At 39.9% G+C, this 121,896-nt stretch overlaps 2 protein-coding genes across 4 annotated transcripts; both read left to right on the top strand.

Annotated features, from left to right (window-relative positions):
- The first annotated feature begins 537 nt into the window (after positions 1-537).
- Positions 538-81,499, top strand: slc4a11 (solute carrier family 4 member 11). 3 transcript variants are annotated; one of them, XM_015343860.2, is made up of 20 exons: positions 538-707; positions 47,380-47,430; positions 49,555-49,677; positions 54,604-54,647; positions 55,464-55,692; positions 62,166-62,247; positions 63,644-63,767; positions 64,614-64,820; positions 66,581-66,665; positions 67,935-68,060; positions 69,027-69,140; positions 70,070-70,202; positions 71,469-71,542; positions 73,035-73,239; positions 73,465-73,571; positions 74,060-74,225; positions 75,862-76,035; positions 76,200-76,395; positions 76,774-76,943; positions 77,597-77,980. In XM_015343860.2, the coding sequence occupies exons 1-20, from the start codon at positions 647-649 to the stop codon at positions 77,637-77,639; spliced, it is 2,514 nt and encodes an 837-aa protein (XP_015199346.2). In that variant the 5' UTR covers positions 538-646; the 3' UTR covers positions 77,640-77,980. The 3 variants fall into 3 exon arrangements, with proteins under 3 accessions (XP_015199346.2, XP_015199344.1, XP_015199345.1); XM_015343858.2 differs by lacking the exon at positions 77,597-77,980 and adding an exon at positions 77,987-81,499 and having other exon boundaries at positions 539-707; XM_015343859.2 differs by lacking the exons at positions 538-707; positions 77,597-77,980 and adding exons at positions 31,732-31,864; positions 77,987-81,499.
- Positions 81,500-89,199: 7,700 nt separating this feature from the next.
- LOC102697609 (5-hydroxytryptamine receptor 7c) lies at positions 89,200-117,347 on the top strand. The gene is made up of 3 exons (XM_069187146.1): positions 89,200-90,102; positions 90,640-91,719; positions 113,945-117,347. Exons 2-3 carry the CDS (start codon positions 91,196-91,198, stop codon positions 114,723-114,725), a joined length of 1,305 nt encoding a protein of 434 aa, XP_069043247.1. The 5' UTR covers positions 89,200-90,102; positions 90,640-91,195; the 3' UTR covers positions 114,726-117,347.
- The last annotated feature ends 4,549 nt before the right edge of the window (positions 117,348-121,896 follow it).

Genomic DNA, 121,896 nt, shown 5'->3' with positions numbered 1-121,896 from the left:
ATCTTTGTCAGGGCCCTTAAGGATTTTGGATATTTGTATAAGGTACCCATGAAATATTCTCTGTTCGAGACTAAAAAGATTCAGTTCTCTTGGAATTTTCAGTACCTACCTCCTCTCTTTTTTAATTGTTTTCTTCTTTTAGGGAGACTGTGGTTTAAAGCATACCCTTCAGAATTTCACCAAATAACATAGGTGAACAATGTGCAGCAGGATGCTTAACAGGCAATAACCATTTACATAAAACGCCATTGGAACTTTTTCTTCTGTTGATAATGGTCAAATTGCAATTCCAGGCAAATTGTTTTAATTTGTCCTCATACTGTACTTGTTTCTGGTCGTATTTGTCGCATTCACTTAGCTCCATCTCTTCTAACGCATATAAGGCTCGTTCAGGTCCCACGGCGCACGTGTGTTGCCGGCCAGGCGGGTCCAGTCCCGGTTGCGGTCACTCGGAACCGGCGGGAAGGGGCCAGGCCCCGCTGTGATTGGCCGGGGGGAAGGTGCCGTTGTCTCAAAAGGTACCAGGTGGCCGCCTTCGCTGTCAGCAGCACCTGTGGGACTTGCTCCGTTCAGCCGTGTCTGGAGCTGCGAACCAGGTTCCCACCACCTGCACTTCACCGCAGAAGGTCCACTTCTGACATCCGACATGAAGACGGAAAAGGAGGCCGGTGACATGACCGGGGTGACAGTGAACCGCTTTGCAGAAGGTACTGTAGCTTCAAAAAATAATCTCCTCAAAACATTTTAATGGCTTTTAGGCAGATTTTTAAAACTAAAATCTACCTTTAGTGGCACATTCCTATTTGAAACTATTCCGGCGACAAATACTAGCTTGTAAGTAGTTTAGCAATGTAAAAATATTTTTTTCAGGAGGTAAATATAAAAAAAAGTAAATTCTTAGACAAAAAGCTTTTTACAGATCGTTGGGTAATATTGCTGTACCATATTCACTGTATTAAGTAAACGTCCTTCTATTAACATTTAGTATTTTCTGTAATTTAATTTTTCCTAAAATGTGAAACAAGCTTAATGCTGCTGATACTTACAATGTACCTGTACGTTGTTGTACAGCCATTTCTCCAAAACTGCGAAGTGTTTTGTTTGTTGCACAAAGCAAATTATGTGCTGTACTAAACGTCCTGTGTTATTGTTTTCTATTTCTAATCTCAATTGGCGTCATAATTTCAGTCTTCTAGCCGCGACCCCGGTTTCTAGTTACTAGCCCCCCGAAGCCATGAACCCCTCCACCCCGCGACCCAGCCGCGCGCTTCGGTCTGCGCGCGCGGTAAAACCCACGGCTGCCGCGCGGTGGACCCCACTCTCCAGATGAAAGCTGCTGCTGTATCTCCTGTTGCCGTACAGTGAGACTAAAGCATACAAGCATGGTTAGCAGACATGCAGCATGTGTGTAAAATCTGACTACTGTCAGAAGATATTCTTAATGTACTTTAAAACACTACAACATTACAATATCCACCCTTTTTCCTCTGTACTTTGAAAAGGCCTAGAACTTTAACTTCAGCTCCATGCAAACCCCAACTCTAAAGAAGAAATGCAAAGTTTAGGCTGTTGAGACTTCAAGTCTCAAGGAAATTAAACTTGTTTCTTCTTTCTACTTTTTGTTGTGGAATTAACCTTTACTTGTTTCACGAACAGACTCCACACAAGCTGATATCAACAAATTGTGATAGTTTTACATTATTTTTCTGACTTTCGGGTTTCCTGATATTACCACTGGCTTTCCTGTCTTTTGATTGCACTTTGCCAAGGTTTTTCTCAGTTTGTTCCATGCATCCCCATTCTTTCCAATGATTCAGTTGTGCTTTAATCAAGAGGCTTCAGGGAAAGTCGAATATTTTCAACCTGGGCTGAGAGAGCCAAGTGGTACTAAGACAATCCAAAAAATGAAATCAAAACAGCGTGGTCAAAAAAGGCAGGAGCGAAGATAAGGAATCAGGAGATCAGTCAATAAAGGGTTGAAACATACACAAGAGAATACTGTCACGCCCTCTGCAGCCAGAGGGCGCTCCTTCTCTGTCCTGTCCCTAGTTTCCGTTCTGCTGTCCTTCCTGTCCCTCTCTTCCTTGGGCTATATATTTCCGGGTCTTGCACTCTGTCCTCGCTCAGCATTGATGTTCGGATGTCCTGAGACCCGCCTAGCACCAGGGCGCCCCACGTCCGCTCCCTGAGGGCATAGGTTTCTATACGGCATTCCTGATCTCTTTGCACTATGAGCCCGGGCCTTTTCCCCGTCTCGCCGCTATGCATATGTGTCTTTTTCGGCTCTCCTGCTCCCCACGGTTAGTCCCTTTGGACGTCCGCGACAAATACTACAGGAGGCTTCTCAATAGTGAGCACGGGTTGGTGCGTGAGGGAACTTTAAATACTGAAGGGAAAGGGACGTGGTTGGATAATTGGTCCGGGAGTGAGAATTTGTGGAATTGGTGCACGTGGGAATGTGATGGGTTCAATTAGGAATGAGATCGTGAAACAGTGGGTTTGGCAATGTAACGGTGTTTGCGAGGGAGAGCGTGGGGAGTGACAAGAAGTCTGGGTGTGAGATCCAAAGCACAGAAACTCGAGCTGTGTGAACTCACTGCCTCCTCACTCTCCCTGAGCAGTATCCTCCATGGTCCTCTTTCACAATGCACAAATACGTGAAGGAGTAGATGGAGTATTTGATAGCATAAAGGGCAGTCTCCCTGTTTCAGCTTCTCTTTATAAGCAAGAGATTTCATGCAAAATCAGGGTTCAGACTTGTGGTCCAGTCTCACCAAGTCACGCTTTTGAACAATGAGTGTTTCATTGTAAAAGGGGACTGTCAGATGTATCCTGATAAAGACAGAAAAGGGTTTTGCTATGGAGACCAAGTACAAAGACATACATGCAAAGCTGGAAAAACCTCTTTGATGCAGTCTTCCCCTCAGTATATTGTCTGGAGAGTGATTCCAAAGTGATAGTGCAAACACTTGATAGCAGTTCTAGCACTGAGACAGACAGGACTGGAGTAGCTTATTACTTATAAAAAGGTAAGTTACAAGGGGTGGCCACAGGGCAACCATTCATAGCTGGCCATGTCTTTAGTTACACATTCTTATTAATTATGATACTTTCCCTATGAAAATTCACTTTGGCAAAGTAAACTGCATGGATAAATCTCAAAGGCAAAGGATTATTGTAACAGTACTAGTTAGTGTGGATTATTCTTGGGAACAATCCATGGTTTGGGCAGGTCTTCTTAGAGGGAAGTTGTTCTTTATGTATAAACTTGCCTTTCTGCTGCAAGATGCTTTGTGAGCATAGATAGCCCTTTATGAATGAATTGCTGTTACAATATACAGCCTATAACATAGGATTGTCCTGGTGTGAGCTCCTCTGTACGAACACTCAAAAGACAAAATAAAAAGTAGCTAAAAGAAATGAGCAAGGGGACCAAGAGCACATAAACCAACAACTGAGTGATCTCTCACTGTCCAGGCTTTATTTACGGGCTCTTGGCACCCACTGCACTGTCCAGGCTCCCTTCTGCGGTGCTGGTTGCTGCACCTGCGGAGCAAATAAATATGTACAGTAGGGTTTTGGTGCAGGCACTCTCAAGGAGAAGTTTAAACTTCCTACGGCTCATTTAGTGCTATTGATTCAGTCCCTGTAGAAGCTTGAGCTTCTGCAGTGACACTTGAAGCTGGAGAGAGAAATGACCCGCAGGAGCTCTCCAGCGCTACAGGCTAATGGCTGTTCATGAGTCTTTTTGGGATCTAAACTGAAAAAGAGAAGAAAACAAACCCCTTTCCAAAAATAAAATCAATTGGTATTGTTATCATGGAAATTCATCATTACTATTGTACCCACAGGTACTTGTTCTACTCAGACATCACAGTTAATTTCCTGTAAAATAAGAACTTCAGAAAAGCTCATTTTTTAAGTTCTTTTAGTCTGATTCTTTGAAAAATATTGCTCCGGAAATTTGTTGATCTATCTTTATCTCATGGCTGTGGTTATTTATGCTGCTTCTTTGGAAGCTGTGCCCCCAGAGTGTGGTGTCTGTCCCCAGTGGTTGGACTCTTCAGTGGTCTGTGCCAGAAGTCATTCACAACCTTCTTGCTAGTCCTTGTCTCCAGTCTGTTCAGAGTAGCCTTTGTGTCCAACTTGGGCTCCTTCTCCCTGGGCTGTTGCTTGCGGAGCTCTGATTGGCCGGGTCTCTCCTGCTCCTGCGTGTGCTTTTATCAGCCTCCTGCTCTGTCTCACTGCTTTGCTGTCGGGATGAACAGCTGCCACAGGTGGGCTCATTTCTTTGGTGAGTTGTGGCCTCATGGTCCCATTTCTGATATTTAAACCTCATTCTATGGAAAATAAATCTTTTCTCAGGTATGTGGTAAAAATCATAAGACAATAGGAAATCTCCACCTTCATTGTTTTGTTGTGTTTGTAAACCTGTTCTGATAGAGAAACAATAACAATCTAAAGGAATGGGTTCTGACCCAGGTTACCTTGTAGAAACTAGATCATGAAACTAAATGTTTTTTTTAAGATTTTCTCATTTTGGGAGTCTTTTGAGATGGGTTTATTTATATTCTGTTTTTTTTTGTGGACATTGTGTACAGGAGAAATAGAGAGCTTTTTCTAGTCTGGGATCCAGCGATCCAGCATTGCTTTATGAATTAATCAAGTTTTTAATTTCTGTAAATCTTGAGTGGATACTGAGATTTTGAATATGCTTGACCATTATCAATAATGGGTTTAGACGCTATCTGTAGCCAAATGGAGTTTTAAAATGTGAACCACAGTTAACAAATCATTGTATAGTGCTTTTTGTTGAACATTGTCATCACTTACATTTTGTGAAGCTGTTTTCAGGACAGTAGTGGCTTAACATTTCTAATGGTATCGCTGAAGGCAGACTTCTAAATTGGTTTTATATAGCAGATTTTATTCAAATGAAGTGTAGATGTACCTTACAGACATAAACTGCTTTGATATTCAATGATAATTAGCCAGTTGCCTGTGACTCATGTTTGCAGAGTATAAAATGGCCTTGTCAATATTTATTAATTCAACAATAAAAATTCACTACTCAGATTATCCATCACTAATAAAGCACAGTAGGAACCAAAGTGTGACTCCATTTGTGAGATATATAAACTGTCATTATACCTGGAGCTTCGTTCTCTGCTGATGTCCCAGTTTTGAGCTCTTTCAGAGCACTGCCATGAAGAGAACAGTATTTTCGCTAGACTACTCTAAAAAATTGACTACTGTAGAAATTGTTTATGGAAATGCATCATTTTGCTAGTATCTTTAATGCAAAACATATAGTACACCACAAATTAATGTTGCCTTGGCATTCTGCAGTAATCACAACTGGAATCTCATTATGTGATGATTTGGGTGTTTTGTTTGAATATATACACTATATATTAATTAGGAACAAGTAATAGGTTTATTCAATGCTGAAAAGAGAAGAAGGAAAACCCAGCATTTTGGCTGTTCTTACACTTCTTTGGGTGTAAGAAAGATAGGGCAGTCAGCAAAGATTATATAGCCTGGGAAAACAACAGCCAGGATAAAGGAGGAGGCGGGAGCATGGGAGAGGCAGAGTGGCCAATCATGTGGTGCGAGGTCGAGAGAGTTGAGGAGAGGGGTGAAATGAAACCTACAAATGGATAGAGAGAATTAGAAGAAAACAAGTCTGTCGTTGAGAGAAGGAGGAAGGTGTGAACCAAGTTTCAGGATAATTTTAGTTCCTGATGTCTTTCTGCTATAGAAGTTAAGAAACCCTACTTTGAGAATGCAGATGGAGAGATCAGTATGATCTTCACCGTTAGAGGTGAAATAAGAAACTACTGTATGGGCTTGGAGAAATCTTTCATCTCCACTGCTCTAACATGTTCTTTGAAGTCTCCTTCCTGTTTTCCCAATATAGACGGCTGGGCATTTACTGCAAGAGATACAGTAAATAAGGTTGCTGGAGGTACAAGATGTCATCTGAGTGATCCGGAATTGTCACGAGGGGCCTTGAATGCATGTGGTGTTACATATGTACTTGCAGGTGATGCAGCGAGTTCTGTTGCAGGGGAAAGTGCCTGGTGTGGATGGTTGCTGAGGGTGGTCAAGGGAGCTGTGAACAAGATGGTTATGCCGATTAGGTGGTCGGTGATATGATATGATATATGAAGTGATGAGGTGGTCAGGAAAGAGGGCCCCAATGGAGGGATCATCCTGTAGGATAGGAAAGTTGTCATTAACAGTCCTGGGGATAGTGTGTTAGGGTGGTAGGGAAGCACCAAATGAAAGTGGTTGTTAGGCCAGGATTTCCTGATCGAGCTGATAGTCCGGGGGCTGTTTTTGGCTCAGGTGAGGGCCCTGTCAATAACACAGGTGGGGTATCCTCTGTTGATGCGGGAAAAAAAGTGCATTTTGAGTTCTTGGTTCTGGATATTGATGTCATCACTACAGTTGTCGTAGCCAAAGGAACTGTGAAAAAGGGAGAGAGTTTAGTGTGTTTGGGGTGAAATGAGCTGTACAGAAGATAGCTGTGTGAATATGAGGGTTTGTAATAGACCGAAGTAGAGAGTCGGGGATGGTTCATGAATAGGTTTATGTCTAGAAACATAAGAGTGGTGGAAGACATGTTAACTGTTTATTTGAGGGATGGGTGGAAGTTGGTGAAGTGATGCAGAAAGTGCTTTAGCTGGTCATTAGAGCATGTGGCAGCACCGACAGTCATCATTGTATCCCTTGTGGAGGTCTGGGGCAAAGCCAGTGTAAGAAGCGAAGAAGCGTTCTTCTACCCAGCCAACAAAAATATTGCTGTAGCTGGGTCCCATTTTAGTGCCCATGGCGACCCCACTAACTTTCTGGTAAAAAAGGTTATTAAAAGAGAATGCATTAAGTGTGAGTACCAAATCTGCAAGGCGTACCAAGGTGTGGGTGGGTGGATCAAGCACAGTGCATTTGTCCAGCGTGTGTTTGAGGGCTGTAAGGCCATCATTGTGGGGAATGATGGTGTAGAGAGATTCTCCTTGATAATAAATGTAAATTAAATTATAAATTTTAAATTTTTAATTATATAAATTAGTGATGCATCCAGCATTTTCATGTGGTCACGATAGAGCTTGGACATGTAAATGTTGATCTGACCTACTTATAACCGATTAATCTAATTTACTATATGTTTAGTCTGACAACTTTTATTTTAAAGTAATTTATAGTATACCTCGATGGAAAGTAATAATCCTATATGATTGTTTTCAGTGAAAAGTCAGCACAGGTGTGAACTATTGAGTCTACAGTCACTGAGCAATGAGTCAGCTTTCCAATTAACCTCTGACCCCAGGGCTAGTTAAAGAAGGTCCTGTCGGCCCATTTACAGTACTTCTGACTACAGTGGGCAAAAGAACTGATAGAAATCAGCTGGAAACACATGTCCTTGTCCACCAGATGAACGCTTATAGTCTGTGCTTTTTCATCTCTGAAAAGTTTTGCTCAGTATTTTGTTATTTTAAAGCTTTTTGAGCAGGGCAGCCCTGTGTGATTTGACCACTTAACATATCAAAGAAAACATCATAAAAAATCTGGCGGCCTGATACAAGTATTCATAAGCTTCAAAGGCACTGACAAAATAAATCGGTATATTTTTTCAGAATGAGCAGTATATAAACAGAGAAACACAAAGCAGAAGACCTACAGTAAGTGGAAACTGTGTTCAACTGCACTTAAATCTTAGAACAGAAGGTATGTCTTGTGGGTTGTGGAAGCACAGAACAAGCTGCCCAGTCATGTTGTTGAATTAGATACCCTGGTTTCCTGTTATAGATGACTGGAGGAGATCCTTGAAATAGTTAACTACTAGCTACCAAGCAAATTAGATGGGCTAGATGCCCTCCTGTTCCATATGCTAAAGTCCTGTTCCTTTCTTATGTTCTTATCTGTTTAGAGTGATGTTTACTTTCCTCATAAGGGTACATGTCTTGACCTTTGCAGGTTATACATGTTATTTTCTGTTTATGCCTCCTTGGCAGCTCACCCTCTACAGCAAGGGAGGAAAGGCTAATATGTTCACACTGGTATGGTACACATTCCTTTGGTTTCATTATGGAGAAACCAGGTTCAATTATTTAGAAGTCTAAATATTTCTTCAACCCATCTGTGTAAAATGCAAACTGCATTTGAATTGCTTATTAAGGGTTATCCCAGTGCCTGGTGTGTACAAATGCCAATATCTTAAAATAAACAGGCAGTAAAAGTCCACCTGGTGTGTCCAGAAATGTTGAGCAGGGTCTGCTGTTGCTGTGATTTCTCAACTGAGAGTGAAGTACTGTAGGTGTGGATATTAAGAAAAATAAACTTTTTGTCCATGTTATAGTTTGATTTGCCATGATGGGACACTAAAGCATGCAGATTTTGTCAGTGATGGGACTGTGTTTTTAGAACAATTAAATTAAATGAAAATTACTTTGTGAAGGATGAAATTCATGTTCTACCAGTTTGAGGTTTTTTCATCAGTTAGAATAAAAATAACTTTAAAGTCCACAAATCCAATAAAGTTCTACATTCCTAATGTACCTATGATTTTGTTGTACGCTTACAGTATTAAACAGTAAAGCTAAATAAACAGAAGAAGCCATCTTGAATGTGGAGGTGCGCTGTCATATCCTGTAATAAAAATTCAAGGTTGCAAATGCTGTTGTATCCTGGTTACAGTAGGATGGGTTATGCCATCAGTATTCTTCAATACATGAGAAACAAAACCAGTAATCTCACTGCTGTAACCTGAATGTATCTTTGTTTTCTTCTAAAGATGCACCACTGTAAATAACCTGTGATTCCAATACTAATAACTAAGAACTCTGCTGCAGAAATAAACTGCATCTAAAGTAAGTACAGTCAGGATCTTAAACCAGTATGTTTTTCGACTTAATTTAATTTGTAATATCAGCCGAGACTGTGGGTTTTCCAACCCTGGTGGGCATAAAACCACTCACAGTGGTTGCAGTTTATTATTTTGTTACCTAATAGGCTACAGTATGTATAAGAGAAATATATACAGTATGCACAAATTGTTCTATTTTATTTTAATGATAGACTGTAGCCCAGGTTAAAAACATCTGCTCATGTGTGACCTTGTTGCTGTGGAAGAATATAAGAGATTTGGTGGAGAGATGGCTCTGTGGCTAAGGATCTGCGCCTGTGGGGGAAGGTTGTTGGTTCAAATCCTGAAGGTGGCAGAGGAATCCTATTCCGTTGGGACCTTAACCCCAGTTGCTCCAGGGGTGCTGTATAATGGCTAACCCTGTGCTCTGACCCCAAGCTTCACTCCCTGTCTGTGTGTCCCATGAAGAGCAAGCTGGGGTATGTGAAAATACACATTCCTAATGCAAGAAATTGTACAGTATATGGCTAATAAAGTGATCTGATCTTATTTCAAGGTGACAATTGTTTGTGTGCTTGCTGTGGTGTCTCGATGCTTTTCTTGAGGAATCCACAGAGTCACTGCATGAGGAACCTTATAGTGTCTGTTTAAGGGTCCTTAACGAGAGAACACAAGTGAAACCTATTTGCATGTGCAATTAAAACTGAGAACATGAGGTCCTATTTCTCACAAAGGGTTATGGGAGTATGAAACAAATTACTCAGCCATGTAGTTGGCTTCATTAAAAAAAAGCCTAATTAGTATAGCTCTTGGTCCCACTGTAACCATATTGAATATACTGTAAGGGAGTTTCTATCCTGCAATTGAATGACTATAGTCTTTAAACAGGCGCTGTCCTTCAGATGAGATTCAAAACCGAGGTCCTGACTCTCTGTGGTCATTAAAAAATCCCAGGGCATTTCTTGAAAAGAGTAGGGGTGTAACCCAGGTGTCCTGGCCAAATTTCCCATTGGTTCCTACCAATCATGGCCTCCTAATAATCCCCATCTATGAATTGGCTTCATTACACTGCTCTCCTCCCCACTGATAGGTGATGTGTGGTGAGCGTTCTGGCGCACTATGGCTGCCATCACATCATCCACGTGGGGCTGCACAGTGGTGGTGGTGGAGGGGATCCCCATTACCTGTAAAGCGCTTTGAGTGGAGTGTCCAGAAAAGCGCTATATAAGTGTACGTTGTTGTTGTTGTTGTTATTATTATTAAAGACTTCTTATCCTGAACAATTCATGAACATCTTTCCTGAACAGTTTGCACAGCGAGATGGCACTGGCTGCTCTTCAGAGATTATATTTCACTTACTACAGATGTTTTTGGGTGTAAAATTTGCTCTGTCTCTGTGGTGCTTGCATGTTCTCCCCACTTTTACATTTTAAATTTTCTTTGTGTGCCTTTTCAGCTTAATTAGGCAAAAGAGTTACTTAATTTGAAAAGTCTTAAATATCTTTCATATCACGTCTAAGATAATACTTTAGGAAGAGATAACAATTGTAATCTTGACATGACCCAACCACACCCCTGTCTTTAAAAATGGTAAAATTCTCTATAAAGGAGAGAGGGATGGACCTGAAACTCAAGAGCCATCTCCTATAAGCCTGATCTTGTTGGAAATCAGATGCTACGCCAGTCTGGAGCTGGTCAGTACTGGGATGGCAGACATCTAGAGAAATCCAGGTTGGTGCTGTAATTGGCTCTCTTCCCACTTGAGCAGAATGTCCAGACCAATGTGTCAATATGATGCGTGGAGACACTATGCTGTAGGTTGTACTGTTCATTGGATGAGCTGCTATACCAATGTCTTGATTACATGATCGTTAAAGATACCCTGGCAGTGTTCATATGAGTAAGGCTGTTGACTTATACAAATAGTGCAGCTCATGTGGTCACAGAGGTTAACATAAAACAAGTGCAAACAGCAACTAGATAAAATGCATTAAACAAACAATGACAAATTATGCCTTTTAAAGTATAATAAAAACATGGAACTTAGGTCTTCAGAAAATTTAACAATTTCCTTCTAGTAATTCTGATTTCAGAAGTTGTACACATGTGGGAGGACACTTAGATGCCAATCAACCTGGACAGAATGTCTGGACTCTGAGCCCGAACCTCACCTGGTGGTCTCGTGATGCAGGACAGAAGCACAGCTTTGAGGTCACCTGTGATTCCATGCTGTTCAGTCCAGCTGTTCCCATGGTGATTTTGACTGATCTTTCAATTGCTTCACTCAATTCCTAAGTAAACTGGTTTACAGTCATTTTAACTATTCAATCATATTTAGATATGAATCATGGGGATTTCATGTTTACTGTTAAACCCAAACTTAACTCAGATCTACACATTTTAGCATATAATAACACATTTGATTAAATTGACAGTTTTATTAATTGAGAACTTAGCCCCAGAATAAACCAGTAGGCACCTGGTGGTACAGGAACCAGGGTTAACTAGCCTTCAAGGATCCGAAATGCTGAAGTTCAGCACTAGAGGCCAGTGTTGCCACTCCAACCTGACTGTTAAATAACATGGGTGTTGCTGTTTGTTCAGGGTAACACTGAAGAATATACTGTATGTACAGTTAGATGAGAAACTAAACATTTGCTTAGTCAAAATGTTTAGTTTTCAGACTAAAGAACAGTTTTTCAGATAGCATGTTGATTCAAAGATACAATAAACTAAAATTAATTTAATCATTCTCTCAATCTGCACAAGATGTAGAGGCAGCAGGAATATCTACACCTTACACAACAGACTGGCTGTTTGATTTTTTGTGTTGCTCTGCCTAGGTACTGTAGTGAAAAAGGCCCGATCACATTTATTCATTTTCATGTTTCTTGTAAATCAATGGATAATGGCAAGTAGTCCCTTTATCTCTGAGACTGTGAATGATGGTGATTGTTTGGTAAATGCTTTGAGCCCTAGAGAGAGTTCAGACAGTTGTGATCTGAGTAAAGTTCTCCCTGAGGGAAGTGTGTGGAGAAAACAGATGTCTGCTGAAGTGATGAGGGCTGTCGGGAGAAGAAGAAAGATGAGGTTTAAAATGATCCTCTCTGCTGTGTGTGGTTTGCAGCTGGAGATGTTTGCTGGCACTGTAGGTTGTACTTAGGTCTTGTCCTCCTTGACTCCCCTGTAGCTTGTAGCACTGATTTTACACACAAGTACATTTTATCTGTAGTGTCTGACTTTAGCACCTGAAACACTGTTATTGAATGAACATGTGAAATTGACCAGTTTAGGGATGCACAGCTCCAGTCCTCCAGGGTATCATAGATTTTTAAGCTGCTCATTATGATTTTCCTGATTAGCCTTAGTATCATCTTAATTGGGCCAGTTTAAATTTTGTTCAGAATGGTTAGCTGTGTGTATTTTATTAAAGACCTATAATGCCATTGGCCTTTGGTCTTCAGGCCCAGCACTGTGCATGATTGCTGAGGCTGTGTCCCATAGTGGTATCGCCATTAACTCTACTTGAAACCAGTGGCTTCCTTGTGATCTTGTTTTTCTGTCCACGAGTGTGCTGGTGAAAGAGCAGCGATGTGCCGGAGGGACTATGTCCCAGCCAGATACACCCTGGAGATAAATCCCAGTGCAGCGCTCTGTTCTGCCCACGTGGGAGACTGAGCTGAGCTCTTCCCCATCCTCTGAAGCCTCGTTCTCTTCAAGTCCAACTCAAGCAGATTTTTAACTCATTTTTGATCTTGTGTACAATTCACACCTTTTCCATCTACCATCACAGCCCACCTTGAAATTCCAAACTGCATTAAAGAGAAAAAAAACATTTTATCCTCTTTTATTCACTTTTCCATACTCATGCTTGCCTCTCCTGAGGTTTAAACCTTTAACATCAAACAGGTGGCTGTAGAGGAGAATCTGCTCATGAGTAAAAGACTTTGGGGAAATTGTTAATGTGATTGACTACTGTCAGATTGCATGTTCACAGAGAATTGTTTTCATGTCTTTTGGTGAAAATGAAAAGAATAATTAATAATTACTTATATAGCGCTTTTCTGGACACTCCACTCAGTGCGCGTTACAGGTAATGGGGATCCCCTCCACCACTACCAGTGTGCAGCCCCACCTGGGTGATGTGGGGAAAAAAAAGAAAAGAAAAGAAAAAACACAGCAGCGTTGATTCACAAAACAATACAAAAGACAACCAAAGATTGATATGAAATTACCAAAAAACAGTCTAATTGCTTAGAATCTGCTATTTTAAAGTGCTTATAGTCTTTCGTCTGCCTTTGTGTATAGATAGATAATACTTTATTAATAGGTATTTCCCTGGAGTAATGACAGGAGTGCAGTGGGCAGTCAAGCACCAGAAAGGGTGTGACTGCTTCCTAATGCTCCTCTGTGATAACTCTATAATTTTGAACATGTACATTCAGTACCCACAAACACTCTTGTAATAAAAATTGCTTCAGTATTCCATCTTCTTTATTATAAAAACATTCCCCTGCTACCGTGCCATCAGCGTAGCATGAGTTAGGAAATCCAGATACACTTTCAATCACAGCTGCATTACTGCATTCTTTCATATGCAGTATGTAAAAGGTACCAGGCGAAATGAAACATTTCGGGGTGGGGTGGTGGAGAGATGGTTAAAATCTATGCCTGTGGCTGGAAGGTTGCCAGTTTGTATCCTGCAGCTGGCAGAGGAATCCTACTCTGTTGGACCCCTGAGCAAGGCCCTTCACCCCAACTGCTCCAGGGGTGCTGTATAAATAGCTGACCCTGTGCTCTGACCCCAAGCTTCTCTCCCTGTCTGTTTGTCTCATACCAATTGTGACCCCCTATCCTCCTTATACTACTGTTTATGAGAGTCCCTTGGGACCAGGAACCATTCTTGTTCTTCTTTCAAATCTTTCTAAGGTTGGAATATCCTTTCTGTGCTCTATTCCTTCTAACTTTTCTTATGACCTTACATTAAACACTTAAGCCTGGGTGTTCCTGGACTTAAGACTTCGCTGTTTCAGGAATTAATTCATTTTGAGGCTTTAACATTGATTTTGAAGTATAACCATTCTTCTCCTTTGGACTCTATCCATCTGTTGCCAGTTTACAACTCAAATTCCACCTCATACTTCCATGGTCTGTTTTTTCTAAAATTGTAAACCCTAATGCTCAACTGTTTTTTAAATGTAGAATCTTTTCCAGGTTTACTTACAATACTCACACTTAAATTCATACTGGCAATAACCAATAAGATCGTTAAAAGCTGGAAGAATAAAACAAGCACCAATATAAAACAATACAGAATAGTGAAGAGACAGTGTGGACATCAAGCCTGGTGACAATCTCTCCACTGCTTTGGTGAACAGGAGCAGAAGGAAAGCTGTCCTGCAGTCTCAGGGCCGAGGGCACACTTGGGTACAGGCTGGACAGATGAGTCTCTCGGGTGAGGAGACGCTACACAGATTACAAATGTAACAACAGGTTAACAGTGTTTGAGCAAATTGGGCAGATTGAGTGAGTTATTGGAAACGTGAGGTGCATTATAATGGCAGCATAGAATTTGCTCCATAAGGTAGTGGCAAGTGGAACACGGCTCCCTTCCTTGCTGGTTGTTTTCAAATTGGCCCTGATGTCAAGGCTTATTTAGAGCACACTGTCTCCTCTACATCCAAATATTTATCCGCGATGTGCTGAAAGGGCTGGAATTTGGGATGTTTTTTTCTCTCGTATGAGACTCCTGCGTTCTCGGCAGGGTGGGTGGAGGCAGACCCTTCTGGTGCCCGCGCAGGGACAAGGTTACCTCTGCCGGACAATGGGAGGTCAAGGGTCACGCCTCACTCCCTCGCAGTAAACAATAAGACCCTGACAATGCATTGTCCGTCCCGGCACCGTTTCCTCCTGCATCCTCCCTGTGTTAACCCCTTCACTGCAGCTCCCTGCCAGAGCCCACAATGAATTAAAGAAGGCACGCGTCGGCTCATGCGGTACTAAAACTCCCAAGATTCATGTGGGAAAAATTAATATGGGGATAAATTGGTGCTGGTACTGTTAGCATGTAGGGATTGCTTACAAAATGTCTGGATATTTAACAATGATAAATGGGTGATCTTTATAATAAATAATTAAATTAAGCCCTCTCTGCAATATAAAATCAAAATAGGCAATTTAGCAGATTTTCATTGAAGATTTCTTGAGGAAATGCCATTTTTGTCCACAGAAATCAGGAAAGCAACAAAGTATCAGCACATTTTTAGAAATCACCAAATTATTTTCTCATCCTAAAGATAGCACATCCAGACCCATATTGGGATACAGGTTTGGAAATTCTGGTCTAAACAGAAGCGTCACCTACTGGTCCACCAACAGAAGCATTGTGGTTTTCCTTGGAGGTTTCCCATCCCAGTACTGCCCAGGCCTAGCCTTGCTTTCCCCTTGGGATCAGCCAGGGTGGGAGCTGTCTTTAACAATTTAGCTGATGTCTTAACTGAAAGCAGTTTTCAGAGTCCAGTGGCCAGATTTTTGCGTCAGGGTCACTCACTGCATTTGCTGAAATTCTGAAGGATGAAATATGTGGTGAGATGATGGCAGAGCTGGAATTTGAACCAGGAACCTCCTGTTAAGTATTCCATCATTCTCTGCTACCAGATCCCCTAGTCCTTCCTTCAAAGCTAGACTAATAATCCCCTGTTGTCTGTGTTTTTAATTCTGCATTTCATCTTGAAGAATCCCAGAGCACTTCACGTATAGGAGGGGATGTGCTTTACCTTAATCCTCTCACACACAAACCCTTTATAACCCTGAGAGACAGGGACTGGAGGACTGTCTCCTTATCCCCTCAGTCCCATGATCACTTTTAATAGAAGTTTTCTTGCCTAGGAACAAATCTTAATTCGCATCCTGATTCAAACCCTACATGTTAAATAAACATTTTTGTTTTACTTGAGAAGGTTATATACTGAGGTTGTAAATAGTGTAATTAACACAGGTCTCCTTGTTGGCATTATTCTTGACTCTTACAGTATTGCTTTTTTAATGACAAAGGCAATATATTGTATAATTATAGGATAGCATGTTGCTACAGTGGTTTGCATTGCTGCCTAGCAGCGCCAGGGCCTGGTTTGAATTCCAGACTATCTGCATGGAGTTTGTATGTTCTCCCCGCATTCACGTGTGTTTCCTCTGTGTGCTCTGGTTTCCTCCCATAGACAGGCCCAAGTATGAGTGAGCATGTGCTGTATACAGTATGTCTGTGTTTGTGTCTGTCTGCCCTGTTATGGACTGGCGTCTTGCCCAGAGTGTACCCTGCTTTGCGCCTGTTACTTGTTAGGGTAGGAGCTGTCTTCCCCATGGCCTTGGAATAACATTGATAGATGGATAGTTTTTCACAGTCACTGCCAGTCTATAGATTTTATCCAGGAACTGAAAGGAGGTGAAATTTGAGGAACAAATAAAGGTTAATTTCAGGCTGAGAAATAGAAATAAGGAACAATCTTACAGCAGTTGAGCCTTCTTTAAATGTATGAATTTATGCTGTAGTGTGAAAAATAGGATAACTGGAGCAAACTGTCTAATTTTAGATTTTTTTTTTAAATAGAGGACTTTAAGGTGAATTGAAAGTCCATTTGGTGCCCTGTTTCATTTCTCAATCACAGACTAGACAGACATTATAGTTTGTTTGTTTTGAATGCTGTGTTGTGTCCTGGAATTTCACTGTTCTCTGTATTTGTAATGCAAATACCACAGCAGCTGCAGAAACTCAGTCTTAGTTTTATTATGACTGGGATTTCTCTTCTTGCTTGTTTCTGACTGAGTTCTGCACACTAGGGCACATTTTTTAAAATCTACTAATGTACTGTTTGGAGCTGTTGCCAGTAATTTGCTACTCCCTTTCTGAAAATTTTATGATAAAAATAAAGTAAAACTGCGGTTAAAAAAAATGTTGCCTGCTGTTCCTGCTCTGTGGTGGAAGGAGTTCTGAACAGCCACAGAGAGCAGCCCCTGAGGGTCCTGCGCTTGTTCCAGACCCGGGCACACATCTTTGATTAACATGGCTGGTTTGGCTGCTGTCTCACTTCCCTCGGTGGTGTATGTGTGCACTCAAGGTGTTGTTAATTAAGAGTAGTACTTATCCATACAAGAAAAGCAGGGCTGTGGCTAGAGCTCAGCTGGCCCCAGGCTCTGCAATGCCTGGTATGGACGAATGTACTCCTCTTGGCACTCACAGGATGAGCAGCAGATCGATCAGTGCTCCTGCATTAAAAGACCATTCATGTGCATGTTTGTTTCACTGATGACAGCTTTGTTCTGCATGTACTGCTTAGATAACGTCTTGTTTCACTTTCACAGCTGTCTGGATATTTGGGGGGCATTTAGTTTGGCACCATTTTACAGATAAATGGTGAAATGTTTCAGAACTGAAAAAAGAAACTGTGGGTGGTGTGGACTTTATTATAGAGGAATTGAAATAATGCACAATACAAGTGAAGCCCAAATCTGAAAGAATCTGCACAAACACAATGCTAAGGCATGCTGATGTCTTAATTCTAATGTCACATTCATTCATGTGATCAGCTATCATTAGAGCACCAAACACCTAATCCTAATGAATCAACATACAGGTAGTCTTTATGTCTTTACCTGTAGCTTTCACAGCACATCATTTCCAAGCACTATGCTAAAGTATAGAAGACATTCTGTGAGAAAAGTCCTTAACCATCATTGGAGGGTAAATAATACCAAAAGATAATAAGAAATGTAACCAATGAGAGGAGACCACTCAGCCAAACTAGCCTGTCAGGTCAATAGTAGATCTAGTACATCCAGGTTGATGTTCCACAGTCCCACAGCCCTTTGAATAAAGAGGTGCTTCTCATTCTCCATTGTAATTTTCCCTGTTAATGACTAAAAAGGTTCAGTTCCTTTAGCGCCTCAGTGTAGGATGTACTGTAGGAATTTCATGGAAGCCCAGGAAAGCTTGTGGTCTTATATTGATGCTCTAGAATCTTTTTTTGTGGAGATGAAAATTGTGCAAAGTATTCTAAATAAAGACTTACTTATGTATTGAACAGTTTTAGCATAGCGTTGCTTGGTTTAACTTAAGTAACTATACAGTCTGCAAAGGAACAAGTAAAGGTTTACTTCATGCTGAAAAGAGAAGTAAAGAAACACTAGTAGTTCAGGTGGGTAGCTGCGTCGGCATGTGTAGGCTGCAAAGGAACAAGTAATAGGTTTAGTCCATGCTGAAAAAAAGAAGAAAGAAAACACAACTTTTGGCAGTGGAGCCTTCTGTGTAGAGAAACAATGTATGTACAATTGACCATACATTTATAATTTATAAGGCCTGTTGTTAAACAACATCTTTGTGGCTTTTTTATTTAACTCTTCTCTGAAACCTGTCCTGAGCCATTTGATCCAGTGGTATGTTCTCCATGTGAGTGAAGTGTTAGTCATCTTATTTTTCGCAAACAAGACCCTTGTGATCAGTGACAATGTACAGCAAATAAAAGATTGCTTATAGCTCTGTCAAACCTTGGCCACAGGCCTTTGATTAAGACCATGTTAGTGCATTTTTATAATTTAATTTCATGGATAATGCCATTGAGAAATTGTTTCCATGTTTCCTGTGCACTAGTTCCATGTGATCCTGCTCTTGTATGATTCTTCCATGACGTGTCAGTGGCTGCTGACTTGTGCCAGTTTTAGACCAATGTTATACAGCCTCTGTGAGCAGCTATGCTTTCATACAACCTATAGGAAACAAGATGGACTCGGTCTGTCTGTCTTTGGTTTCAAATGGCATATTAAGCAGGCAGATCAGTGATGTTCACTTTTTCTTTGGACAGTACTTCAGTAAGTGCGTTAGAACTGGAAAAACTACTCTTGTTGTACAGTTACAATGGCATTTCTTCATTTTGCAGCGTAAAGATTCTGTCTTGGTGCTACAGTTTGTTGTAGTGCAGAGATGAATCCTAAACACAGTAGTGTGCCTTGGTCGAGTCCTTACACCTGGAGCCCTACAGCAAGTTACTGCTATTGTATTGTCTTCTGTTCTTAATGTATGATAAATCCTGATTACGATGTCAGAATTATTCTGAAAGAGACCTTTCATGGCAATTCTGGTATTACTTTTATTTAATTCGAGAGCCAGGGGAGTATTGCCAGAATAGCTGGTTATGGATAACGAAATGTAAAATGTAAATTATTGAGCTGTTATGGAATTGTTACACATGAAAAATTAAGAAAAATGAAGGTTTGTTTAAATGTTTTGTTGTTATACTTCTGTTTACATTAATAATGTTTTGTTTTTGTTATTTTTGATAATTTATACTGAGTAGAAAGGGCCTCATTCATTACATATTGGTGGATCTGCATTTTAATTGTAATCTCTCAGCTCATATACAATTAAAATTTGAAATTACATATTGTAAACTGTACAGATTAGGTGACAACATTGCCAGTTGAAAAGTAGAATTGACTTCTCAGGAGTTGCACTGATTGATAGAGCAATCAGTGTTTCCTGATGCTTAAAGAATCACTGCATGTTTTATAAATACATTTTGGAGAGGTGCAGGAAAATCTACCCCCAGCAGACTTTCCAGAACCTCTGCAGTGGATGGTGAAGGATTACTGTTGGTCCCTCTTCAATGGTATATATTTATGTGTTGTGAACACATTACAAACTCATCTCTGGTAATACTGTGCAAATTTTGTGGATTTAAAGTATTAAAATAAAAAATGGAAAAGCAAAATATGAAATTGTGGAAGATGGATAATAAAATGTTTGAAATTATAACATAATAATTTAAGTGGCATTCAGTGGTAGGGAGATTCCAAACGTGGTGATGCTCAAATGTCGGAACACAGCTCATAGTCAGCATGTCAGCTTAAACTAGTGTGTTAGAATGACTCATTATTGTGTCTTGTGGACCCTGCTGGTGGGGTTCCCTTTTAGGTCTCCCCAAGAGCTTGTATTACAGGCCTGTACCACCACGTCTGTCATCGCTACATTTGCTGTGAGACTGGGCTGTGTGGACCCTTGTGATCTGTCAGTCCTGTACTAGTCCAAGTTTGATCTGGGTTTCATTAAAAGGTGATGTTTGAGTCAATGAAAAGGGGGAACTTATGTAAGGCTGAGACTGTGCTTTAACATTGGCTGACAGGCATACGTTCTCTGTGGTAAAAGGTTTATGATCTGGAAGAGATGATTAGCAAAAGAAAAAGACAGAGTTATTTGCAGTTAATAATAAATAATTTCTCCTTACCTGCACTAGACAAAAGAGAAGCTCGTGTTTGAGCAGGAGTTTGCAAGGTTGGTGAAAGCAGGGTGAGCCTATGTTCTGAGTGCTGCCCATAAAAAAAACATTAGTTACCAAGAACCAAAACTATTTGAGAGCTGTTATCAACAAGCCTTGGGCACCCTTTCTGGGAATCATTGTGCAGAGATATTCACCCCTGCTTTGAGGGTTAAGTGCCTCTTATGGCTGTATTTAATGTTGAAAATGCCAGTAAAGTTGGATGCCTGGCGCTGGCGCTGTACTCATGGTGAATTCTGAATTGTGAAGCGGAGGGTGGCAGAATCATTCTTTGTTTAGCCTGAGGAGAACTCTCTTATCTTTTGACTTCAGTTAATTGGAATTAGTATTAATTTTTCCATTGGGTAAAACAGATCTAGTGTATTCCACCGTAAAGGCTGCCTTCTGTTTAGCTTACATGACAGATTAAGTTTGCTATAAATATATTATCTGTTTTCTCAGTAGTTTTCTTGTATTACAAATTAGTCTTTTTGCATACCCCAACTTGCTCTACATGAGACACACAGACAGGTAGTGAAGCTTGGGGTCAGAGCGCAGGGTCAGGGCCATTTATATGGCACCCCTGGAGCAGCTGGGGTTAAGGGCCTTGCTCAGGGGCCCAACGGCCGCAGTATTTGAACTGGCAACCTTCCAGCCACAGGCGCAGATCCTTAGATCTTTAGAGAGACTCAAAAGTAATAAAGTACTTGAAATGAAATGATTGTGCAGTTTCGTATAAATAGCTAATAAATTCTACAAGAACATTTTACAAAAAGAAAAGGCTTGATCCACTCCAGCAATTATTCAACTGAAGTATCTATGAACTTTTTCTGTGAATGTATTTTAACAGTTGTGTTTGAATTGTCCTTAAAATATTTCTTTATATAATTGTATACCCTGTAAATATGTTTCTGTATCCTCAAGGAGATAACAATGAATGTAATCCTTAGTAATAATGAAAGCCTTAAATATATTCTACTGTCAACTCACATTAGAAGACCATACACTTTTTTTAAATGTTAGAAATCTGAACCATATGTTGCACAAATATTAGCAAAAAATACTTTCTGCTCAACATAATGTCACCTTTATCATTGAACAATTCTAGGATTAAATAATCTCAATTTAATCTATGTTTGAGCTCTAATGTAAGAGACTCCCATGTGAGTAGAAATAAAGATGGTAATCAGCCAGCAGCCATATCACCCAGCAGGGGGTGCTCGCTCTGCGGTCTATGTGGGTCCTAATGCCCCAGTATAGTGATGGGGACACTATACTGTAAATGGGTGCCGTCCTTTGGATGAGACGTAAAACAGAGGTCCTGACTCTCGGTGGTCATTAAAAATCCCATGGTGTTTCTTGAAAGAAAGTAGCCCCAGTTCCCATTCCCAGTAGCCAATTTCCCATTGCCACTTACCAATCATGGCCTCCTAATAATCCCTATCTATGAATTGGCTTCATTACTCTGCTCTCCTCCCTACTAATAGCTGATGTGTGGTGAGCGTTCTGGTGTACTATGGCTGCTGTTGCATCATTGAGATGGATGCTGCAGACTTGTGGTGATGAAAGGGATCCCCAATAACTGTAAAGCGCTTTGAGTGGAGTGTCCAGAAAACTGCTATATATGTGCAAGCAATTATTATTATAAATGATGAAGAATGAAAATACTCAGCCATTTAGTGACATGAAAACATGTAACTGGTGCTCAGTGGCCTAATTGTCAGTTTTCAGCTTTCTCTTAAAAAATATATGCTGTAATATGTACAGCACTTTGCAAAAAATACCAGGAGATTCTTGTCACAACACCTGTTCTCTAACAGCTCAGGGGGACGGCTGGTGTTTCTCAAGTACTTTTTGACAATTGTTCCACAATTTGAACAGTGGGACCTTTAGGGAGTCCAGATTGGACAAAGCACAGAGTTTAATTTATCCAGTTAAAAAAACAGAATTGAGATTTGTGACTTGAGTATTCTCAGGCATTGGGTATTCACGCTGAAGGTTTTGTAGTCAATTTACTTTTTGATATGACAGTTCATGCTTATGAATTTACTTACCCATCATTCATGCAATGCCTTTCCACATGTTTTCATTCTTATCTGTGGTTTTACCATGATGTCACTGTTGGAAGCTACACTTCACATTGTATAGGTGTGTGTATGGGTGAATGGCAGAACTGGGGCTGTAGTGTTGAGAATTATTATTGAAAAAAGTCTTTAAAAAGACTTATAATAATCTTTCTGTTGTCTTGAATGGCCAATTACTCTGGCACAGCCTACTGTAGCTTAGATCAAGACATCTTCTGATTGTCAGACTGTACATAAACAATTCTGTCCCAAGACTTGTTCTGCAACAAGAGAAATCTTTTAATTGTAATTTTGCCTGATCAACAAAATGAATTCTTTTGGACTTTTCACCCCACTTTTTTCAGCCTGGATGAGTCAGACGTTTTGCACAAATTGTTATAAAGCCAAGAAAGATGGTAGAGTAAAAATCTCCCTTCTTTCCTGATGCTGACAGTACAAATCCTCCCAGCAGAAAAAGATTTTACCTTTTCATAACCCCCATTCGTAACAATATTGTATACTTTTATTCTATGTGCATACAGTATATTGCTGTATATTTTGTCCAGTTGATTCCACATTCTTAGTGTTGTTGTAAATTCAAACCATCTATATTATTCTGTCATCATATAACTACAGGTTCTTACAGTTTCACTGTTTTATGTTTTTTAATCTGTTAAATTCAACCAACATAGAGTAATTGTGAATTCAACTGTACAGAAATATTATGTTTAAGTTTATACCCTGCAGAGGTTGTTGTTATTTTTTCACTTCAGAAATTCAGTGAAACATGCAATTTGACCCGGGGTGCCCAAACCTTTGCATACAACTGTATATAGACTTTAGGAACAAAATCACTTACAGAGCTTCAAACACAGCACTGCAGTTGGTCAGTCTTAAGACGTTGCTCTTTTCTCCAGGTTCCGTAATATTAATCCCTTTCCTTACACATCTTGCATTGTTTGCAGGCTTCTCTGAACTTTAAAGTGGCTGTTTTAACACAAAATAAATTATAATTTGCCAAACTACCATGACAAATTGTTGGACAGACTATTGCAGCTTCTTTGTGATTTCCCCAAGGACTCCTCAGAGCAGTGCAGCCTCAACCACATTTCATCTATTTCACTTGTGTGTGTGCAGAGGTACTGTATCAGCTCCTGTGGCAAAGTGGAGACAGTACAGACAGTGCTTGGCAAATAAAGACAGGAGTGATGGCTGTCTATAATTTGAAATAATTGCCTTTATAATTAAGCTTTGTCAAATGAGTTGAGTGATAAGAGAGTCTCTAGTCCAGTATGTGCATACAGTATGATACGGTGGTCTAAAGCAAATAAAGAAAGACATGTAATTTGCTAATGTATGTGAAAAAATGTGGAATGGTGAGATGCCAACAGCTGAGAGTTTTGGTGGATTTATCTAAACACCATGATGAAGAACAAGGAAACAGCAGTTTACAGGCCTGTGGATTTTCCTTTTGACCTTAAATGCTTTGTATCTTAAATTTCCAAAACACATTTCTGAGATGATAATATAATCTGGTACAGTTTGGAGTGCAAGTCATCTGATGGTGGTTTTACTGTTTTACTGGCCCTACTGTCCTTCTGACAGTATTTCTGTTTAAATGGCAGGGATCTTCTGTCCTAAAGCTCAGTGCAGCCAACATTGAATGTGTCCTGAAAAAACAAGGTAAACTGGGATGTATTAATGCTATAGGCTTCCTCCAACATTGTTGTGAGACTTTTGTCTGTAAGGCCCAACTGTAGGAGTATCTATCCATTAACCAGTGGTCATAATCCAGTGTTATAGACAACAGAAGCAGTTTGAATATTGCAGCCTTTGTCACAGCCCTGTAATGACCTGCTTATCTGCTACAATTCTGCTGGAACTCTATATAGAAATCGTGGAGCACATTCATTAGGCACACATTATCTGTTACAGGTTACTGGAGGAAAACATTACTTTTTTAAAAAAAATCACAATTTGGGAGTCAGAAAGTTATTGGTTACAGTGACCGATGCGGTATCTGTACACATAATTTAGAGTGTACTATAATACCACTGAAAAGCATTTTCTCCCAGCACCTAAATCTAGCACCCCTACTTGAATTATTTCGGCAGACAATATTGCTAAATTCATTAAAAGGAACCAAATTTATATAAGGTTCTCCTTTTTTGCAGAGTGAAAGATCTGCCTTGCCTCCTTGTTTTGACACCTTTGTTTTGAAGTCACTACTTGTTTTTTCCTGTATCTCGCTGTCTGCTCAAAAAGACGTCTGCTGACACAATCTAATGTATTTTAACGTTCTCCTTGCAGATTGTATTTTGGCACCATAATAACACAATTAAGTACAACTTGAGGTGGAAAGACTCACACAGTCCTTGAGAACATGGCCTTCTCACTCTCTAGTTTTCCACAGTCATAAACCATTTGCAAGTAATTTCCTTTTCCCTGCTTCACTTTGGCTTGATAAAGTCCAGCATATTTTTGTAATGATGATGAGCTTCTCTCATTCTATGGCCCATCCATGCTTGTTTCTTTCTGTCTTCATTCAAACCCTGAGCAGCAGTTAAAATTTGGATCGAGAACTTCAGTATGAGTAGAGCAGAGGAATTTATTGCCATATGTACATTGTAATTCTTATTATATTTGTTCTTCTTTTTATATTACATTCTTATACTGTATGTACTTATATTTTGAATGAACAGATTTCCTTTGACAACATTTGGTGCCTTTGACACCAGCAGAGATATCACTCTGCGACTCACAGCTGGCAGCCCACTGAAGTCCAGCAGGTGTGAGTCTGACCAGTATCTGGGTGGGAGACCTCCTGGGAAGCTAAGGTTGCTGCTGGAAGAGGTGTTAGTGGGGCCAGCAGGAGGTGTTCACCCTGTGGTCTATGTGGGTCCTAATGCCCCAGTATAGTGACAGGGACACTATACTGTCAAAAGTGCCATCATTTGGATGAGACGTAAAACTGAAGTCCTGTCTCTCTGTGGTCATTAAAAATCCCAGGGTGTCCTGGCTAAATTTCCCATTGATCCTTACCAATCATGGCCTCCTAATAATCCCCATCTATGAATTGGCTTCATTACTCTGCTCTCCTCCCCACTGATAGCTGATGTGTGGTGAGCGTTCTGGCGCACTATGGCTGCCATCACATCATCCAGGTGGGGTTGCACACTGGTGGTGGTGGAGGGGTGTCCCCATGTAAAGCGCTTTGAGTTTAGTGTCCAGAAAAGCAATATCTATATAAGTGTAAGCAATTGTAATAAGTGTAAGCAATTAACATTTGAAAGAATGTTTATGCAGATTCCAAAATCCAAAATCATGGATTCCAAAATCATGGAGTGATTCACTTAAATTTCATTGCAGAGCATGCTTGATTGACTTTGCCTTTGATTTTGTATGAAGCTAGATTCTAGTCCCTTGTTTGCGCTGTCCAAGAGGCATTGTGGGCACCTGTTCACACATTTTGGAAACTGTATCTACCTTTCTAAACAAGGATATTTACTTGATGTTCCCTAACTCGTAAAATTTCCAACATAGAGTTTGGTCTAAACCTAGCTTTCTTCAAGTTATAGAAAGAGGACAGACCACCTGTCTTGTTGGACCCTTATTTACTGATTAAAAGTGTGTGTGACATTTTTACACAGCTAGGTGACAGAATGTAACCACATCTACTGTATAAACTGCTCTCAGACGTGCTTGTGTCTAAGAGCAGGAGAAGCTATGCTGGTATTTCTTTCTCTATTCTCTGAGGGACTTTGTGAAATAAACCTTCAGAACTGCTCTGTGACTTCTTGCATCCCCTACTGTACAGTACATACAGTACTCTTGCTAAATGCGAACTCTGATTGTGGACTCGTGTGGCATCAGAAAAGATGTTAAAAGGCATCTAAAAAGGTGCTGTGTTGACACTCCCTCCCCGGGCCTTCCTGGGCTCTGTCCTGTCTTGACAATCTCTGGATCTCCGTCACTCGGGTCCAGTGCGCCAGGAGGGAGGTGGAAGTGGAGTCTGGGAGTTGGACCCTTATTGCTCAGGGCATAGAGTGGTAGGAGTGTAGATCAGGGAACTGAGGCGTGTTGTTGAGTGATTCTGATTGTACTGAGCCTCTTTTAGTGCTGTCTCACTCTTGATTAGGTGTCCTTTCGGTGGAAATGTGAAGGGGGTGGGGATGATGTTTTGTTCTTATTTTGTTCTGTATTTAAAAATAAAGAACTACTAAAAACTAATTCACAAAAGGAAGTTGGATTACTTTGAAGAAACAGATGAGTATTCCTATGGTTACACTAATCTTTCCTTATCAGGCAGCAACTTGTAAAATACAAATATAATCAAATTTTAAACAAATCGTCTGTTATATCAGCCTAACTTTACTGAGATTATGTCAAGCCCTGTATTGAAAACAGATGTTAAAATGTTTGGTTCATTTCGTCACGCTGCATTTCATGCTTTAAAATCCTGGTTTGTATGTATTTGAAATAATGGATTTATTTTTCTTTGGAATAAGGCTTTATTCTGACTGACAGGAGGAATAAAGGAAGTCTGACTGGCTGTAGCAATAAACATGTAGAGGAAATACACCTGAGGGAGGTCAGGATTTGAATCTCGGCAGAAATATTTTTCTCTCGATGTGTCCATGGTTGGCAATGGGATTATTACTCAAACTGCAGTATCACAACATCCTCTATCCCAAGGGACTGATGTTTTAATTTGATGAAAATTAGCATTATAAAGTACACAAGTACACAACATTTGGGCTTTGTTTATCTCATTGCTAAAAAAGGAAATTGGGAAACAAGGGAAAAACTAGTCTGTGAGTTAAAGCCAAAGCAAGCTCTTTTCACCATGTTTCTGCAGAACCTGTGTGCCATGCAGGGAGACGCCCTAGAGAACAAGTTGGTATCCTCACTGCCTGTGTTTTTGTAAGTCTGTTCCTATTTACAGAGGAGCAGCCTTTCTGTTTTAATTAGCCAAGGGGCCAGGCCAGATGGCAGCCTCTTGAGCATTCAGGAACTGTTTATGTTGACAGCATTTAAGAACTGCATTTTCTCAAGATCTGTATTCTGTTTATTCACATGTTTATTTTCTGTTTAAAATAATTCAGACAATCAAAGCATTAGTACCACCAAACCTATGTTGGACCCCCAGAGAAGGTGCTCTATGGTATTTAATTAGTATTGTAATTGTATTATTATATTATATAATATGCACTTGTATAGTGCTTTTCTGGACACTCCAGCACTTTACAGGTAATGGGGACTCCCCTCCACCACCACCAATAATGACCACAGAGAGTCAGAACTTTGGTTTTACATCTCATTAAAAGGAGGGCACCTTTTTAACAGTCTAGTGTCCCCGTCACTCTACTGGGGTATTGGAACCCACACGGACCGTAGGGTGAGTTCCCCCTAATGGCCCCACTAACACCTCCTCTTCCAGGAGCAACAATGAAACCACCTACAGGAGCGAGGTAGCAGAGCTGGTGGAGTGGTGCCACAACAACAACCTCACACTTAACATCAGCAAAACAAAAGAGATTATAGTGGACTTGAGGAGGCACAGAGGACATCAAACCCATCATTCACGGGGCTCCAGTCGAAACTGTCAGCACCTTCAGGTTCCTCTGCCTCCAGATCTGAGAGGTTGAGCTGGTTAGAGACCACTGCTGCCATCCTCGCTAAAGACCACCAGGGCCTTCACTTCCTGTGACAGTTAAGGAAGTGGGGGATGAGCAAGACAACACTCACCAATTTTTACCGTAATACCACTGAGAGTGAAGACAGAAAAGCCAGGGTTGTGAGGTCTGCGCAGAACATCACTAGGACCAAGCTACCCTCCATCGACCAGATATATCTCAACCGCTGCCACAACCAGGCTCGAGCTATACTTCAGGACCCAATTCACTCTGGCCACAATCTGTTTTCACCCCTGGGTTCTGGCAGGAGGTATCGCGGTATCGGAACACTGACCGATAGATTCAAAAACAGTTTCTTCCCCCACTCAGTCCGCATCATAAAAGGCTCAAATTAGCACCTGCACATGTTGGCACCTGCACTTTAAGGTATTGCACTGTTTGCACACATCCTGTTGGCTGTATTTTAACATCTATTATCTATTGTCCATGTCTGTTTGTCTTTTCTTGCCTATTTGCTTTTCTTTGTTACTGGGTAAAGCTGAATGTGTAAGCATGTACTTGTTGTATATGGCAAATAAAGAAATCCTGAATCTTATATATCTTCTACTTCTCACAGCACGTCTGTTGCCTTTAATGTAAAAACACACTCTCTGTACTGCAGAGTTTTTGACTAGACAGTTCATTCTGCAGGAGAAGCGCACGATGTGCTGAGGATGATCACCACACCTGGTAGACCTGACAGAGATAATACATTTTACCAGTGGGAAAAAAATTGTTTACTTTCAGCGATGTTCCTGGGTAAATTGTAAAGAACATAAGAAAGTAGAAAAAGTAATCAATGAGCGAAGGACATCTGGCCCATTTAATTTGTGCATAATTGATCCCAGGATCTCATTCAGGCATTTTTTTAAATAAACCTGGGTATTGGTTTCAACAACATGGCTTGGTAACTTGTTCCACACTCCCACAACTCTTTGGGTAAAGGAGTGCCTCATGTTCTCAATTTTAAATGCACTTGTGTTTTACGGTTCTTTCTAATCCTTACTGAGAAAGAGCTACTGCATGTTGTGTATGTGCAGTAGAGGCAGTTGTATTACCGTAGTAGCTATATATAGCGATAGCAATGGTATTAGTACCAACAGTAGTAGTTATAGTGCTTTTCTCATTTCTTTATTTTGTCCAGTTGCTCAAGGCTGTGGTGGAGGGAGAGAACGTCCTGTACGGATCAGCAAGATAGTGGAGCCGTAAGCACAACCCAAGCATCTGGGTGGCATGTTTCCTGCGATCTTCTCCCTGTATTCCTCGTTCGCACGCACTCTGTCCTGCTGTGCAGACCAAGTGACGAAGCAAAGAGAGAATCATACTGTTTGGGCTTTTGTTTGAGGGTCTTGTTTAGCTGATAATGCATCTTCCCTGAAATGTTTTATGCTCATTCCATAGTTAACAGCTTGCATTATATTAATCACAGAGTGTGAAAATAACGTATGCAGTGTTCCCTACGTACTGTATAGGGATACACCAACAACACTTATGTTAAGCCATCACTTTGGCATCTTACATTCAGTCACATTAAGCACTTTCTTCCACTTTCAAGGCTATGAAAAATACTTGCTTTGTATCCATAATGATAGTTTAAATCAAAGTTCTTTGGAGCTGCACTACCTGGACAGAGGGCTGCTTTGGGCCACAGGGCTGTTGAGCCCCTCCGATGTGTGCTCTGTACAGTTGGGGCAGGGGCTGGACATTCCTTAGGGAGCACAGAGCAGGAAACCAGCACTCCCTCAAAACCTGGATGGTCCAAGTGTGTTGGAAAAGATGCATTGTGGCCTGGAAGCCATAGCGTTACCAATTATAACCGTAAAATCTTCTGTGAGGAGCTGAGCGAGTCCTGGGCTTTTCTAACGTTCCTGATTGGATTCTGATTAACCCTCCAGCACCTTTACTGCTTGATATGTGATAAGTCCTTATTTCAGTCCCCATCATTCCTGCCACAGCCCTTCGGAACTGCAGCACGGCTCCATGACTGTCCCCCAGTCTTCGTCATGGCACAGTTGTGTTCTACCCCCGAGGAGTGCTTAATTAGAGCACAGTCACCAGCCCATTTAAAACAAAAGATCCTTTTATTTTCTTAGTCAAGTTAGGAATCTAAAGACATATTTATAGATTTCCAGACATCTCTTGATAACATCCTTCAGATAAAGTTGATTCTCAAAATTAAAAGCTATAGGAATCCGAGTGAATGTACAGTAGTACATGGACTGAGAACTGGTAAACACAGAGAAAACAGGGCATGATCTTAAGGGACACAACATATAACTATGCAGTGGTGTAAAGTAGGGACTTGTTGCTCTTCCTGTTCTATATCGATTATTTTAATTCTGATCAGACAAACAGAGGCAATGGAAATGTGGAGTAAGTACAAACATGATAATCAATTTTTAACGTTAAGTGCAAAGTGCTCCAGATTGGTAGAAGGGACATCACCGTACACATCACATGGAAGATTCAGAGCTGCAGGACAGTACACAGGACAGGGATCTGGCTGTTCATGAAGATTCTCCTATGTTCTCATCAAGACTGGGGAAGCAATAGAAAAACAATGCTTTGGTGTACAGTAAAAAGTGTGGAACGTAAATCCAGGGAAATTGTGCATAAGCTGTATAATGCACTATTAAAATCTCATGTAGAATAGTGTGTTTAGATTTGGTCATCAAAGGACAATAAAAGATGGTATAGGCTAAGAAAGAGTTTAAAGAAGAGCAACAAGGGTAATTTGTGATTGCAAGTCTTTTCTTAGTTTGTCTAGATTTACTGACAGCTTACTGTCAAGACCTTAGTTTACTTTACTTCCTTTACTGTCCCAGATGGAAAATCTGCTTTGCAGACTGGTAAAAGACTACACCATACATAATACATTTAACACACAAATCCATTAACAAAAATAAAAAACATACATGCGAAGAAGCAGTTTGGTTGTCAGTTAGTGAAATAAATGCATACAGTACGATACCTGATGAAAATAACATATAGAACTATCGGTACTTGTCCAAACTGAGCAGGCTAATAGCTGTGGGATTGAAACCCAGGAGACTTATTCACAATCAAAGGTGAAACAAAGACTGGGGATACAATTGGAATTCATTTCAGACTGAGAAACACTTTGCACAAACCCAAAGAGTGCTGGATGTCTGGGGTTTCCAAATGTGCTTGAGACCCAAACTAAGGATGGTCTGACTGGCATCTGTGACCCTTCTTAAATTCTTCAGCTAAATGACAAACTCTGTCATTTTAGCCAAACTGTGCCTGGCAAATACACTTGCATAAAAGTGCCAGCATGCAAAGTTCCAGTGACTCTTTTCTGTATACTCATAAAGCCATTCTTCTCAATTCCTCTCAAATACTTATGTATTTTTCCACAGGGATTTGTGAATGTTTCTTCTTTTTCTTTTTTTGTGAAATTCATTTGATTACTTTTTATGCAAATTGAACTTGGTGCGGAGTCTATAACTCATTTACCAATGTAACGATCCCCTGAATTTATAAAATTAACTGATTTATTTTATAAGACAAACGCAACGGAAAAGATTTTAAAGAAATATGAGTATTGAAAGAACGAGAGCAGGGATGACCAGTAAGAGCAAGGAAAATCCCTTAAGAGTTAAAATAGAGAAGTATGATGAGTCCCAGCAATAACCAAATAATCGTTACTTTAAAAATGTGACAAACCACAGCCATAAGCCTGCAGGGATACGCCTAGCTTGCCAATATAGACCTTGGGTGCAGTAGAACAGGCACTAGGACCCAGACACATGCTGCCCTTCTCACATCTTCATAGGCTGACTCATTGCAAAGTGGCTCAGTTAGTGGTACAGAGAGACCGAATGAAGAAGTAGTGGTGTCCTTAGCAGAGTAAGAAGATGATGATGGGGTGACTGGGAATCTCAAACACCTGAACCATGGAATCCAAGAAAGCTCTTCATTTCGTGCCTCCTGGTAAGTCTATTGTAGACACTGTAGTTACAGAGCGAGAGATACTATGTTTCCCCCTTTTGAAACCTGAGATACTGTGTGAAATGTGCAAGCTCTGACTTAAGTCTTCTGAGCAGAAAGGGAGGAAATGGAACAGATGTACTGTTTTTCTGAGTAAACAAGGTTCAGTTTTGGTTGCTGGCTTTAACTCTGCAGAGATGTTCTTTAGCTGGCTGAACCAGAAAAGCACGTTCTTTTAGTGAGGAGCATGCCTGCTGGAGCCTTTAGTCCATGTGCTGGTGTACGCTGTTCTGTAACGTGCAGAGTTTGACAGTACAGCCTTGTTGAATGTTTACATCATGGATTTATGTGTGATACAGTTAGAAGGACATGCATAGGACCCAGCTGCACAAGTGGATATTTTTGGATTTTGCAAGTAAAAACTGTCCTTCAGGTTTCTAGTTTATGTACCATACAATCTTTTAACCAATTTGTCTTTTCTTATTAAACCTTTAAAACTTATTTTCTTTTAATGTGTTGATTTATTTGATTATTTTATGTATTATTGTACAGTGCCTTGGTGCAAAGAGTGAAATGGCACTTTAGATTTAATATTTGATTGATTCATTGATTAATTGAAGGGGTAATGCTACATTCTTCTCGCTTCCTCACAAAAAGGCACACATTCTGCCCTAGAGCAGGCTACAGGTTTTAGTTTCTATTTGAAAACAGTTTAACATGAATTCTGAAGAATTTGTGCTGATAAAATGTTAGTGAATCTTTGCTTTACTATCTTACCAAGTTACTGAAGTTGTCATTACTTGTGAAAATTTCTGATTGATTCACTAGTACTGTATCACTCTACTGTCAGATATATCCTTGGAAGTAGTTGTATCCAGCTGCAGAAATATTTTCTTTCAACATCAACAATTTCAATGCCTAGCAATTTACTTTAATGTCATGATGAAAGCAGCATGTTTTGATTTACAGCACATGTTCCAAGCCTTTCTTTAAGTGTAATTTATCTACAGAAATATGAGACCCTCAAGTAGGTGATTGTGCATATCACTTGCTCGCGGTCAGTTCCACAGTAATGCAGAGTAATCGTTTCTGAACCCAGAACATGATCCTACAGCTTCTCTTCTGTCTTCTGGACTTTGAGACATCTCTCCTTCCTGTCTGTTCATGGCACTGTTCTCCCTCTTCCTCTCTTGCAGTATGTCTGTAGAACTGGCTTTGAAATAGGAAATTAGATTAAGTTTTTTTTGCTTTGTAAAAGCAGGAGTTCACCCTTACCAAACAGTGGCAGAGAGAGGATCTGTGTACATCATGTGATTGTACTACTTCCTTCTTGGGGCCAAAGGACACCCTGTAGTTATTTAAAAGGACTATGTTTATCAAAGGTGAGAAACAGGCATTCACTAGTAGCAGAAAAAAGCCTCAGCAGGCAAAAATAAATATAACCCTGCTGATGTGTGCAACTGTGTTTGTATATAATTTTATTTACGTATGTTTTGAATTATGGTCAAGTCGTGACTGATCAACAGTAAAACTTCTTTCCCTTGCATTGAACTGTTAACACAGGGGAACTGCAATGTGATTCAGCTCATCAAGGACTTGGGAGAGGTGAATGTTTTCTTGAATAAGAATACTGTACTTTGGAAACCTTTTCGATGTCAAATTTCCTTTCTTCCCTTTTCCAACCGCTTTATCTAACACAGAGTCACGGGGCAGCTGGGGCCTAGCCTGGCAAGCTATGGGCACAAGACAGGATACACCCTGGATGGGATGCCAGACCATCGTAGGGCACACACAGACTTGCACACGCTCACACTGGTTCCAATTTTTCCAAAAGCCAATTAACCTTCCAGTATGTCTTTGGACTGTGGGAGCACCCCGTGAAAACATACTTGAACATGTGGGAACATACTGTACAAAGTTTCTGCAATGCAGCAATGCTCACCACTGCACCACCGTGCAACCCAAGTCAAATGTTCCCAAGGGAAATTCTTCCTCCCTGTGCTGTTTAGCTTATCTGTGGTTGGTCACAAAATCATCACCTTAGTCAGTGAGTTGAGATATTGTCTCTCATTGGTCTGAGTGGACTGTTTGTGTGACCAAAGCCTAAAACTTTTTACACTAATGAACAAGTTTTTTTTCCAAGATTATTGACACTTGTGTATTACAGCTATCAGGCCTTTTATCAGTGAATTTGCTTTGACTAATCTTGCTCAGGCATTAGATATGATGATTACCTATCAAGATATTCTTTTGTACACAATATGCTTTTTTAACTCGAATATTGTCCCATCGGTTTCTGTTTTCTAACAAACAGAAAATATTTTGATTGATCAATGTCCTGATTGGAAGAGCATATTGAGTTCTCCTTTCGATTTCTCCCTGCAAATTCTGCACTTGAGCCATAAGAACATTCTCCACTAAATTGTCCATTGTTACTGTCTGGTTGGCAGTAGCCGAGTGTTCTAAGGATTTTACTAGACCCTTTCTCATAGGCTTCCATAGAGTGAGCTTTAACCATGTGATATGGGAGTAGGTTCCACACTACCACAGTCCGCTCAGTGTAAAGAATTGCCTCCTGTTGGTTACGTGAAAATAAATATCATACTTCCTTATAATTATATCTTACTTTCACATCTTAAGACAGTGTTTGGAGTATCTGACAACACTTTTAAGTGGCTCAAGTCTTACCTTACCGATTGCCATTACTTTGTCTCTCGACTGTTTCAATTCAGATATTGGACTTGTTAAGTCTAGTGTTCCTCAGGGCTCGATACTGAGCTTCGTACTGTTCAGCTATTAAGATCACATGGCCTGAATTATAATTTCTGTGGTAATGATACTCCAATTTACATCCACACTAATCCTGAAACTGAGGTGGTTGTCTCTGCACTCTTTAATTGCATCTCTGACATAAATAACATGGAAGACTGAAATTTACCTTAATTTAAAAGACATGCTTCTTGGCATGCCCTGTCAACTACGTAAAGCCAATACAATAACCCTATTTGTGGATGGTACTGATCTTCCATTTCAAACTAAATTGAAGAACTTGGGGGGCAATATTTGATCCAGGCTTTACATTTCACCCACATGTGCAACATATTATAAAAACATCATTCTTCCACCTCAGAAATATCTCCAGATGTTGTCCTATGTTGCTGAAAAGCTGGACAACACTTTTGTTTTCTTTCAAATTCATTACTTTAGTGCCCTACTTGCTGTGATATCTAAATCCACATTGAATCAGCTACAATATGTCCAGAATTCATCAGCCAGAATCTTGACTATATCTAGTGCAATTACTCCTATCCTGGAATCCTTGCACTGGCTTCCTATCAGGTTTCGTGTCAACTTCAAAATCCTCATGCTCAACTATAAGGCTCTGCATGGTTTGGCACCTCAGTACCTGTCTGATCCACTATCATCCTACTCCCCACCTTGCAACCATCATTCATCTGACTCAGGTCTCTTGCTTGTCTCCCTTGATATCCTATGGATGACAGAGCACTTGGGTGCTGCACCCTAAAGCTCTGGAATTCTATCCCTCAACATATCAGAGTCACCTTTTCTGAGCTCTTTCAAATCTAGACTTAAATACTTTATAAAAGCGCTTCTGTGTCTGCCTCTTTGCTTTCCTACTGTATTTAAAACCCTAATTTTAATTCTGCTCTCATTGTACATTTTTCTTTTTTTCTGTAAAGTGCTTAGTGAAGCCACTTTTAAAGGCACTATATAAAGTTTATTATTATAAATAATTGCAAACCCTAAATTGTAAGGATATTGCCAAGAACCCCAGTGGTTGGTGTAATAAAAGGCACTTGGGTTTTTTGTTCTCTGGCACAGATCTGATGAAAAAAGTAAAAAGTCAGGCACAATGGATTAAACAATTATTTATTAATAATGACACAATAATTTACGCAATAAACAACACACAACATAACCGTACAACATACAAGTTACATGATTTACAAATTTACAAACAAAGCCTATGTCCTGACCAACCTGGAAATCCCAGAATGCTACCAAGTATTCCAATCCTGTATAACACCTACATAGGCCAAGTGAGGAGATAAAGCTGTCTCCTAAACTAAACAGAATATGACCCATAGTTACACCCCTATCTAAAGTCGGGTTGCTACAAAGTGAATGGAAACCTACTGTATCTCCCTATTCTACAAAATGCATCCACTAACCAGATGAGTCAATTTTTAATCTAGGTATTCTCTGCACAGGTAATTGGAGTTTCCTAAAAACAACAGAAATGGCCAGGTCACTTAACAAGATTCAAATACTGATCTCCACTCTGGTCTTCTCTTGCCCCTTGCCTTCAGTCTTTCCTTTTCCCTTCTCTCCCCTCTCTCTGTCTACGTGCTTTTTTATGCTGTGCTCCTGGACTGCTGAGAACCCTAAATGTTAACATCAGCGGGGTCTTAATAATTGTCTTATTGTCTCTAGATGTCTATGAGACTTGAATAGTCACTTCCAATAACCATAACAGTATTAAGCTCCAAATACACTCCAATTAATTTAGATCTGGTGAATTTCCAGCCTTATATCCATATCCTGTAACTAGGAATGTCCTGTGGAATAATGGATAAGACAAATGCAGAAGGACAGCGAGTGTTTTCAGGTTGTAGTGCAGAGATCCTGCACTTTTGGATGCAAGACGTACTGTACTGATATAGTATGTATCGACATATAGTATGTGGTTTCTTGAAACATCGTGGCTATCCTCCCAGCTTTGATGCCAGATCTTCTAAGAGAGGACTTAACATTGGAGACTCATCTGTGTGAACTAATATCTGTGAAGGTTTCACAGTGCTACAATGCAAGTTGGCACAGTATTCTTTCCTCCCAAACAACAAATAGCAATTTAGTTAATGCAATTCTCATGCAGACAAATGCTAATGAAAAACAGAACAGAATGGATTGCGGAATCCTCCTGGGGATTGGATGAGCAGAATGTCACAGATGCCTGGGAAGATGTGGGCTTCCTGGTGTGGCACAGCCTGTGTGGAGTGTGCTGATCTGGGCTGGAGAGCAATTCAAAATATTGCCCAGGTGCCAGTGCTCTCACCTTCACTCAGACTTTTTTTTTCTTTCTTAACAAGATTCCCCACCAGCTCCTGTACAGTGGAGCAGAAGTAAACCCTGAACCCTCCCCTCTGTCTGGCTTCCTTATCTTGGCATCTCTATGCCTTAGGGTATCTGACCCATTTTTAACTTGATGTTTTAATTATATCCACAACTTGAAACATCCAATCATGGTTTCATGACTTCTATATTCACCATCACACTGTACAATATTGGTGCTGCAGCATTTCTTTCTCATGGGTTTTTCGTAGTTTTGTTTCTTTATTAGTTTCAAATTTACAGTCAATCATTGATTGACGTTTCTGAGGTGAAGAGCCTTAAGACTTTTTTCATTCTGTTTGTGACATTTATAATTGTGAGATTAATTGAAGTGCTAAAAACGAAGAGCAGTTTTTATCCTTTTGCAACTGCTAAGATATAATTCTGCTAGAAAAATGGAATTATACTTTTCATAAACTTGGAAAATGAGTTGATTGTGGTTTTGTGTTGGCGTGATAGGAATCAGGTATATAAAGAAGCAGTAACATTAGGAGAACTACAGTACTATCATTGTCAAATACTGTAAGTGTAGTTCAATAGCTGCTACTCTTCAAATGTATTTTGTTGGAGATGAAAGGTACAAGTATATCAGGGATAGCGAGTAGATGTATAGAAGGAGCCCCACAATGAACTCTGCAATCAATCTATGAATCAGGAATGTCTCTCTCCTCCGCTGATGAAGAGTAAAAAAAAGTTGTGTAATGCTTTCTGGGTTTTTCAGATACTTTGTCAGGGCCCCCACGAGGGTCAGATTGTTTCAAGATGTTCAAGGACATCGGCATTAGCCGATGAATTCCAAGCTTCGATCCAGGACTGCTTTGGTACGCATGTGTATTCAAGGGCTGTATAGAAAAAGAGAAGTGGATCTGAGTCCGGAGAATCTCAAAATCTGTTGCTGTGTCAATGGACCCTGTGCTCTGATAGCCGATAAAGAGCAGGAAAAAACGAGTCTTACAGCAGACAACCTCAGTAAGTCATGGAAGTGTTTTCTATTTCCTACAGTACATATCAAAAAAGGAAAAAAAACACCTCAGAATCTCTGAAAGTTTACATAGTTTAAGTGTTTTGCTATTAAGCAAGTTATTTAAACTTGATTAACATCTTCACAGTTGGAATCCTTAGAGCTACTGTACAAAGGGCAACGCGACCTGGCTGAATGGAGCCAAGAGGAGAAAGGGAACATGCAAACAATTAGCAGGATTCCCTCAGAAGCAGCGTGAGGAGGAGTAATAGCCACAGAGCTAGGAGAATATGCACAAACTCTGGGGCAGCCCCAGGGAGAATGCTTCCTTGTAGGTGAAGTGATTTAAAAACACTGGGCTCAATCCTGCAGAGAAAGTAGCAGAAAAAGAAAGACAGAGTTTAGCACAAAAGCCATCAGACTGAGTAGGTTCTCTCTATTCCCAAATGTCTGTTGTCCTCTGTGGGACAAAGATTTTTTTCTGATATATTGACTGTTACTTGTGGAACTTTCCACAGTGATTTCTGAGCCTCAGCATGTTGGAGTCTGAGTGGAAGGCTGAGGAAACGTGAACGCAAGACCACGGCAGCAGTAGTATTGTACCATGGGCATCTTTAATTGAGGTATAGGGGACAGTGCCACTAATTGAAGTACAGGGGACAGATCTAAGTACTGTATATGCTGTTCTAATCACTATACTAATCACTACTAACCCTAGCCCTAACCCTCTGGTGTGTCATTACGTCTCATTTGACCAGACTGCTTTCTCAGGGAACACGGTAAAATATCTTGGAAGTTTTCCACATTCCGCTGTCTAGGAAAGGATTCTTACTGACACCACAAATGGAGACCCAAAATCTGATGTCCCCATTTGAAATGTGCAAGGCACTGTAGCACACCAACCCTCTTGGCCTCACTTCATCGCTTCTCATCTCTTCCAGCAGGACATCTGTCTCCTTATTTTGGTTATTTAACGATTCTTGTACTGACTGGCAGTTTTCTGAAATAGTTTTTAGTTCTTAATTCCCCCACCTTTGGGCATCGCTGCACTTCAGACTGTATTCATAAAACACTTGCGAAATGTGAGTGGGGATATTCATACAGTACAAGATCATCTAGAGGACGTAAGGAGTGTAAGTTTACTCATTGTTTTCTGCTATTTCAAATGTAAAAAAAAACATTAATTGGTAGATTTACCGTAATAAAGCTTAAGAACTGAAATACTGTATCTTGTTCTAATAGAACAAAACCTCTCTTTAGTATTGACTGTTGGCGGGACAAGAGATGTGTGACAAATACGACCCAAAACCAAGTCTTCCAACAATATGATTTAATGTTCTTAGGTCTCAACATTAAAGTGTTGATTTCACTGCCAGGCTCTCAAAGAGAGCTGTAGCCAATCTCCTGTCTCCTGTTCTTCTGCACATGCTGGAGAAGACATTGGATTCCTGCAAGAACAATTTGAGAATCAAAAAACTTTCTTTAAAGAGCTGACTGGGTTGAGGCTGGATTGGGATTTTGAGCACAGTGTTTACCTGTTGACTCTCAAGTTGGGGACACACCCACTTTCCAATATTTGCATTGATCAGGTAATTCCGAGGTTTTCTTTGCCAAGGGAAGCCTGCCAAACGTGAATGGCCCAGAGTCACAATTAGTAAAGTAAATATTCCTCGTTCATCATTACTCAAGTTTCAGATGCATTAAACAGGCCAGTGAGAACTTTAATCTGTTCCATACGTCAGCCATGCCCCTGTGAATTCTCAGCCTCACTTTTATAACAAATTCCCTGGAATTTACTCAGGCATTTTTATTATGTTCTTGTTCATACTGTATGTATGTGAAATTTCCAGGTGGATTTTACATTATATAGTATATACCTCTTAGCGCTTAGTATAGGAAAACAACCACATTTTTATCAGTGTCATACAGATATTTACTTAATGGTAGAATCTGCTGTGTAATCCTCATTATTCTATGCTAGTTTTATTGTTTGTTTCTGATAAAAGCAAAAAGATATTTTATGTATGTGTAAATCATTGGCTGTACAGATTTAAACATCTGTTGTCATCTCTGTGGGTATGATTGACAGAGTTCATTTTCAGACCTCATCAGGAAATTACAGACATCATAACAACATGAAAAACTTCAATACCTTCTTTTGTCTTCTCATGCTATCTAAAAGGGAAGAGCTGTCAGAAAATGGAGAAATGTAACAATGTGCAGTTTCCTTTAACTAAACAAAACATGTTTCATCTTGTGTCTAAGGGTGCAGCCTTTGGATTAGCCTTTGCTAATGTGAATTAGTGCAAGTGATCAGCAGGTCCTGATTTCACATTGTTACACTCATGTTTCAAACGCTATAGCACAGGAAAACAGGAAGGAAGGGGGTGGTAACCAGCACAAAACCTCTAGATTTCTTCAGAGGGATGCAAAAAGGGGTGTTTATGACTTCCTTGAGTCCGTTTCTTTTTTCATTTCTGTTTGATTGCACAGTCAGTGTTTTGAAAACACAAGAAAGGGAGCCTGGTCCATACACCCACAACTCATTGTGCGAAGAAACATTTCCCGTATTCTAAATTAATTCCCTTTTAGATTTCAACTGTGTTCTGAATTTAGATCTGGTTTGTTCTGAATTGAAGAGATTTAGCCTCCTTAACCCTTTCGGATTGTGAAACTAGGAATCCTTCTTGTTGCTGCTCTTTTTGCAAGATTATGCTGTGCTTTTTGTTCTATGATAACAAAACCTAAACACATTATTCTGAGCTTGAGCATAACTTCCCTTGATTAAAATTTTACACTTTTTTTCTTTATACCTCAGCATTCTGTTTTGCTTTTTTGCTTCCCCACATTATCTAAACGAGAACATAGAATAGACTGTATAAACACCAAAATCCTTTTTGTGTGTAACTTTCTGCAGAACTGAATCACCCATGACACGTGTGTTTTTGTTTCTACTACCAGTATAGATCACTTTTCACTTATCAGATTTTCTCCATAATTATTATCCAAGTTTTTTTGAAAATTTCTTATTAACCAGTTTTTAACTTATAAATCTACTAAAAGCATCCATGTGTGCATAATTTGGTCTATAGCTACACCTGTTTTTAAGTCATAATAATTTCTCTTTTCAAGTTTAACAAATACAGATTGTAAACTGTTATCATCACCTTGTTTCAGGTATCTGTCTTACAGGTTGTATTGTATATATAGTTCCATCCTACCAACTCTTCTGCCCTGCCTTTGTTTCTGAAAAAAAAAATTACCCAACAATTTTATACATATCCCTGTTATTCATCCCCCCAACTATGTTCCACACCTTACTGTAATGTCATAGTTGCTTGACAATGTAGTAGACTCAATTTTCTGCAATTTATTTATGTATACTTCTGGCATTGAGGTACTGTATTTGCAATTACTGTATTAACATAAAGTCAAATAGAAGCGAACCATTATACTGTAGAATTGTGGAACCAAAAATCCATTATAAATAAAAGATCATCTCTGTCCCATAAGATTAATTTGCTAAGTACCATTTCCCACTCTTGTGCATTTGCAAACAAAACCAGATTGTTTTCCATGGCGAAAGAAACCTGATGTTTTGCTGATAATATGACTGCTGCTCACAGAGATCATACCAATGCATAGGTTAGAAAAAAAATGTGCTTTTTAAAGAGGAAACATGTTTTCACTGTCCCTGTTTTGTAAACGCACATGCAGAATCTTGTCTGATACTGCATCTCAAAGGGGTTCGTCTGCAAATCTTGTTTTGGTCCCTTCGAGTTTCCTGTCAGATCAGCTTGTGGTTAAGTGGCAAGAGTGAGAGCAGTGATGACACAGCCCTTGTCCCGTCTCAAGATTGCTGTCATGCCAACCCCTGCAACTTTTTACATACAGTTTTAGACAATATATAGTCTTTCGCGTAAAACCTACTTGAGGATTTCCATTCGGTGGCAGTTATGTTTTATACTTTTATACTTTTATAAGGTTTAATTAATGGCTTTAAAAAAATTGCATGTTGTTTTTTGCTTCCTGTTTGAATCCTGTTTAAGACTGGTTTGACAACTCTGCACTGCTTTTAAAAATAGTTCATTGTAGTCAAGAGAGTGTGATATTCAGCAGCGTGCCATCACTGCATTGGTTATATAAAGAATTGCTTTAATTGCCTGTGGCTTGTCATGTATTGGCATTAACAATTGCAAAAATCAATTATCATTATGTATACAGTTTATTAACTTCTGCTTCTTCCCAAATGAAATTCCCAACCTTGCTGCTCTTATACAGTAGCACATCACACAAAGATAACAATTTGAAGATCTTACAGTACATGAAAATTAAAGATAACATCATTGTGGACATGTTCCTAAAAGAGGTAGTGTTCTCAGCTTGCAGAGCACAATAGCTGCTGAGCCATGAAGGGAGAGGCAGGTTGCCTGCAGTAAAATACACACAAGTAATCTGGCTTCAGCTGAAACAGGGAAACCCACATGAACCCAGAGTTCAGAGGCTATGTAGACCTATCACTGAAGTTTGATTGCAGGTCTTTAGGGCCTAAGTTTCTGCCTGGCTCTCAAAGCCAGATGTATTAAAGGATTTCTGTTGTTTTAACAGCTTGGGAACCTCTTACAAATGACAGATCAGAGGATGTCCTTCAATTTTTTTCTTACAATAATGGGTAATCATATCTGTTACTTAATTTCTGTTTTTCATACCCCGTGTTTCATTGGATGCCTTCGCCATTTACAATTACTTCCAAAAGCGTAGGTTGCGCACTGGGGTCCTTTGAAAATCCCCCTCTTCAATTTTCAGCGAAATAGGTGGTTGACCCCTGGAGGAGTAGAAACCAACTGTGTCTTTTGCAGCCTTTAAGAGTGTGTGTTTCAAAGAAGAAACATTTCTGTTTCTGAACAGAACTTTTCATAAAGTCTCAGATCAACACCACAGGAGGGTCCAGTCCAGTCAGAGCCCACATGAGGGATGGTTTCTTCTTTATTTCTGTAGTTTAGAAAAGAGGCCTAAAGAGAACTAGTACAAGTGCAAAAAGGGATTCATGGCAATGCTGGGAATACATGTCTCAAGAAGCAAATAAAAATAATTCCTTATACAAGAAAGAGTCAATTCTGTGCCTGTACAACAGCCCTAATGTAAATGAATAAGATATGCTTTACTCACCTTTTTTAAAGCTGACTGAAAAAGAAAATATTAAAAAGTAAAGTTTTAGTTTTACTTGGGAGTACTGCACTTTTCAACAGCCTTCTCTCTCCTCCTTCACCTTCTTGATTTGAAATCTGATGCTGCAAGGAACAAGAGCCAACACAAATCAAGTTATGAATTAGCCATTAAAGAAATTGGGTAGGAAAAAGACAACAATAAATTAAAATACCTGGAACATCTTGTCCCTGCTTAGTGATTTTGAAATTACTTAAGCAAATATGCCCGCTTGATTCTAGTCATTATAGTCAGGATGAAAATGTGTGAGTTTTCTTCCTTGTTATGACCCGAGTTCAATAAGCAACACGGAACCTGTAGCTTTGTGTACTGTGAGGTCACAGCTTCTGAGGGGTGTTACACTCTCCCAATAATCTTCTCACTGTCATCTTCGTCTGGGTGAGTACCGCCATGCACAGATATCTCTGTGGAGACAAATAATTATGTCTGTGACATTACTTTACTGTATTAAACTTTATTAACTAAAGCTACTTGTGTTGCAATAGAAAGGACACTTTGATTCCATAGCTGTGATAACTATTTTGGAGGTAGAGGTAAGTCTTTTACAACAGTAATAATGACAGAGATGCAGATTTGTGTGCTGTATGTGTCATTAATGATATAGAGGGTGGGTGTAATCACAGGGCTGGGTATGATAATAGACTCATCTTGTCCAGCTGGTTTGACTGTATTCACAGCTGTATTCACATCTGCGGGCGGCACTTTGACATGAGTGACCTGGTGCCTGGATGGTTATGAAGCTAATAAATGACGTGAGCTTTCTTACTGTAAAAATGAAGAACAGAAATGGCTCTTAAATGTGATTTTTATTATTCAGTTTATGAAGAAACAGAAAATTAAATAGGGAGCTGATTGTGTAGTGAATGATATATCTCTGTAGGTCAGGAAATTCCTGTTCAGTTCCTGTAGCAGACATTTCGGCTACACAGCATCAATCATTTCAATATTGGTCTATTTTGCCCCTTTTGCAGATAAAGAGGAAGGATGTTCTCTTTAAGTACAGTGTAAATTGTTCATGCTTATCAATTCAGTTGTGTGTCAGACACAGTGATTTAACATTCTAATACTGCAGCAGAAATGTCCTGCAATTTTAAGAGACTAAAACCCATTATATTGATTATTGATTACAAACAAAGCACAATGATCCAATTAAACAAAAAAAAAGAATTAACAATTTTCATTTTAATTGGGTAGTACATTAAACAGTTATCTGAATTGTTACATAATGAAAAAGTCATGAAATTGATGCAGGAAAATTATCTTCCTGAACTGTATGATTGGTTCATGTTTGCCCCCTTCAAATTCTGTTGCCAGCAGTAATACATCCATCACCACAAAGGTGGTTACTTGTGTGTCCTGAGAGAGACATGTGCAAAGAAGCGATGAAAAACAGTGAATACAAATACACGGGCTTATCTTTTCCTTCCCTGAAACTGAAGAATCACAACAAGCTGTTGCAGTCTGTGAGGAGTGCCGTGGAGGTGTCAAGGATGATCAGAGACACAACAGATGTTGTTTGGACCAGAAGCACACCAGTCAGGCAGGAGCCCAACTGCTCTGTTGGGGGGTGGGGTAGCTGAATCAGTACTGAGGTCAAACTCTCACCACAGACACCATATTGAGAAATGTGAGGGAATTTCAAAAATTATATTCAAAATTAAGCAGTCAGTACAACTGTATGAAAATATACTAGGAGCTATATAGCACTGCAGGTCTTATAGAGGACCTAAAGGTTTCTATAAAAATTAAGTTATGATTGCTTTTTTGCAGGTGGTTTTTAATATGAATACTTTCAGCATGTCAATTACTGTGTGGTATCCAATGACTCATAATGCTTGTTTGTAGCACATTATTGCTCAGTAATTACAGATAATAAGAGGTGTTAATGGATCTCTACATACTACATAAGCAGCTGCTGTTCCTAGACACTAAGGGAATGGCCATGACTGTGCTCAGTCCTGCCCCCTTGAGGCTCTGTTTGACTCTGAAACCTGATGGTAAGAAATTTTGGCTGATTTTAAACCAAGGAAATGTATTCTAACCTTTTCTGAGCACAGTGGGATCCCCCCATTAGAAGAATCAATCATTCCTCACTCTAAAAGGACAACATGAGTGACTGTCAGGTTCTCGAGGAATATTCTAATTTAAATACACAAATAGAGGTTTGCAAAATCTTCCTTAAATAAGGAATGTAACTTATATTGAGTCTGACAAGGATGGAAAATGAAGTTAATTAGTGCATATTGAACAACTTCTGACAAAGACCTTCAAGTCTTTTTAATTAGATAAGGAAATATTTAATTCTGAGCTACCAAGTACAATATATCTCTAACTCACTAACTACCCTGGAACTCTGCACTGTGTTTCTAGCAGCCTGTTCGGCTTGGGCAATATCTTGTCATTATTGTAATGGGAATGTGCTCTGTTAATTTTTAAAATATATTACTGGGTATTCTCCCACAATCTGTTGCTTTCCTGTCCTTCAGCATACAGTATATCTCACTGGGGTAAAATGCAAGGAGGTAAAATGCAATAGCAAAACTCATAAAATTCTATAGTTATAAACTTTACACTTTGTGTCACATGCTGACAGTTCCCATGTTTAATCAGTTCTTTTTTTCACAGCTGGTAATCAGAGCAAAGTTCTTGCAGAATCAGAACACTGAAGAATTCCATACTATACTGGAATTTGTATCTTTAGGACATCCAGGTTGCACAGAGGGTGAGGGGGAGTTGAAGGGAAGGACAGGAGGTAGGGGCTGCCCTGAGAGGGATCCTGGCTCTTGTGTGGCTTGAAAAGGTTCCGGAGAAGGGCCAGGGCTGTAGTGCAACTATAACGCTGTCAGCAGTGGACAATTGGAAGGCAATGCTGAGTCAGCAAGAGGAAGTCAGCTAGGCAGCTCACAGGATGTCCAACAGGACAAACAGAAGAGAGAAAATGGAAACAGCAATGTGGGCTCCAGGAGTTGAGTACCAACAGCACAGCTTACTGTGCTGTAGCAGTCCTGGGCGTCAGTACAGGGCAATTGGAGCCATTCTGACTTGGACATGGTCATCACACGCTTGCCTGCCTTACAGCTGGAAGATGCGGGAGTTCTTTGTTGTGAAAGATAACTCCTAAGGTGTTGGAAGTGCTTTAGTTGTTCACACACTCATTGTGAATCTGGATTGTTGGTGCTGGGATGTTTGCATTTGGAGCCTTCTGAAGGAGGAATTTGGTTTTACGAATGCTAGGTCTAAGTTCTTCTCAGGTGCCTTAGTAATTATGTTGATGATGCTATCAAGTTAATTAGTTTAATTATAGGTTTGTCTTGCAGTGCATGTTGATTGCTTAGGATGCCTGGATTTTTACAGGTTCAGAAAAATGAACGTGATGGCATATCCATGGCTTTAAGTACACGTCCAGGACAGCAGTCCACTGGCATTCAGAACTGTGCACATAAGCATGTCTTTCATCTTGAAGACATGTTACTACGAATCTTTATTCATAGAACTTCTAATCTGTCTGTTTGTTTTATACTGATCAGCTTCTCCTGATTCTGTAAAAGGATTTGCTTTCCAATTCAGCCCAATATAATGTCTTACCTTTACCACTTTGTAGATCTAGTGTAAATAGAAACTTTTTAAACAATAGAGTTTGTGCAGATGTTTGACAATTGAAAGCTCTTTACAGTGCTGGTGGGAAATACAATTGATTGATTGATTTAGTACTGTTAATATAATAATATATTAAGTTTATACACCACCTTTCATGACAATATACGTAGGTAACAATATATTAAAGTTTACAGACGCTAGCTTAGAAAAGTGAGTTTTGACATTTGGATTGTCATGAAATGAGGCGTTTGGAGGGCAGTCTTATTATACTGTCTCCTGAGCAAAGCTAAAAACAGAGCTCACTAAATAGAATCAAAACAATGATGTCTAAAGCACTGAACATGAGACTTTATTTTGTTATGACAGGAAAGGTGTGAGTAAGAGTGAAAGGGTGGGATTTATAAGTGAAACCTCTCAGTAAACATCTTTTGTCCGTCTGCGCCGGCAATTGTTCGGTTCTGTCTCTCCATTGTTCTGCAGCTGAATATGAATGTCCCCATTCTCACAGAGCCACTCAGATCCTGCGGGTGCATGCAGAGGAGCAGAGCTCTTCTCACCCTTTCCTCCTTCCTTACCTGACCTTTCCACTCTCTCTGCACAGAGGCTCCACCTGCCGGAATGTCCACAAATGGATACTTCTTCCAGGAGATGGGTGAGTGAGGCCAAGTTGCTGACCCTTCTTTTAATATGTCTTATACTCCTGAGTCAGGACAGATCTGCAAATTGAGAATTCAGTGAGCTTTGAAACATGTCGTCAGCTCTTTTTGATGATAGTTTTATTTTGAGATGGGTGTGAACAAGCACGTGCAATGGAAGACTAATACGCAAACTCAGGATCAATCAAATGTGGAAAATGAAAGTATTTGGGATGCAAGGTGGGTGAGTCTGCCTGCAGTGTTTCAACATGTGCAGTAGCTGGGTATTGGGTCTGTGGCACCTGCCATACATTACAGCTGCATTTTTATGTTGACTGACATTTCTTTATAATATTTTTACCATGCCTCTTTCCATTTAGATTTCCCTCACACAGAATTGTAATGATTTTTAATTTATGGTCAGGACTTATCCGAGCAAAGAAGAGGTCTGGTTTTATTTGGCATATGTTCATTGCTGCAGACTGCCCCAGTTTAAAATATAGTTTTCTAAAAGCTATCATGAGTTTTTAAAGAAATAATCATAGGAGATAAAGTTTACCCAGCTAATGGATCATTAATTTAGTTTGAAGGTTTCCCTGCATTCCCTGTCATCTGTTTTACTGTCGATGCATTAGCTTGACTTTGGATGTAGAAAGAAGATAGCATTGCAATTATGACTGTAAGACAAGATTAACATTCCTTCAGCTCATGGCTGATAAAAGCTGAATTGCAGGAGTATCTAAAATAGTTAAAGACTATCATTTAAACCTTTGATTTCAAGCAGGAGCTTTAATAGTCCACAACGTGAAGGAAGAGAGAGCAGTGTTGTGCCAGGGTGCTATAGTAAGAACATAAAGCAAGTTATAAATGAGATGCCATTAGACCCATCTACTGTAGGCCATTCGGTATCAAGTAGTTAACTGATCTGAGAATCTCTTGACAAAAGCCATGGCTATTAAGGTAATGACAGGCTCCCACAACCCTTTAGGTATGAACTGCATCCTGTTCTGTGTTTTAAATATACTGTAGCTCCAAGAACGTCCTACTTGTGTCCTCTAGTTCGTGTTTCACAGTTGATGCCTTGTAGAATTTTGAACACTTGAATTTGTGGATCAAGAAGTTGAATACATGGTAGTTAATCTACACTGACAGCCGGAACAGGTTTGTTATTTTGAAGCGGAATAGGTAGATACTGTAGGTTAAGAGAAAACCAGCTAACAGGAAGTCAGCTGTTTGTCCTGGCATCTCCTGTTATTACCATCTCCCTTAGATGGTTATTGATAATCTTTTTTCTTCTTGTTCACAAAATGCTCTATTTTCCATTTAAGAAATAAAAACCTTTTGCTAAGTGAAATGCAAAGTAAAGATGCTGTTAGATCTGACTGTTACTTGTAAAACAATCTGTCATGTAACTTGGAGACTACAATTAGGAGACAATTTCTTACACTGAATGTTGAATCTCTTCTTAATTCTTTAACGTTTTTTGCTTTTGTTCTATCATTAACCATCGAAACCCAAATGAACGAGCTAATTTCCATCAGTGCTTTACAGGAAATGACCAGCAGTAACTTGAAGTGTCCAGCTCAGGGGTCTGTAGTTTTGACAGGTCTGCCACTGAGAGACCAGGGAGCTGCAGGACTTCAGCTTCCATTCCAGCTGAGCTCTGCATGGCTCATTAATAGCAAATATTTGCATAATTTTTATTTCTTCAAACCCAGCCTCATATTGTCTGACTTTTATCAATGCAAAGAGGAGAAAGAAGGTATCTGAGATACTCACTGGTACCATCTTACTGCTTTTACTAACAGCCTGGAGAGGCTCTGACACATAGTATTTCAAAGCACACATGCGTTCAGTGCAAACTGAAAGTCCAAATAGACCTTAACATATCAACATAATTACTGACATAATTTTCAGAGACTGTTTCATCCAAATTCCATTTCTCATGTCCATTTGTCTCTTTCTCCAGTAGCCATTGCCACCAGCTTTTGAAAAAGTAGAAGACTTAGAGGTCAGATGTGACCAGTGAATTAGGTCTCACTAGTTTCACTAACAGGGCAGTGAGCTGTGTTTGCAGTTGTGCCAGATCAGTGTGCGGTGCTAGGCTGGGAATGTGATCCTGGCTGTGTTGTTTCTCGCAGAGCTGCAAAAGAGCACTCCTGAGGACAGCTGTGAGGGAAGAGAAGAGGGACAGGACTCACCCATTGCCTGTGAGGACAACATCCACCTCTATGCCAACACCCAAGTCCAGACAGGGGGCGCTGGTGAGTTTCTACCGCTGAGGGCTGTGTTGTGGGCTGTGTTGAGTGGGAGTGTGATCATGTCTCCAGCAGTTTGTGAGTGTATGTGTGAGGTAGAGCACCAGAAGGCCCTGATTCTAGCTGTATATCGCACTGCATCTTAAAAGTTTGATTCATTTTTTTTAAATTGTTTCAATAGAACAAATAAATGCAAAGCTACTAAAAAAAGAAATTTAGGTACTTTACTGTCTGTATTAGAATTCCCTCATCGAAGAGACAGATGAGCACTGCATTTTGGAATCCAGGCTGTGCAACTCTCACACTGAGGGTGGGAGTACCAGGTGTTAGTTCTCAGCTGGGCTCATGTGGTCATTGTCAGCACCTGTGCAGGTGTAATCCTTAAGTGTGGTCCTTAAGGTGATGATCCTTAAGTGTTTTAAGGTCTCTTCTCCATAAATTTAGCTGTACATGTATACTTAACAGCACTGGGTTTAATTGTGGTTCATGGACCAACAACTCAGCCAGGAGTCTGTGGCCCCTATTGGCAGCAGTATGTTAGGCGGGAACTGACTGGGCTGGAGTGGCATCTGTTCTCATGATCTGTTCTCATTGGATGCTATAAAAGTGTTCATGTTTTCTTCAGCTAACATCTACTTCACAGCAAGAAGAGAGGTATTCAGTGTTAAATTTCACCAGTTTTCTGGTTGATTAACAATCATCTGTTGTAAACGTGGTCTTTTAATGAAGCTTTTTAATAAATATATATATATAGTTTTTATTTACAAACAACAATTTGCTGTGCAGATGAGATGTAAGTCACAAGAATTAATGGCATCTACTCTCCAGAGCTTTCATTTGTCATTTTAACTCAAGACAGCTGCTTGAATTTGAGTTACTAGAAAAGCACAAAGAAAAAAATCCCTGTTAATCATTCTTTGCTATAGCCATTACTGCAGTATATCATGGTAAATACAGTATACAATAAGAGTCATGCATTCCTGCCATTGTTCTTTGATTTTCAGTGGTTTCAGCGGAACCAGAGCCCCAGTGCAGATATCTTAGCCAGCTCAGTATGCCCAACTTACACTTACAAATAACATCTAGTTCAGAAATAACATTCACTTTACATTGATATGAGACAAAAAACAAAGCCAATGAAAAGTCAACAAAATGTGCCTGTGAATCTCGAATGTATAAGGCTGCCCAGTTTGCTCCTAAAACACTTTATAAGCCCTAGGTAACAGTTTATATTCACAGTCTTTGCCTTTATAAAAACTGAAATGTGGCTGAGAAGTGAATAATAGTAGAACCCTATCACATGCGGAGAGATCCAGGATACTGCCATGCCCATCCAAACACACACAGTGACAGTCTATGGTGTTTCTTCTGTTGATCTGGAGATGAGAGACAGAAGCCATCCGTATTCCACTGTGTGTTGAAGAATTTTCTCTCACCCTCACAGGAGGAGCAATTAAGCAAGAACTGTAGTCTGCTTCTCCACCATTAAAACAAAAGTCACACTGGTGATGCTCTTTTTTTTGTAAAAATCAGTTGTGGGATACCCTTCCGAATGAGCTTCATTTAAAATTCTGAAGCTTATACAGTATGCCAGTTTTGTCATGTAGATTTATATTTTGTGTCATGTTTTACATTTTGCAAAATTAAGAGTGACCATTTTTTTGGTAAATGTGACTGTATTTTTTTCTTTTATATCCTTGGAGTTTGGATTTAAAATTGCAGTTCATTATCAATTTTCAATTGCATTTTAGTGGCTTTACTACTGTAGTCCACACACCAGAAGATGGGAATGAAGTTCATGCATATTTTCATCAGAAACACCCACCACCTTCCACACTATAAATGTTGCCAAAGCTTAAAAAGGCTTAGAAGAGCAATGAAGAGCTCAGCAACTGCACTGAGATCCGCCATGGGGATTACGGTCCCCTTCTGATGCACCTGCCAGTTGACAACCTACTTCCCGGAGAATTGGGGACACTAGGAGACACCACATGGCTATTTGGGGTATTAAAATTATGAAAATCAGTCATTCTGAAGCGCTGCACTCAAGCACATCATTGTTCAGCGATTCCCGCAACACATTTCAAACGACTTGGGCTCTAGCCTGCAGTGTTCTGCTAAGAGGCAGGGAACTCTGGATGGGCACAGTGACACTGGTGCAGCAGAAATGCCTCCACTTTACTCTCGACAGCGATGCATCAGTAAGGAACAAGTAAAGGTTTATTCCTTGCTGAAAAGAGAATTTAAGTTTCTCACTTTCTGCCTGATCTGATGTGCTGTGGGGCTGGTGGTGCAGTATGGCTCTTCCACATCATTCCAGAGGGGGCTGCATTTCAATGGGGGATGAATTGTATCTGCTAATGCATGTGAAGTGCTTTGGGATTGTTTGGGAAGAAAATAAATAAATGCTAATGACAATGATGGTGATGATTATTGTTTAACAGTTTAATAGAAATATGGGCACAGTTTTATTTAAAACATTCTGTATTCATGTAGTAATATACTGTACCTTCATCATCCACTCTAAGCAGGCTACTGTTATTGTAATCAGTAGCTTAGAGCCTATCCAATGTACAGTACTTTACTAATAGGCAGTGAATTAGTAACATCTGGCATGCTTCTTGGCATGTTGAATTAATGTTTTTAATTACATTTCCACCAATGACACATCCATCCCTGCCATTATGCAATTCAGATTCCTTGTTCCAAACCTGGCTTCCCACGGCCACACTTCCATTGTTAATTAGGTTTAATTATTAACCAATTAAGTGAATTGACTTTTAAAAGGAGAAAAGAGAAATATCCCCATTCCTGATGTCATTTAGGAGCAAACTGACTTTTAAAATATCTTCATTCCGTGCATTTTCACAGATCTTTCCAGTTTATCGTGAGTGCAAAATAATTTTTGCGGCCTATTTCTCAGAAGACATTGTCAACATTATAAATACAAAACATAAAAAACAAATAGAATATTCACAAATAGATAAAATGACACAATTGAATGAAAGGTTATTGAAATGCAGAGGAGCAAACATGCAGCAGAAGAAATCAGGTCAAAATTGTCTGAGGCACATGTTTGGAATATCGCAAGGAGCAGTGCTGGAAATCAGGGCTGCACTTTTGCATTTAGATCAATGACTCCATCTGTGGTGAGACAAGGAAGGTGGTTTTTTTACAGATGATTGAGGAAGGCAACAGTCATAGTACCCAGAGAACAAAAGACACACACGCATGCAGATGAAAAATCAAAGTAATACACTAGAAAAGTAATTTAGACATTCCAAATGAGTTAAGATGAAGTTAAACAACAGAACATCATCTGGTAGTACTTGTAGCATTGAAGCACAAACTCCAGTTCCTAACTGCCTACAACTGCAGTCTTCATCTCTAGCATTGTCTTTTAACCAAGAATATAACTCTTCATGTTGCAAAACTGATCTTTAACTTCATTCATGAGTCTTTGAGTTCTTGAGTCATAACTGAATAAGGTTAGAACATTTTCTAACAGTAGTTATACTGACAGTATAATTGGTCTATGATTTAGGATAGTGTTTTCATGAACTCTTGACGAATTGATATAGTGGCTTTCAGGCTTGATAGTATTTTGGCAATGTAACAAGATGAAGTCATGAGACTTTTTTCTCCCTGTTTCTTCACTTTTGCATGAGGCTGTCTAAATGAGATGGTCTCATACAGTACATTCCCCTGGGCTGGAACAAAGATCAGATCCCACTGACTGAGCACGTTCTATGCACAGTAAAACCAACATTTTCCCTGGTATCTGCTGATACTGTGCTGATCACTGCAGTCATGCAGCATAACATACAGCAGAGTGTGCTGGCTGTGGCCCAGTGAGGTACTGAGCGGGAGGTCCTCTGTTACCCTGGAGAGGGATTTCCCGTGGTTATGGCTGATTGCATTGTTTGCTGTATTCTAAGAATCTTGTTAAATGAACAAACATCCCATTCCCCCTGGCTTTAAGGCTGAGCTCCTAAGTTTTAATTAGAAACTGGCCTCTACAGTCAGCGTACTAGATATTTTTGCCAATTTTCTTACAAGAACAATTGTAATTGTTTCCCTGTTTAAATCCCACCTCATATATCTGATTGAAGGACTGCTAAACCAGTTTTGCACTGCCATGGGCTATAGAACTGACCTGGGTTTTGGCTATAGTGTCACAAGCATGAACTAAATCATTACTCTCTTGAGAAAAAAAAACATTTGTCCTTCCAGTTATCAAACATGCAGTAGGACATGCTATATTTAATACTGAAGGACATGCAATAAACACATGTTAATGCCAGTACTCTGTATTTTTCCACTCTTCTGTCAGAAGGCAAAGACTTTGTCCTCCTTGTAAATTACTGAAATGAAGAATGAATTCCCAATTGGGCATTTAATTAATTGAATCTTAAATTTGCATGGAAACTAGCATTGCTTGCCCCACAAATCATTAGATATAATTTTGAAATGCCATTGTTTCTTTCTTAGGACTTCAACCCCACTCCATTTCAAGATATTTAGGACAACGTCAGGGTTTGTTTCTTGTGTGATGAACATGCTATGTGATCCGGGGAGACCTCAAATTCTTACAATCTACCCTAAGTCTGTGTGTTAGCAGAGACTTGCTGCACTGAGGAGGATTATACTGCCCATCTTCTGAGGGAGGTGTATAATGTGTGGAGGTGTATAATCAGGAACATGATAAATCAGTGTCACAAGATTAAAATAAGCCTTATTGTTGATATTTACTGTGTATCATTAGCAGTTACTATAAGATCTTTAAGGTTTGTGTTTTGTTCTTACTCCTCACTCTTTGACCTCACGTGTGACATTTCGATGACCTCCTCTGTGTGCAGCTCCACTGCTCCTGCCTGTTTAGCCGCACCAAGGATAAACACCCGCTTGTTTATATTTTATTCCTTTTGGCAGATCCAGATGTTTCGGGATGTGTACTGCTGAACACATCAAGAAAGGTATGTTTTTTATCTTGCTTCAGACCTGTGAAGATATTCTTACCAGAGAGGAGTTATGTGGCTTAGTAAGTCAGTGCAGGGCAGCTTCTCAGTTGGCTTAACTGCAATAACCAACAGCCTCAACTGGTAAAGGTTCTTGTATGAATACAGGTTTATGAGGCTGAGGTCACTAGATTGCTGTCACTTGGATTCCCCCGTTGGTGGCGGACAATTAACTGAGTACTGCTGGCTCTCAGCTACACAGCGGCCCCTGTGACCTGCCATGTGCGTGTAGGCTGGCGGAGCTGTGGGTGAGGGTCACACCACTTCTCTGGTCTGCACTGATCCTCTGGTAGTGGGCTTTATAGGCTTTTTAAGATGGAAGGCTCAGTTTCCAGCTGATTGCTGAGACGTTAAAAAACACACATGACTAGAGCAAATTAGGAAGGTAAGACAAAATTCATTTGGTGATTCAAACTTTCCATAATATGCGTTGAAATTGTGCAAAAAACATGCGTCTCCCTGAAGCTGTCCAGGTGATTCTGTCTGCACTTACGGCTGTGTGCCTTATCCTGTGCTTCTCCTTGTGGAAACTTTTTCTCCTTCTCAAGACCACGTTCACAAAACCTTCTTTTTAAGAGTAAAACAGTACGTTTACATTGGTTTTATTATTACTCTGTGCCTCTGTATTACAATGCGTGTGTTTTTTAAAATGCTTTTTTCCCTAGTCGCCTCTATTGGTGTGTGTGTGTGTGTGTGTGTGTGTGTGTGTGTGTGTGTGTGTGTGTGTAGAGGTCCTGTCTGTCTGTGCCCAGCACCACTCTGTTCCTTCTACAGTACGTGAAGCTCATGAATTTCGAGGAGGAGATCCGGGCTCATCGTGACCTGGATGGGTTCTTGGCTCGTGCCAGTATCCTGCTGGATGAGACTGCTGCCTCGCTGGACGATGTGCTGAAGAAGATGCTTCATTACGTGGGTCAGGAGAGCCACACCTCTGAGCCTGGGTGCAATTTTGAGGAAGTTATGAGCCATCTGTTTACGGACGCTGGCGCCCAGGAGGTCAATGGTGAGGACTTTTGTGTGAACTGGTGTGACACTCCCTGGGCTGTCTGTGGTAATCAAGAGCATTGATAGGCTGGTCAGGGTGAAACAGACACACAAAAAAGTAAGGTGAAGACAAAAGTGCTCTTTTAAAGAAAGTAAGAGGAAAAACTTAAAACCAGACTGAAATAAAATCCTAAGCTCCTCTTTTAACTTCTAGCTGCTGTATGCTTCATTGGTGTCTTTTAGTACCCAAGCAACAAAGATATTTATAGGCTCCAAAACAGTTTCTTTCTTTGCAACACAAAGTACAGTAAGTCACTTTCCCCCTTTGGTGCTCTTTGGGTAACAGAGGATCTGCCCCCATTTCCTGACAGTAGACAAAGTCTAACCCCAAGAGCCTCAGCTTCCTGTTTTTTAATTGGTTGCCTGACCAGTTGTCTTATGCCAACCAATCAGTTGACTAAGGATGGCAGGTCATTTCGTATTGCCTCCTGGAGAATGTAGCTCTGACAAGAATTTTTTTCTTCTCAGAACCTACTGCTCTCACACAGCTGGTGTGTCCCACTTTCTGACTCCTAACCCATACCTAGAAACACTCACAGGGGGAGTTTCAGACCTCTTTGCTGCAGAACAAAGTAAAAACTTACTGTTCATGAAAGGTATAAAAGGTTAGAAATGTGAGAAGGTCATTTGGCCCTTCCAGCTTGTTTGGCTGCTAATAGCTATTTGATCTGAAGGACTTATCCAGAAATCTCTTGACAATGTGACTGGCTATCTTGTTTCAAATTATGTTAAAATGTGCCTCATGACCTCACATTTCAGAGGAAACAATGTTGAAAACAGAAACAAAGTAAGTGAATTGTTTTTACGTTAATTTTTTTTTACTAAATTTGGATTGGTTGTGTTTGTACAGTTTTATGGAAAGATTTGGGCACCCCTGGCCAAATTACGTTTTGTTGATTTTCTAAGTAAAAAGAAGTTAACAAACTTAAACTTGACATATTTCTGCAAATTTTAATGCAGTTACTCTTTATTTGCTGAATTTAACAGATTGAAAAAATAAAATAGTAAATGTGGCATGTGCAAACATTTGGGCACCCTATCAGTCAGTACTTAGTAACACCCCCTTTGGCAGAAATCACAGCCTCCAAACGTTTGTTGAAGCCAGCTAACACTCTTTCTATTCTTGCTTTAAGAGTTTTTTTCCACTCTTCCTTGCAGAATGCTTCTCGTTCAGAAATATTCTTAGGTTGTCTTGCATGCACTGAATGTTTGAGTTCTACCCACATTATTTTCAATAACATTCAAGACGGGACTGTGAAAGCCAATCCAAAACCTTAATTTTTTGTTTCTTGAAGTAGTTCATGGTTGATTTTGAGACATGTTTTCAATCATTGTTTTGTTGTAATATCTAACCTCTTTTCAGCTTCAGTTTCTTTACTGACTGTGGGACATTAGCTTCCAGGAATTTATGATAATTAGTAGAATCCATTCTTCCCTCTACCCGCACAATATCTCCTGTGCCACTGGCTGCCATCAACCCCAAAGCATAATAGATCCGCCCCTATGCGTAACAGTTGGCAAGATGTTCTTTTCTTCAAATGCTTCTCCTTTTTTTCTCCAAACTTACATTTGGTGATTGTAGCCAAAGAGTTCAATTTTTATTTCATCAGACCACAGCACTTCATTCCAAAAAGCCTCTGGCTTATCTAAGTTTAGTGTTGCATACTTAAGATTTTGACTTTTGTGATAAGATCGCAGGTAAGGTTTCCTTCTGATCTTTCCAGATCTTGTCTTGGAACCATTCCAGTTGATCCACTTGTGTTAGTTTTTGGTCTCATAACTTAATTGACTTGTTAAGCCTAAATCTAAGTCAGGTGATGACAATTCCAGAACCTCTCTGGGTGTTGTGCTTACACTCAACAACCATTGGTTCCTTTAAACCGCTGACTGAGGATCAGAAAATAAAGATAATTGACTCTTACAAAGTAGGAAAAGGCTATAAAAAGCTATTGAAATGCTTTCTGCTGGCAATTTCCACTGTCAGAAATGTCATTAATAAATGGAGGTTAAGGGGAACTGTCAAGTCAAGACAAGATCTAGAAAACCAAGAAAAATATCTGATAGAACTGCTTGTAGACTGGTCAATAATGCAAAGCAAAACCCCCATATCACTGCAAAGGACCTACTGTATAGGAAGGTTTAACTGGCACAGGAGTAGTGGTGCACCAGTCCACTGTGCAGCGTTGTTTGCACAAACATGATCTGCACGGAAGAGTAATTTTTTTCAATCTGTTAAATTCAGCAAATAAATAGTAACTGTGATTTAAAATTTGCAGAAATATGTTGTTTAAGTTTGTTCGCTGCTGTTAGTTTGTGTTAACTTCTTTTCACTTAGAAACTCAACAGAACATGTAATTTGGGCATCCAACTGTAGATAGTGTGAGTGCATGCTGCAGCACAAATATATACATGTTGATCAGAAAACCTGGTGAGCAGGTCTCAATTCATTTGTGATTTCCAGAAGCATTGTAATTCTAGCACTGTTCACTGACAAAGTGACTCAAAATCAAACACCAATTAACAATTGAGTTAATTTGCATTATTAATCTAGTCAATAATGGATTAATTCATTCATTACTGTATTAGGTCTAAAATGAAGATTTGTTCCTCTGTCAATTTTTTAACCACTTTATGCAATTCAGCTTTGCTGAGATAGGATCCACCCAATTCCAGAGCTTATCTTGGCAATCATTGGGAATTAGGCAAGATACACCCTGGATGGGACCATTGCAGTCTACTGCAGGGCAGAGACGGAGACACACTCACTCACACCAGGGCTCGTTTTTCCACATGCCAGTGTGCGACCCCTAAGAAGACCAAAATATTCAAAAATGTTGTAATATCTGTATTAGTTAAAATGATTAACTAAACTGAAGTGTTTTTTAAAAGTACAATGATATAGTTCCATATGCACTTCTGAAGAGTTTTTTCTCTCTTGTTGTGAAATGCTTTCCTTGCCAAGGCCTTGATAAGTCTCATCCTCATCTGTCTCTGCTCTGATTTGCAAGACGATGATCCTTCTCCTTGGCTGCTTAATCACCCGACCTTGAGTGGCAAGGTCTCTGACCCAAAGCAGATAGTCACATGCACTTGAATTGCTGTGAAATTGCTCTGGAGCGTGGCATCAGTCTGTTAAAAGCTGGTTTCCCCACAGCAATGGCTTCACGTTTCCTGTGATAAACATTTTTACTGTTTATTAGATGATTATTATCACTGCTTCTGTAAAAGACAGTGCAGCACCTTCTCCAGAATGCCCATACTCCGAAGGCCGCACATTCAAAGAGGCTGTGTCTTTCCTCTGGCTTATTTACGGTGCAAGAAATAGGCACAAAAGAAAGGAGGAGAGGAGGCCATTTGGCAACTAGACCCTTTGGATTGTTAGAGACAACTGACCCAAAGATCTCATTCAGATCTTTCTTGAAAGAAACCAGGGAGTGCTTCCTCTTCTCAGAGTATGTTCATATGCTTTCTATCATTTTGAGTTTCCTTTGCTACTTATACAGTTCTTGCTCAGAAACAGTATTATAGTAAAGTGCTGAGAAAAAGTGTTTGAATTCCTTGGGTTGGTCCATACAGTGTATTGTAACGCATATGGCCGACATTACAGGTTGTGTGAGCCGGCTTACCAGCGTGGTGACGTCACTGCCCTTCCCTGTGAATAGCAGAGACCTCAGCAGCTAGGGTGCATACCCAAGTGAACCCAAGAGTGCTACAGTATATTTATATCATTGCAGTATACATGAGCAGTAGATCTCCTCTATCACAGCAGAACAAATGCACTGCTGAGAAAACATTCACAGTCCATTTTGAATTACAATCAGGATCATTTCATATATTATAAACATAGTATAACAAATTCTTCAGTTAACTCAGAATTCCACTTTTAAGAATGTTTGCTGTGTGCAAAATAATTTTCCCTGTTTTCCAACTCATTGTGCACTGAATACTCCTGCTTCTTACATATTTATTGTTGCTTTTAGCATGTTTTTATATGCTATGTATGGTAAGAATTGCCTCTAGTGTTCGCTTGTAAGGTAAATTTCAAACTAATTTTGAAACTAAGCAAAGTAAGATTAATTTGTGTTGAGGAAAGATGTGATAAAAGTGCACAATACAGTGCACTGGCTGTTTATTTTCAGTAGATTAACAGGCACTGTTTCCACTTTAGTTGGCATTTTATCTTATAATGCCTTATTTGCAATCTGGAGAGTTTAACAGCATGTATTGTATTTATACTTTTGCGTTACTTTTTGGCGAAATTTGATAATTTTTTAGTTCAGTTCTGAAAACCAAAAAGTTATTTTGATCACTGGCAAGCATTTTCAGAAAACAAATCATGTAATACATTGAGTTAGTGGGGCTCTATACAAAAACACAAATACCATCTATTTTTATTTCGCTCTCAATTATTGTTGTAATAGTGCTCCTGGCAACGTGTTGTCTACTGTGTCCATCTGACATTGAATAAACCAATTAGGCAGAGAGACATCTGTTTTCAAACTGTGTTATTAGTTTGACAGTACTCAAAATAGCAAGCATTCTTATTTTGTGTGCCTGCTGGGTATTATGAAATTGCTCAAGTAATCACAGTTCAAAGTAGTCTCCCTCAGTTCCAAAACACCACTGCCATGGCAACACACATCATCCAGAACACACTGAGGAATCTGAAAATTGCAGACACAGAAATAGAGTAGCTCAGACATATTCTTCTATACAGGAAATAAATACATTTAAAATATTTATGCTGTGCTTCTTGACAAATACAAACTCAACTATTCGCATTTTGGACTTGCACAGCATACAACATGCAGGTTGCAGTTTTAGGCCTGCAGTTTTGCAAGGTGAGCAACACTGTTTGGTGTAGGATGATGGTGATACAATTGTAATTAATTGCATTTACAGTATAATGCTTTCCATCCAGAAGGATCCCAAATCCCTTTATTTATAGGAGGGCTTTATAGGGTGACCCACAGAAGCCATTCTGCTCCAGCATCCCCCCTACAAAGTGGGTCAGTTAGAGGGAAGTGCAGAACTGGTTCACCTGCCGGATTAAGTGGGAGCTTTAGGTCAGACTGTACAATCTCAGAGTGGAATTTAGCCAGGACTCTGGGTTTAAACTCTTACTCTTGAACTTGAACTTTATTGCCATATGTAACCGGTACATGTACTGGTACAATGGAATTCTTACTTACAGAAAGTCTCTCGATTGTTAAAAGAAGTGTAAAAACACAATGTTATGACAATGCATCAAGACAATATACAAGCAAACAGTAGACAATGTACAAGTAAACAAGAAAACAGTTTGAATGTAAACAATGCAGACGTATAAACAATGACTGGAGATGTACAATAAATAAGAAATCATGATGAGGTAGATGGTGTAGGTGTGGTCCGAGGGGCATGGCTAAATGTGTTTGCCAATCACACTGCTTGTGGATAGAAGCTATTGAGGAATCTGGTGGTAAGTGTCCATATGCTCTTGTATCTCCTGCCTGAGGGCAGTGGGGTGAAGAGCACATGCCAGGGGTGGTGACTGTCCTCTGTGATGGCCAGAATTCTACCACGGCAGCGGTCATCCCCATAGAGCTGTTTAATCTCATTGAGACCACAGCCGATGATCTTTTGGGCCACATTCACCATTCTCTGCAGTGCCTTTCTTTCTTGCGAAGAGGTGTTGCCATACCACACGGTGATCCCGTTGGTGGGGATGCTCTCGATGGTGCAGCGGTAGAAGTTCACCAACAAAGGTACTGGCATCCCCCATCACTTGAGGCACCTCAAGAAATAAAAGCGCTGCTAAACCTTCTTCAAGGTAGTCAGTGTTCACAGTTCAGGTTAGATAATTAGAAATGTGAATTCCCCAAAACCTAAAGCTGGTGACTGTTTCCACTTCTGTTCCATCAATACTGAGTGGGCTTTGAGTGTGTGGCCTGTGTCTCCAAAAGTCCACAATTAGCTCTTTTGTTTTATTTACGTTCAAGTTCAGGTTATTGCTGTGACACCACCTAAGCAGCTGTATGACTTAATCCCTGTAAGTCCCTTACAGTCCCTTATGAAGTCCCTGAAGTCGACTTCATCCCTTCATCTTGCAAACTAGACATGGGACATTTCTTGACAAAACAGTCATGACCTTGGTTTAATGTCTAACCAATTATGAGATTCATGAGTATATTTAACCATAGCCATCTGAAAATCTAAAAATACCATCCATTATAGCATCCATTAGAGTTGTTGCTAGCTCAAAGAACTTTTAATTGCTAAATAACTGTACATGTAATAAAAGTCTAACTTTTTGGAGTTTTAAATTGGATACATATCCAATTCAATAATGCAGTAAGACTTATAGCTCATTGGTTTGGATTTATCATCCCTATTCATGGGTGAGTGTGGCATTGTGAGAACAATGGGCTGTTGCCGTCTGTCTCCTCACAGTCCACCTGCTGTCGGAGACCATCCAGGGCGTGACTGCTACAGCCACAGGCATCCAGTACCAGCAGTCCTGGCTTTGCATTCTGTGAGTAGAGCACTGGGAGAAACATGCATGGCTCCATTAACTCATTCATCAGATTCATTAATTCATTATAATTTATTCTTCATGTAAATTGTATAAATGAAGGCACTGTCATTTACAGGCCCTGCAGTTATAAATATTGAGAATTTGCTAGAACTTGAGCAAGTTCTGACAAATATTTCATATTAGGAAAAGGAACAAAACTATAATTGTCTCTGAAATTGTTTCTACCCTTTCTTCTGAAAAAGAAGCAGGTCTGCAGGTCTATGGACATATTCAACCTTCTTTCACACCTGAAGAAGGCTTCACAGCCGAAACATTTTGTTTTCTCTCTTCTCTTTTCAGCATGGAATAAACCTATTACTTGTTCCTTTGCATAAGAAAATTTAGCTTTGTTCCAAAAGCCCTTTAGGCTTGCAACGATGACTGAAAAAAGTCTTATCAATCTGATTTCTATTGGACAGAGCCCCCTCTACAGATTTGCATGTATAATACTTTAATAACTTCTTATATACTGTACTTCACACTTTTACTTTCAATCACTCTCATGGTCCATTTGATGTTTTTATTTATTTATATTCTTCTTTTCTTAGCAATGTTGTTTTTTAGTGTTGTGTTCTACCACTGGCTGCTTAAATTGCTCCTGGAGATGAATAAAGTACTTTGAATTTAATGTTTTCATCCTTTGCTCAAAGAACATAAGTTAGATCTACCTGTTTTAAATCCCTGTTAACTGTCTCTTGTAATCTCTTTCCATACAGATGAACATCATAATTCCCTGACCTTTATACAAGATTCAGCTCTCAGACTCTTTGATAAAGAAGTGCTTCCATAATTCAAGAGCACTTGTACACTCATCATCTTGCAGATTTGCAGCTTGGATGTTGTTGAGTAATTGGAACTGTGCTCTCCTTGGTGTAATACAACATCATGCTCTGCTGAAAAGAGTATTATTCTTAATAACTTGTAAATAGAAATGACATTAATTATGAGAGGAAACTTTACTTCTCTAAAAACAACTAAATAATTTCAGCTCAGATTATAAAGATTAAGATAACCAGCATTGGAACACCTCTAGAACACAAACTAATCCTGGCACCTGCAAATATCCCACCAACTCCGGGGTCTGGAACTCCTGCATGTATCCCTGAGCAGTTCCAGAATTAGTGGATTCTGCCCACAATGCCAGCAGGATATTTGTTATACAGTATATACAGTATACATGTGTGTAAATCTGTACATCTCACCAAGGCAGAGCCAACAGAACACAGACGAAATGTTAATTTTATTTTTAAAGTACACATTCAGCCCGCACCCCAGGCAACAGATCTAGGACAATTAAAACCTTGATGGGCTGGCAGAGACAACTCACTACTGATGTTGTGTTTCCTCTGTGCAGCTGCAGTGTAAAGAGCCTTCAAAGGCGACATGTCTGCATCTCTAGACTGGAAAGACCTCAGAACTGGGGAGAGAACTGCTGTGAAGTCCGATATATCATTCTCATCCTGGCTCCTTACAAAATGGTAACTGTTTGCTACACACTGATCCTCAACACATAAGTGAGAATGCAAGAAATCACAGGGGTGTCTGAATGTCTCTGCTTTAGTGAGTTCCTAATCACTTTCATTGGATGATTTTATTGATTGTTTATTCTCTAATTGTTTGAATGCTTGCTTTTAAAGAATAACAAGTCAGAATTACATATCAAATCACCACAGCAACATGCAATGAATTGACAGTTTTATGATCTTTTCATTCGAATCTGAAATAGATTAGTATCCACTGTTTTGTGGAAGGAAAGAGCCTGGCTGGCCAATGAAATTTCCAGGGTCCTGTCATTAAAAATATCAGTGGTACAAAACACATTCTGTAGAAACATCAGTTTCAGCCACATTAAGAATGAGAGGAAGCCTTTGGGCCCATTTAGCTTAACTTTTGAGTCCCTAATTGATGTTAGGATCTCATCCCGCTGTATCTTGAAAAGAGCAGGGTATCGGCTTCAACAATATGGCTGGGTAACTTGTTCCAGACTCCCACAAAGTATGAAGTTTCATGTGTATACAGTATATACAATACAAATGTAGCTCAATACAGTACATATTGTGGAGATATCAAAAATCATTTTATTTACAATAAATGTGATTATTCCAGGAATATTCCAGTAAAACACCAGTAAAGTCATTTAGTTCCAGATCTCTGTAAAGAAAGAATTTGATCACATATGCGATGCATGTAAATCTCCTGTGTCACTACCAAAGGAAGAAAACTTGAAAAGGAAGGTTGGAATATAATTCAGGCCCATACAGGTGGCATTGACTATTTTTATTTTCACTCCTCTGTGAATTGATTGCTTCTGTTTTGCCTTCTAGAAAAGCACCAAGACGGCCATGGAGCTGGGGCGCACCTTTGCCACCATGTTCTCCGACATCTCCTTCAGGCAGAAGCTGCTGGAGACCAAGACGCAGGAGGAGTTTAAGGAAGCCCTGGTGCAGCAGCGTCACCGGCTCACTTGCGACAACCATCAGCCTGCCACCACGCAGGAGGAGACGGACCCTCACAGGCACAAGCCCCTCACGGTACAGCCAAGAGAGGACATGAGAAGCCTGGCTAATAGCTAGTAGTTCATTGATCCAGGGTCATCCAGTCATGTCTTGAAAGACAACATGGTTGGGTAACTTCTTCCATGCTCCCACAACCCTTTCTGTAAGGAAGTACCTCCGATTCTCAGTCTGAAGTGCACAGACAGCACACTTGGTTTGTGTTTCAGTGTTCATTCTCTAGGTGGACTTTGTCAAGACCTTTGAGGATTTCGAGCAGGTCACCTTGTAGTCTCCTCTGTTCAATCCAGTTCAATTTCATTGTGATGTGCAGAACAAAGAAGTCAGCTCTTTCAAAACACGTTACTGATTCATTCACTTATAGTTTAGTAAGCATATTTATTTTAGGCTAAGCCTAAATTTATAGTTTAAGCTAAGCAAATCTGTAAAAACCTAACACATTACAGTATACAGTAGCTTTTAGGCCTTGTTCAGCTTGCAGATTACACTTTCCAAATGTTAAGGATCTTTGAATCAATAAAAGTCAAGTATGAGATGTCTTTATTACTTGTTATATAGTTATATATATATATTGTTATATATTCAAGTGTACCATAATCTCATGAGCTCTTCCATCTGCCTGTTTTCTATTCAATACAGGGTTGTGGGGAGCCAGAGCCTAATCTGGCGGCAATGAGCGGCAGGGTACACCCTGGGCGGGATGCCAGTTCATCGCAGGGTCACTTAGACACACACACAAGAGGGCCATTTTTTAACAGACATCAATTACACTAATAGCATGACTTTGAACTGTGGATGAAAAGTGGAGCATCTGGAGGAAACTCATGTGAACATTAGGAGGGACATACAAACTCTATGCAAATATAGCACCTCAGGAATTGAACTCAGGGGCTGAGCGCTGCGAGGTGGCAGTGCTTTCCAGAATAGGCTCTGGCCCACTGTGACCCTGAATTAGATAAGCAGTTACAGTATGTGAGAGACAAATGTACAATTACTGCCTCTTCTTTGGATGTATAATGGGAGCTTCCAGAACTATGGAGGTCTCTGAAATTCCCAATTTCCCTGGGGTATAAAAATGCTACAGAGATCATGTTTAAAGGGACTTGAACTGCTTTATGAGATTTACAGTGTTTAACCAACTGCACCTTAGAATTCACCAGGTTCTGAGAGGAGATGTTTCTAATGGGCAGTACATTTCCAAAGGGCATGAGTCATTGGGTCTTTGCAATGATCCGTATGGTACAAGGGAATTAAGACCTTGATGTGCTAAATTAGATACAATCTGGCAATTTTAATAAAAAAGGATGAAATGCAAAATACAACCTCACCTAAAACCACAGTAAACTGCGGACAGCAGTAACAGGTGCAGTAGAGAACGATAGTGTATAATGTGCATAGTGATCCCCAGATAGAGAGTGTAGATATACTGTATATGTTCAGGGCTCTGTGCAGTAAGCATGTTATAGAAAGCGCATCAACCCCTCAAGACGTAGTCAATGTAGAAGTGTCTTAAATTCTTTAAATACCACAATATACTGTATAGGACATTTCTCTTGATAAAAGAAGGTAAAATGGAAAAATATGCTTCCATTCTAATCTTCAATGGAGTTTAATTCTGTGTCTGCATAAAGCCGTAAAGTCACTAATAATTTCAGGATATGTGGCAATTTAATAGCACCAATTCAGTGGTGTTATTCTTGCTGTTGCCATATTAAATCGTGATTGCTAATTTAACACCCCATATTCATGATCTGAACAGGTTCTGTCTCTCTCTTTAGTACAGGGACTTCCTGAGGGCTGGCAGGGGTATTTATGAAGACTTCTGTCGACGGCTGCCTCTTTATACCTCTGACTTCACAGACGGTATTTGGATTTGTGCTTTTCTGCCAAGAAGCTGCATAAAAAACAAAGACATCATTTGGAAAATAATCCTTTCTTCTCTATTTGAACATTTAAAAACTGAGAGATCAGAACCAGTTTGTACATGGCATAACGATTATTATACAACATTGAGCTAACCTAGAGAAATTAAAAAAGAATGAAAAGCAGAAAGTGCACCCATGATAATGGAATTTGTTAAACTTTCTGCCTACTGTCTCACATCCACTGCTGGTGTCTGACATGAGTAGCACAGTCCCTGTGGTTCTCTGGGGAAAGACTGCAGGCAGCACCTCGGCATGGACCCTTCTTTATCAGCGCTTCTTCAGCACCACGGACAGCACCTTCCCTCGGTGTCACTCTTGATATGTACAGGGAGGCCCTGTGAAATCTGGGAATCTCCTGAGAGCGTGCCCATTGAGATTCAGAGCTCTTCACAGCAACACCTAAGAACCTCTCCATGTTAACTTATCTTTGACTAAAGTAGTTAGTAGTTGCATAATCTGGATCTCATAGCTTATTTGTAGGTCCTGCTTTCACCTCCCTTGTGTTGTCGAACATGGCTTCAGTCACTCATCCGAGATGAATATCCACCTGATTATCTTTAGATTTAATATATTTTTGTTATATAAACCAAATACTGTACCCTGTCCTGCAATGAACATATTCTCTTTTCTACATTTAATCAACTTTTTATAAATATTTCACAAAGAAAATTTACAAAGAGCTCAAATTCATTTAATTTAAATTAATAAATTCATTCAGTTTCAGTACAGAAAATAAAGAAAGTTAAAAGTTTACTTTTAAGAAGAAACTCTTGATAGTCAAATAAATAAAAGTCCATGCTGTCTTCCCTTTGAGCAAGGTGCTTGACTCTAAGTGCTCTATGTACTGTAAATAGGTCCACTCTCTCTCTCATTGCAGATATGAGTTTGTTCTCATTTGAGATATCTGGCTTAATACCATTGAGCCATTTAATGCTATTAGCTCATTAGCTCAGTGATCCCTGAATCTTCTGCAGTCCTTTTTTATGGACAGCAAAGACTGAATTTTGCCTACATCTTGTTCCAGACACCACATCTTCTATGACTGCAAAAACATGTTACCTACTGTACTTTCAAACCTAAACACACCTGCACTAAATTCACTTACTTGTGTCTGTGGGGCCTCTTATCCTGGCTGAAGGTGTGCCTACTCCTCTTGCAGTTCTGAATCAACCCCTTAAGAAGACCTCACTTTTGCTCTTTTCTCCAGGAGTTGTTGGGAACAACAAGACACTTCTGAAATATACCACCACTGCCATCTTTCTGTATATCGCCATCCTGCTCCCAGCCATCGCCTTCGGGTCTCTGAATGATGAGAGCACACGGGGGGAGATTGGTGAGTGACTCCCCTTTGGATCTAGGTGCCAGTGTCTGGCATTTGACAGTCATAACAATACATAAGTAATTTCTAAGTTGAAACAGTTAAGCTAAAACCTGCTGCTTGTGAAGTAATAAAATGTGATATTCATTTCAATATAATTTCTTTATTACAATGGCATTCACTTACGACACATTCATAGAACATTTGGCACACTATTAGTTTTGCAGTTGCTGTTGTCAGAAAATGCAAACCCTCACAATGATGTTGTGAACCAAGACAAACGGTCTTTCTAAAATTTATTTAGTTGCGTTGCTGCAGCACAGAAAAGGCAAATTCAATATTGGCCAGAAATTATCCAAAACCAGATTAGGTTTTAGGCTCTGGTGTAACTAGAGAGGTTTAAATGCCAAAGGTCAGAATCTCAGAGGTGAAGTCAGACAAGAGGAACAGGAAGCGCTGAGTCGGTGAAAGAGGCTGCAGAGGCATGAGAGGAGCTGGAGGTTATTTAGTTTATAGACAAAGATTTTGCTTGAATGAGATGACACAGTGTGTCAGGCAGCTTTAGTTTAGAAGGCGCAAACTTTAACAAAAAAGGTACGTAGCATTTGTCAGAATGAGGAATGTGACTGAAATTGTAAACGTTGCCATTGAAAAAATAATTTAAATAATTATCTGAAATGTAAATTCAATTTTTATTCTGGTAAGCCATCAGAAAATAAATGTAGGATCTATCCAAATTTCATAAATAAGGTATAAGACCTAACTAGGATACAGAAATTGGGTAGTTTTTAATTAGAATTTTTAGAAAATGTTATATGAACATTAGTCTATATAGAGCAATTATTTAAGCATGATCATTTAAATGTGCAAATAAAGAGAAGCTATTGTATGGCTCAGCGCTTAGGGAAGAGGTCACCAGGTGATGTGGAAGTGGTCATTGTACCTGTCAGTGTTTCTCAGCCCTGTTTTCCCTCTTCACAGACGTATGGAAGACCATTATCGGACAAAGCATTGGAGGCATCATCTATTCTCTGTTTGCTGGGTCCCCACTGGTCATCCCGCTGACCACAGCCCCCCTCGCCATTTTCATCAGCGGTAATGTTTTGCTCTGCTCTCTGCCTGTGTGAGCTGCGAATGAATGGAAGATAGCTGGTCAGTGATGACACCGCAGAAACTGGAGTCCATCTCCCTGTTTCTCTGTCTAGTAATTGGAGTTTTGCATTTTATTCCTTCATCAAGGATAAGCAGACAGGTCCCTTCCAATGCCAGGATCTGTGATTTTATATCTTCCATAGAAAAACCAGCCTTGATTAAGCAATGATCAAGCAATTAAAACATGGCTCGGTATAAGAAAAACTGAAGAGTGCACCCAAACATATACTATGCAGTAAATAAACATATTAAGCATCAAAACAAATGCATCAATCTATGTACAGTATGTGTTTTTAGAAAAGAAAAGCTTATAAATATTATCTTATTAGTGAGCTGATTTGGCATAGATGATAAGGTGATTCAACCTGCTGAATATCCAGACTAGTGAAAATTATGAAAGACACAGAAAGGAACCCATACAGTATGCCTCAACTTTCCTTTGCCTTCCTGCAATGGGTATGTTAGAATAACACCTCAAGGGGACTCTGCAGCAGTGGAGCCGAGTCCTCTGTGATCAGTGAATCAAGGGCTTGTGCTGACCACTCTGATGGACACGAGTGAGCGTGTTGCGCAGACATGTAGAATTCTCCCCTACAGACCAACCAATGGGGAAGTCCAAGGGTAATGGTCTGGGCAGGAGAACTCCCCTTGGACTGATTGATTTGAACCTGACTGCACGCAGTACATTGATAGAGTTAGGGGGTTGAGTTAAATTGAGTTAAAAACCTTTTTTGTAAAGAGCTGCCTCCTGTTCTCAGAACTAGCCTGCCCAGGACATGTCAGGAAAGGGCAGTGCTAAAAGTAAGCAGATTGGCAGTGCTGTCTGTTCTTGTGTTAACAGGGGGCAATGCTGACTCACAGTTGTCTTGCAGTTATCAGGGAGATCTGTGATGAGTATAACTTGAACTTCCCTGCCTTCTACGCCTGCATTGGCCTGTGGAACAGCTTCTTCCTCATTCTGGGAGGCATCTTCAATGCCAGCCTGCTGATGAAGCTCTTCAAACGGTCAGTCCGTCCAGCCTCTCCATCAGTCAGCCTCTCAGTTGGTTTTAGTCAGTCTGTTAGCCTCCAAGGCCCTGTCAGTGACTTTGTATATCTCAGTCAATTAACTCACACTGCCCCAACACTGTATGTTTCTATTTTGTTCTGAAGGTCTTGTATTCTGGAGTTCAGTTTGTAGCTTTGGAAATGTATGGGTGGCTTGCTGAAAATGCTTATACTACTGTATGTGTGTTTTTGGGAAGTGATGCATTTAGATACCTTTAACAGCTATATAAGACAATATAGCTGATCCTCTCATGTTGTAATAATCATTTATTTAACTAGATAATTAAGTTGAGAACAGATTTTTCTGTACAATGATGACCTGGCCATGAGGCTTCATACCACTGTAGCAGAGGAGAGAAGCAGTGAGAGAAAGAAAACAAAAATGAAAACAAGATTAACAGACATGAGCAGAACAGGGCTGTGCTAATAAGCATGAAGGTCAGGAAGAAATGTTTTATCACCACAACTGAAAACTTTCTCGGATATGCAGGTGGACAGTTTCAGCTCCCTGTTCCTCCTCCTTGTTCCAGTCATTAGCACTGGAAATCCAAAATAACTTGATCTCAGAGTCTGTAGTTGTTCCTGTGATGTTCAGTTTCCTAAAATAACTGCTTTTTAAAGTGTAGGATGGCAACAAAGTGCAATGCAAAAATGCAATAAATTATAAAGATATGAAGTGTCTCCTCAATTAAATTATGTGTAACTTAACATGGTATATTAGTAACCAAAACACAAGCACCAGGTTTGAAAAAGTCAAAGTACAAAGTACTTTGTGAAAGTAAACAAAGAAACCAATATGCTTTTATTTTTTCATGATTAGTAGTAGATCCTGAGTAGCTAGAAAGCACTAGAGCCCAAATGTTTTTAGATTTTCAGGTTATTCTTACAAAAACAAGTTTTTACAATATTTATATACCATCCAAAAATTTTCAATTCAAATTGACATGTATAGAACAAATCACTGATGTTAATGCTGAGCTGAAGCCTTGTTTTACATGTACTGTACAGAGCTGTGCAGAGCACCAGATTGCCTCTGGGGTTTGCTTTGGCTTGACTAAGTTATAGCTTTGTTTGGGGCTTTTCATCAGATAGAAGGAGATTAAGAAACTTCAAGGTGATGACAAACTATTGTTATTATTCAGTTCCATGCTACTGATGAAAATCCAGAATAATGTATGTCAGTGATGACTTATTTATTTTTCTGAGGATTATTTTGTCTTTCAGATCCACAGAAGAGGTCATAGCACTTTTCATTTCTGTTGCCTTTTTGGGGGATGCTGTGAAAGGCACCTTCAAAAGTAAGAACACATCTGTCTTTTTAACATACTACTCTTTTGTCAAGTCTTCTACAAGACCAAGCACAAAATAGACATCACAGTAGAAAATGAGTAGAAAGGAACACGAATGCTTAATGTTTCAGATAAAGAGAAGAGGGGAGAGGGGCTGTGACATTCCTCTAACAGAGAGGCAGTCTTAATGGATCTGAATGGGGATTAATCCTGCTTTATAACATTTTCTGGAGATTTTGAAATCAGAGAGGTTCAGAAATATCCATATTTACATTAGGTTAAAAAAACATTTGCATGATTTACTCATGTAATGATTGACTCTGGCACTGATTGACTCAGGTACAGTACAAGTGTTATTGGCACTTATTTGAGTACAAAAATAATAGACAAATATAAAATTCAATACAATATATCACAATATATTACTTGATCATTCTTCTGTGGCAATTGTAGAATTGCAGCAAACTGTTCACAATTTGTAAATGGAACTTTTAATTAAGGTTTGGGAGAAATGGCAGTAACACAGTCCTCCTTCAACACTGATGCTGTACTGTAGTTAGTACATCCTCCATGAAGTCACTTCCTGAAATGCTCTCAGGAAACCACAGGAAAACCCTCTCTCTTCCTGACTTTCATTTTCCTTTTGCACCTCCAGCCCCTCTCCCTCTCTGAGTGACCCCTTGGTTAACTGACTCCCTTCTCCTATGTCTAGCGAGTTATGCCATAGGTGCCCGTTCTTAACTTTTCAGTAAAGATGACATATGATCTGATTTGGTGTTGTTATTCCTCGTGAAACTATTCTGTGCATTGCTTATGAGCTTTAGATTGTTTTGCACACATGGTGTTATATGCCAGGGGTCTCAAACTCAGTTCAATTCCTGGCTCTCCTCATGTCTTCTTTTTTTTTGTTCCAATGTGAGTAGTGAATTAAATGATTAACCTACCGCTATATCTATATTTTTATGACACACTGCATGCAAGACTTTCTTAAGGTTTTTTTACATTTAGTTATTAAAAACATTCACTTCATTAAATTTTCATATCTAGAAAAACATCAGAGCCAGATTAGAAATATTGCACTAATGCAGCTAAACAAATAATTTGACCCACTATGTAACTGACAGCTCAGGTGGACAGACACTCAGGAGACACCAGGCTGTCCTGGACACCGGCTTATGCTGAGCGGGTCAGACAAGTACATTCTATAGTTTTATATTGAATCGTACATTTACCAGAATGCCTATATGTGGCAACACAAAGCAAGGTCCAATTTTTCCTTCAGCTAGCAATAGTTTCACTTTAATGTTAGTCATTGCTCAAATGTTGGTCTAATTTCTCATCAGGTACACATCAGGTTATTTTCTTATAGTCTGTGAGCTAAAGGAACAATGGTTTGCTTAGCCGAAGTGATGTTGCCTTTGCTGTTAAGTGCTGCTGAAATGATGACCCAGTATGTCTTCTCCAAGCTTCATGCTCTGCAATGTCTGCCCCCCTCTGTTAGTCTTCCACAAGTATTACCATGCCCCCTGGCTGCTGCTGAACGGGAGCACTGTGAGGGTGCCTGGACTGTCACCCTGGAACCAGAGTGAGAGCGTGGCACTGGAGGACCTCGTTATCCTGTGCTCCCGCGAGAGGCCAGTGCTGTGCCTGCTGCTCATGCTGGGGACCCTGTGGCTCGGCTACACCCTGTACCAGTTCAAGAGGAGGTGAGGCAGTGCAATTGAAAGGTCCTAATTTCAGCTGGAATAAACCTATTACTTGTTCCTTTGCCGCCTACACATATGGACAGAGCTACCCACCTGAACTACTTCATAGTATTATAAAGCTTATCTATTTCAATTAAATTAATTACCTATTTATTTCAGATTATAATGTGAGGAGATGTGTCCCTCCCAATACCTGACACTCAGTGTGTTTTTCTGGTTTTGTAGCCCCTTCCTGCATGCCAAAGTGAGAGAGGTGCTGTCGGACTGTGCTCTCCCCATCTCTGTGCTCATCTTCTCCTTCGTGGGTTCATATCTGTTCATCGATATTGACCGTCAGTATTTCCACACTCCTTCTTTCTGAGCCCTATATTGCTTAATTGGGCCAATATCATTTTATTGCAGTACATCTGTAGAAAGGGCTGTAATTGCACAGATCTGCCACTAGAGGTCACTTCACATCTTCTTAACTGCTGGTAGCCAGATCGGGATCATATTAGAACTGGTTAATTTGTATAAGAGTACAATTAAGTTTTGATTGGGTATAAAAGGGGTGTGCAGCAGTGGTAAATGTTTGTTTATACACCACGGCTAATGTTCCCAGTAGCTAATTAACCTTCTAGTATTTGGACTGTGGGAGGAAACTGAAGCACTGTGAGGCAGGAATGTTAACCACTGTACCAACGTATTTATGCCCAAATAATTTTAAAAAGAGTACTGTACAGTATATTTCTCCTGTTGTGTGTGAATCAGATAAATCTACTACACCAAAACATACAGTACAGGCTGTAAGAAGGCCTCACTCCTTTCTTGTGTCTTACAGTTCCAGTCTTTAATTTCCATGAGGGGAACCTATTCAACGTGGCTCCTTTCAGCCTCCTCTCTCCCATGTCTGTGCTAAGTGCCATGGGGCTGGGCTTTCTCCTGGCGCTGCTCATCTTCATTGACCAGAACATCGTGGTGTCGCTCACCAATGCCCCCGAGAACAGGTACCCGCTCGGAGCTGCTGCAGACCCTTTTTCTCCTGTCTTCTCCTTGTCACTTTGCACAGGCAACATTTATAAAACGTTATCACTTCTCTAAACAATAATGGTCTTCCCATAAAATATTCCTGAAAATAAAAAATAACAGATAAGATCTTATTCACAGATTAGTCAATTCACAGTCAGCTAATTCAGACAAACCTCTATTTTTTTAAAAGATCAAGTTTGTGCATGCCAGTTTGCAAAAGGTGTATAATTGTTGTTAGTCTGTTTACAGTATCTCATCATTATTATTTTTCCCTGCTGTAAGAATAGTCTACTGCAGACATAAAACAGTTTGAATTTTATAGTTAAAAATCTCATTTTAACTTTTATCCACATTGCACATATTCTCTTTAAAATAGCTCCTTGTAGGTTATAACAGCTCAAATATTTGTTAATCTCTTTCGTCTACCTGGTGTGGTTTCATTGTTGTCAGAGTGCTTGACATCTGCAGGGAAGATATTCAAGTAGGCAGCTGCACCAGCATGTGTCGGAACGAACAGGTAGCGGTTTATTCCACGCACATTCGAGGCCCCTCTGGAAAATTCTGGATCACTCAGATGACATCTTGTACCTCTAGCAACCTTATTTACTGCATCTCTTGTAGAAATTGCCCAGCTATTTACACTGGGGAAACAGGAAGGAGACTGGGAGATCGTTTCAGTGAACATGTCAGGGCTCTGAGGATCAAAGATCTCTCCAAGCCCATAGTTTCCCATTTCACCTCTAACGGCCAAGATCATACTGATCTCTTCATCTGCGAAAGAAGGGTTTCAGAACTCCTACTACAGGAAGACATCCAAAACCAAAATTATCCTGAAACTAGGATCACACCTTCCCCCTTCTCTCAACAGACTCGTTTCCTTCTAAATCCCCTCTATTCATTTGCAGGTTTTAACTTCACACCTCTCATCACCTCTCTCGGCTTCACACCACCTGAGTGTAGACTCTACTTCTCTCCTGCTCCCACCTCCTCTCCACTCCTGGCTTCTGTTCTTTCATACTTTTTCTGCTGCTGGTTTTCCTCTGTCACCACACCTGAAGAAGGCTCCACAGCTGAGACATTGTTTCTCTTTTCTTTTCAACTTGGAATAAAACTTTACTTGTTACTCTGAAGATCATTATTTTGTGAAAGCTGATTTATGTTCATTTCTAAGAATGATACAGGAAAATATAGAAAACGTACCACAAATCAGAAGAATGGGCCATCACATGAAAAAAAACAGAAAATAGAAAATAATCAAACAAAGTCTGAAAACAACATAAAGCATGACCACTCTGTCATAGTTTGTACAGGAACTAAATTCATTCTAACTGGTCTTCTTCCAATAAGATTAATTTCCTGGCAGCTGATATTGAGTAGAGCGAAACTACTGGCAAATATGCTATTTGAATGTTAAGAAACTGAAGCTACAGCAACTGATCTAGAATAATGAAGCCCATCTGTCATTCTAAGCAGCAGTATAATCAAATATCATCAATTCGTTTTTAACCCAGTTTAAATTATGACAGCAGTGTCTGCTATGATGTGCCAGCAGTTCTTGCACAAGTACGAATGCAGCATACCTGGAGGACTGAACCTGCGCTCTGTGTGCTTCAGGCTCCTAAAGGGCACAGCCTACCACTGGGACCTGATGCTGTCCGGCTTCATCAACATCCTGATGTCAGTGCTGGGGCTGCCCTGGATGCATGCAGCCTTCCCCCACTCCACACTGCACGTGCGTCAGCTGGCCTACGTGGAGCAGCGTGTGGAGGGGGGCCACCTGTATGAGACGTAAGTGGGAAACATGCTGTACACTGAGAATGTTACAAATGAAAGCACTATCTAGTAGGAATCAGGGTTCACCAAACTCGTTCTGAGCCACCTTCTCTAAACAGCTTTCATTATTTCTGCTGCTACTACTCTTGCAAGCAGTGCCTTGTGTGTGTTCCTTTCAGGATCGTCAGTGTGATGGAGACTCGCCTGACCTCTCTTGCTGCCAACATCCTGATTGGTGTGTCAGTGTTCCTGCTGCCAGTCCCACTGCAGTGGATCCCCAAGCCTGTCCTGTATGGCCTCTTCCTGTACATTGCCCTCACCTCCATTGATGGTAACCAGCTGTGTGACCGCATGGCCCTCCTCCTCAAGGAGCAGGTGATTAACGTTTATTAATTATAAATATGGTAACTTCCTGAATGCTTAATGCAAACATTTCCCCTGAGCCTTACTCAACTCTTACACTCTTCAAACAAGAAGATAAAACACAAAATAAAACAGAGCAAGAGGGCATCTTAGACTTGTGTAGTAGTCTATAGTACAGGGTATGAACTCCTTTCATAATTTTTACTGCAAAACTGACATAAGAAGATAGGATACTGGTTGTAATAGGCAACTGTTGAGTTGCAAATGAGGAGGCCATTTGGCCCATTTAGCTTTACTCTCTAGATAAGAGAAAAGGCATTTTGACTCAGTGGCTGTGAGTGGGAAATGTTCACTTCTGAGTGATGTGACGTTTATCTCTCTGTACCCTAGACCTCCTACCCGCCCACCCACTATATCCGCAAGGTGCCCCAGAGGAAGATCCACTACTTCACGGGGTTGCAGATGCTGCAGTTGCTGGTGCTGTGTGCCTTTGGGATGTACCCCCTGCCCTACATGAAGATGATCTTCCCTCTCTTCATGATCCTTCTCATCCCCATCAGGTACCATGCCCACCTTAATATGAGCCCCAAAAGGCCTACAGTATGTCAATTTGATTAATAGATTGTGTATCCTGTATTTGTTGACATGATCTGCCCTTTTCTGCTTCTGTCCAATGTCCTATGTTTCAGACAGATATTACAAAGACTATGCAGCTGGGGATCTGCTTTACTCATTTACTCTGTAAAGTTACTGAAACAGCACCAGTGTGACCACTTTGTAGACTGGGCAGTAGTGACTACTTGGTCATAGCATTACAGATTCCATTGCTGCTTGTAAGAGTTGGGGTTTTAACTTCAGTATTCTGGCTGAATTCCACTCTGGGATTGTTCAGTCTGGTCTCCATGAAACTCTCCCTTAAGTCTGTTGGGGTCTAAATTTCTCCTCTGATCTACTGTGAAGTGGGGCTGCACTTCTGTGGTGGATATAAAGCCTCCTGTTTGTGAAATTCTTTGAGATCCTTTATGATCTATAAATGCAAGGCATTATTATTAATTCTTATTAACAAAAATGTAAAGGCTCTTTATATGCAGCTGTAGGTAGGGCCACCATTTGTCTCAACCCTCCAACACAGGAAGTGCAGGTGATAAGGTCAGCATCACACTCCAGCTGGCCTATTACTTCCAGAAGGATTAACCCCCCACTACTCATTCAGAAAGCTGGCTGAATGGACCTGGGAGCCCTCTGGAAGGAATTAGAGCAAGATACATCACCTGCTCCTACGTGGGATTGAACCCAGGGCCTTCTGGTCAGGATCTAAACACCCTTGCCATCTGACCTACCACGGCTCCATATGCGGCTCTACATAGTTTAAAATAATGTGGTATTCTGTTGACTTTGCACTTTCTCTCCATATTGTTACTGGCTTTCTCCTAAAGATGTGCTGTATACTGTAGGTTAATGGGCAGCCCTTAGTTGTAATCTCCCTTGTACCCATTGCCTGCACTAAACTAAGTGGTACAGTAATTGAAAACAGACAAATGTTCTAGAAAACAGCTGTCCCAGTGAAGCCTGACTAAGTTCCTTCTCCGGTTCTTCTTCGCAGGAACTACCTGCTTCCCCAAATCATTGAAGCCAAATACCTGGATGTAATAGATGCACAGCACATGTGAGGATAAAGAACTGACTAATGCATGGCTCGGACTCCAAAAGGGCAAAAAATTATATTTCTAAATAAATAAATTGAATATTTTTGCTATTTGTGTGACTGAAGTCCTGGGACACTGAAGCCTGCAGGGAAGCAAACATGAGATTGAAACATTTTCCTTACGTTCTCACCTGTTGCTACAAAGCATCCCGGGACCTACTGGGTGCCCAGGTGTCCGGCTGTGTGAGAAAGTGTGATTTACATGGGAATACACAGAGGCTGGCCACATTATTAGGACCCAGTTAAAGCCACAGAAGTGGGAAGAAGAGATGGGTCCCCACAGTACTGGCAGTGCCGAGTCTTTGCTGAGATGTCTCTCCTTCCTGGCCTGTCCTCATACCCAGACACAGGCCATGGTTCTCCAGACCAGCCATCTCATAATTCATTGCCTAGACTTGCATTTCCAAAATTTTCCAGACCTAAGGGACAAATTTTAAACAGTTGTTTGTGTGTCAAAAGATTCTTCTGGAGTTATATTTGATAGTTGAAAACTGGAAACATTGCATAAAAATGTTATTGTTTTATCATTCAGGAGGTAACTGCTTTAATGCTGGCTGTGTAGTTTCCAAAAGCACTCATGTCAGTCAGAGAGCGCTGGATCGTGGATCGATTTCAATGTCTCGGACAGAAAGTAACTAGTGATCACTATCACTATCAATGATAAAGTGCATTAGAGCATTTAAATCCTTAATTGTGTTAATAAGCAGTTTCAGGCAAAACATCCGTATTCATTCTCTTTCTGAAATGTGTCCCTATTCTAATTTTTGGAAAGCAAATGTAGAAGACATATATTGATTACAACAGAAACATTAAGTATGAAGTTAAATTCTGTACAGTGCAGTCATAGTTATTTTCTTGACATGAGAGGGATATTTTCAGTAAGCCATCTGATGTTCTGTAAAGAACAGATTTGCTGGGGTCTTCTTGGTACTTAGTTCTTAGTATTATTGCTATAATCCCAGTATGCTTCGGATTGTTTAAGCCAGTGTTTGGTGCAGAGGTGTCATTCTCGTGAATATAGGCTCAAAGGCCCTGTTAAAGATGAGAAAAATGCTTCTCTATCAAAAGAGTGAAAGGAACTAGAGAAATGAGAAAACCGTCAGGCGATGTAGTCCATGTGCTTGTAGGATGGCTAGCAAATGCTGAACATGTAAAAATTGGGTTTGCTACCGTATGTAGAAAACTAAAATAAATAAAGTGAAAGTAATTTAGATAAAAATACATTTCCTTTTTCATTATATAGTTTATTTGCCTGGCTTCAGACATGGTAAAAGAATGCAGAGAAAAATGGTTTTCTGATACTCAACTCTGAAACCAAAGGGCAGATTACCTAAAAGTAGTTTTCATTACATCTTATTTTCCCAATTTGAGGTATTAGTGCTTCTTAAGTACTGCGTTTATATGAAAATTATTTTTGGCACTTTTGTTATTTATTTGGGCTGAGAATATCACAAAGTATATGAATCTGAAAATTATAACAATTTGATACATACAAAATATAGCAGCAGTTTATTAATTTATAAATTGATATAATATTTTTCTTTTCCATCTCTCTATTTGGAGCTCTAGTGCTTTAATTCAAAATGACAGGGAGAATACCAATTTATTGGAATAAAGAATTATTTATACCTCATTCCTCCTAACTTTAAAGTCAGAAATTTCAGGTCCTGTGGTTTTAGTGTATTTGAAAGCTAATATATATATATAGTACATGTATGTACTGGATAAAGACATGCACCATTCCCTGCGGTGTATTAGTGCCACAGAAAAAAAATATTATTGCGTTTTTATAAGATAACATTCCATTATTCCTTGATACTCATTGCACTATAACAAGAGTTTTTTTTCCACATTTATTGTTTCATTCTGTATCATTCCAATTTGATAGTATGGACTTTTGTGTTGAGAAGATGCTGAACATTTCTTTTGCCTTTTGGCTTGTATGTAGCATTAAAACTGAATCAAGACACATTTCCTTTTGAAGTGCACTCAGTTGTCCATGAGGGGATGGCATTCATTAAAACACAATTAATTTACAAGCACATGGCCTTCAGAAAGAGCCTCCTGTAATGTTTTGTAACATATCTATGGACATATCTAAAGCACTTGTTTTCTGTTGACTCTCCACTGCTCTGTTTACTGTATGTAGTTGCCGGTGCACTAGATGCTCATCAGACTGTAGTGGGCTGAGCTTCTGCTGGGATTTTTCCTACAGTTTATGGAGGGTCTACTCTGCTACCAAAGAAAGCCCAGACACGTTTTATCAAGTGCATAGCGTATATCATGAGAGACATATTTTTGGCTGAGTCTGAGTTTCTGCTTCTTTGCATTAATGAAGGCTAATAGTCTTTACTCCAACCACTGCTAGGGGATCAGGAAGAAACTGATGCTGTACACAGTACAGCAGTGGCATGATGGCATGAAGACAAACTACAGTAGCTCCTGTTCTCAGAAGTTTGTCCTTCCTAATATGGAACATTTCTGAAGGGGGGAGTGATTCATTTTTACAGCAAATACTTTGCTTTAAAAAAACAGTAAATGGTTTAATGTAATGTATGTTTCTTCAGGCACTTATTATTTCTTCAGGTCACTCATACTGTACGAATAACAAGAAAAAGACTAAGACATTTCCCGAAAAGAGTAGCGGTGTTACTCCAGCATCCTGACCAAATTTCCCATTGGCCTTTACTAATCATGGCCTCCTAATAATCCCCGTCTATGAACTGGTTTCATTACTCTGCTCTCCTCCCCACTGAGAGCTGGTGTGTAGGGAGTGGACTGGTGCACTATGGCTTCTGTCGCATCATCCAGGTGGGGCTGCATACTGGTGGTGGTGGATGGGATCCCCATTACCTGTAAACTGCTTTGAGTGGAGTGTCCTGAAAGAAAAATGTTATATAAGTGTAAGGAGTTTTTATTTAGTAGGCAAATAATGTTTTTTTAAAGGTTGTGATGCTTTTTTAAAGGTCACCAGTGTGTCATGTTTATTAGTCTTTCCAATCATGCTTAAAACAATCCCAACACTCAGCTGAGCTTCTCATGTCCTGATAAAATGTATGATAATATTTTGTGCTTTTTTGTTCTCCTGTAGTGCTAAGCTGTATTGAATTGAAACCACCCAGCCATTTGTGTTGGCTAACATTGTGTACTGTGTTGTCCTATTGTTTAAGGCAACTTTTTTCTGTTACGAATGTAAAGTATAAATATTGTATTATACTTACAGAGAAAATAAAACAGTATCATAATGTCTGAATCTTTTTCAGTAATAAGCTATATTTATAAGATGCAATGCACAAATCTAGAAAATCAGAAAAAAATCACAAGAAAAATGGGATGAACCCAGCAAATTAATGTTCACTGAAAAAAGTTATCATTTTATATTGTTTACTTAATAAAAATACATTGCTGAGAGATATTTGTTGTAATGTTTTTTTTAACTTAATGGAGTTTATTAAACAAAAGGTTTTAAGAGAAGGCGGGTTATCCTCTCCTCAACCAGGTGAGATTCTTCAGTAAAGCTCAGTGTTTGAATTCCACCTTCATTGGGGTTTCTGCACCAATTACTCAGATATTAGACATCCATATTGTTACAGCTCTAGGTGACTAGGGAGTGTCTCTTAGAGTTTAGATAAAGATTGTTATACCTGGCAGAATAAACATTTCTAGCGTAAAAGCAGAGTGGATGTGTGCCGAGATGTGCAGTCCCCTGCTCAAAAACAATTGTAACGTTGATCTTGGTATACCTATTGTGGGTTAACGATTTTCAATGAGCAGTACACAAACACACCATATGAGATCACATTAAGAGCACAGAGAGGAAAAGAGAAGCAGGAGAAAAGAAAAAGAGAGAGAGAGACAAGAGGAGTCAGGAGGAATTGGAACTTTGGAAGGTTACTGCAGGTAAAAGCCCCTACTTCATGATCATCCAAACAAAGCCTAACTGGAGTTACAGTATCTGAACCTTGCTAGGGGACTTTTAGGGAACTTGGCTTTTCTGAGTAAAAGATACCTCGGTTAGAGATGTCTTTCCTGCTAAGGGTGCATTTTTAGAATATGGAGCCTTTATTTGGTGGCATCTGGGCATTGTGGCAGACAGATTTAACTGCAGGTTGTATCACATTTACTTAGAAAGGCAGCTTATCTCTTCTTTGGCCTTAAAAGTTTAAGGAACAAGTAAAGGTTTATTCCATGCTGAAAAGAGAAGAAAAGAAATAGCAATTCCACAGCCAAAACATTGTGTTTCTTTTCTTCTCTTTTCAGCTACCTACTTGAACTATTAAGAGTTTAATACTTAGTATAAGTCTGGGGGTTTTCTGAGCAATTAGGATGTTAAGCCTCTGAAATGCCTTTTTTGTAAATACTGTATACATTGAGTAACTTGTTGTATGTTAGAGTATGTAGCATAGAGTATGTTGTAGTCTGTAGCAAAATTGAGATTTTTCCTTGTTAATAAATGTTTTTTAACTGTGTGTGCCTGGATGATTACTCTTTTCACCAATGTTGTACCGGAGAAATTACTTACAAGGTGGGGGTTATGATTAATTACTTATTGACTAATCTGCTTGGTCAATTCTTGATTTTCACCATTTTTGTAACCCCCCAATTGTAAAAATATTTATAGTGACTAGATAATTTCAGTAAACATGCAAACATGCAAGGAATGGTTATTTAATATTTTAAAAAAGTATCACGTCGTGTTTTAAAATTGCTATTGGTACTTATTGGCTTATAAGCTCTGACGTTGATATCTTTTTTGCGGTTTTGACATACGTTTTGAACATGTCCCTTAATCTCAGCCGTGGAAACACAAAGGGTAAGTGTAGCTCATTCCAGCAGCTCAGGTCAATCGATAAGACAACAGAGTGCTAAAACAAGAAGCACACTCCTGGTAATGGATTATACTCTTTGTTGAACAGCAGATCCGATACAGGGATGAATAAAATGGCCTGAGCCAGCAGCTCGCAGACAGACAGGTGGTATTACCCAGCACAGTGGCAAGTATTATACAGACAGGAGCAGAGCCATCAGGACAGGGCAGAACTGTGAAGCAGGAATGCACCCAGGTTCACAATTAGTTCAATGTGGGAAGCTCTGGGACAAGATACCCGTGACAGAAACACAGACACCCCTTACTTACGGCTGGACTTCATGCACCAAGAAGCTCATGACACAGAAGGCTGATATTTATAAACAGTATGTCTGGTGCTGAAGTTCTCAGTATACACAGTTCAGTATATTATTTATTATTGTTTGACACTCTTGCCTAAATTGTCTGATATTTTTGGCAATTTACAATGTTGGTTATTCTACTGGAGCTCAGGGGTAGAAGAATGATGCCTTTCACAGGCCCCTTAACCTGTCCAGTGCTCTCATCACTACCACTAATTTTACATATATTTACAGACTTGACAGAATTTCGTTACTTAGGAAAAAGGCACTTCTGTGAGTAGGCATTCCGCAATTAGCACCTCACGATTGGCCAGATCTTTTTACCTTCCACTTTATATGGGCTGGTGTAGCACAACCCAATGCTGCTTCATTGTGTTTCAATTCAATTCAACTTTATTGTCATTAAACTTACACAGGTGCATAGTATAAAGAAAAGTGTTTCTCATTAGTCACTCAGGTGCAGTATATAAATAGGACAGAAGATAAGACAATAGACAGTAACATAATAGCAATAACAGTAACATGTAACAACATAACATAAATAACATGTAATCAAGTAATCAAAACTGTGCAAAATTCCGCAAACAGAGAAAATATAACAGGACAAAAACAGTGCAAGGTAATTCTTGGAACAGTGCAAAAATAGTATGGTTAAAAATAGTATGGTCAATTAATATTAAATATTATTACGACCGGTACAGTTTTACTGGGCTATCGAGGGGACAGTACAATTTCGGCTTACGTGTGTGTAGTGGTGTAGGAGTACAGTCATTGTGGGTACAGGAAGACGTTAAGAGAGATCATGGTGGGAGGGATTGGGGGCGTCAGCAACTTGACAGCTCTGGGGAAGAAGCTATTTTGGAGTCTAGTTGTGTGCGACTGGAGTGACCAGAACCTTCTGCCAGATGGTAGGGGGACAAACAAGTTATGACTGGGGTGAGTGGGGTCAGACATAATTTTGGTGGCTTTTTTCAGACTCCTGGTGTTGTATATTTCCTGGATGGATGGTAAGGCACTGCTGATGATGTGTTGGGCAGTTTTGACCAGCCGCTGTAGTGGCTTATGGTTGGATGCGGTGCAGTTGCCGTACCAGACTGTGATGCAGCTGGTCAGTATGCTGACTAGGTGCATCACACTCTTTGTGTTTGTGTTCAGCACTCTGTTTGTTCAATATCAATATGTTTTTGTAGCAGTGCTAAAGCACTGGCTTTGTGAGTGGCCCTTGTCCTTGCATCCATCTCAGCAGAAATGTGTCTTGAAATGTGCATTGATCATCCCATTTCAATCTGTGAAACATGGAGCTCCTTGACCTACTCCATTGAATCAGCGCACAAGGGCAGGAAAGAAAGGAAGGAGATTAACACAGGAAAGCAGAATCAGATAAACTGTGGATGATATTTGTAAGAAACAAATATATAAAATGTTGAATCTACCAATGAACGTGGATTGGATTGTTTTGAATTTAACAAGCTTCCCAAAGAACCATTTTGTCTTATAAAATAAAATATTCATTGTTTGATTCCCACAGTATTTTTTTAAATTCAATAAAAATGAAGCTCTGAGCAAGAGGCAGAGAATATACTTTTCCATTAGATGGCAGAGTCCCCCTAGTTTGCTTGATGTTAATTTAAGTAGTCAATGCAATAGAATAGGTATTTCTGGCAATAATATTCATTAAAATTTGAAAAATGTAGACAGACTTATTTTCTGCCTCCTCTCTCTCCTACATCAAGATTCTCAAGAGCCTCTATGTTTTCACTTAACAACTAATCACCACTCTCAGGCTTTGAAACACCATGTTTCCAGTTTTAGTGTGAAAGCATCCCTAAGAAATTGAAAAGTATCACCATAAATCTCACGAGAGGCTAATTAATCTATTAAATTAAAATATTAATTTCTATGTCACAAAATCAGTTTATTTCTCCCTTTGGAAAGAGGAGTCGAAAACTAAACACAAGGTAATAATTTTATATGTACAAACCTAAGTCTTTTGGAATGAAGAGATTCCAAATCAATTTATTTAGTCAGTCAAATGTTATTTCGGTCATCTAATAAAAGGGATTAACAGATCTTGTCTTTGAGGGCCACATTATCACATGCATTTTATTGTTCTGGTGATAAATTATGTCTAAGTATTTAAAGTGTCAGTCCTGCTGGGGCACTAAAAGGCAGTTCTCTCAGGACAGAAGTAAACCAGTGGCCGTCCATTCCCACGGATCTGTAGTCATGAAGGTGTTAGGGTTCTGAAAGATTGTTTAATTAGATAAACTAATAACCTTTTAGCACAAATAAAAAAAAAACTGAAAATCAGAAGCTGTGGTTCAGGTCTTGCTTTTCAGGAATCACTCTCAAATAAGTTAAAATGCAAATCAGTTAAACCCCTAATAGCAACTCCAGAATTCATACCAGGTGGCTGCTGTGAGTAAAGTAAGTGTGCTGGTGGTAAAGCAGGTAGTTCTCTTCTTTCTGGACCATAATTGTCAGACCACTGAGCCAGTATTGTAACGAACAGTTCTTTCCGGACCCTATGCGGACGACACAGTCCGACGAAGTGGGGAAACACTAGGGAAACGTCATGCAGGAAAACGGGGCTGAAGACAGGGGGGCGTGTCCAAGGTGCGCTGGTGCACGGGGGAGGTGTGGCCGAGGCGAACAATCCCAAAGAGTAATCCATAGAGTATCCAAAACACGAAGGTAAGTCCATAGCCAGGAGATCCATCAAAACACGACGTTAAAACCACGAAGGCCGGGTCGGAACCGGCGGACAGGGGACAAGGAACAGGAACAGGGGTTAAAACCTTAACGGGACCAGGCGCTTCCAGGTCCCGGACTCGCACGATACGGAAATCAGATGCAGAGCCCGGAAGAGCGTCAGCGCCTGGCTTTTAAGGTGGGCAGGGAATGGGAAACAGGTGCAGAGAATGAAGTCTTTAGTGAAAGGGCTGGAGCACCCTTAAGGAGGGGGGACTATAGTCGTGACAAGTATGGTGTTAGCAGATCCTGAGGCTTAGACATTAAACTGTAGTCATGACTACGTAGTCAGCCTGGGACACATGGCAGTTTCACTGCTGCTCAGTGGGGCTGCCGGTGCAGAATGTCTCCTATGTTTCAGCCAGGTGGGAGCTGTGCTTCTGTGGCAGAAGAACGCATACCTTTCTATATGTGAAGCACATTAAGACCCCTTGAGGTGACAAACACTATATGAATGTAGGGAATTCACTTTTTTTCTTCTTCTTTAAAGTGCAACATACAGTAAATGCATTTATTGTTATCATTCAGTTATTTGGTCTGCACAAGAGATACAGGAAACAGCTGAGCTCCACTGCAAATCTATTAGTGTAGCAGGTGAACACAGAGCACCCCCTCACCTTGGATTCTTCTCTTTTCACTCCTCAGGATCCAACTTGTGGGGGTGACACCACTTTTAAAACATTTACAGAGGTTTTCACAAGAAATATATTTTACTGATTAAAGGGGATACTTTTATTTCTTTGGCTCCTGGATGATTTGTTGATAGCTAAGCAGAAGATTTTCATGAAAATAACACTGCTGATTCCCACAAAACATTAGTAATAACTAAAATATGAATCTTGTAGGATATTTCTAGTCAACAAAATGAGGAAAAAATAATTATCTTGCAGGGTTAAATAACTTGGTTTGCTTCTTTATCATTATGTTCTCTGTTTTAACACAGTATGACACAGTGATAGTCAGCATGGATTTAGAAAAAAATGGTTCTTTCTCATCTAATTTATTGGAATTATTTGATCAAGTGACTTTATTAAGCCTTTTGAAAAAGTTCCTCATAGAAGATTAATTCTCAAGTTGTAGGCTGGAGGCATTCAAGAAAATGTGTGTTTTTGGATAAGGAAATGCTTAATGAATAGAAATAGTACAGAAAAGCTGTAAATAATCATATTGGATGGATTAATTAATGGAGTACCAGAGGTCAGTGCTAGGACCACTGCACTTCCTAAGTAATATTAATGATCAAGACTTTGCTTTAGTTAACAACCTATTCAGGTTCACATATGATTCCAAAATAGGAGAATTAAGAACAGTGCTTTATTAAAAATTTAAGACTGGAAAATAACTTTTAACGGGGCCTTATCTGGCGTGTTCCATATACCTCCACAACTCTTTGGAAAAATAAGTGCCTCCTGTTTTCAGATATAAAAAGAATCCCGTAAAGTTTCCACCTCTGTGTTCTATAGTTAAGAAAACAATTACAGAAGTTCAGCTATCTAGGAGCTCAGGTGCTATAACCAGGTTGTAGACGGTCATTCTTTTCGTGTCTCCGTGGTTTTCTGCTTTGACAGTCGAGTTACCCAGAATGAAATGGTTCAGCACCGCGGACAGTTCTCACAAATCTGCAAAAGGTGCTTAAGACTTCTAACGGAAGTTCCGACATGCGAACAGGGGGGGAAATTTAATCAGCCACATATCTTTAGTTTAATAATGTCATCGCTTCTTGCTGTCATTTTAACTGGTTTCGTCCTTTTATCGATGTAGTCTGTGCCACACTTGCTCATGCCCTGACCGAGTTTCAGATCCCGAGTCTTGCCGCACGCTCTCCAGACACAGGGATCTTTAAAGGCCTGGCGAACGTCCGAGAACAATGCTGGGGGCATCGAGTTAACACTTCAGTGACAGCGTATAACTCATTAAACTTTTCAGACTTTATCCATAAAAATTGTATCCTGAATTATATACAGTACAGTAACTCTAAAACTAAGGGATATCAATTAATAGTGGGAAAAAAAAGTTCGAATAATCTTTTCTGTTCTAGAATAATCGATTCTAAATTAGGGTGACCGGACATCCTCTTTTTGAGACCTTAAATATCGGTCCGACTTATAAAAATTCCAAAAATTGTCCGGGATTTTGTTTTGCTCGTTACTCAGACTGTAAACAAACATAGATTTACGGATTTTCGTTCGTTCCACGCGTTATCGGTAGATGTTTTGAATTTACACGCTGCGTAGCTTGAAAAGGGTTTTTGTGTGCGTGTGGCTGTTTTTATGGCCATGACAAATAGCAATGTTTAACTTGTTTCATTATATTTCAAAATGTTTCGTTTAAATTGATCATTTTTGCAACCACTGAGGACTTCTCCTAAATTATTACGTCTTCAATATTTCATCAGATGTTGACTTTGTTGTGTTAAAATGGAAAAACACCGTTATTTAAAATAGGGCTACTGTATATTTTTATTTTTTCCTTGTTTGCCATTATAGAAGAGAAATAGCAACCCTGCACCTGTTTAAAAGTTTACTAAGAAGTTTAATAAAAACTAAAGAGTTTAAATTGATTTTTGTTATTAGAAAAAGTAATAAAGATTCATTACTTTGGAGGCATGTGTCAAATGTCGATAATCCCCCCCTCCCCCCGTCCTCTTTTAAAAAAAATATGGTAACCCTATATTCGTAATCTCACAGATTCGTGATTAAATAAAGTTATTCCACTATCAACTTTTTAAGAAACACATTTGTGTTGATAATCACAACAAACGGAAACATTCCTGAAATGAACGCAGAGTTTTTACATACATCACGACGACAGCAGATGACTGAGCACAGTTGTCCACTTTCACGTGCTGTTGTTCCGACTAACCAGGACGTCTCTAGATTGATCTTTCTATCATATAAACTATATTCCACGTTTACGAAGGCGAAAAAACAGCATCGCTGGAATATGGAGTTATGTGTTTAGAAATACCGAGTGTGCTGCTATGCGGTCACACTGTACTAATTGGGTTTATTGCTATTTTAGTTGTTGAAATTGGCGTGTTGTAGTTGTGTATTACGGAAGCGCATTGCTGCCATCGAGAACAAAAAACGGTATATGTGTATATCTATATGTGTATATCTTAAAATATGTCGTTATTACGATATAATTTTCATGTACATGTGAGATAATTATCTTCTGAACATGTGATAATTATTACGTAATTAAGAGATGCACATAAAATACTTTTTTGACTGCAACAATGCACTTAAATTCTGTTATTGCCACTAGGGGAAAAAGCGAGTGAATTATTGCATATCTCACACAGCGTCATTGTGCTCAGTGTCACTAACATTGTTTGGATGAATGAAGGTTTGGATTCAAAAGTAGAATCCTGCGCGAGCTACAGTATATGCAATGGCTGACGCGGTTGATTATAAACCGAGATTGTTCTAGAAAATGACGCTTTCTGAAGCCACGGGAATTCTGGAATGAAACAACCGCGATAAAATGTGGGTGTGTTGAAAACCACGCACTTTGTGTTCCAAGAGGGGCAATGTGTGTGTGCGTGCTTTAAAATCACCAGCGGGAAATATCATGGCATTAGAAAACCACTCATTGTGTTGGTCATTTTATGATCCGAAAATATAGATTCCATCGTTTCAGTTTGTAAACAAATATCTTTTTTAGGTTAAATCTTAAAACGTGCATAATCACCTAAAAAAATAATGATAAAGTGATGAATAGTCCGAGGACGGGGAGCAGAGCATGAGAGTCGCTTGTACTGTCCACGATACCCCTCAGGAAAATGGAACAGACTCAGAGCGCGCGTCTAAGAGTAAACATGCGCTTCTAACTGGGAATCGCTTGAGGTCGAGACGCGACAGCACAGAGCAGTTTCAGTAATGCTGAGCACACTTGGTAAGCAAAAGGACGACGGATACAACGCAAGAACTGGGTCTTGAAAACTACATTGGATTTTAAAATGATAACAACATTAACACGTGTATTTCAAAGGGGTCATCGCTACGTACATAACTTCATGGACAAAGTGGTAAAATGAAGAAGACGTGCAGGGATTTCAGAATCTTACCTACAGTCGTCTTATACAGTACCTGGTAAGTGCTAGAACCAACACAACTTGTAAATCTTAGCGCAGAGTTGGGATAAAAACTAAGAGTAAGCGAACAGCGAGGAGGACAGACCGCACACTCAAAGCTTCATGCTAATTATCATTGTATTTTTCTCTTATCACCACTCAGATTATTTGAGCTCTTAATTATTTGAACCTGTTTTTTCTCAGAGTCGAGTGTTTTCATTAATTTTCTTGTGTGCTTGTTAATAATTGCAAATTAAACGCTTCGAAAGGCGTTTACTCAGAAAGTAACCGGATTAACATGAATCATAGCAATCACACACGTGACAAAATAAATCACACCCAGAAAATGGTTTGAATATTGTATTGTACATTCAAGCCTTACTAATCTGTATACATACATTCAAAAACGACTTTAATAAAACGCAAGAAAATATTGAAATTATATGAAAATATTGACAATTTTCTTGAGTTGAAAATGAAATACAAACCATATACTTTATTTGTTGTTCAGAAACATCTTAAAGTGTAAAAGGTTTTGGTATTTTTTTTTATTTAGACGGCTGATGAACAATATTTCTGATGTGCATTAAGACTGGAGAGCGGAACTGCGAGCGAGCGGGTCCGGGCAGAGAGGTGGACTTGCACTGTGAAACGCGCGACCACAATCGCTCCGACTTCGGGAAGGTCTGGCGACATCTGTAACCCTCAAGGTGGACGAATAAGTGAGAGGAATAAGCTATTAGTTGTTTAAGTTGAAAAAAAAAACTACGTGTGCAAGATCCTGCGACTTTTAACCAGAGGTAAACAATTTAATGGACTCACTGCACTAACACTTCTAGGACTTTGACTTGGATAATGCTGGTACAGACATTTTCCCCAGAGCCTCATGCTCACTCCCCGGAGCCTTACTCCCCAGTGTATTGCAACGAAAATGGGAATTAATGTTTTATCCTTAATATGGCCGCACTTCCTGCTCTTTAAATTCTCATCATTCACCGGAGTTAATAATGACCAGGGGCCTGCGGAATGCATGCAGACTGACGATTTGTGCTCACTGACCATGTGGACTGTTGCCCAGCTGGACTAACGCAGCCCGCAGCACACGGGGCAGGATGGTGATGCACGACAGCCCCACTCTTATCCTCAACAGCCAGCTGTCCCTGGGAGAAGAGCAGGACCTGGCGCCCTGGCAGGGTCTGAAGCCCACCGCGCTCGTGACCGATGGCCCTTCCGCCGTCGCCTTCAAACCCACTGTCCAGGAGCGGCTGACAGGCTTGGGAAACGGGACTAATTCCACTGAGCTCAGTGGTGACGTCCTGCTGTACGGGGATGTGGAGAAGGTGATTATCGGGATCGTGTTGTCCATCATCACCCTCACCACCATCAGCGGAAACTCTCTGGTCATCATATCGGTCTGCATCGTGAAGAAGCTCCGGCAGCCCTCCAACTACCTGGTGGTGTCGCTGGCCGCTGCAGACCTGTCGGTTGCCCTGGCGGTCATGCCCTTCGTCATCATCACAGACCTGGTGGGCGGGAAGTGGCTCTTCGGAACCTTCTTCTGCAACGTGTTCATCGCCATGGACGTCATGTGCTGCACAGCTTCCATCATGACTCTCTGCGTCATCAGCGTGGACAGGTGAGAGCGTGATGTACAGCACAGCAGTGTCTCCGAGCCACTCTCAGTGTGTGAAGGGGAAATATTCCTGAGTATTCTGGCAACAAGGTACTGAATTTATAACAAAAACAAAAGATGATGATGATGATGATAAAATACGTTATCAGTGATAATAATAATGTATTATGTGACAAGTGACAGAGAAATATAGACATACAGTACATAACCGGTGTTTTGAATATTTCAGAGAATGCCTGCCAGGAGGGGGCAGTGTTGGAAAAGTGGGGAAAATGGCAGCAGGGCACCCCTGTTCTGTCCTTCGGTTCCACCGGTTGTTCTCTTACAGAGGACTCTGTGCACACTGACATAGAAAATATGTCCGTATTTTGCTCCGTAACAAAAAAAAAAGAATGTTTGTCAGCAGTTCTGGCGCCTCAGGCTGTGTCCAGCAGGGTGGTGGAGAAAAGGATGTGTGACTTACAGTGTATCCCAGTGTATTCCACTGACCATAGTTCCTCCAGTTACCCATCACTCTGAGTCAATTAAATATTGTTATTCAGATTAATGGTATAATATTTGGTGGCACAGTAATGCAGTGGTCAGCATTGCTGCCTTCCAGGGCTGGGGCCCTGGGTCAGTTCCTGGGGTGCTATCTGTGTGGAGTTTGTATGCTCCTTTATTCTCAAGGGTTTCCTCTGGATGTTTTGGTTTCCTTCCAGAGTGCAAAATCATACTGGGTGGCTAATTGGCTTCGGGGAAAGCTGGCCTTTGTGTGAGTATGTGCATATCTGTGTCTGTATTTGGTCAGTAGTGAACAGGTTAAAGTGTTAGAAAATGGATGGATGGATTTAATATTTGTTAATTTGAATTTAGTAGATTTGCATGCAAGCCCGACCTTTCACTCACCATTTCTCAGTGCAACACAGACACCTTCACTGAACTGATGGTCAGAAGGAAGCAAAGAATTAAGCTTAGTGCTCACCTGCTGTCCAAAAGTACATATAATCTGTCAATCACAAACAAGATTTCTGATACTTTTGAGATGATGATGTCAGTTCAGTGTCAGCATTTGACTACGTTCCTTTCTTCAGTGACGTAAGAACATAAGAAATGTTACAAAAAAGAGTGGGCCATTGGAAATTTAGTTAATTGATCCAAGGATCTCATCCAGGTGTTTTTTATAGGAAGCGAGGGTATAGACTTCAATAACATGGCTGGGTAGCTTGTTTGATGTTCCCACAGCCCTTTGCATTATGAATTGCCTCTTGATCCACTGTCCACTGTTTTGTGTTTCTGTTCCAGCAAGCGGGATCTGTGATTCCCTTCAGTCTGGCGAACACTGACTGAATGCATGTGAAAGGAGTGCCAGAAAGGGCAGAGATCTTACAGTTGTGTATGTGTTACTATTCTTCATTCCAACAATCTCTTGCTGAACTGATATAGATCCCCTGGGCTTCTTACACTGGGGGCTCATGACACAAAAGTCATGGTTCCCAATCTGCAAGGGACCCAAAATCAGGTTTTCGATCCATGTTGGTCTCTTTTTGGTAGAGATGTGTTCAGTCTCAAGTGGAACCCTACAAAAAGCAAGTTTGCAGGTTGGCCAAAGATCATGGTTATACTGTAGGTCAAGATAACTCCATCTACAAATGAATTAACGACCAGGGGACTGAAGGAGAAGTCTAACGTTTTGTAAAGAGGAAGTGAGAATCTATTCTCAGTTAGTTGAACTTTTACAACATGATGTACCATTTGCAAAGGTAATAGGGAAGATGGGTCTGCCAGTGTGTGTGCGCAGCCAGAGAGTAGGATCTGTAACATTTCACAGCTGCAGTATAGCATTATTATGAGAGAACTGATTGACAGATCAGAGATTAATACATTTTTAATAACTGTCTTTAATAAATTATGATAAGAATAATGGGATAGGAATGATAGTAATGATAGGAATAATGGGAAATAACTGTTACTCTGTGCAGATTAAAATGAGCACCTTGGGTATTTGTGAGCAGAGCAGAATGACAGGAGAACAGGCTTGAGTCCCTCTGAAGAAGAATACCAAAAGAATGGCTGACGCTTTCCTACAGATTTTCTCCCAGTAAAAACTAGGGGATTTGCCCATTTACACATCCAGACAATAGTTACAAAGATAGATTTGTTGGTTTAAATCAGAGGTAGATAACAGTGCAATGGTCTATACTGTTCCATTTCAAGCCTAAATGCTTTAGTTATCCATATTTTGTATTGCAGACTAAATTGATTTAATCAAGGGAAACTTATTTTATCTTTTTCAAAATCATCTATGATATCCTAAAATACATGTATCAATGAAAAATGTTCACCTATTGAAAAAATAGACTTCATTTTGCTAGGTTTCTGGTTCCTTTTGAGACTAAAGATGCTTTCGGCACATTTGAGCATCTGTGCAGGATAAATAATAATAATAATAATAATAATAATAATAATAATAATAATAATAATAATAATAATAATAATACTATTGCATTATGGAGAATAACAATGTTATGTGAAGTAATGTGTTGGATTGAATTCCCCATGTTACTTTTGATTGCTGTTTGTTTATGAATGCTTTGCATTGCTTTGAATGCTTTGAAGCTATTTTTGAGTTCAAACTAGAAGTAGGTTATTTTGAGCTTCTTTTTAGATGATCTTATCTGTCTTTGCAGCGGTGTGCTAAATATAGCTTTTTTGAGGAAGAAGACGGGAAAATTGATTTCTTAAGAATAATGGCATCATGAGCATAAAATAAATTGTATTTTGCTCTTCCAGAAGAAAAAGCTTCCTCTTTCTGTATCAGACCTGACACATATTAAATGACTATCCACTTTTAATGTCTCTGTGACTACTGCACAGGCTTGTTTTGGTTTTCTGTGACACCTCAGTCCCATAATAATGATCACTTACAGTATTTAACATCAATTAAAAGTTAAATGGGGATCAATTGTATTTTTAGAGTAATTCAGATTACTGTAAAATGCTATTACAGTAAATACTAAAAAGGTGTATTACAGGCATCAAGAAACAATGAGGAATGCATTAGAACAAATTGTTACACTGGCACAAAAAACAAAACAGAATCATAAGTATTTATTTGAGGAAGGTAATGTATACATCACTTTTATATACAGTTAATGTGTTTTATCTTTTAAATTACAAAGGTTTTAGTTTAACGTGCAGTAAATCGGGGAAGTGCCTGGAAGTGTATTAGGAACATTAATTAATAGAGATATGGGAGTTGAGGAAAGATCAGAGTAAGTTAACAACTTAACAAGACGTAAAATTGTACAAATGTAAGTTGCTTTAGATAAGGTGCCAGCCCAGTAGTTTAATAAGCAGACCTATTCATTTAATAAATGGACTATAATTATTAGTCCTGTAATAAAACAAATGGTCTGTGGAAAACGTCAGTGAATGACTGAATTGGCAAAAAGGCGTCAACAAAGTGGAATAGACTGGCTCTTCTGATTTTATTCACAATGCCTTGATTCTTTACATAGGTTTATCACAGGTGGCCCTGACACACAAGAGTTTATCACAGGTGGCCCTGACACACAAGAGTAGCCCTAGAGAAATTGGAATCAATGAATTAGAAGTTTCATACAGGAGAAATCTGTCCTCAGGAGAGGTCCTGAAAATCTGCAAGAGAGATAAGAAAGAGTAGAGTCAAAAAGGACCCAAGAAGACAAAGGAGCAGGTAGGTAACTGTGTATTTTGAAAAATGCATATGATAGAAGCCATTGCAACTATATTTTGTAACAATGTAATAATTATAATTCCTTTCATATACAGTATATCTTTAGTTATGTAATTTGATTCGGTTGACAGTGGGCACCTGGGTGACACTGGGCAGTTGTTCTGCACCAGCAACCACACTACCCCCTACCTAGTGAGAAATTGTTTCACTACTTGAACTAAGAAAAACAATATTTTTTTAGATTAGGTCTTGGATGTAAAAGAGGATACATAAAATGGATGCATGCTCAGATTGAAGTTCTGACAGTCAGAAGTCAGGACAGAAGAATGGATTCGGGTAAAAGCAAGGGCGGAGCGGTGTGCTTCATGGAAAACAACTCCAGGAGGAGATTATTTCAGCATCGTGCTCTCCGCATCTTGGACATCTGACAATAATTTCTATCTACCGTGGGAGTATACTGTACATTGTTAGTTCTCACAGCGATGTATATTCCGCCACAGGCAAATATCACAAAGGCATTGGATGAATTACACTGACTTCTAAACAGACATGAGAACTCACACCTCAAGGGGGCATTTATTATAGCGGGTGATTTCAATGGCGCGAACTTGAAGAAAACAATGCCTAATTTACATCAGCTATAAACTGCCCGACACGCAGAACAAACACGCTGGGTAATGTTTTTACTCCCTTCTGGGATGGTTACAAAGCCCTCCCCCGACCTTTTGGCAAATCTGATCACATTTCTATTCTGTTACTTCCCGCCCACAAGCAGAAGCTTAAACAGGAGAGGCCCGCGATAAGAACTATTCGGTGTTGGTTGAATGAATCGGATTCTATATTACGTCACTGTTTTGCCACCACTGACTGGTAGATCTGTGAAACTGCCGATCTACATTATGTACCATCTACATTATGTTACGGGCCACAATAGGTCCCCAGGATTACTCTTTGCATACACCCAAATAAAAAACTGTGGGTAAATGGTGAAATATGCACCAAGCTGAAAGCTAGGACAGCTGCTTTTAACTCTGGTGACATGGAAAGGTATAAAAAATCCAGATATGACCTCAGAAAAGCCATCAAAATAGCTAATTACAACTATAGAGTTGAATTAGAGTCGTATTATCACGGTTGCAACCCAGAATATGTGGAGTGGAAAACACACCATTACAGACGATAAAGAGCAGCCCAGCTACAGTATATCACACAACTGGCTCTAAACACTGGAGCCCCCCAAGGCTGTGTGCTTTAGCCCTGTCCTCTACTCCTTATTTACCCATGATTGTGACACCAGGCATAACTCAAACTCCATCATTAAGTTTGCGGATGATACAACGTTCATCGGCTTGATCACAGATGGTGATGAGTCGTCGTACAAGGAGGAGGTTGAAACCCTGGCAGCATGGTGCCAGGAGAACAACCTCTCTTTGAACATCAATAAGATTAAGGAGATGATTGTGGATTATAGGAAACAACAGGGAGGAGACCACACACTTATTTACATCAACGGGACTGCAGTGGAGAGGGTCAGCAGTTTTAAGTTTTTGTGAGTTAACATCACAGTGGACTTAGCTTGGTCTCGCCACACAAACATTGTTAAAACAGCACAGCAGCACCTATTCTTTCTCTGTAGGCTAAAGAAGTTCGGCATGCCGTCATATATCCTGGCTAACTTCTACAGGTGCACTGTTGAGAGTATCCTGACTGGCTGCATCACTGCCTGGTATGGGAGCTGCTCTGTCCTGGAGTGCAAAGTACTGCAGAGGGTGGTGAAGTCAGTGCAGCTCACTACTGGCTGTGAGCTACCAAACATCCAGGATATCTTCTCAGTTAGATGTCTTAAAACCTCTTAGTCCCAGTGACACATTTAGCCAATGTCCGCCTGGAATTTTCTCCCCTTAAACAATTTGTTATATCTCTGCAGCAGAACATAGCAGGAGTCTGATTCAGGTCTTAAATCGAAGCTAACCCCCTTGAACAGTCAAATGTCTTATATTTCTTAATGTGTCTACTCAGAAGACAAACATATGAAAAAAAAACCCAATAAAGCAGGCGAAAATGTTTTTTTGGTCTTCAGAGGTCAGATTTTTAAACTATATGCATGTCAAAGGCCTGGGAATGATTTGAAAACCTTGTTCTAGGTGACTACTAGCTTGGATAAAAATCTGTGACAAATTGATCAATTAGAAAAAATTCGACATCATGTTTTGTGAAGACTGGACCTGGAATTAAATTTTACGCCTATAATAATAATAATAATAATAATAATAATAATAATAATAATAATAATAATAATAATAATAATAATAATTGCTTACACTTATATAGCGCTTTTCTGGACACTCCACTCAAAGCGCTTTACAGGTAATGGGGTCTCCCCTCCACCACCACCAATGTGCAGCATCCACCTGGATGATGCGACAGCAGCCATAGTGCGCCAGAACGCTCACCACACATCAACTATTAGTGGGGAGGAGAGCAGAGAGTAATGAAGCCAATTCATAGAGGGGGGTTATTAGGAGGCCATGATTGGTAAGGACCAATGGGAAATTTGGCCAGGACACCGGGGTTACACCCCTACTCTTTTCAAGAAACACCCTGGGATTTTTAATGACCACAGAGAGTCAGGACCTTGGTTTTACGTCTCATCAGTAGGACGGCACCTGTTTACAGTATAGTGTCCCCATCACTATACTGGGGCATTAGGACCCACGTGGACCACAGGGTGAGCACCCCCTGCTGGCCCCACTAACACCTCTTCCAGGAGCAACCTTAGTTTTTCCCAGGAGGTCTCCTATTCAGGTACTGACCAGGCTCACACCCGCTTAGCTTCAGTGGTTTGCCAGTTGTGAGTTGCAGGGTGATATGGCTGCTGGCCATATAATAAAAAATCATAAAAATATTGAAAATAATAAGAATAAAAACCATTGCAATTGCTATAAAAACCTTTAGACACTGCTAGAGAGCCTTTATCTGCTGTTATGCAATGAAAAAAAACCTCAGAAAAAAATTGGTGTGAAAAAAAGGCGCACTGATAAGAAACTGATAAAAAACTGATTGATTACCCCTTCTGAGTCAATGATTGACAGCTAAAAGGTAGGCGGAATGCAGCCCGAGGCTTCTAGAGGAAGTCTTACCCCCTAAGGGCTCTGAATGGCTGAAAATTCAATGAATGATGGTGCTTTTTACCAATCAGATCGCCTTATTTCTGGCGGTCCTACTTCAAACATTTACTACAAAGTCAGCAACGTTCCATAGCCTCCAGGTCTGGAGATAAGCTAGTCTAGGCTACTGTGGATATATGTTATGCTTCAGAATAAGGTAAAAACATGGGATACATATATTTTTTGCTGGTTTTTGCTTTTGTGGTCTTGTTTCGCTGGCTTATTGATTTCGTTATCCATGCATATTGGAAGTTTGGAAGTGCATCATTAGATAAAAAGTGACTTTGTGATCGATTGTCTTGGTTTTTTTTTAAAAAGGTTTTTTTTAAAGCTCCGGTTGTCCTTTTTTGATTGATAACATGGTTTTGTGGTTTTGATGTTAAAAAACGATTAAAAATTACGAAGGAATCAAAGGTAGATATTGATTTACACCGCAGACGTGCACGACCACACTGAGGATAGCACACATGTGGCCTTATGGACGTTCTAATGCAATTTCTAAAAGTGGTTTTGTGAAAAACAATTTTTACACTTTTTGATTAATAAAAGGTTTTCTGTAAAGGTTTTGTGGTTTTGGTGATATGAAATAATGAAGTGAGATGGTACTTTTGAGGCAGGTTTTTCCGGAATAGGGGTCGTATATGCGCACGTTTGGGATTAAGAGAAGGCCAGGTCTATTCTCAGGGATCCCAGTCATCCTGATCATATACTCTCCTACTGTCTGCCAAATGGTATTGAAACATTCAGTCAAAGACCAACAGATTATGGAATAGCTTCTACTTCCAGACAATAAGACTGCTGAACAGCCAAGCTGCAGTCACCATCAGCAAATCACCCTAATGGTCACTGATAAATGGTCAGGGTCACATGGACATGTAGTATTTTTCATTGTATTTGGCATATTGTATATTGCACTCTTTGGACATAATACATTGTATACAACTTGGACACATAGTAGTTCTATTCATATTGAGCTTATTTTTGTCTTATTTTATTTTATTCAATCCTCATTGTGTTGTTTTTATTATGTAATTTGAAATTGTAACTTTTAACTCATGCAATTTTTATGCTATTTCCTCCAGTGAGCTTGTGGAACAAACATTTAATTGCCAGCAGTTACTGCTGTACTCTGTATTGATGTGCATTGATAAATAAACTTTGAACTTTATAATAAGTAGAGTACCACTGGCATCTGTATTAGAACAACTATCCTTCCTAATTTATATTAATCTGGATTCTGTTAAAGTTAGCAAGCTAGTCAAGTTCACAGTTACTAGATACCAAAGATACCAAAATAGGAGGATTAGCAAATTCTGTAAAAACAGAAAATGAAGTTTAATAGCCCAGAGTGACCGTATACAATCTAGACTTAAAGGAATGTTTTACACCAATTGCCTAAAAGAACTGAACTATTTTAGTCTTGAAAATAAGGGACCAGTTTCATGTATTCAAAGTCCTCAGAAGCCCTGACAAAATCAATTTACTTCTACAGAATAAACAGGGAAATGTGTGAAGTAATTCAAAACTGAAAACAAGAAACATTTTTACGCAATGTGGTCTGAGGCATGCAATCTACAGTAGTTATTCTATTGAAATTAAAATCCTGTCTTCTGTCAAGAAACATCTGCATGAGGGTTTTGGATCAATTAGCTACTAAGTATCTAGTGGAACTAGACAGGCTGAATTGCTTCTTTTCATTGATTAGCTTTCTGTGGTCTTAAATGCAGTTTATCACTCAGTTCAACTTTAAGCATATAAATGTGTATTCCTTTGACAGTTCTTTTTGCACACTGAAATGAGGGTTCATGTGGGATGTCCCTTGGAGGCTTCCTTAGGGAGAACCCATTCCAGTGTTTGAATACAATCAGCTGGAGTCACTCAGGAACATTTCTAACCCTTAGCTGAGTACACTTGTTAACACAGCTGAAGAGAGTCTGCTGGTTTAACTGGGAAGAACAGAGGAAAGAGCTCTCTTTTGGAAGAAAAAGAATAGTGGAGAGAGGCTCTTAGAAAGTGAGGGAAATAATTAAAATCACAGTATTATTCTTTAGAGGTTGGAAATAGTCCAGCCTCTTTTATAATTATGGAAAAATTTATATGAAAGTCTAAAAGTATAGTTAGAACTCTGATAGGAGTACATTTCTTTTGGCTTTGGTTATTTTGATTTACCGAAAAGAAATACTGAGAAATACTTTGTGGTGAAACTTGAAATAAACAAGCAGTTTATTGATTAGTTATCTGACAATGAGAAGAATTGACAAGAATTGTCAGAATCAGGTATTTACAGTATGTGAATTAAAATTCCTCAGAAGCCAAGCTGAGGTTGATATATATATAGCATAGGTATTGAACTTTATTGATCCTTTATTCATTGTATAATTGAATCAATACATTTCAAACCTAGCAGCTACAGAAATATTAAATAAATGTTGTTTTTTTGTGACTAAAACAGCTGAACCTCTCTGGTTCTTAACTCTGCCCCTGAATCTTTTGCAAGGGAAGGTGCCTGGTGTGGATGGTTACCATGCCACACCATCCACACCAGGCACCTTCCCTTGCAAAAGAGCTCGCTGTATCACCTGCAAGTACACAGCCACCACCACACTCATTCAAGGCCCCTCAGGACAATTCCGGATCACCCAGACAGCATCTTGTACCTCCAGCAACCTTATTTACTGTATCTCTTGCAGTAAATGCCCAGCCATCTACATTGGGGAAACAGGAAGGAGACTCGGAGACCGCTTCAGAGAACACGTCAGGGCTGTGAAGATTAAAGATCTCTCCAAGCCCATTGTTTCTCATTTCACCTCTGACGGCCACGACCACTCTAATCTCTCCGTCTGTGTTCTCAAAGACGGTTTTCCGAACTCATACATTAGAAAGACCACCGAAACTAAAATTATTCTGCAGCTAGGATCACACATTCTCCCTTCCCTTAACGACAGATTACTGTTCTTTTACATTTTCTCCATTCATTGGAAGTTTCATTTCACACCTCTCTGCACTCATTCTGACTTCACACCTCTTGATTGGCCTCTCTTTCTGTCCCCTGCTCCCGCCTCTCACTCCTCCTCCCTCTCAACCTTTGTTCTCCCGCTACTTTACCTTTGCCTACTCCCCTGTCTCTCTCACACCTGAAGAAGGCTCCACGGCCGAAACGTTGAGTTCTCTTTCTTCTTTTTTTCAGCATGGAATAAACCTATTACTTGTTCCTTAAAAAAAAACTGTAAGGCTAGCTCAACTCTAATAGCCTAATCTTTTAGTATGAGCACAAAATCATTAGCATTGTTAGATCCCGTTTCACAATTGGAACAAGCTGCTAGCGCTACACTCCAGACAATAATTGACAAATGTTTAAATTACCTACACTGCCAGGGGTGTTATTTAATTGGTGTCCTCAGATTCAGAATGAATGCCTTTATTTTGCTAACTCCTGATCGCAGCTAACAAATGTGTTTGCAGCTACTCTGGTGCTCATCACTATTAGCCAACTTTTAGAGTCACATTTTGCGAATGATCAGATATTCAATTACAGCACTCCTTCAGCTTGCATTAAATGTCTGGGAGCTGAATCCTTGTTTGTGAGTGGCAGGTTTATTATTTGATTAACATAATTCATTGCAAGTTTTCTTGCCAATGGTCTAAACTGCCTGCTTTTCTCATGAGGAGCTCTGGAAATTCTAAAGATCAACTATTATTTTAATTTACAATGTATAAACTTTAGAACAATCCTTACTTGCTCCCTTTGTTTAGTGGTAGAAAATGCATTAGTGCTAGGCAATGTGTAAAGGTCATTACAAATGCATAATGACTTCTTTGAGGAAACAACACCCATTTGCAGACATACTCTGCATAGAAAGGTGCATCAGCCTAATTGTGCTCTATGTACTATACATTGCCAACATCAGCTACATAAGAAAGGTTACAAACTCCTCTCCAGGACATGGAATCAGACAGCCAGGACAAAGAGCTCAAGGCAGAAGGATGGTGCAAAGGATGGCAGTGGATGGTCCAAAGTGCAAAACAAAATCATTTTTGGAGACTCCATTTTCCAGAACCCTGTAACTGTGGCTTGCATTGGACATCATAAGACAACAGACTGCTGTCTCCCTGGGGCTGGAGGGGGTGATATTGTCCATAGAGTCATCAAACTCCCTAAAACAAAAAGGTGAAGACTCAATTGTTGTTTTCCGTGTAACACCCGCAACCAATTCCAACACACTGAAAACCAACAGAAGAACAGGACCAAAACAGTGGTCTTCACAGGAATCCTACCAGCACCAGGCAAAGGAAAGCAATGTCTGAAGTTAAAATGACTACACAGCACATGGCTGAGGATATGGTGTACAGAAGAAGACTTCAGCTTTCAGGGCCACTGGACACTGGAAAGAACAGCTGTGCAATTTGTATGGATTACATCTAAGTGAGGTGGGCACCAGGATCCATAAAAAACAAACCTTCAATCTAAAGAAATAACATAGAAGCTACAAGATTGTCAGGTAATTATGGTGTGACTGGAATAACAGAAACAAAGCATCACAATCGTAATCCCTCCCCTTAAGGGTGTTCCAGCTCTTTCTTATTTTGTTAACTACTTGAACCTGCCCCCATTCCTCCCCTCCCCTTATTTAAACCGGGCACTCTTGCTACTCTGGGCTCTGCATTGGAAGATGGATGCCCAGAGACCCGCCTACCATCAAGTCACCCTACGCCCGTGGTTTGAGGGCACAGGCCTCCTATCGGTGTCCTGACCCAGCTGAGTAAGGGCTTAGAGCGCCTGGCCTCGTCATCCCATTTTTATTCTCTGTCCCTGTACTGGATCCCATTCCGGCATTAAACTCCATCTTGTCTTGATTGGATCACCTGGATTTGGACTTTTGGACTTCGCCCCGGAACAAAAGTTCTTAATCACGCAATAGTGTTTCCATTTTTAAACAAGAGAATGTCATTTGGCCCATAGAGACCAGAACTAGCATTAGAAATTAGGACTGTAGATCAGGGCAACATGGTTGCACAGTGATTAGCCCTGCTACCTCACAGTGCAGAGATGCCAAGTTCAATTCTGGAACAGGGGTGCAATGGGCGTGGAGTTTGTAAAGTATGTTCTACCCGAGTTCGTGTGCATTTCCTCTGGGTGCTCAAGTTTCCTCTCTCAGTCTAAAGACATACTGGTAGGTTAATTGGCTTTTCAGAAAACTGGCCCTGGTGTGAGAATGTTTTGCTGTGTTTATGTCTATGTATGACCTGTGATGGAGTGGCATTTTGTCCAGGGTGTCCTCTGGCAACTGTGGCTTGCCAGGACAGGCTCTGGCTCCCCCGCGGCCCTGAAATGAATAAGATGGTTACAGAATGGATGGAGGGACTGGTTCAAAGACCTGGTCAACAGCTATGTCTCAATGGTCTATTGTTGCAGCTTACAAGAAAGAAAAGGAAAACAAGAAAATTATTTTTTTTGCAACTGGATTGTGGTTCCAAGGTTCATGCTGAGGATTCTACACCTCAAAATGGGTCTTGGGAACATCCAATGCCTTTAGCTCCAGGTCTAGGGTCCAAGGTTCCTGCTGTGTCAATACAGTGATTTTCAAGCAGTTTGTTGTGGGGTCTCCTTATGAATAATGAAATATTTACATTTTGTTTAAACAGGAACTTTTTCAGTATTTTTCACAACAAATTTCCAACCTTTCATTTTGGGATTCTAGCCATATATTAGTTTTGTTATGGGGGTGCCTAACATTTTGTGAAAGTTACCTTGTTTGTTTGTACCATACTCCTTCTCTAATCAGATGCATGTCATTTTCCTTTAGAAATTGTGGACATTGTGTGGTGTTGCCTATTGTACTGTACACGTCCCAAGAGAACAGCACAAATAAGAATCCCAATGTACACGCAGATATGACAAATAAGCTCCTCTCTGTCCTCTATCTTTCTTTAGGATGTTTCACAACAGTCCTTGCTTGTTTTATGTATTTGTCTTGTACCACAGTTGTATTTGTACTGTAGTTATGTGTCAATTCTTCTATTTTATTTATATACTGTATATGTGTGACAGAGGGAGCTTTGTCACTGTCCGCAGACGGTACAGTACACTACACCCATTATCCAACTTAAGTTACACACGTTCATGCATCCACTTTCCTGTCGGCTAGCTAGCTCATGAGGGTGCACATTCGGGGTTTGGCTAGCAGTTGCCCATTTCATACACGCAAAACATTACCACATTTTATTTCGAATTCAGTTCCTGTTATCTGTAGAAACTCAGACACAAACACAAACTCTGAAAGTCTAACGTTATATTTTCTGTTTATTTGTACTTAGCGCTCTGTCTTTTTGTCTGTCTTCTTTTTTCCATGCTACAGTCAGAATTCCGGGTATGGTGTCCTAATTGGTCCAAACCCGTTACCCGTTTTCAGCATGGCTTTGTCCTGTCAAAGCTGAGTGACCCATGCGCACATCTTCTGGTAAAGGAAGTAGCATTTTTACAGATAGTTAAAAATGAGTAAAATGTTGTTCAGGGTTGGTATTTTTTTGTACATATTGTATATGCTAGGGGGCAGGGCTATACAGTACCTATTTAGGAGGGGGGGAGAGATCTAAAAGGGGCTTAGTCTTGCTGAAGCTGCAGTGGAGAGCTGATAGGACCCAACTGTGGTAGGGCTCCTGGTCTCTAATTCTACGAGGAAGGGTTTATTTGTTTTGAGTATATTTCTTCCATTTTTTAAAAAATATATATATAGTTGTTAGTTTGTGGGGGGCACTGTCCTAATAAACCATCACTTTTGCACCTAAGTGCTTTTGTGGCTGAGCCATCGTTCTGTTTTAAAAGGACTCACTTGGGCACCCCTCCTGCCCTCCATCTGACATTGTCACCAGTAAGATGTTCAGTAAAGATTAACAAAATTTAAAAAGAGTTGAAAAGGCTTAAAGTTCCTCACTTACATAAAAAATGAAACAGACAACCTAGCCTACACTATCTTAATATCTTATTAAAGACCACTTTGACTTGGTTTCAGAAGCTGAAACAATACCTCTGTGCAAATAGGAAGCTAAGATTTTATACAGGTTAGACTGGAAAGCAAGACCTCTAGTACCCCACATCAGGTGTACTGTATGAGCACAAGTAGCGCACTTTATAATGAGATGAGAAAGGTATGAACAGTAACAGTAGCAAAGCATTAAAATACTGGGACATTTCAACTTTCCACACTATGATGAGGAATATAGAAACTGGAATTGAGATGGATAAAATGGTGAATGGTTGCTTTTAAGCCCAATTTCTAAAAGCATCAACTTAGAAAACGTGTTTTTATTGACATTATCTTTTCAAACAACCAGAATAGAATTAGGGGAAGAGGGAATTAAAGGATGTGACAGAACCATCGGGATGGTGAGACCAGAAAAAGGATAACTTTGATGTGTTTGAGTTTCTACATTTTGAATCTAAAATTAGATTTAACAATTTTAATCAGACTAGTGACGGATTAAAGAGGAGCTTTGTAGCTGTGAATGTGAATGTAATCAAGCAACAAGGAAAAAAGATAAAACTAGATCATGCAACACATTTAGAATTATGGAAAGGATAAATGCACTTGAGTCATGTGCATTCAGGATAATAACATAAGCTGAGAACTAGTTAGCAAACAATGTGTCTTTTTAGGTGCCATAACTTCCAAATATCAGCAGCAGTGAGCTGCAAGTAGAAATATTAGGTTCTTCCAGATCTATATCAGTATATTAAAATTAAAAAAAAGTAATAAAAAAAGGTTTAAACAAAATTTTGCACTTGGTAGACACATGGCAAATGAAATTCAGCCATTCATTTGCCATAAGACTGTACAATGCATCCACCTTGCGTCTGGGCAGAGGCAACATTGACAGTGCCCTGTTTCTGGACTGAACAGTAAACTGATACATCTTTTCCTGTTTACAACCGTTTTTGTGCAATATGTGCCAGGGACCTGTGCAATACATTTATATTTATATTCATATTGTGCAATACAACTTTTTTGTGTACTGTTCTGTTCTGGTTTGTTCTTTGTGTATTCTGGACTGTGAGTAGCTCTTCTTAGTCCACTTCTCACTGTACTGATTGTATTGTATTATTATTATTGTATCATTCGTTACACTGTGTCTGTGTTGTCTGTGTTAAGCTGCTGTTGCACTGCAATTTACCTCACGGGATCAATAAAGTATCTATCTACTGTAAAAAGGCACTGTCCTTTGGATGAGACGTAAAACTGAGGTCCTGTCTCTCTGTGGTCATTAAAAATCCCAGGGAGTTTCGCAAAATGAGTAGGGGTGTTGCCTGGGTTCCTGGCCAAATTTCCCCCGGCCTTTATCAGTCATGGCCTCCTAATAATCCCCATCTAATTGGCTTCATTACTCTGTTCTCCTCCCCACTGAGAGCTCATGTGTGGGGAGCGTATTGGTGCACTATGGCTGCTGTCACATCATCCAAGTGGATTCTGCACACTGGTGGTGGTGGAGGGGAGTCCCCATTACCTGTAAAGCGCTTTGAGTGTAGTGTCCAGAAAAGCTCTATAAAAGTGTAAGCAATTATTAATTATTATTAAACAAAACACACTACAATTAAACCAACACAAAAGTCTAGCTCTTCTTTGAGCTCCAAACTAGACTTTATCTTCAGACACTGTGTACTACACTGTAAAAAAGTGTACAATTTAAATCTAGGAATTATATGCTCAAGATTTAGACTAAAATACAGTAAGACCTCACTTAGAATACATCATTCAGTCTTGGTCATCAAATCAAGTAATGATAGTGTAACCTTAGAAGGAGTTTAAAGAGCAACACCAGCAACAGAATGAGTTTTGGGTTTAGGGGATTATCATATACAGACAGGTTCAACTAAGTACTGTACATCTCTATATTATGGAACAAAGAGATTGAAAGTAGATTTAATACCAGTATCTGTTTCCACTCAAAACACTTTGTGTGAAAGAAAGATTCCGTGGCACATTTAGAAAATAGAAGGACATTTATATGTGATGCAGAATAGGAATGGCTTGTTTATACAAGATGAATGGTTAAGCTTTTCCACTTTATTAAATTAAATCATTATTTTGTTTTATATAACATATAGTAATCCTAATGTATAAAGGTCTGAATAGCACTTTAACAAATATACCGACTGGGAGAAATCACTATATTGACAGCTTGTATTAGATTTCTGGAGATTTATTATAAAGACATAATGTAAAAGTGTATGAAACCAAAGGTAGTAGATTTACTTTACATTCCTTGATTTTAAAAATGATAAAAGCAAAGAATTCACTGCTGGTGTGCTTCAGAAATCCAAGCATTTGAGTGGATCTAAAAAAACATCTGGTTACAAGGGAAAGAGTTCAAAAGAACACAAAAGCAGACAGCTAGAGAGGAAAGAAAGACATCACACTGTATCCTTTATCATTTTGTGAATTTATGCTTCCATGTGTAGATACTTGAAGGAGTCATAGTAATATTTTCAAGGGAATTCAAACATCATTATGAATCTCAATAGATTTTATATATTGAGACATTTTCTACTGTTTCACATTCTTAAGACTAAAGCTTTCAACAAAAAATATTGTAGCTACAGAAAACAGGTCTCTGAAGGAGATAATGCTAAAATAGTTGGCAGCACAAACCAGGTGATGTCACTGGGCCAGGCTGACAGCTGTTTGATTCATGCAGGAGACTGAAGGATGAAGGTGTTTCATAGCAGAAGTGTTATTCATCTAATCATTTTCCTTTCCAGTGTGACAAATCTATGGAGCTGAAGGTCTTTTCAAACCACAGTCAAGAGCTGACATTATAAGTTGTATTGTCAGTTAATAGTTAATAGTGTTCTGCGGATAGAAGGATTCTGAGACCTGCCCGAATGATAGATAGATACTTTATTGATCCCGTGAGGAAAATTGTAGAAATGTAGGTAATTTAGGTAAAACCCAGAGTAAGGTTGTGACAAAAGCAAGCAAAGGTCTTCCAAGAAATGTGGGAACTGGGGTGATGTCCGTATCTGTTGCCCAGTTACAATGAGAGGAGTGCAATGAAGCAAAGAAACAAAGCATAGCATTTAGTCAAACAGCTGTGGCCTCTGCTGTGGCCCTGTTCACATAGTCTCAGGGTTCAAGAGGAGACCTGGGCTCGGAGAACACTGACACCATGTCAAAGGAGCCTGAGGGGACTTGGGCCTGGAGATCACAGTGGAAACCTTCACTACGTAAATGTTATCAAGGAGAGCACATCTGGGCCATTACGATAATTACAATAATCCTTATTAGGAGAAAAAACAAGAGCTTGCAGAGCCAGAGTGCTGACAGGGAACACCTACATCTGCTGCCGTAAGATTCAGCAAAACCTTCTGTTGACCTACAAATAGCTGAATAAGCTTGGTCATGTGGATAGCCACAGCATGCACAGCACAAGGTCCTCAGGAGAACAGAAAGGAAAAGCTCATTTTTTAATAAAAATAATAGTTGCCAAAGCAACAAGACCTGTAGGCAAAACAAGGAAAGTGAAAGTCAGAGGGAAGGAAAGTGATGAGCTCAGCTCCTACCCAAATGATAAATAACATTTGTTGGGGGGGATGGGGTGCTGTAATACTGAACCTGAGCCCAAGAACAGGTACTTTAGCTCTGCAATGATTTGTTTTTAATAATTTTTCTTTTTTAGCATTTTTTTTGGTGATACTGGGAGGGTCCACCTATGAAGAAACTACAAACACACTTGATAAGACCCACAGGTGCAGAAGAGCTCTGTGACATGAGGATGAGGTGGAGGTGTCCTTGCGCTATCTTGTCCATCCGCACAAGGTGTTTGGTTTGTCATTGCTGTTAGATCAAGTCTTTTTTTGTTCTAGGCAACATTGACTCAGTTTGTCAGTTATTAAAACAGCACCTTCTATTCCTGGGACTGTAATGGTCACCCATTAGCCTTCCCACTGCAACAGTATGGCAAGCAAATGGGAATTGGAGGCACAGGCCTACTAAGGTTGGCATGGTTTTATGAGTTCAGTGTGGCACAAGGTGTGTTTTTTTTGCCAAACAAAGGCTTTGTCTCAAGTGGTATGTGTTTGGATACTGTTTCTTTTTAGAAGGTACCCCTCACATTGTTTTTCATCACCACTTCCTAAGAGGTCTAGATAAGGGGACTCCCCTCATGGGCTAGTGGTGAGAATGTTTTTTCATACCTCCGTATGCAAAAAGCACAAATTGTTATGATTTTTTTTTCTCTCTCATATACAGTAACACTGTTACTCGCCAGGTTTGCCATTAATGCACTGTGAACTCACCAAAACCATTAGTTTCATTACAATATCATATCAGTAGCACAAATATATTCAGTATTTTAAATAAACAAATGTTTAACATACTAAACCAGCAAAATTAAATATATCAAACACAACATGTATTACTTCACAAAATACGATTTTTATTCCAAAATAGCTCTGAATCCTTAGTAACATTTTCCATTTGAAAATAATTCACTTTCTTCTCCCCAACCCACAAGAAGCCTCCTTGCCTGCAAAAAACCTTGTACGGATAGAGGTGCTTGAATAGACAGGTGTGTAGAAGCAACAGAACATATTTGGCACTAGTCCAGTTATAGAAGGTGATATTACACCCTTGGAGCAGGTATTTAAAACTAATTTATTCACTAATGGACAGACTGAGCAAAGGAAACGTTTTAAAATTGTCATTCAAACTGTTACTACAGTGCCATGTTTCTTGCAAGGTGCAAAGTTCTAACCTCTGTGCTTATGATAAGATTTAGACATGCTATATTATACATTTGAAATATCCTATCCTCATTAAAAAGAGCACTTATTCCTAGAATTGTGTATGTCATATTTCTTTTCAATATAAACTACTAGTAAGAATGTAGATATGAAATTTACATAATAAGAATGGCCATCTTGCAATCTGAAAAGTAAAAAAAATTGCACTAAACTTTTGAGTTATTTAATACTGTTCTATGCTCTCCAGGAAAACAAAACAACTAAAATTCTCTTAATAAGAAAGTGAAAATTCTCTCATACCTGACAAACTGCATTATACAGCACCGAGTTGCTCTACTAGAAGAGAACCTAAAAGATAGAAAGGTGTCTGCTGTGCATGTGGAGTCCTCTGTCCCTCCCACTCCCTTTCAATCAGCAGCCGCAGAAAAAACCCCAATTTCCCCTTTGGCACCCCTAAGCCCTACCTTCTATGATGGTTGCACTCTTAGCCTGGGTAGAAGTTTGGATCAATTTCACACTTTGCATTCCAAGTGATGACACCATCAGGGTTTTCTTGTTTGTTAATTTTAACACTTATCTAAAAAAAACACAATCCTCTCTATAAAAGAAAGCAAATTCAAATACCAGCTTGAATATTTATTATAAGGCTTGCTGGGTATTTCTTAAGTGTGTTTTGTTTTGTGGTGCTGTCAACTGTTTTCTCTTATCCAAAAGCAGAACAACATTCTTTGAACATTACTGTATGGGTAAACAGAATTCCTGTGTGTTATGATTGCTAACACAGTGCAAAGAAAGGGCTGTATTGATGTGAACCAATCAACACACAATAACCTCTTTGGCTGGAATGTAATATCTCATGCAGTTTGAAGAGGAATGAATCCTTGCTTGTCCACAAAAGGAAAATTAAACTGTATGAAATGCATAGCATCAGATATAAATTCTTAGTCACTGTAAAACTTTTCAGCCCATTGAAAGAGTCTCCTTGTATTATGCTGTTTTTTTTTCTGTCATTTTTGATTACACTGCGAAATGGTCTGACATAAAGGAATAGATTTATTTCCTCCTGGTAATTGGTTTAGTTTGACAGAATTTCTGATTAATTGTTTGTCTAATACGCACACACCCTGGCTTCACCTCTGTGACAGAACCTCTTTTAGAGGAAAATGTATGCATGCATAATCAATTAAACCATTTTTAAAAAAGCATATGCAGTTTCAGTTTCAAACGTAGAAGAAGCAGCACTGAGGAAGTTGTATGAGAGCAGTGACCAGATACAATGCTGGAAATCAAGTTTAAATGGATCAGAGAAGAAAATATAGAGTGTCAAATATTGTTTGGCAGATTCTTACAGATCTAAAGTTAACACTTTTATGTATAAAGCCTCATGCTGAGTTTATAACTAAGATATCCATAGATTGTCCTCCATTTGCAGAAATAAGCAAGTTTGTTATATAAGAACCTGGTAAGTGATTAGAGATACAGTGCTGATGAAAGTAATTATGTTACATATTCCTTTAGAAAGGACCTACTGTATTATAAGACTGCATCTCTTAAATAAATGCAGGCCCTCTTGTCCCCCCGACCCTATCATCACCTTTTGTGGCATTATGTGAGGGCATGTCTGGTGTGGAGGTGGAGCCCTGGTAGAAGGGCGGAGCCTCGCCTTTGTAGTCCAGCTGTTTGGGCTTCGAGCTGATGAGCCCCAGCTGGGCAGGTCCTATAACGACACAGTGGAGACCACCGGAAGGGGAGGGTTATATTCACCAGCAGTCCCGAAATGGATTGTACCCACTTAAGGCCGTTGATATTTTTCTTTTCATTTTCTTTTTCTTGCTGGTTCCGTCACGTATTTTCACCGTGTGACACCTTTATCACACATTGAGATTTTGTTCTGTTTTGGCCTTGCACACCCTGCTCACCAGAGCGGACCCTACTTAACAGGGTCAGTCCATCTGGTCCCCGCTGTACGAGTGGTTCTTCTTTTTCCCAGGCTGGAGCCCGTTAGGTAGGGTAAGCCCAGCCTGGATGTCGCGATGCACAGTAGTACACATTTCTTTTTGCTTTTTGTTAGTTTGTTTCACCCTCTTTGTGTTATTTTTGGTTCCTGCTAACTTCACACCAGTCAGTTAGGGACGTTGACTCTATACAGGTGCTAGTCGCAGCAACGCCCACTTCCACAGTGTTACACCTTACAGCAGCTCCCTAGCTCTTTTCTAGAGAAGAGGGGTTCCATTAGACTTGTGGTTAGGTTTCTGTTTCCTCAACAAGCAAAGTGAAGACAATAAAAGTACCAAGCTGAATCACACATCCGTTTCCCTTAGATGAGGGTTTGTGCTGAATTACTGCAACTTTGAAAAGTGCAAAGTCTTCCACGTCGGTAGAAGAAGCACAAACTTTATACATCTATCTACTGTATCTATCTTCATCTGGTCATCTATCCATCCACCCATCCATCAATTTAATCACCACTTTATCCATTACAGGGTCATGTGGAAGCCGGAGACTATCCTGGCAAGCAATGGGTGCAGGCCAGGATACACCTTTGAAGGGACAGTTCATTGAAGGGCAGACAGATACAAACACAGACATGCACAGGCATTCTTTACTGTTTGTTTAAAAATTAATAAAATTAATAAAAATTTGTTCATCGGTAAAAAAAAAAGTCATCAGTTATATTACGACTGAATTTTGAAATGGTACTAATAATTTCTAATGTCACCATCGCACAATGTTCAATCTTTGAAAATTAAACGTGGCCTCACAGTGCCATGTAAACCTGATCTTTGTGGGTGTGTATAGTGGTAAACTGGTAGACTGGATAGGAAATTAATGGGCTGTGTTTGCCAGAGGAATAGGATCTTCCAGTCAAAGTTGGAATTCACCTTATCAGACTTGATGTCCTAACTGAATTCTCCATGTTGTATGACTGTTTGTACTGCAATAATCCCAGTTCTACATAGGGTTTATGGAGTGAACCTGAGTGATGACTTCACCCAGCAATGTGACCATGACACTGGCCAAGGACAAGGGGAGGACCCTTGCTTTCACAGTTTTATTCTCTGTATAGCTAGTGCAGGGCTATTGAAGGTCATTCAGGGCTCGATGGAATGGAAACTAGCTGCACAGGTAACAGATGACCTGTTTACCAGACGCAAAACCTGCTTGGTTTAAAAAAATACGTAATTGATCTGCAGAGTCTGTAGTTTTTTTTACAATAATTTTAAAAACTGTTGGTGTTCTTTGACACCTGAACTTGTGGCCCATTTAAATAAATCAGGCTGTCAAATAAGCCTGTCTGCTCAGGAACACTTATTCAACAGCACACACTGCTCTTTGACTTTAGCTAAAGTTGTGTTTACAGGCCTGAGTGTCAGACAGAGAAGATTAAGCCACAAGAGCACAAGGTGATACATTTCGTAGCATTTCATCTTTATTTTAAGGAGTTAAAAGCCACACTATATCTCAGTACTATTTTTGACTAAAGCACTGTTTACAATGTTTTTCTTGTGTTCGTTTCATGGAAATAACAGGAATTGAAAGGTGAGTGATGAAACTTTGTGAATCTCTTATTTGGGTAGAAGTACTTCTACCTAGGCCAACCACTGACCTTCTAACGGGTTCCTGCAGGTACCTGGGGATCACGCGACCCCTGACCTACCCAGTGAGGCAGAACGGCAAGCTGATGGCCAAGATGGTATTCATCGTGTGGCTCCTGTCAGCCTCCATCACGCTGCCTCCCCTCTTTGGCTGGGCCACTAATGTGACAGAGGAGCGTGTGTGCCTCATCAGCCAGGACTTCGGGTACACTGTCTACTCCACCGCTGTGGCCTTCTACATCCCCATGACCGTCATGCTCATCATGTATTACCGCATCTACAAGGCTGCCAAGGTCAGCGCCGAGAAGCACAAGTTCATGTGTGTCCCGCGGCAGTATGCCCACCAGGGGGTGTACAGTACCGAGCAGGAGCCCCAGGTGCGGCCCCATCGCCGGCTGTCCCGCAGAGATCGCGTGCTGGAGGAGTGCGCCACACTCTCAAAGCTGTTGCGCCACGACGGGCACAACATATCCATCTTCAAGCGGGAGCAGAAGGCCGCCCGCACCTTGGGCATCATCGTGGGGGCCTTCACCTTCTGCTGGCTGCCCTTCTTCCTCCTCTCCACTGCCCGGCCCTTCATCTGTGGCATCACCTGCAGCTGCATTCCCCTGCGACTGGAGCGCACCCTGCTGTGGCTGGGCTATGCCAACTCCCTCATCAACCCGCTCATCTATGCCTTCTTCAACCGAGACCTGAGGACTACCTTCTGGAACCTCCTGCGCTGCCGGTACCGCAACATCAACCGCCGGCTGTCTGCTGCCAGCATGCACGAGGCGCTGAAGGTGAAGGAGAGGCCAGATGCCATCCTGTAGCCATGGGCTAGAGCCAGGGACCAGGCCCCGCGCCCCGCAGCTGGGCACTGCCTTGGCTGGCTTAAAGAGCATTTTTGCAGGGAAGCTTCAAATCATCATCATCTCAGCCTAAAGCTCCAGAGCCAGTATATCAAGGACCCAGTGGCCGATGGGCCCCATGTTTCAGTGGGTGGAAGAGGAAGAAGTGTTGTCTTGGAGTTTGATCCCTGACCACGGAGAGAGGTAGATTGAAATGTCCACTGGAGAATCCACTGATTTGTAGCCATTTGTTAGAAGAAAATCAATAACTGGATACATGTAATGTACATCACACATGTTGTGGCATGGCTTACTGTATCGCATGGCAGCTGGGTAGTCATATTTCTAACATTTGAAAGGAAGTGGAAATGCTATGTGTATGAAAGCAGAAGGTCCTGGACCTTAAATGGTAAATTCCCAGCAGGTCAAAAGAGGCACCGGCATACTGTAGGTAGTTCTCAATTCAAACAGTATTAAATCCTTAAATGTCTTGTCTGACCTGAAAGAGATGAGAAATCTTTTAATTTCATTTGAAGGCTTAGCTGGCCCAGTTGGACTTATAACAACAAATCTGTCATTGTTCTGTTTTTTACTTTGAAAAATAATATATTTAATGTACATTTTACTCACACAACCTACAAATGCATATGGTTTCGAAAGTTCTGCAAACTAAATAAATTTTGTTAATTAAATTTAAGGTCTTAAACTAAATCATCAAGAAACCAAGGAAACAAGCCAGAGAACAAAATCAACACATCTTATGAATTTAAGTTTTCTAGCAAGTAGTCACAGCAACAGCAACACAGTCACAGATTCAATAAGCAGCAGCTGAGCCTGAATTATTGGTTACTGTTTACTTTGTATCTGTCTGTGAATTTATGAACTAGTCAACACAAATGACTCTTTTCAATAAACTCTCACTAGCAGATTTTTTAGCATAACGAAGTTGCAACAGAAATGGACATAAGCAAGCAAAAAAGAAATGAATACATTTGTGAATAACAACATGCTGCATCAAACTGCTTTTTAAAATAAGCAGGACCTTGATTTCAGACCAGACATGGCATCTCAGCTGCTCTAGGAGCCTACTGCAAGATATTTTGAACCTGTTAATCTGGATCTGTGCAGAAGGGAATTCATGAGTTTGGGGAAGGGCCATTTTGGTTGAATTGCTAACCTTTTTCAAAAAACACCAGGATGATAATCATAAAAATGGACCTATGCTAGAAATTAGTCATTTTTTTTCCAGAGCACCTCAGACAGAATGGCACAATGCACACATTGTGGGGAGTATGGATAAGATGCTGAATTTTTTTCTGTTTACACCCTTTAAAGTGCTAGTACACTTTCCAACATAACCGGTAGCAAAACATTGCACTGAACTTTGAAATTGCGCACATTAACATCTTTGCTATTTATGACTGCAGGGCAGCTTAGCCTATTTATTAACACTTGTATGTATTCTAGAATTACATAAAAAAAAACATTATCTGCCTGACATTATCTCTCTGCTTTTAATTGTACCTGCAGATCTCAGAACCTGCAAATAAAGTATTACTATCTAAAGTATGTCATTCAGTCTTGTGTGCCTTGTTCAATGTAACCTTGAATAATATGAGTATGACCTTATCAAGTGAAAGCTGGTGTTTCTCTGTACTACGAATTCAGATGAATTCAATAAGTAAATATAGTTTGCTTATGGCACCTACACCCCCTATATGTACAGTTTGGTGCAGCTATCTGCTCCATTCTGACCTGAGATGACCTTGGCTTTCTCTGTGATAGTCTGTAAATTCTGGATATTCCACCATGGAGCAACCTTCTGCACCTTGCAGTGTACTGTTTGGCATCTCAACCTACTTGTCCCCTGGTCCATGTTGTTGTGATTCTTTCTGACACATTGATGCACCAACTCCAGGGTGGATCTGCACCTTCAGTATGATTGCAACATTCATAAGGGTGGAGCATCTTTACAGAAGGTATGCATCCAGGGAATATGTTCCTATTTCTATTTTCTCTAACTGCTGCTGTAGTAACTCCACTACTGTAAGAACACCTACTGAAGGATCATGCTACCAGCCCCATTTCGGTGTGGGATGCTGCTGCTCTGCCCACTGTGCACAGATCACAGGATCTCTCTGTTATTCTGATGCATCTGCAAGGCCTACTACTATTGTCCAAGCCCTCCCAACCTTCCATGTAGAAAGTTAACATGTTTAGGGGGTTACTACACAATGTGACACAAATCATTAAATTATTAATATGTCACCCATTCTATTTGTTATTATTAATTTCTTGTGTAGTTTGTATTCTTAAGTAGACACTGTCATGAGAATGCTCCCTGATGAGAGCTCTGCAGCTACTGTAGGACATTACTGTACAAAACATTTCAATTTCACCTCCCAGGACAGATCTCCCTTTCTCTACACAGCATGTAATCTAGTTTCTCTTGGTTACTAATGTTCTGTTCTCTTCAGAGTAATTGAATAATTAGTTTTTCTATTATCAGGAAATGGCTAGTTAGAAGTACAAATGTACATTAATGGGAGGGGCACAATGGATGATTAAAAATAACGTTTTAGACATTGTGGTTATTGTGTTTTAATGTATCTGAGTTGCAAAGCATTTTTCTTCTCTAATACACAATGTAAACCTTATTTTTTACTCTGTTTCACAAAGTGTGATTTTTAAGAATTATATTTATGGTCAAAATCCATTAAATTTTAAAAAGTGTTATTGAATTATTTAATAAAGTGCACAAACTGTTTAATGTCTATCAGAATATATTTTATTGATGAAAACATACTTTGAGAGAACACAAACTGTTTAAAATGCTTTCAGGATGAAGTGCCAGGACTAGATCAATCTGGAAGGATTGTGTTACAGTACATATGTAAAATATGTAATATGTAAAACATTTGCAATTACCTATGAAGACAGCAGGGCAAAGTGATACAGTTATAATCATTATTTTACTATGAAAATAAGTTGTTTAGGAATTAATCTATTTTAAAACCCAAAACAGTTCAACGTGATGTTTCATTTTGTTAGAATACATTTAGAACGGTTAAATTAAATACTTCATTAATATTAGACAGTTTTTAAAATATAAATATAAATACTTGCTTTTGAATTTTCAGTCACTGTGTAGTGATTTTATATGCAAGAGAATTCAAATCTTGTAGTCCAAATCTCAGAATCACTGTGTATGTAAAATATAATGTGTAGAATGAACAGATTAGAACTGCTTATACTATATAAATAAATAAATAGTGGTTAAAAAACAACCAGCTCCTACACCCCCCAAGAATGCTAATTAAGATCCCACCTTTTCTAAGTAGGCTTCCACGTTTCCAAAGGCAATGAGGAAGTTCACTAAAAAAGTAAAAATCAGATAAATCAGATTTCATTGATTGAGTGTGGGCTATATAATATAATTTCAGTCAAAGTAACTGGGTATGTTATATGGGGCACCTACATAGAAATGTAGAGCTGCTCTTGACATGATCAAGAGAATATTAAATTGAATTTTTTAAACATTTTTTAGTTTAGGCTTTCAAGACCAAAATAAAATAACAAAACTGCTATAGATGCCAGCTTTCTTTCCAGGTTCCCAGTCAAAGGAAATCAGGCATAAGGAAGGCTGGGATGAGAAACAAAGGTTACAAACAAGAGAAAAACCCCACTCTTTGATGTCTGTGCAATAAGGATTGGCTTCTTTTGAAATTGCAGGTGGAAGCGTGGCACCACATTTATCTTGTGCCCATTAGTAATGTGCAGTGGGGGTGAGTATTAGCAGTCATTTGTGAGGCATTTATGCTGCCTTTAGTCATTCTAACCGAGCAGTCTAACTCAGTGTCTTGTGGATTTTGTTCCAAACATGCTGTCATTTACATACAGCAGTCTGTCCAATTATTTTATTAAGAGCATAACTCTAATACTTCTAATCAAGCTCCAAGGTGTTTTATAGAGTAGGTAGGGGCAGTGCAGTGGCTCTGTGGCTAAGGATGTGCACCTGTAGCTGGTTTGCTGGTTTGTATCCCACGGCTGGCAGGGGAATCCTACTCCGTTGGGACCCTGCTCAAGGCCCTTAACCCCAACTGCTCTAGGGGTGCTGTATAAATGGCTGACCCTGCGCTCTGACCCCAAGCTTCTCTCCCTGTCTGTGTGTCTCATGGAGAGCAAGCTGGGGTATGTGAAAATACATATTCCTAGTACAAGAAATTGTATATGGCCAATAAAGTGATCTTATCTTATATAGCATATCTTTAATGAAGTTAATGCCTTGGTAATGAACTGTAAAAGACTTTACAATTAAAATTATATGTACAGTATGTCTAATATAGACAACTATTTGGTGACTACTCAGGTTGAAACAAAATCAAAATAAAACAAGTTTTAGACCCCTGTTATAACTTAATGCTGTAGTACTAATATGAACCCTTGAAGGCAGACTACCCAAAACTAGCATTGTCAGGCTGTGAGAGTGATTCAAGAAGTATCATTTAATCCTAAAATGTTAAATAATCTAGAGATGGAAGCATCTGTGTGAAGCCCTTACTGTCTTCATCTTTCATAGTGTGCATCAGGAGTGTTCAGTTCTGGTCCTGGTCCAGTCTGTCTACAGGTTTTCAATCCAGCTCAGCTCTTATTAACCTAAATCAGCTATTAGTTAGATATTGGTTTGCTTTAACCTAGCTAACAGCTTCAGGTGCTACAGTAGTGCTTTAAATTGATGTAGAAAACCTCTCCAGGGGCATGATTGGACACCCCTGGTGTACGCACTATAGTCCAGTGTGTCTCATCCGTCATACTGCTTGATACAGTGGCTTAGACTTAGAGGGCTGCAAGGAGCCACAGAGAGCTTCGGAGTTAAGATACTGTTCCACGCTCTGGAAACAAAACAAGCAGCAAGGATGCTTTATAATGTTAGGTGGAGATCAGACAGCCCTCTGGAAAGTGGGAACAGACCAATATTAAAATATCACAATATTACAGGCAAAGGAACGCGCAGCAGAAATCTAAAGAAATCCCACAGTCTCTGATGATAGGACATCTCATTAGAAATAAATTGTGAAACACAAAACATAATGGGAAAAGAGTTACAAAATGCCTCGGTTTTGAATACAATTTTCTCATTTTGTAAACAGAGGTTTGCTTCACAGGGAGTGAATTTTAAGACTCTAGAACAGGGCTGCTCCCCTGGTCCCAAACTAGCAGGTTTTATAGATCTTATATAGATTTATAAATAGTTTAGAGACTACCATAATGGAAAAAAAGTGACTTTCCCTCTTGGACTGTCATGGGAAGGTTCTCCCCTTGCGGGGGTCTGCTCATCCCTCCAGGGAGGAGCTCAGTGTGTCTTAAAGGGCCCCCAGCTTGAACTTGAACTTGAACTTGAACTTTATTGCCATATGTAACCAGTACTGGTACAATGGAATTCTTACTTACAGAAAGTCTCTCGATTGTAAAACAAGTGTAAAAAACAAAACAAAGTTCAAACAGTGCATCAAGACAATGTACAAACAAACAATAGACAATGTGCAAGTAAACATGCAGACAGTTTGAATGTAAACAATACAGACGTGTAAACAATGACTGGAGACGTACAATAAATAAATTACAATGAGGTAGATGGTGATGGTGTAGGTGTGGTCCGAGGGGGATGGCTAAATGTGTTCGCCAGTCTCACTGCTTTTGGATAGAAGCTATCCAAAAGCACCAGCTAGAATCTGGTGGTAAGTGTCCGTATGCTCTTATATCTCTTGCCTGAGGGCAGTGGGGTGAAGAGCTCATGCCCTGGGTGGTGACTGTCCTCTGTGATGGCCAGAATTCTACCACGGCAGCGGTCCTCATAGAGCTGTTTAATCTCAGTGAGACCGCAGCCGATGATCTTCTGGGCCATATTGACCATTCTCTGCAGTGCCTTTCTTTCTCGCGAAGAGGTGTTGCCATACCACACGGTGATCCCGTTGGTGAGGACGCTCTCGATAGTGCAGCGGTAGAAGTTCACCAACACATGTATTGGCATCCCCCATCGCTTGAGGCACCTCAAGAAATAAAGGCGCTGCTGAGCCTTCTTCATGATAGAGTCAGTGTTCACAGTCCAGGTTAGATCTTTAGAGATGAATTCCCAAAAACCTAAAGCTGGTGACTGTTTCCACTTCCGTTCCATCAATACTTAGTGGGCTGTGAGTGTATGGCCTGTGTCTCCGAAAGTCCACTATTAGCTCTTTCGTTTTCTTTATGTTCAAGTCCAGGTTATTGCTATGACACCACCTAAGCAGCTGTACAACTTCATCCCTGTAAGTGGACTCGTCATCATCACTGATCAGTCCAATTATAGTGGTGTCATCGGCAAACTTGATGATGCGGTTGTTGCTGTGTCTTGCTGTGCAGTCGTGAGTAAATAGGGAGTACAACCTTGTACTCAGACAGCAGCCTTGTGGGGTTCCAGTGCTCAGGGTGGGTGGTGTTGATGTTTTATTGCCTATCCGCACCACCTAATCCCCTGAGCTTTGTCACCAGTTGACTGGGTATGATGGAATTGAATGCTGAACTGTAGTCCACAAACAGCATTCTCACATACGAGTTCTTAGTGTCCAGGTGTTCCAAGGCTGTATGCAGAGCCAGGGAGACAGCATCACCCACTGATCTGTTGTTCTGGTAGGCGAACTGCAGGGGGTACAGGGACTCTGTGATGGAGGAGTTGATGTGTGACAACACCAGCTTCTCCAGGCATTTCATCACCACAGATGTTAATGCTACTGGGCGGTAATCATTCAGGCATGTCACTTTTGTCTTTTTGGGGGTTGGAACAATAGTGTTTTTTTTAAAGCAGGTGGGGACCTGCTTTAAACCTGCGGTTCATCCTTAATTTGCCAGGACAGCTGTGGTTGCAAAGGCAATGTATCGCACTTAATCCTGGGCTCTGACACCACACTGAACACACTGCAGCTTAATGCCACACCTCTGTCATGAAAACTTTCGTGTACTGTAGCTACCTTTGCTAAGGGGTTTGATTTCTTTTCCGCTAAGTCTTTAACCTTATATATACACAGTATATTTTTTTCTTTATTCCAATGTGTTTTACATCTGTGAAATATATTTTGTTATGTATCAAATTGCTTAAGTAGTCATTCTGATACTGGTT

This window comes from Lepisosteus oculatus, chromosome 1, assembly GCF_040954835.1.
Source record: "Lepisosteus oculatus isolate fLepOcu1 chromosome 1, fLepOcu1.hap2, whole genome shotgun sequence".
Taxonomy (NCBI): domain Eukaryota; kingdom Metazoa; phylum Chordata; class Actinopteri; order Semionotiformes; family Lepisosteidae; genus Lepisosteus; species Lepisosteus oculatus.
This window is presented reverse-complemented; position numbering and strand designations above follow the sequence as displayed.

Coding starts and splice junctions, on each gene's coding strand:
- slc4a11 (XM_015343858.2), top strand. CDS start 647: ATGAAGACGGAAAAGGAGGCCGGTGACATGACCGGGGTGACAGTGAAC. Junction 47,431..49,554: donor ATACTTCTTCCAGGAGATGG/GTGAGTGAGGCC, acceptor TGTTTCTCGCAG/AGCTGCAAAAGAGCACTCCT. Junction 66,666..67,934: donor TACCTCTGACTTCACAGACG/GTATTTGGATTT, acceptor TCTTTTCTCCAG/GAGTTGTTGGGAACAACAAG.
- LOC102697609 (XM_069187146.1), top strand. CDS start 91,196: ATGGTGATGCACGACAGCCCCACTCTTATCCTCAACAGCCAGCTGTCC. Junction 91,720..113,944: donor TGCGTCATCAGCGTGGACAG/GTGAGAGCGTGA, acceptor GGGTTCCTGCAG/GTACCTGGGGATCACGCGAC.